Raw genomic sequence first — 123261 nt, 5'->3', positions numbered from 1 at the left:
CATTGGGAAGAGCCCCTGGGATCTCTCCGCCCATTAGCCACGGCCCTTGTCTATCAGGAGGGACCCCGCCTCTCAGCCCCTCTAATTGGGCTGCCTCGTCAATGCCCCCACACTCATTGGTTACATTTGCTGACTGTCATATGCTGACATTGCCTACTTCGCAAGCATCACTGGCTCCTACCCCTTCTTCCTTCCTGCCCGTTGGCTGTAAGATTTGCCCCTTAAATGGGGTACCCACTTGCCCGCCCCTACTTGCTCCGCCTTCTCACAGCGCGGATTGGGTGGCAGGTTGTACCCCCGCACACCATTGGTGACTTTATGTGCCTGTCACAGCACATCGCGTGAGCAGTCCCGCCCACCGAGCTGCGGGGCTTGGCGGCCTTTTCGCCGCCGTCCGCGGACCCTCCTCCGCTGAGGCGGGAGGAGCGGCTACGTCAGTTGTCCTTAAGTCTGTCTATTTCATCTGCCAGCCTCAAGGGCGGGACAGAATGGCGGGCGCACACGCTAACGAATATAGCGCCTGCTATCGCCACCCGGAGACGCGAGGGCCCCCCCCCGCGCCGGGAAACGGTAGCAACGCCACACGCCGCACCGTCCGCAACGACTTCTGTGCCTCCGCCCCTCCCCTCAGGGCAACGCCCTCCCGGAAACGGCCAACTCTATTGGGCAGGGAAGACGTCAGTCGTGGGGCTCGCGAGGCCATTGGCGGCAGGCAGGCACCTTCGCAGCCAACTGGCAACGGCCCGCAGTTGTCACCCGCCGGATGAAACAGCAGCGGCGGGCGGCTGGGGGAGGAGAGCGGCTGCCATCGCCGTCGTCCTTTGATTGGTTGATTCGATTGTCAGTCTCGTCCTTAGGCGCGGGGCGGGGAGGGGAAGGCGGTCGTCGGGGCTGCGCTGCGTGTCCGGCCCCACGTGGCCCGGGCAGGGGCGCACGTGACAGGGCGCCGCGGGGCCCGCGAGGCTTCGCAGCGCCCGTGGCGGGGGGAGGGGAGGGCTGCGCGCGGGGGGTCAGTCACGAGTTGGCATGGCGGCACCTCGGTCTTTCCCCCTTCCCCTCGGTGCCTCCGTCTGGCCACATCTGTACATACACATGCAAGAACACAGCGTAGTGGACACGGTGTGGGTGTTTTTATGGTCCATATCTTGCCTGCTGGTGCTCTTGTTTCCTCTGGGTTTGCCTTAAGCTACTGAGGCCTGTTTTAGGCGGCCTTGGAGCAGTCAATAATCTGGGTTCACCTGATTACCCAGCTGCCACATGTTTTAAATTTACGGATGGAATCTGTACTTTGTAAGGGCTGATAGGAGCTTGGCCATTAACTTCCATAAAGCAGTGTTTTGCCCATCATACTTTGAAAACCGGCTGCGGTTTCCTTTGGAGCAAAGTCTGAGGCTTTTAGGCCATGAGGCACTCCAGACAGCTCGGTCCTGAATATCTACAGTCATTTTGTTGTGCAGGTTGTACGGACTAAAAATGACTTTCCTAATTTTCAGGGAGAAGCTGTGAATAGCAATCTTGAAAACCTGTGAAAAGTGATTTTATAGTGATTTTACAGTGTCATTTGTAAATTTAAGTATTAAAAATAAATGCTGGCTTTTGGTATCCATTGAGTGGGCTGACCCAGAGGGAGGGCTGCAGAGATGGGGCAGTGAGGGACCAAGGCCGGTGCTGGCCCAGGGACACCTCCCCTGGAGGGAGCACAAAGCAGGGGTGTGGTGCAACACGGCTGCAGCGCAGGGCTGGGAATGCATTGAGAGCGGGCATGGAGCAGTGCTGCTTGATCTCGGAAAGGGAAGGAAAAACATGGAGACGTGTAAGCAGGAGCCACAAGAGACAAAGAAGGGCTTAGGACTGGCAGAGCAAAAGAGCACGGGCAAAGGAGCGTGTAAATCTCTGAACAGATACAAAGAGAGTGCTGAGAGAAGTACATGGAATAGTGGAAGTATGTGGAGGGTATGTAAGCTAGAGGAGAGAGAGAGGGCATCCTTGCTTGTGCCAAATTTATGTGCTGAATGGCTCATTCTCATTCTCCTTATTCTAGTTCTCCAGTATTCTTGAAGACTGCTGTTATCTTAATGATAGTTGCATCCTGAAGTCACCCAGGGCTGCATGCCAGTGCAATGTTTTTGTTTGGTCTCGTCTGGAAGATTCTGTTACAACCTGATCAACAGAATTTTGGAGCAGCTGAAAATACCATTTTGGTGCTGAACAGAGAACTACAGAGATGGGATGACCCTGTCATGCTGCTGAGTAGGCCTTTGGGTGTTCAGTGAAAACACAGTCTGCTTTGGAAGAGCCATAGAGCCTTTAATGAGTTAGTCATCACTAGGAGGAATGGTTGTGAGCACAGCAAAACCAACGTATACTGCTGTCATGGAAAAAGCACGTTGGAAATGGGAGATGATGTGACAGTGCAAAGATAGAGTCATTTCAGCTTCCATTTTGTGTTGTTCTCCCCCCCCCCCCCAATAAAGCCAGACCCATATTTTTTGTATGTGTATTTCAGCTATAGAATGACTGAAAGGATCTTGTTAGAGGAACAAGCAGACAAAATCCACGTGAATCTAGACTATATGACTCAGTAAACAGTCTTGAATGTTTTGAAGGCTTCCCCATTCAGTAACGGTGGTTGGATTTTTTCACTGATCAGTGGGGAAAAAAGCCCCCTTAAGATGGAGGAGACTTCATACTGGATACATATATTTGCTATCATAGTGCTTTAAAGCATGCAAAAGACACAATATAAATCAACATGAAATAGTAGTATAAACTGGGGGTGTAGAGGTGTTTCCTCTGTTCCTCAGAGTTTATTCACTGAGCAGGAAGTGACTGTCTTCTGTTCCCATGTGTATTTTTCTTGGTGTAAGCAGAAATCACTAGCATACAGTGAATATAGGTTGCGCACACTGGGAGAGAAGGATTTGCCCAAGATACTGACCTTGTCTTTGCCATAAGTAAAAAAAAAAAAAAAAAAGACTGCTTAAATTCCAGTTTCCCTCATTGGTATACTTTTGCAAATTTTTCCCTCATATGCTTTGCTCAGGATTTTTGCAGCTGTGCTCACGGCAGTACATGGAAAGCAGGGTGAAGCTGTGCAGAGTTATTTTGCATAAGCCTAGGCAGCCAGAAACTTTCATTTAGCAGTGTAGCAAAAGATAGCACGCTCTTTTGTGCCTGTAGTTTCGCTCTACAGAACAAATGTGAACTGTAGCAAGCGAGTAGATTGTAGTGGTTTGTGTGACATAATGGAAGATTCAGACGTTCCCACCCAGGTTCACTAGTGGATTTGGGGGGATCACAACTCTCAGGCTGCTTTCTGGGTCTCAAAAAGTCCAAACACTCAAGAAAAAAATAGTTCTTGCTATTTTTTCACACCTCGCCTATCACCGTTATTGTCCCAAAAATGGGATAAAGTTGGCCAGTGAAACTGTATATTTTTATCCACTGGATGTCAGTGTTACGCTATTGCTGTGGTGCATTTCCAGGTGCTGGGAAAGGTTGGACTTCTTGGGGTGAGAACTTTTGAAAGATCTTTGCTCTGTGGTGGGTAAATGATGTGAAAGACCATTGAAGCCACAGGGGAAAGGGATCACTGCAGTACATAGATGTGCTCCTTTTGGCTTCTGCATAAATAGGCTGGGGCTCTGCCTGCTAATGCCTTAACATACTAAACCCCACATTGACTGCAGCCTGAGGGAGATGGAGAGGGATCCTTTAGTGTGACTTAGTTTAATGACCACTCCTCCTCATGCTGTGAAAATGCTTGGCCTCTCCCTTTTAAAAATCTCTTTAAAAATTAAACATATTTTTAATACCAAAGAGACAAATAATACTGCATGTGACGGAGATGCAGTTGAGGAGCAGTCTGCTCAAAACAAACAGGGAGTGCTGCCAGCTTGGGACAATCCTAAATGCAGAAATGTGAAGAGTTGAAACACTAGGAGCTGCTTTGATATTTGGGAGTTGAAAGTCAGTTTTCTTAGAGCTGACACTTGGTTTAACGTCTATTTCCAGCAGAGCCATAACCTCTTTTATAGACTTACTAGGTTTTTAAAATTATTGTACCTGAATGAACTCTGAATAGTCAGTCACGTAAAAGCTACTTATATTGAAAAAATATTCCGTGTTAACGCTGTCTTTTTTTCTACCTCAGATAGCTGGGCCTGTTTAGCTTGGAGAAGAGAAGAGAAGGCTGAGAGGAGATCTTATCAATGTGTACAAGTATCTGAAGGGAGGGTGTCAAGAGGATGGGACCAGACTCTTTTCAGTGGTGCCGAGCGACAGGACGCGAGGCAACGGGCACAAACTGAAACACAGACACTTCCATCTGAACATGAGGAAAAACTTTTTCACTGTGAGGGTGACAGAGCACTGGAACAGGTTGCCCAGAGAGGTTGTGGAGTCTCCTTCTCTGGAGATATTCAAAACGCGCCTGGACGCAATCCTGTGCAATGTGCTCTAGGTGACCCTGCTTGAGCAGGGGGGTTGGACTAGATGATCTCCTTCCAACCTCAGCGATTCTGTGATTCTGTGATATTTTAAGCAGCAGTTATCCAGAGGGCACAGAAATTATCTATTTAGGTGTCTGCATTACTAATAGAAATGAGTTACCTTTTGGAAAAGCCACAGTAAAGTGTATGCTGATGCTCTTTGTTGTATGTTATGTTTAAGTGGTTTGGTATGAAACATGGTGTTTAACAAATGATACAATGCTGGACTTTATCCACCTCTGAAATGCAGCCAGCACTGAAAAAAGGAAGATGGCAGTTGTTGAAAAGATGATTTGTAAAAAAGTAATAAAAGAATTTATGTTCTCTTGTTATATATAAAGACAACCTGATTAGGTTATTCTCTTGATTACTTCTTTCCCTGAGAAGTTGAATTTTTATTTATCCTTTTCTTAGAAGACTTTAGTGAAGATTCAGCAAGAATATAACATCAAAATACCAAAGAGATAAAATATGAGTATCTGGAAACATTTAGATACTGTTTAAAATAGTGATTGTTCTTATTTACAAGTATTTATCTCAATAATTACTTCCAGAAAAGAGATTTGCTAAGGATTCAGCATTTCCTATACCTTCAATTAAGTGGTGAAAAGATTTCTCAACCGTTCTTCTGCATCCTTCACATGTTTTTTTCAGGGAACAGGCAAGAGAAAAAGAAACTGAGACTTTGTATGCCCAGGAGCTGTAAGAAGAGGGATAGGAAAAAGGGATTTGTATTTAAAATGGAGAAGAGCAGATTTCAACCCAATTATTTTTTTCCTTTCTAGGTCACCTATAACAGCAGAGAATAAACATAAAAGCAATTTAAGGAAAAAAAGAAGTAATGAATACTAGAACTAAATGAAATAGCAGGAGGAAATTAGGGAGATAATGTCAAATGTAATTTTCAAATTTGTGCATTGGCCAGGTGATTAGTGCTAACATTCCTGCTTTACAAAAACTTACAAAAATATCTTTAAAGACTGTTAGTGTTCAGGATCTGAGCTTTAAGTCCCAGTCAGACATGTCTACATCTATAACTATTGCTAATACAATAGGCTTATTTTGACATTACCTATTTTTATATGCCTTAACTGGGAAAGACATACTGTTGCAAAAGTAACAGGAGAAGATCATGCATATCATGGGCAAGTACTTAGCAGAAGTTCAATTAGTTGTGCTGTTGTGCTCACATAATACTGTTGAAAGGAAACAGGGAAAAGAGAAGGTTGTCAGCCCACAGCTAAAGGGAAAAAATTACCAATATGATGGCAGTTGCTCTTACAGAGAGAACAATTTATAATAGTATTTTGCTTTGTTTTTCCTGGAGGCAATATTAAAACAATGCTTCATTAACATTATTTGAAACTATTTTAAATATCTCCATTTCCAGCAAAACAATGTTAACGTGTTTTTTTAATGGAAAAAAGGCAATTAGGAAAATGTTTTGAATAATATTGTATTCTTTTAACCAAGCAGTCTTTTTTTTTTACACTTTTCCCCCCACTATTTTGGCAGGGGAAGTTGCCTGCTTTGTGTTTTCAGTGCTGAAAATAAACCAGTGTGTGTATGAATTATTGGCCAGGACTAGAACATTTATGCTGGGGCTAAGGTCGCGTGACTCTTTGAACAAAATTTTATTTACCGTTTAACCTCCCTATCCCATCAACTTGGTTAAAGCTATGATACTCAACACTAATAGAAGCCTTTGCAAAACTGTTTCATTTCACCTTTAGCTAAACCTAAATGGAAACTAAAGGATAGATATGTGAAAGTATTTATAGTACTTTATTGTCACGTCTCCACCCTTGTCATCAGGACAGCATTAGAATTTTACAGCTAGACATAGGGTAACTGCTAGAGGCACTTTTCCCCTCCATTTTCCAAAGAAAAACTGCAGGTTCAGATGCACACTGGAGTTTCCATTGCTCCCAAGTTATCTAGTTCCATGTGCAGTATTCTTTTATGTACCAATTTATGTCACCCATCCCTCTCACAACAGAAGAATCAGGTTTGGGGAAAAGAGGGCTGGGGCAGATTCCTTCCAGTTCCTTTCCTCTGTTGCAGGAACTATGGATATGTAGTTGCACATGCAAGAGGGAAAATAAGGAACCTTTGCACATCTGGTATTATCACACAACATGTAGGATCAGCCCTGATGCTAGGGAAAGCTTCTACCTGTCTTTCCATCCCAAAATTTTATTAGGGTAGCAGGAGCCTGTGAAAACCTTTTTTTTTTTTTCCCTGCTGGGAGTTGTAGCTGTATAGTAATTTAAGATGGCAGTTTTCCAAGTTTTGCTATGGTTCTAATTAATTGGGTGTGTTGTTTAATTTTTTATTTTAATTCAGGCTTTTCCTCATATTCAAAAGAGCTCCCATTGTCCATTATTATTAATGAGATCAAAGCCAGCAGAATGGTTGCCACTTCTCCTTAGTCTGTGCACATATGAAAGTGAGACTATTCTTAGTAAAAGTTGGCATGACCGTCCATGCTTCCCAGTGGGATTGAAACCAAGACCATAGGCAAAGGGGCTGCCCTTCCTTGCTGGAGTGAGCTGGGCACAGCAGCAAGCATAATGCTTTGCGAGAAGAATATATGGGAAAACAAGAAGCGGGGCCTGGAGAACAGGAGATAGACTGAAAAGTTGCTGGAAGATGGAGCCAGTGAAATGTGCAGAATGCAAGGCAGAAAACTTGTGTGTGGGCAGTGGAAATCAGATAGCAGTTTCCTATCTGAGTGGATAGGAAATTGTGCTTCCTTCAGGCAGCCCAATGGGAAAAACCCACAGAAAATGCCTTCATTTTTGACTATCAATTTACTGTTTAAACTCTTCCACACTTCAGTTGCTAGCTGTGTTACTCCACCTTCACATTCTTTCTTTTCTCCCCAAGTTTCCAAATCTAGTGTTTGATGGGGAAGCATAACATTTACTTAAAAAAAAAAAAAGAAAGAGTGTTTTGGAGGTCTGTCCTATGATTGTTGAATCATGGACTGCTAGCTGACAGATGCAAATGCACCAGAGTCAATTACAGCAGGACCTACGGACAGAAAGTGAGGATAGTTCAGGAAGGGAGCATCATAGATAGAGGAAGATGGAGGAGAAAAACAGCTTGAAAGACATCACGAAACTGGGATCAGTTAAAAATGACACTGTGGTTACTGAAAATGTCAGTGGCAGGAAGAATAAGGATGATGGTGGGAAGAATGTGGGGAAGATGCTATATGGCAAGGAGTGGGGAGCTATATGGGACGCTTCTTGGCTCTAGGGCCAGAGCTGCACACAGAAGGGCGTATTTGGTTGCTCACATACAGGTGCGCATGTGTGCACACATGTACATGCATTCTCACCTCCTGGCTCTCACCAGCAGCAGTCTCCTCCTTCCCCTTGTACCGATCAGCTGCAGAGAGACCTGTGGGGAGAGGCACAACGGAGATCCACAGTGGCAATGGGCTACGAGCATCAGGAAGAAGAGCTGCAGAGGAAGTCACGTCTATTACAAAGCTACCCAGATTGGGTTTCTAGGCACATAGCAAGCAGGTGGATCAGGGCCACCCCACATGAGGGATGCTGGGCCACCCCGAAGAAGGTGACGGCAGCCCTTCCCAGGACTTTGCTTCCAGCTATTCCAGCTGCTGCTGGAATAAAGCAGCAAAGCTGGGTGGGCCGAGTTGTTTCTTCTTTACTACCCAAACCTGACTATTCTTGAACCTGATGACTCACTCCCTGTCCCAGCACTTGTTCTGCAACTGTTGGCAGTGAAGTCAAAACCAGGTTTGTGAGCATAGCTTTCCATGTCACCTTCTCAATGAAAACCTGCCAGCAGCTTCCTTGTGGTTGCCCTGGGATTGGCTGATCGCCTGCTGGGAGCTCAGGGTGGGGCTGTGTGGGCAAAGTCCTTAGACAGATTCCTCTTCATACCCCAGTATATTCTCTTAGGAAGCACTGATAAATCTCATGCAGGCAGCAATGAAGGAAGACTCATCTGCTCAGGGGCTAAAACAGCATTTGGCCTGCTGTGCTTGTTCATGCTGTTTTCTTTTTGCATGGGGAAGAAAGGGGTGACCAGGATTCACGTGGATTTTGTCATGCACAGACAATCCTTCTCAAAACACCAGGTTCTCTCTCCCTCACTTGGAAAAAAAACAAACAAAACTACAAAGGCTTTCCTCCTAACATGCACTGAACTTGCTCCCAGATTGCTAGAGGAAAGTCGACTTTTTTTTTTTTCCCCCCTGAAAGAGAGCAAAATGTTCTTTCTTTTATGATTGCTGTTCTGGATTCCAGGACTTAGCTAAAGAAAGCATGTTCCCTCTCAAGAGCCCTCAGCAGCTCAGTTCTAGTCTGCTTCCACAGCTTGGACCACACTTGATTTCTGCTGCTGGATTGCTTATTGTTGGTTAGGCCCTTACAGAGCCTAAAACAGGCCTGGCAGCTATTCTAACTTACGGTCCTGCTTCCACAGGCTACAGCTAGTACGTAAAAAGCAAGGCAGATATATGTTTCAGCTACTCTTCCAGGACACTCCAGATCGAGGCTGTGCTCAAGAAGACAAGGAGGCTGCATTTATCAAGACAGTGCTGCAGCTCCACAAGTCCTTTGTTTTTGCAACGATATTCAATGCAGAGAGATCCTGCAGGCTTTTGCAAGAGTTTCCTTATGTTAGCAATACTGCCTTGCATGGGTGAATTCCTGATTACTTACACCAAGTGCCACTTACATGGAAGATTTTGAAACAAGATGGAGCCTGCCTGGAACAACACCCTCCGTTTGGCTGCAGGGTACAGCATCTGTAGCTGGCGCCTGTGCTTGTCTGTCTCTCTCTCTTTGTTCTTGCGAGTCTGTCTCCTTGGTTGCAAAAAGGAAGCTGTTGGTCATACTGTGCTGTCAGTAACTCCAGCGAAAATCTGGGATAACCCCACTGGCTGCAGTGAAATTAATTAGGCTTTGCAGAAGTATAACTTCAGCTCTGTAGCTGAATTAACATCTTTAAAAGTGGTTTGGAAAATGGTGAGACACCAATAAAGACTGCTCCAACTTTTCCTTCCAGAAGACTTTTGATTTATTAAAATGCTGTAGTCATAAATACAGAACAAAGGAATTGAATATATTACAGTGTCCTCATCATGAAAGGGCAATGGCAGACGCTTTGATAAACCAGGAGATAGGTCATTTTTTCAGTGCAGTGTCTGTCGGAATTTCTGCTTACTGTACTTCAAACAAGTGGTAGAATAATTTACCAAGTCCTAGGATAGGTACAATGGTGAATTGCCTTGCATTGTGCTGGTGCAGTGGACTAGATGACCTAGTGGCCTTTTCCATCTCTGATATCTATGATTACCACAGTTATACCTCAGGACACTAAACAGAGCCGTTTTCTTCCTTTTAGTGGCAGCAAAATGTCACTAATGGCCATGCTAAATCAGAGCAACCGATCCTTCTGCAGATGTGTTATTCACTTAGCAGGATGGCTATAAATGATCCCACTTTGTTTAGATTTGCTATTTTCCGTTTCTGCAGTGCAAGTGCTCAGCACAAGCGGACTGCCAGCCAAAGGAAAGAATTTCTGGTAGGACATTAAGGATAACTAAGGAAATGGTTGCGTGACCTATAAAGAGAGGATCATAAATATTGCAACAATAAAACCAATAGTTCTTTCAAAGTTTAAATAGCTTTTCTTTTCAAACACTTGAAATAAATGCCCTTTTCCCAAGGTTGTCTAGCATCTCCACTTTGAGATTTCACACTGAGTTTCACCAAATATATTGTAATTTCTCAGGGAGCTGGCTTTTCCTTTTAATTATCTTTCTTTCTGGAAGTGTCCCCTCCAGAGAAGTAAGTTAGATTACAGCTGCCTGAAAGTTCCTTATTGCTTCCTCTTATATTGAAGTTTCAGAAAAGCCAAAGCATAATAATAAAATAGCCCCTGCATTTCTTTAGCAGAACACTCACCAAACATTGCAAGAAGGGCCAAGTATAGTTTTGCCCTTCGTAACCAAGCAGCAGCACTTAAGCTTCTCTTGTGTCCCAGGTGAACTTCAGACACAAATGCTTGTTAAGGGGCATAAACACTCAAGTATAAAATTCATATACTTCACAATCTTAACTGTGCAAAACCCCAGACCTGGACTGCTGCAGCTCTGCAGATACAGACAACGAACATTCCTATCCCACACACCCCGCTGGCATGCAACACACAGCCTTTGCTATTTCTGCTTGGTGTAGGATCTGGCTCTGGAGCAAGCAGCCTGCTCTCTTGTGGGCTCAAGTTTTCCCCCCATACCGCATCTTGCTTTTAGTCTGTAGCCGGTTGAGGGGAAGCATAGACGAGTATTTTCCACCAGCCATATCACAAGGATACAGATCTCACTGAAGGGTTCCTATTCCTTTGTCACCCCACTTTCTAGTGTTCATTTAATTATTTTAAGTCTTAGCCCTTGGCTTGGGAGTACTGTGCTGGTTAGGTCACCTTCTAAGGTCTGCCAAAGCACAGAGGTTAGGGAGCCTTGGTATGTGCTTCATCCTGGCTGTTGGTGTGACTGCAGAAAGCAGTATCCATTTTGTAAGAGCCCCTCCAGTTTGGTAAGTCCATTAGCTGAAGAAACACCAGTGTTCATTCAGTCCACAGTGGGCATGTGCCAAATCTACCGCCAAGCCCATGCAAATTGCTGATCAGTCCACAACTCGGGGGCACAATGTGCTTTTCTTCCTTGCACATTGGGATGAAGTTCACTATTCAGTATAAGCTTTTTTGCTTTAAATAAATAGAAAAAGGCAAAAGACCCCTGAATACAGTCAATACTCACAGAAGGAAAGTATCTTTGACCTGACCTCCCTGATTGTTCGCTATGCTACTGTATGTATACGTATTAAAAAGGAAATCAGCTTTCATTTTTATGTTCTACATTTCCGTCCTCGTTATTCAAATCTGTTTTAGTTTGCTTCTGTGCTTCACCGGCTTTTCTGTACAAATACTGCTGGCTGTGTTTTCCTGGTTATGTGTAATTTCACACATTCACTGTCTATAAAATTATGGTTCTCAGCACTCCCCATCATCTAGAAGTTGCTGCTTTCTACCTGAGACAGACAGAAGGGCTGTTTTAGAAAACCAAAGCAAAATCCCACAAGTCAAATGAAAAGGCAGAAACTGATATTGCAGGCAGACTGGCTGGAAAGGGAGAGGAGCAGGATTAGAAACATCTCCAAAACGTGAGATGTTGGGAAATTATGTTCTGAGTTTAGGATACACTAGTTACTCTGCCCTAAGTTCTTGTGTCAGACACTTCTCACTCTCCCTTACTTCCCTGTCTTGCCAAAAAGCATGGCCTGCATAAGGAGCTAGAATGGAATAGCTCAGGTGCTGTATATTATGCTGTGTTTTTTGTACCCTAGCTTCCACAAGCACACATGCCCAAACTTGCAACAAACATCAGAAATAAGTGTTGTGCAAAGAGTTAGGTAAACATCTGCCAGCCTTGCTGCAGGCATAAAGGTCTTATGGCTTCATCTACATCTGTAGGTCTCTTTTCCAGGTGCTTCTTCCAGTCACTGCTTGCGCTTTTCCTAAGCCATTCTTGTTATTGAAGTTTCTCAAATTTGCATTCCTTCAGCAGCTACAGACATTGGACATAAGGTCTAGGGACACAAAGAGGTCATTCGTTCCTGGACTGTTCCCTTATTTTGCAAGAGTGTATACCAAAGTGTCAAGAAACAAGAGGCAAGTGTAATATTAAAGTAGCAACAAAGAAGGGGGAAAGACAAATTTATCTTATTTTCTTGGAGAATATCCGTAAAACAAGTGCAGAAGAAGAAAAGAGATATGAGGATGGCAGTGCTAATATTCTATAGAAAGTGGCTCAAGATCTATTGGGCCCTGACAAGCCCTGTGAAATGTGCTTGAATTAAACCGACTTCTCTTAAATAGCGTGGATGCAGTTGGTACATGGATTTTAAACAGAGAAAGAAAGGAGAAGATTTTGTTTACCATGAATACTTTTTCATGTACCTTAATGCCCAAAAGTAAAACAGAGGTTGAATTTATTCTGAAACATGGTCAGGAATTAAAAAAAAAGGCCTTTGTATGTACAAACAAAGGGAGCATGAGAAACAAGAGCTGAGGAGTTACTTAAATGTCAAGGATTACATTGTACCAGGTAAAACTGAAATGCAGCAGAGGGATTGAATCTCATAAATGAAATGTCATTACTGATGGGTACAAATTATGTAGGAAAGATGGAAAGGGAAAGGGAGGTGGCACTTAGGTGCATTTATAGCTGTAGCAAGATCTAGTTCAGCCACAGAGAGAGCAGTTGTGAAAAATGAAAAAACAAAGAGAAACTGAAGTGGACATCTGCTACAGCCTACTCCAGAAATGAGAAAGCAGGAATGAATTAGAGTCTCTCTCGAGGTACTCAAAGCCACAGGACACTGTACTTGTGGAGAATTTAGCTGCCCACACATCTGGTAACAAGCAGAGCCAAACATCGGTTGAAGATGTTCGTGCGTTACATTGAAACCTGCTTTAATCCAGGCAGTACAGGTTCTTGACAGAAAATCACAACAATCCAGGAACTGCAGCTGACAAATTAGAAGTGACACTAATGAACAAACTATCTGAATTTAACATAGTAAAGAGTTTATTTATTTGACTTAGAAAAGGCCTCTGGCGTGATTCACTGGACACATACACGTTAAATATACAAATTCATACCAAAAGAAACCCAGAAGGCATGCATTCAGCCAAAAAGCTCATTCAGAACCTCTCCCTGTTTCACACCAGAAAGAAAGAGCCTCAAGCCCCAGCTTTGTTACCCTCTGTCCAAAACCAGGACTGCAAACATAGGCCCCATGGTATGCCACAAAGAGCAGCAAACTTAGGCTGAGGAGCCAAAGGGTAGATAAGATCCAGAGAAGAGGGATCCAGGGTCAGAAAACTCCAAAGAGAGCTAATCTTCTTCTTTAAAATAGTAACAGAACAAGAAATATATTTCCCATCCTTCCTGCTTCTGGAGCAAGGACCAAATGACAGCTTATTTGAAGACTGCTGTAGGTACTGCTGTGCCTTTGGCCTCCGTTAGCAGACTTTCAACAGAATCCATAACCATTGCTCCTTGCCCCTCTGCCCCCCAGCACCGTCAACCACGTTTTATCTGGCAGAGCAATAGAGACTCATTTTACAGGTCACAGCTTCAGGTTTCCAGCGCTCCTCAAGAACCACAGCGAGCAAAACTAGTCAAAATAAACCCAGTCACCTCACTCAGCCCAGAGCTGTTGCCATAAGAGCAGCCAACTGGTCCAAGTTCAGCTGATCTTATCGGCGGTGAAGAACAGGTTTCACCAGAGTCTGAAACATCCATTCTGGATCAGCGAAGCTGTGTGTGTCCCCAAAGAGTCCCGCTGAGTTTAAGGAATAGATACATATCATGCAAAAAAGCAGGTTTGTTTTTTAAAAATTAAGTAATTTAACAACATGTAACAAGCCTAAGGAATTCCACTAGACCCTGGAGTCATGGCATGAGACTCAACTCCCGTGACTTCCAAAAAAAAGGAGGAGGGATTTAAAAATAACAAATGAACACTACCCTTTAGGAACTGGCGTAGCAACAAAATAGAAGACAAACAGGTATGAGACTTGCACTGAAAAGGAGAACCTGTTATCTGGCAAGGGTAAAGAAAAGTGCTTTCACATCTGTCATAACACAGAGAAAGTAAAATGCATTAATAAGCAAGCACAGAATGAAATGAAGAGCAAGTGAAATCAGCCTCTCAGGCTTTCTGTTAAGTCATTCCATCCAAGATGAAGCAACAAAGACATAAATACACAGAGATAAAGGACTTCCTGGAAAACTTGACCATATACATCAACAGGGTACTAATTAGTTAATTAACCTATTGCACAATTAAAAAATAAATATTTAAAAAGTCTGGGAGAACAGGGAAGCATCAGATGACAATATTCTTATTAGAACAAAAAGTGGAAAAACATTGGCCTGATAAATTTATCTCTGATCTTTGCTAACAGAGTGAAATAAGTACAAGGAGAAAAAAAAATCTCCCAAACATCTGGAGAATAATAGAAGTACAGCAAAAATAAGCTATTTCAGACAATTTTGCAAACATTCGGCAAGTAGTTTTAGGCACATGAGCAGTCCTCCAGGAGCCAACAGGATAACTCATGTATTAAGTTACTTCTATGTCCAGATGTGTGTCCAGTGTGCTTTCCAAAACCTCTTCTCTCCCATTACCAGGAGCAATTTTATGAAACACTGCTTGTAGTAAGAGCTGACAGACCTAGCTGTAAAACTACAGCCTGTTCCCAGAAGGCTATACAGAATACCTATATAGAGTAGCAAGCATTTAGTTGACTCTGAATACCTATCAAATGAGGATGAGCATGTTTAACAAAGGGCACATTACCTTTGGCTTTTTAGGGTCTCAGGAAGTTCTACTGGGTGATCTCAGAGTGAAGCAAACATGCTTGCCATTCGAGTAAAATACACTCCCAGGAAAGGCAGTTACTTAATCAATAAATCACATTTTATCATCAACTACAGGCAGCTGCTTCAGTGTAGCAACAACTGCTGTAACCTAGCACCTGGAAGAGTCTTTGGAACAGCTTATTCTGTGTTGGCGGTGGAGCAGTCATCTTTGCTGTGGATTCCATGTACAAGGAAATGATGGCTCTTAAAACAAAAGAAAACTAAACCTGTGTTTTTCTGATCTCCATACAATTTTCTGACAAGTAGGTATGTTAGTTTTCAAGTGACTACTTACCATTAGGATTTATTTTTCATATATATCACACGAGGGATTGTTTATGACAGCAGAGTATGTAATTTAGATGGCAAGAAAGCAGAGTGGAATATCAATCCACATACTGAAGAAACAAAAACAACCTGTTTCCCCACTCTATTAGTGGGTAGAACTGGAAAAGGGCCAATGAACAAGAGGATAAACAGAGGTGACAAACAGGTCCCATATAACGAAAGACTAAATATACCATGAACCTGTAACTTGGAAAAAGTGAGGACTGAGGACATATGTGATATAGGTCTATAAAATCACAAGTGACAAGGAGACAAGGAATTGGGGTGGTCATTTGGTACATCTGACAGTGGAAGAATTAGGGTCACTCAATGAAACCATCAAGCAGGCAATTAAAACAGCTGAAAGACAGTTCTTTTTCATACCACACAATGAACTCAGGGTTCATTGCTACAGAACATTGTGGAGGCCAAAAGTACAGAAGGATTTTTAAAAAGGGACTAAGCGTATTCATTAAGGCTAGGTCCAGAAGGAACTGCCAGTTCAGAGAGTCCAAAGACTGCTGGAACAGTGTCAGGGAAAGACCTCTGTATACAAGCTTTATTTTTATGCTTCTGTGCTCACCTGTTACTGGCTGTCCTCAGAGAGAGGATACCAGATTAGATGGCCTTTGGTCTGATTGCATGTGGCTATTCTTATGGATCAAAGCCCTTGATTTTGGCATGTTTTAGAATTTGGAAAGGTTAACTTCAAAAACAAAAGAAAAAAAAAAGGAATACTTGAAAAGCTTGTCTGTTTCCTCTGCTGCTTCTTTTCAGCCTTGAAGATGTGCCCCTTTAATCATTCAGTTTCCATGAATGGCAAAGTGTCACTGAATTAGCAACAAAGAGTGTTTTATAACAGCCATCGAAGGCCGCATTACTGCTCCCAGATCTGCCTCGGCCCGCTTACAAAGCATTTTTCCTACACGTGAGGCCCAGTCTCAACAGCAGGTTAAACAACCCCCTCCATTCCAGTTCTTCTCTTTAATAGATTATTGCAAAATCACTTTGTTCAACTGCTATTTTTATGACATGAAACAAACAGTTAGGATACTAATCTCTTGGCCTCTTCGAGCCAAGCCCTTCTCCCCTAACCACTCATTTCTGCGTGGATAAATGACAACAGGAATCTACAGGAAAACTCCTTGAGGGCACAGAATTGCTATGCTGTCTGTGAACATTACCATTTCACCCAGAATTTGCCACTTCAAATGGACTTAGCCTTCCAGCCAGTCAGACCAGGACATTTCTGCAATGCAGTAGAGTAAACAATGCAACACAGTGATTCTGAGTCTGTGGCTAGACAGACTGAAGTAGCAGCACAAGTAAGTCAGAAAATCTGCACTTATCTGGACACAGAGCAAGCTCTGAGACCCAGTCATCACAGTTGTATTTATATATAAAATATGTATGCGCACACACATATGGATTAATACATTCATCGCTAGCCCTCACTTAAGGGACCGACCATCCAAAATCTATGCTTCACCCAGTAAATGTGCTTTAACTGGGGGTGCCAGGTGCATCCAGGACCATGCAGTGGCTTGACAGACCACTGTGTGAGGACATTGCTGTAAGTTCAAAATCAGTCAACAGTTGAATGTTCCAGCTTGTTCAGTCTTCAGTTCTCCAAACAATCCTTCTCAGTCAAGATAATACACAGGTAGGTTGTTTGTTTTTATCGCTCATAGTGGAGTTTGGACCCGGGTTACCTGGAATAAAAAGAGGTTAAAATAAGGTTAATGTTAAATAAATTAGATATGGATAAAGTTTTGACTCACACTCAGTCCTCTCTCATCAGTTATTATACACCTTGTGTTAGACCTACATTACTCTGCATTCTTTGGGGGTTTTATTTCCTACTTTTGTGGAAAGAAGAGACACTAAAATAAGAGCAAAGTCATAGTATGCAGTGGAGAAAACCATTGGAGAAGTGTTTTCCAGGCTCTGGCCTATACCCAGCCCAGCTTGAACAGTGGTATTCTCAGGTCCCAGTTGGCACTGAAAACTAGTCTGGCCAAGACTTGGGTGGGAGGTCTGCCAAAGAGTAAGGGCTGAAAAGAAAGACTATTGGGTCATCTCATCCATCTGATCCCCACACACATTCTCCACAGAGCTTTTTATCAAGTCCAGTTTTAAACATCTGAAGTGGCAGTATTTCTACCATTTTTGTTGCAGAAAAGTCCTGAGGCCTCAGGGTCTCTCAGTTAAGTAACATAGTACACTGCCACAATTTTTTATCTTCATAGTTTTTTTCATTGTTCCCTCCATAGATTGCTTCTGCTTCCCAATATTTGTACTTTTCAATGCCTGTGCTGCTGTCTGATCTCCCTCATTACAATCAGACATTGCTCTAGAGGCCCCAGCATATTTTTTTTTAAGCACTGTACTAAAGCGTGTTTGCGTAAACTTTTGCAAGTAAGTGAGTTCTGCTGTGCTCTGAGCTCAACAAGGCTTATACAGCATATAGCCCACAGTAGTATGTACTAAGAGGGGTTGCTGCATGGCTTGCAGTCACTCCAAAGAAGGACAGACCCCACTCATGTATGGAAGGTATGTATACATCCCCCAAGCAGTTAGAGCCAGTGGTCAGTAGAGAGTGAGAATTTGGAGGGAGAGATGCCAGAGGTCATGGTGACATGCTAATGAAAAGCCTTGACCTTGCAGAGAAGTTGAGATGAGTTCAGCCCAGGCACCACCTCTGAACCATGACTGAAGCATTTTTCTTGTTACTCTTGTTTATAGGCATTTGGTCAAAGTTTTCCTCATGTGTAGATGATGGGGAAGATAAGACCTCTCTCCTCTTCCCCTGCTCCTCTGCACTTTCTTCAACACTGCAACTTCTTGACATCCATGTGGGAGGCTGCATTGCAACCTACCCTCACTTTTGTGGCTGTTCTGTATGATAGTGCCGCCTCCCCACACCTCTCTGTGGCATTTTATTCTGCTGCCTGTTCCCCCCTTGATCCATTCTGCATATTACTACCAAGCTTGTCATTACTCCTATCTTCTCACTGCCCCCATTGCCCTCCCTGTCTGTATCACATTCAAGACCCTCGCGTTTACTTTTCAGAAGCTTCCATACTCCTCCTCTGCTTAATCTCAGTTCCCAACTCCTTTATTCTGCCCACTTCTCCTACTCTTATCTTCTGGCCTTTTTTTACAGACCCTGCTACAGTTAGAGCAGACACTCTCCTTGTATGTACTGAAAGACATTTCTCTCTTTATAACAAGGGCTGAAAATTCCATTTGCTACTTGCCCGCGATCCCACTTCGGCTCAAAAGCACTAATGATACCCAAGCAGGTTTTTTGGTGGTATTGCAGTGCCCAGTGTAAATCCCCTTTCTTGTTGCAAGAAGCACCTAGAAGAGAAACTGAAAACCCCACTAGAAAGTATGTGTTCTGCAGCTAACACTCACAAGGAGTGAAGGCCTGATCTACAGAGAAACTCAGCATAGCAGACTCTCCTGAACCAGCCCACTTTGACTGCAGCTTGCAAGGGAGAAACCAAAACAAAAAGCCAGTGCCTTCCAAAGGCATACAGCTTTCAGACCCTTGCAGTATTTCCCAGAAACTGCACGCAGATGTCAGTATCTTTGCTGATCAGAGTCTGCCCAGCAGCAGCATAAAATTAACACGATTCTTGTCAGGTGCAGAGCTGCTGCTGTTGCACCCCTCACAGACAACAGTGAAATTCAAGAATTGTGTCAATTTGATGATGTGGCTTAAGAACACCTTGTCAGACAAAACACAGTCTCCATGCACTGTGCTAGGACAACACCCCAGAACGTTAATTTAGGCACTTAGTTCAGGACATTATTTTGTTTGGAGGTGTCTGCAGCCCTCATGTTTTCCATGCTTCCATTTCTGACTTGTAGGTATCATCCTGTACCATGTAAATACCCAGGTTTTCAGACTCTGCCACTGAATGCACTTCTATTGCTTCCCTTCCCAGTGCTGATTCTCTTCATCACCATTTGCTCTTACAAGATTGAACCCGACCTTTAGCCTGCTTGAATAATGTCTTTCAATTACTCTGCCAGCTACGTGGGGTGTGGATCTGGTCTTTCTATGCATTTGCAAGGTGGGATGTGTCTCTGTGGTACTACAGAATTAATAGTGACTTTGGAGGATGTGTGCACAGACAGGCCCACAGGGCTTAAGTGTGCTGTTTAATCTTTATAAAAGGTAAGGGCAGCTATTTCAAACTGTGAAGCTCTGAATAATTGCATCCTAGCCTGACTGCATACCAAGTACCATCTCCCCCTTCCTCCTAGCCTTCATTTCCACTTCTGTTCTGTTCCACTTCTCAAGCCCAGAGTAGCACAGCATCAGTTTTCATTAGGCCTGCTTAAAGCCAGCTTGTGCCTCCTGTTTTTATCTTGCAGCTGGAACTCTACTCCATACCCATGCTGAAGAATTTTTTATTAAGTCCTAAAGAAGCATGTGCTACTGACCAAGCAGCCACAGGATGCTACATGGTAAATAATTTTTTCCTCTTGCCCATAAATTTCTGTCTCAATAATGTTTCGTCTGCCATCTCTGTTCAAATGTCACTTTCGGACTACTAGACTAGAGAAGCTTGGAAAGAATAGTGGTTCAAATTCAAAAGCAACACACAAGTGGTCATATTTCTCCAGTGTTTTACACCAGATGACCTACTTGCCCCACTCTACAAAAGCTGTAGGGTCTCCCATTGTCACTGCAAACAAGCATTTTCACATTTGCGTAAAACCAAAAAATATTTGCACTGACTCCTTGGAAAGACTTTCCAGGTTAGGAAGAGCATAGTAGGAAGGCTGGTGTGCTGGACCTCAGCTGCTTCCCTGCACTTCCAGTTTTGAGGCTGTCTTGCTTGGAACCACACTGGGTGTCCCAAGTTCTCAATTCTACATTCCCCTTTATTAAAAGAGGTGCCAGCCCCCAGGAACTAGCAATGAAATAAATGAAACCTGAACAAAATACAGTGATGGTTTCTTGGTGGAAATGGCCCAGACCAAGCACCAGGCTGTCTGGCATAGCTCCATCATGTTAAAAGGAATAGGATATCCCTGCTGTCCTAGCCTGTGCAGTGCCCCAAATGGGCTCAGTGCCCCATTGTACAACTGGATAAATCAATCTGCTTCATGCCTTAATCTGGGTATAACTTCACCATGACATGTGGGAATGGCATGCTGTCTGCTTTAAAAGAGCTGAGAGTGAGAAACATAGGGAGTCTCTGATATTATAAAGTGCTTCTTTAGAGAAACAAATCACAAATCAGAGATTACACAATTCTCTAGTTCTGTCACTAGAGGGTAGTGCAAGCCCTCCAGTCCATTCCTCCAAGAAGAGATGCCCATACATCTCCCCATAGGTCTTTATGGACTTCATTTTTCCTGGCTCTCAGAAATGGGGTCCAGCAGTACATAATGTCTGTGCTGAGGATATAAAGAGATTTGGAGAGAGGACAAAGAGCAGGGTTTGCTCCCGCCTCCCCAAATGCCAGTCACACATCCTAAAATGGGTCTGCTGTGGTCTTAAATTAATCATCCATGCCTTGTTACAGTGCCTTTCATGCTGATTTGGCAGTTTTAAGTCTGCCTTTCATTCAGGCAGAAATATTTCTAAGAATCAAATCAATCACTATTTTTGACTTTCCCAATACTTTGCCTTTTTTTGGTCTCTGGAGAGTGTCTTTCCATCTCACAACATGGCAGTCTCAAGGGAATTCAGTTGTTCTACTCCTGCATTTCACATTCATCAGAGCACAGAACGGTCCCTGGCTAGACATACTGAGAAGAAATGTTCTCCCCTGAACTAGTTTATTTTCCTGTTGGAGCAGGATGCTTTGGCAGCAAGCACAGCTAACTGAGAGAGGGAGACAACCAAGCTGAATAGTCCATAGATTTACTTCGGTCTGACAAAACATCTAAAACCTTGGCAAGTTAGTTATTAAACCATAAACTGGGGGAAATCTTTATCACTTGTGTCTTGAACCAGATGAAACCTTGGAAGAACATAGTGAAAATATCAATCATGCATTAGAAAAGAATGGAAGGCTGAGATCTAGTAGCTCTCCATAGCTTTTCTTTTCATGACCCTGTCCCCCATTTTAGGAGATAAAGAAGCAAACTAAAAAGGCATCCACCCTCTCCTCCACTCCTTCGCCCCTCACCTCAATATGAAAACATGCTTTCTTTTCTTCTACACTAGTAACCTTGTCACAGTAAATCCAGCCAACTAAACCCAAATGAGGAAAGGAGGGGTTACACTGGAAATCCATCTGCACCCTGTCAGCCACTAAGACACTGAATATACTTCTGCCATTTATTAGGGCAGTGCACTTTAACATCATTTCAAGAACTGTGCACACAACCTGTTTTTCAGAAGGAGACATTCACCTTTCCCTCTGTTTGCCCAATACCTGCTTGCTGCCAAGTATCAGAAAACATTTACATGAGAAATACCAATCTTACAATGAGACTGCCATTAAGTTGCCTCAGAATTATGCTTCATTTGATACAGCTTTTACTCTTCTTTGATCCTGGTCATTTTAATACAGAGATGATGATAGGATCTACTCACAGGTGCCTATGTTGAACATTTTTGCACCAATCAACCAGGCTCAGAACAAGGGACAGCGTAAGACCACAGAAGCAGAGAAGCACAGAAGTGCTGATGGGAGAGGTTTTACCTGAGATGCCTTCAGTACTCCGAACACTAGCATGACCTATGCTGAGGTGTTCATATTCCAGTTTCGTGTTCCCAAGGTCTTCTCCTGAATGTCCTTCACTGGCAAAAGAATTGGCCTCAATGCTTGAGCCTGGAGACCGTTTGGCCTTGCGACTGAAAAGCCCACTGGCAAAACGTTTTCCTTGCTTTGAGCTGGGCTGTGCATCTTCTTTCTTCATGTCACGAATAGATTCTCTAGATTTGGATTTATTTTTCAAGTCCACATGGAGCCGGCAGAACAGTTTCTGAGGACTCCGATTCAACTTGTTCAGGTTCTCCAGAGGTGGCTCAATCTCTGGGAGCTCTTGCTCCAATGTGATTAAGTCATTCAGGAACTGATTCAACCGTTTCTTTGACTCACTTGTTTCCTCCTTTTCCAAATTCCCCTGGTTCTCCTGCCTGTGGCGTGAAGCCCAGAGCATCATATCACCACGGGTTGCCCCTGCCACTAAACCATACTTGGGGTTGATGATCTTCCGAGCCACAGTGGAGGAATGAAGGCCTGGTGTACCAGCTCCAGAAAGGAACGGATTAGCAATACCTAGTTCTTTGTAGAAATTAACTTCCTCTGAAATGGCATAGAGCTCACGAAACTCAATGTCAAACATCTCCACATGCTGTCCTGTCAATACTAGCAGGATGTTTCTGTCAACATGGGATGAACTCCACGTGAAGCTAAGAGGAGGAAACAGAACTGACATTAGATTTTTGGGTGCCTACTTGACCCAGTCCACCTAACAATATCTAAAACACTTACTATGGGGCAATGCATAGCATTGTACCTTTTGTCCATATGTCCTTGCCAGCCTGGGTCAGGATAGATACCTGAAATTCTTTATTACTGTTCTTTATTAGGCATGCAGACCAGATGTGGAACAAAGGCCCTGCAACTCTGAAGAACACTTTATCCTTTTAAAAAAGCAATACTGCATCAATGGGAGGAGTCTCCAGACTCAAAATCTCACTGCAGAGAACTGACCACTGTGGCTGGTGGGGAGTCCTTGCTGGCCACCACCTGGTGCAGAGTGGAAGGATTTCTAGCACACTGAAACGGACCATTAGCATGGGCAAGTTCTCTTCTCCTGGGAGCAGCCTGTGCTCTGTGCCACCTTCTCTGTTGTCCCACTCTGATTGCTACAGGTGCCAAAAGATTATAAAGGCTGGGATAAGAAAGGGAATGACATGGGAGGAAGACTCTCTAGCAAAGCCACAAGTTATTCTGTATATGAAGAATGTAGCTCTGCCTTAAGCAAGAGCAACCCACCTGTAGGATCCTGTGGCCACTTTTTCACCATCCACCATGAGGAATCGAGATGCCAGTGTACCTCTGATCTTCCCTGCTGGCATGTAGAACCCAACTCCTGTCACAGAACGTATACGGATGTTCTAGCAGGGAGGTAAAAGACAAAATGTCACAATAAATAGGGCAGAGAATTAGATAATTGCCAGCTCCAAGTCTTAATATGTCACTCACATTATCTCACTACATCTGGGACTACAGCTCATTTTATATCAGCCACCAGAAATCAGAAGGGTTGCAGGAAGGAAAGCACAGCACCCAAGGCCCTGTTGTCAGCCCCTGTCTGTACAAGTCACTTCCCTCCATCAATTTATAGCCCTGTCTAACAGGTCAGTTTCTTTGTAACTCTGCCTGCTCTCTTAGCTATTCATCTTAGCCCTCTGGCAAGACAATGCTTTCAAAATCGAATAATCCTCCATGTCCAGTCTTGTGTTGCAGCTCAGAAGGCCCAGCCCTGTTCAGAGGAATGAATCAGAGGTAGCTCTGAATCATGTATGCACTTTCTGAAGCCTGATCCCCGTTCCACAGTACTCGTGAACTGTTCTCCAGACTAGGCTATCATCTGGACCACAACACCAAGGAACTTCCCAACACCTGTGCAGTCCAAAAGACACAGTTAGGTGCATATATTACCTTCCAAGGTGTGGAATGAAATATGAGGCAGGCCCAAATTAGGCTCTTTTCGTGTTTGTGTTTTGACACCAAAAACATACAGCTTGAAAAAAACCGGGCAAATTAGAAGACTAGACAATTTAATTATTGCAGAAGAGAGGAGAAAACAGTTCTATTATTCAGAACATGGATGTTTCCTGTCTGTGTAACAAAAGAACCCTGACCTTTATCATTTTGTTAAGAACCCCAAACACTTACAGTGTCCACCTAGGTTCTTCAGTGTTCAGAGGAGAGTGAAAGAACAGAGAACTTTTTTTGAACAGGAGTAGGATAAGTGTCTCTATTGATGTCCCAAATAGATTAGCAAGGAGAAGAGGAAGGCAAAATCTTTTATGAGATGAACTGAAGTAGTTAGAAGAAGATATTACCTCTCCCCAAACCTCCTGTCCCGCTTTTCCCCATTTGACCATCAAACCTACAAGTAATAAAAGAAAAGACTACCAGGGACAGAGAAAACACTGATTTAAGGTTACATGATCTGCTTCAACAGATGTGTGTCTGCATTTACTGTAAGAACACATTTACATACTGGACTGAGAGTTACTCTGCTTAGACTAATGCTGAAAGCACTCCATGGGTCCTGGCTGTCTGAGACTGAATTGCCAAACAGGTAAATGCACTGCCTCACAGGACAAAAAGCCAACAAAACCCCCCACATTTATTGTCAGCATAAGTTTAGAGCAAATTATCTTGTTGCTCTGACACACAAATTTAGACTGTTTTCTTTTTTCTACCATCTATTTCTGTAAGGATCCTTTAAAAATGAAAGGTAAAAATTATTGTGGTCTGAAGGAATAAATCCAGGGTTAGGAGTCAGATAGTCCCGAGTATAATCACAGTTGTGTCACTATTCCCTGTGATGCTTTGGGAAAGTCAGTTTACTTTTGCCTCATTCTTCCCCCATCTGCAGAACAAGAGAATCGTGAGGATTTGGCTAGTGCTAGTACAGCCTTAGATCCCACGAAGTGCTAAGTACTGTTATTATGAACTTCACTGACAGCTTAAATATTGATAGGCTATAGAAATCGGCATGCAGGAACAAGTGATTGTAAGAATGCAGAATTCTTTCAAAAAACAGTTTTCTGAATATAACACTTACATTTTGAATCTGTTCCTATTTTCCTCAGTAAAAATACAGCAGTGGCAGTACAAATTCTGACTAACAGTAACTAATGATACTACCATTCTGCATTCATCTATTGCTTGATCCGTCTGGAGTTCTGTGTGGGCATTAGCTGATTAATCCTCCCAACACTGCTGAAAGTATTATTACCTTGTTTTAGAGATGAGGAATCTGAGAGAAAAAGATGAAGTGACTTGCCCAAGGCCTAGCAGTGAGTCATATGTGTGGGATGTTGAATGCAGGCTGGGCAGAGCACAGGAGCAAGGGTGCCCTTTGCAGCATTTGGAATAAGATTTGTAGTTGGGTGGCTGCTCACCTAAAATCATTTTTTCCTTGGTGAATAAAATTGGATTTGGGATCAATCATGGAATAGTGTCTGCAAGGTCAAGAAGGACCTCTGTTCTTCACATCAGTCAACAGCTCTGATATGCAATATGCATTTCTGAATCAAGAATTATCAGCCTGTGTGGAAACAGAAAGTTTCTTAGCATTTAACAAGTGTTGATTTTACTAGGTGTGCATGCTGCATCACCTTATTTTGGTGGAAAGAAGCACATCTGAATTTCTGCAGTAACTGAGCTACACTTAATACTTACAAATGCACAGATTGGATAGAATCCAGCAGCTGAACACATAAACCTCCTTGAACAAAGTAGGCACAGGAGGCATAAATACATCTTGAAGTGCAGAAAACAAGCATAAAGTCATATAAACATCAAGTCACTTAACAGGTTATTTGTATAATGTTTTCTGCCTTGAAGGATCTTGGAGCATTTGAAGACTGATGTATCAAGCTTGTGCAGAGGAGGAACAAGCTTGGGTTCATGTACGGAAGACTATACAACAGCAAAAGAGGAAAGGCAAATATATATGAGGTGTGATTTCAGCCATTTTCTTTGGGCACTAACGTTACAGTAGTAACAGATATTTTGGGTAATGGACCGGTTAGTTCCCAGACAGAAGAGAGAGACTTCTCCAGATTTGTATTCTTCTTGAAGCTTCTGTTGTAAACACCTGTGTAAGGTTTGTCATATCCTGGCTTCTGGAAGCTGCAGGCCGTGTTATATTTCCACATTTTCTTTACGCAGGTTTGCACCACTCCTCATCACAAGCAATGATTAATTGCTTGTGCCTGTCAGCAACTTATGCAGACTGGTAACACTCAAGCCTGACAAAGGATCCTAATACACACAGTGAAGGGATCAGTCTTTCTTGTTTTATTGTGACCCACTTTTAAACCTCACCCATAATCCACAGAAAGTTAAGTTAGACCCAGTTTAAAAAGTCAGAGAGAGACTGTGTTGTGACTGACACTTAGTTGTCCCTAAAGAGACCTGGGCAGCAGTGGCCAAGAGCTGATGTTGGGTAGGGTGAGATACACAAGATGGACCCTGAAGGCAAGTGCTGCAACTACTTCCATTAGGGAATCCTGTGTGTCCCTTCCCTCCTATATGTTGCAAAGCAAGCAGAGATCTTTATTTCAAGTTGGGATGGTTAGCACAAATAGATTTAAAACAGATAATAGACAGGCAACAGAACACAACAATAGCTGATGTATGACAATGACTCAACAGTCCCATACATTGGTTATGTTTATTCAAAGAGTAGTGATCCCCTTTCTGGTGCCCTTTAGAAAAATTAGATCCCTTCAGTCAGCAGCATCTGTTGGGATAATTCCTGTGCTCTGTTTCCTTGCACAACTGCTTCACCTGAGGGCAGGGCTGAGGGGGAGGCCCCAGAAGCCTCTTCTTTTCCGCTATAAAATCCTAGAGATGGAGATTCCAGAGAAAGATGAAAGAGGGGGAGATTCATGTGGACACACAAGATTCATGTGGGCAGACCCATAGTGACGACAAGGAATCTTTCTATTTCGTGGTGTGCAAAATTCTCATTTGTGGTGAGCAGGCCTCTAGGCTGGAGAGATGGGTGTTAGGTGCTCATTTTACACAGGGACACAAAAGCAACCACAATCTGGAAGCCTCCACCAGATAATACTGGGAAAGATTGTGGACTTACCCTATGTGTCTGCCCTAAACAGTTTTGGAAAAATTATTCCTGTGGAGGTAATAGTAGAACTTGCAGGCAGTCAGGTAGAATAGGATGGAATGCACCTAGCTGTACCTGGCCTGGCAATGTTATTACTGGGTATTATTTAGTTGGGTCTTTGGGAAAAGAGAGCCCTGGAACCCCCCATTTTCTAAAGGCCACAAGCAGCCTAGAAGAATTCTCTAACAGATCATTAAAAAAAACAAAGAATCCTGCATCACATCATGGTCATCGTCCCCCCTCACGTGAATTAGGATTGGATGAGGAAAGCTGTGAGGAAAGCTGTGAGGTAAATATGTGAACCGAAATAAAACTCCAAAAAGCCTTAGAAAGAAACTTGGGGTGACATTTAAGAATTCTTGGAGTAAGGAAAGAAACTCCTTGCATGCTGGGAAAATGAACCTAAAAATTAACATGAAGATGAACTTCCTGCAGATACCACATTCCCTGGGTTTGCTTGGAGCTCTAGGTAAACTCCATGTCTTTGAACAGAAGTATCTGTTTCTGCAGTCTTAGCAGAAGCATGGAGGAGAGAACTCATCTAAAACCCGGTGAGGAGGCTCACCCTCTAGTTAACAAGAGGAGGACTTTTTGTGGACCTATGAATTTTATATACATGAGAACTTTGATCCATTCTGATCTCAGAACACCCTTGTGTGAAACATAACAGAAGTCTGGCAAACCATGTCCTGTAGGCTCAAGAAGCCATATGACTCATACATACAAGACATGATCTTACTAATATCCCAGGATGAATGTGCAGATAGTTGAATTTAAATGCACTTCAAGTGAACTCTGGCCTTGAAATGAGACAAAAAGTGATTTTTCCTCATTTTATGTTGAGAGTCAGTAACGAACTTTTTGTCTTATGCAGAGCAAGTTACTGCCCTCCTGTAACAGTTTCCTTCCTGTGAGACTCTGGGCAGATCATAATACCTTGTCATCTCAAACAGATAAAGTAGCAAGGATCCTTGTGAAAACCCCCAGCACTGTGCATAGACAAAGTGCAAAATCCAGTGTTAACAATAAATCTCCCTGTATTAGAACCTCGAGGTATTCACTCTGCTTTGGATGAACAGAGAGATGAAAACAAAAGGGCAGGAAGCACAGAGCAATCTCAGCATCTAATGAGGGGATGACAGAAGCCAGAATAAGCATCCTGACCCTGCAACAATGAAGGTCCATGGTAATGTGTCATCTCTTTCTCTGGGATCAGAACTTGCCTGTAAACCCAAAAGTTACTTCCCACATTGCTGCAGCTTCCCAAGCAAAAGCCATCCTGTAAATCTTGCAGAAGCATTCCAAAGGGGAGATGGGAAGAAGGCAGGGAGGAAAAGCATGAAATTCCCTTTGCTGACAAACTGTGGTCTGCTGGTCAAAGTCTTCTAGAAGAAAGCAAAATGGTTACACAAAAAGAAGGTGGAAAGGGAGAATGTTTTCCCTGTGGCTGAAAATCTGTAGAAGAAATTAATGCATCAAAGCAGATGTCAAGAGGAAGACACTGCATAAATGAGAAATGGGGAAATGATAGAGTTAACTGCACTAGAGACTCTGTTTTTTCCTCGGCAATTCCAATAACCTCTGTGATCCAGCAGCGGGGAATGAAATGATTCTGCCTGAAGAAGACTGGAGGTCCAGCTTGCTTTCTGGGTCTTCAGCACCAAAAGTGCAAAACAACCCTAGACACATTAGATCAGTGGGCTGAGGTGGGGGCCCCAATCTTCAAAGGGGAGAGTGTACCTGGCTGGAGATGCCTTGGGTAGCCAAAGCCTGTACTGACACAAACAGCAGCCCAGGTACATCCAAGGCAGCCTTGGAGAAAAGCATTACCAACCAGCTGTTTCTTAGCTGACAGACATGTAGGCCCAGGTGGAAAACAATAGGAATTAGGGCAGGATACTAAGAGCCTGTCTTCCTTGAAAGACACGTGACCTCTTTCTCCTTAGGGGAAGAGTCTTCCCAGTCCTTTCATAACACCCAGTGTGGCACCATAGAAAGGAATAAACTGCATTAACCTTGACAAGGCTAACTAAAGCCATCTCAGCCATACTGGGAAAGGAATATAACAACCCTAAGTGGGGAATTCAAGATACAGTATGAGACAGCTGAGAAAGGATAGGGAAGGTTTGAAAGCTGGAACGCTGCAGAAGAGTGAAGAACTAAATTAAAGAGGGATGTTAAAAAGTTCTTCTTCAGTTCAGTTTGTGTTTTGGACTCTTTTTGGCTGAAAGAGTCTAAAGAAAAACAGCAAGTACTGCTCTGAGAGTTGGGAAGCACAGAAGGGACAGAAGAGTTTTCTACCACTTTTGATAAACATCATTTTGAACTCTACCTCTTTGGAAAGCGTGATCTTGTCATGCAACTGGGCTGCTGCTGTTGCATGTCACTGAGATGTTCTGTGATGACATGCTTTGGCCTGGAAAGTCTGTGTAAATACTGATGTAGAAAGAGGTAAGAGGAGGAGCAGGAGGGGACCACCTGCTGTGTAAATATGGAGAAGGCAGACAAAAAGGAACTCACCTCTCCAACAACATTGCAACTTTTACTAAAATGCCAGGGTATCTCTTCTTGCACTCTATCCAGTAATGAAAATATTCAGTACTGAAGTTATCATTCCTGCACATAATGACACGGTAAGAAAAGTACTGGAAAACAGGTATCAGGGCAAATAAAGAGTTACTGCTGCTGTTTCAGTTTTGTACCAAAGAAACTCAAGCCTAGGCCACTGAATACTCCTGAAGCTTGAAACAGGTCTTGTATAATGATGCCTGTATCTCGCTTTCAAAGACACCAGACGAAGGAAACTTCCATCTCTCTTTTGAAGAAAGATGAGACAACTGCTCAGCTGGATGACTTTTTTGATGGAGAAGTCCAGAAACTCAGAACAGAATGGTAGTTCACAGGAGCGGTGTTCAGATCTATGCAAGTCATTTTCATCCAGATTTAGGCTGGCTCTCCTTGAATAGTTATATAAGCTTCTCTAACCTTCAGAACCTCTTGAGACTTTTTTTTTTGAAACTATTAATTGAGTGTATATAGAAGATCTGCCCTTCCCCCAGGCAAAAAGGTACCTTTTACCTTCACTACTAAGGAAAACAGTTGGATCACAAGAGGGACAAGTTTTGCACCCCATAGATTGTTTCCAACATAGCAACTTCTCCAGTATCTGAAACAAGTCTCTAGTAGTGACAGTGTTTTAAGCTAATAAGCATTAAAACAATAAGAAGTATAATACTAAGTATAAACACACAACGTATTTCAGTCTGTGTATAATGGAAGGTGATCCTACTGAGGCTGCTTGTGCAGCCAAGCTAGGCTGACTACTATGCTGTGCTGCATCCACTATATGAAGACATACTCTGTCATGGAACTTTATTTTCCTTTATTTTCTCAGGCAAAGGAGAACTACAAGCTCATACAGTCTACAGATGAGGTCAAAATGTCACTGCTGGTGAGGAAAGTTTTGATTTCACAGAACATATGTGTACTAAAGCTGGGATCCATGCAAACAGTAACTCAAAGATTTATTCAGGACTCTAGATGAGTTTGAATCCTTGAACAGGAAACCCACAGGAATTTCCTCAGACAAGTTTCTTCCCAAACAGAAATTTTTACTTCACAAGGCAAATAATCCAAGTCTTTCCTTTTTCTCTCTTTCCTTCTGTATCAGCAAGACACTCTCTTATTTGTCTATGTTCCATCAACCCCTGTCTCAGGTTCTGTGATGTGACTGATAGATAGGAAGAGATATGTCCATCTGTCCAAGTAAGTTCCAAAGTACCTTACAACTTAAAAAGGTCATTGACCTGTGGGAGATAATGGCCCATTATTGAATATCTTACCCGGATCTGCAGGTCCTTGAGGTCAAGGCATCTGCACATTTCCAAGAAAAGCTTCACACCCTCCTCATCTAGGATTATATAGACAGGGATCCAACGCTTATATGCTGCATCAACAATATCTTGGAAGATGTCCCGATCTGTAAATATATCCATGACCACTGCAATAATCTGGAAAGAAGAAGATAGTAGATAGGCAACTAAATAAAACATTAGGAACTGAAAGGGAGGCCCATCACACCGATGCAAAATAAAGGAGAGCACTGATACCAGAATATGGAGGAGGAGGATATAGGGGAGACAAAAATACAGGAAAGTACATGCCCAAGCACTTCCAACAATCTCATAATTTTCTGGCATGGCTCCTGCTGCACTTTGGAAGGAACTTAGTAAATCTCTTTCAGGGTTCTCCTTCTTCTAGGGGAAGATGGCTTACTTCAGAGGCTTGAAGAACACCAAAGCCAAATACCCAGTTTTCCTCTGTACTGTGAAACCCTCTTTGCCTCCATAAGGATCCTCTTAAACAAAGAACACTGAAAAAAGATTGAAAAAGAAGAGTGAAAAACACAACTCTAGCAATTATCACAAGGTGAGTAATAGAAGAATGAATGTAGAGAGGAGTCGGGACATGGCTCCTCAGCCATAATGCATTGTGCAAACAATGAGAATTTTATTTTTCTGTTTTACCAATTCCCTGTGAGAACTCTGCTGTCAAGGCTGGCTTCACAAGAAATGTTCTTTGAAGCTCAAACATAAAAACCTCATGCTTGTCAAGAAGGGACTTGTGTGCATGTTCTAGATTTGGAGGCAAAATGATCATTCCGTCTCTTCACATGTACATTTTTCTGATACAAAACTAATCCCTCTTTCCAGGCACAGAAAAGCAAAAGGCTGCACTGATATGACAAACAGATAAGCCTGAATATTCATATTCATAGGACGAGTAACAACAAAAACAAGGTTATGGAAAACTTGTATGATGTTCTTATATGTTCTTTCTGTCTCTCTGTCTCTCCACACTTTCTATAGCTTTCACACCGTTAGAGATATCAATTCACTCTTTTTTCCTGAAAGACTTATTCTCCTCAACCTTTGGAAGGCTGTGAATGAAGGAAGCTATGTTTTCCTAGTCCCACTGGGAAACGCCAACATGGTGGGTCAGAGCACTCACGCTGACAGTGTCCTCGGAAGCAATGTGGCTAAATTCTAAATTCCCTGTGCCCTGAGGTCACAGGATCAAGCCAGACTGTGTTGGGGCAATGCAAAAAGGTGTGAGAGGAGTTTAAGAATGGATCAAACAACAGAATTTTCTTAAGCAGCTTGAGTTGTAGGACCCCTTGTGAAAGGGGGAATAATTCCCACCAGAGATCACTTTCCTTTGAAAGTATCCTTGAGCAAATGGGGTTTTGGGAAAGGGATGCCATGCTAAATGGCATCCCCTAGACTGTTCTTGTTGCGTCTCTGCTTGTACAGCCAACAACAACCAGCACCTCTGCTCTGCCAGGCTCCTTCTGTCAGCAGTGCTTACACAAGCTTTTCTTTGATAGAAAAAAAAAAGAAGCTGCCATTGTGTTTATGCCCATCATTAACATGTACGTTCTTGATACAGGTGACCTATGATGGAACTCCATTATAAAATAATAGTAAGACTCTTGATAAATTCTGCTAAGTAGAAGAACTGAATTCAGGTCCCACCTTAGTTCTTATTTTCCACACAAAGCAGCAAGACGCATGGAATGTTATCAGAACTTCTGAAAAATTAAAATATAGGGAACTTATGCCACTTTATTTCTAAACAACTTATTGTACAGACAGATTATGATTAAAGGCATGAGGTTTTCATGCATTAATTAAAGCATGTTATTTTCTCCCCCATACACACACTCTGATGTGGATGCTGTTTTTCAGGAACATGGACACCAGAGAGGATTCATTTGAAGTAAGAACATTCACACAGGGACTTGATCAAGAATAGCTAGCAAAAGTGTGAATTTTGTTTTCTTTCCATCCCCTCTGCAAGGAGTCCAACATCTGCAGAGATTTCAGCATACCTATTTAACTACTAATACTCGCCTTGCAATCTGAAGGGACAGTCCCCTCAATGCTTTGGGTCTCTAAGTCGAATTGGGCTTCTTTGCAAAGCCATGGACTAAACCCATGAAAAATGTACCCCTCCATGGACAACTGATCAACTGCCTTGCAACTGGCACTTCCAAGCTGGCAAACTGAGGTAGGGAGCACCCCCATTGCTAATATGTCACAGTCTTCCCAACCCCCCATCATAGTTAGTGATCTGTCAAGATTATCTAGGAGTGTTCCCAAATCCAGCAAGTCAGAGCATGAGTGTCTACCCCTGCAAGAATTTTTTCCCATTCCTCTATCATCTACCCTATGGATAATAACACTACTTATCTATAGGGGACATAGGTGTGCCTGGCTCTTCTTAGATATGTACAGATTGGCAAGCATTAACTTGCCAATCTTATTGCGGCAAGGTAGCTTAATTAACGCAGGCTCGTTAAACACTGACGATAAGCCACCCGCAGACATTTGCCAAATATTGCCACTACCTGTTTAGACCTCCCCCAGCCACAACACTCAGCTGAATGAAAAGCTGCTGCCTGGAGATTTTATTTTCCAGGGCCAGCTCAACTGAACACAATAGGCATAGTTATCTAAGAAAAAGGCCATTAAACACTTAAATGGCTGTTAAACGTGAAACCACCTTTGAGCTGGGAGGGGCACAGTTCATCTGGTCAGCAAAAAATTGCCAAAGAAATTAATGACTTTCAGGTGCCAGGAACAGCTATCAAAAAGAGCCAAGTTTCCCTATCATCACACCATTTGTAGAAGCATTTATGCCAGTGCAAAGAGGATGTGAAGTTACACCAAATCAGAATGAAAATATTTTACAGCTTCTGGTTTCACAACGGTCATTATGGAGTGTGAATGTATCTCTGCGAGCAGGTAGCTGAAGAGAGCACAGATTAATGTCTTTCTGGAAAATTTTCTGTGTGTCCCAGCAGGTTTGGTCTTAACAAGTCTCTGCAAGGGGTGCACATATAGTTTGTGCCTGGAGGCGGGGGAGGAGGAAATAACCACTGAATTAGCCTCTCACAGAAAGCAACAAAACTAAGAGCAGGAATGAAGGGCCTTACACTATTACCCCTTTCCACGGGGTGGATGTCAGCTCTGAAGGGAATCATTTCCTGTGTAATATTTCCCGGAAACTTCACCTGGACCCAGCAAAATCTCATCATTGTCCCCTACCTATCCTTGTGCAAGCTCTTGTACCTTCCCGGTTGGTTTGTTTTCTTGCCAGAGGTGCACTGTCACCCCCAAGAGCCTTTTCCAGCCAAAAATAAATAGGAGGAGCTGCCACATATGTCTGGACTCCGGCTGCCTGGCAATCAAGGCCAGATGGTATTGAGACCACAAAAAAGCCCCATGAACACACTCACAGCACTGCGTTTAAATAGGGCTACCTGCAAGTACAGGAGAGGTGGCAGGAACAGCATCACGATGTGTGCTCCTCTGAACCAATGAATCAGATGGGGACAGCACAAAATGAACCTCTGATACCAAACCCCAGGAAGAGGCGGCGGGCGTTAACCCCATCCCGGATGTCAACTCTTATTTAATTTCGGCAAACCATAATGTTATGATGACTGGCAACGAACTGCACGAAAAACTGTACCGGATTGACTGCAACAAGCTGGGGGCCCACCATGCTCTCCAGCTTTGGCATGGAAAAAGGCAGCAAAGAAAATCTGGGTGTTGGAGGGCTCCCGACACCCTTCCACCCCACGTCCCGGCCAGGCCCTCGCCGCTGGCCCCCCACACCGCTCCCACACCTGCAGCTGCCCCTGCCCTCGGCCCGGCGCCCCCCGGCCACGCTGCAGACCTGCGAGGGAAGGCGAGGCGGCCGACGTGGGTGGCTCCCGCCTCGCCAGGGATGGCGGGTCATGTGGCGCCAAGCCCAACCCCGCTGCCATGGGGCCGGCCATGGCCACTGGCCCCGGCGGGTCCCCAGTTTGGGGGGGGCCAGCCCTACCTTCTGGGCCTGCTGGATCATGTCCCGCACCACCTCCTTGAGGTGGGGCGCACTCTCCTCCTTGCGCGGGTGCGTGAAGAGGCCCACGCGGCTGATGCCCCGGTAGAAGGTCTTGTCGGTCCAGCCCAAGTCCAGCGGGGGCACCTCCGTGTCGGAGCACTCGGGCCAGTAGGCCAGCGAGAGGGTCTTGCCGCCGGGCCCGCGCAGCACTTTGCTGCCCTCCTGGGGGTCATTGTAGCCCCGCCAGCTGGCCCGCAGGGCCTGCAGCTCCTGGCTGGAGAGGAAGTCGCGGAGCTGCTCCTTCTTCAGCTTCTCCCTGTAGGCCGCCTCGCCCCGGGTGACCAGCGCTTCCAGGGCTCGGCGCTGCTCCTCGCTGTAGTAGAAGCGGGCCTGGGCCTCCGTCACCTTCTCGTTGACGTGCGAGTCATCCAGGAGGATCACCTGCGACTCCGCCATGCTGCCGGCACCCGCAGCGGCGGCCGGGGAGGCTGCGGAAGGAGGGAAAGGCAGGGCAGGGACCGCCTCACCTGGCGCGGCCCGCGCCCGCCCTGCCGGGTGGAGCGGCCCCGCGCCGCCCCGCGCCGGCCCCTCGCGTGCCCCCCGGCTCAGCGCAGCCGGGGTGCCTCACCCCCGTGCTGGAGACACGCTGTTCCCCCTCCTCGCCCCGGGCCCGCGCGTGGTCCTGGCCCCCGGGGGCTGGCCTGCCACCCGGCACGGCTGGACTCGTGGGGACAGGGATGCCTGAGCAGAGCCCCTGGAGGAGAGCCAGGCCTGGGCAGTGTGTTTGGGGGAAAAGCCCTACTGTTGTAGGGGGGGAAATGCAAAAAATTATTTAGGAGGGATTCCCCCCCCCCCTTTTTTTTTACCATGGTGGCTGCCTGTTCATTGGGAAAGAGGGGATGTGTACCTGCCGGGGGGTGAGGGCAGAGCATGGGTGAAGTGCTGAGGTGGCCACAAGCCCCAGCTGGCTGCTGGCCGGCCTTTTCCAAGCCCGGTAAAGAAACAACAAGAGCATTTTGGTGACTTGCCGTACAGCAGGACGCTGTTTGCAGATAGGAAGATGACAGAGTGATTTGCCCGAGGCCACCCAGCAGGCTTGTGTCAGAGCTGGGAACAAAACCGTGCTGCACCAAGTCTCTAGCTGGGAGTGTGAATACATACCCCTGGCTTTACACACATCTCAGTGGAGAGACTAGGGGCTGTAATGATAAATTATGATTTTGCGTGGTATGTGAGAGTTGCTAGGGGCCCTAATCAGGATTCAGGCCCCACTGGGGTTTGCAGTGAATGCACAGAGTAAAAGGCAGTTCTCCTCCCCTTGCAGCCCAAGGACAGAGCTGGTAGGGATGAGCAAAGAAATGGGGATGAAGGCAAGGCAGTGATGAAATACAAACATTCAGAAACATTTGCAGTGCTTTACATCTGTGATTAGCCTTAAATGCTCACAGGGATAAAACACACAAACTGTAGGATCAGAGCTACTGGAGTTCTTCTTTGTCTCCTCTATAGATATCATCACCTGTGGTCAGTGTAAGTTAGTCTAAAAATCCAAGGATGAGGTGCAGCAGCTTAGCTCTTTCTGTGCTGTTCCTCTCCTTTAGATGAAAGGGAGGATGTTAGTATTGCAGACTGTCAATCAATAGCTTTTTCTAGCACGAAATTCACTTAAAATTTGAAATTGCACTTTGCAGGGATCTACTCTTCTGCCTATCAAATCCCCTTTAAAAATTAATTTTAATATAGGTTCTTTTAGCCTAGTTTCCTGTGGAAACGACTTACATTATCGCAGTGTCCACATCTGTCTGCTTCTCTGTCCATCTCTCTAATATCTTTTGAACCCACTGGCTAATTTTGAACAAGTCTGGCAGAAAGATAGATTCCTCAAAGGCAATTACACCCCTACAAGTTTTGTGAAAATAAACGGCCTGATGGAGAAAAGAAGCAGTCCCCTAATAGGGAAAGTCGCAACATGAGTTCGTGCCTTACTAGACTCCAGATATTCCATACAAGTGGAAACACTAGTAAGTGTCTGAACTGTATGAAAACCTTCAGCTGCAGTTTATGTCATCTTAGACACCCCAGTCAGTCAACCACAGTATACAAATACATACAAGATGCAGCTTTGTTAGTGCCAGCGCTCATTGAACTACTTTTATTTTTTCTGTACCAGAGGCTGCCATCAGCTTTGCTATTATTTCATGGTGGCTAAATAAAATCTCTTTAATCCTTGTTGCTCTATTCATTCATAGCTGCACAATGTAATCCTTTGTGTTCAGGTAAGGCTCCCACATGAGTAGGTTCACAAATGTATAGTCTTATATTTAAAAGCAAGCAAATGTTTCCCACATCGAAGTAAAAGCAGCAGAGATTTTTCAGTTTGCTGTGATGAAGGGTTTAGTCCCCATTTTTCACCCTAAAATATAAAGTGTTGTATGTGGGTTGATACGATAAATTGGGGTATAGAGTTGTGCAAAAGCTGAGAGAGCCCCTTTCCTGATGCATGCATGCATCATACCCCCCTCCCCCTTCACACTGTGCCTCCCCCCCAATTCTCCCAGCTATTCATTTCAACCAAGCACATTTTGTATACTTCTTGGTTTGATGATTCAGTCCCTTCTGCTATACCCTGACCCTCCAGCTGACAGCCTCACCTAAAAGACTGACAAAAAGAACCATGAAAACAAACTGCCTTCTTCTGGCACAGAGGTAACCCAGCCCTTCAGGACTGGAGAAGAAGAAACATGGCAGAGAGGGTGGGGGGAAATACCTGTGACTGGCTCTGCCCCTCTGGGATTGACGAGCGAATCCCAGTTTCCACTCTACCTGAAGCTCTTCATTCTTGTTTTGGCTCAGGTTTTCCTCCCCGACCCTACCCCTAGCTCAAGAGAAAGAAGAAAGAGGAACCTTGTTTTTAAATCAGGCTGAGGCAGTTGCTAATCCACACAGACCTGCAACATCAGTCCTTTCATTTATTTCTTTTCCTGCAGATTACTTGCTGAAGGGGTTGTGTATGCATAGGCAGGGCTGGGTCTCTTTGCTTTTGACCTTTGTTTGGGTGTCCTCCCAGCCAAGCCCCGGTTAAGGTCTAGCTTACTTTTCTGGTCTGGTTCCAACACATTTTCCAAAGGATGCAAACTAACCTATCAGGAAATATTACCTCTTAGCAGGTATTACTGTATTACTGTAACCCTCCCCCAACCCCATTACAGTATTTAAAATCTTCTGCCTTCAAACACCTCCCACGTATATTCTGGTTACTTGGGTCTCATTGCTTCACTTTCCTTTGCAAGGCAGTGCAGGTTGTGCATTAGATAAAGATATGACACCTTATATTTAGCATTAATTGTAACTGTGCTTGTCCTAAGCATAAATATCTCTTGCCAGTCCTTCCTGTGTAATTTCAGTCTCTAAATAGCCCATCTCATGATATATTCTTAGATAAATTTCCCAGTGGTGTTTTTCTTGTGACATAAACTGCTACAAGCTCTTGTTATAAAACTTTGGGTGCTTGGCTCTTTAGGAATAAAATTCTGATGCCTACCCCATCATCTTTCCTTCACATCTAGTTTTTCCCTAGAGAAAAGAGATATTAAAAATAAAGGATTATTTTGTCACAAAATAGCCGCATACTGGAACCCTTGTGTGTTGGGGGGGTTATCCTCCAAAACAAACCAACATGATCAACCAAAATGACTCTGGTCATCTATAATACATTTTGACTTTTCCATGCAAAGAGGGAACTAGTTAAAAAAGACTTTTGCAAAGAAAACAGAATGGCTCAAAGGATGGAGAATACAATAGAGATATTTCCATTTCTCAATTTGTCAGCTGCAGTTTAGCTGAGGCGATGGGGCTGTCCAGAAATGGAAAAGTAAACACATATGTGTGCCTGTGCCATGGCTGCTATTAAACACTAGTCCTTCCCTGTGCTGGTTGGCACCAAAGCAAGAATCACAAAGGCTTGGTGGCGACTGTGTCTTTTCACCTCTGCTCTCTGCAGTCTGGATCCAGGAGTTTGTGGGAAAAGTTATTATGCATGCAGTTGGCCACACTGTGCTTATCCTGAGTCTGAAATTTCTGTTTGCAAGGGCTGCCAGTCCAGTACAGGAATGGGTGCATTAGCCACATCCAAGTGTTGGCAAAGCTAAAAGGTCTCAAGCAAGGTGATTTCAGGGTGGAGAGGAAGAAGCGTTTGCCTTCACTGTTCTCCCCTCCAGCAACCCAAAGAGCTCCAGGCAGTGAAAGGTAGGTGTGTTACTTCTGCAGCAGTGACAGACTGCAATCTGGAAGATGAAGAAATGCTTTCAGATGCTTCCTTTCTGTCATATTACACTGCCTCAGGGAGAAAACCTAGCTGCTAAATTGGAGAATTGCCGCAACTGAGTCAAATGCTTCTGGCCTCCCACTCAGTTCTTCAGCTGTTGTTTCCGTGCGAGGGTAAATAGGTAAGAGAGTCTTATGAAGAGAGCAGAAAGGAATAACTACATTCACAGGATCGTTTCTTGCAGTGAGGTATTTGCTGACTGAGCACACACAGAAAGGCCTTTTGCTGCTTTCCACTGTCTGCTCCCATTTACAGGGCAACAGATTGAGGCAGCTTCCTGTAAGAAATAATGCTGACTCAGGTCTCTTGTTTAATCCTTCAACTCCTGTAAAGGCAAGGACTCAAAACTGGTTTTGATTAAGAACTCAGCTGAGATACACTGTGGACCTTGGTCAATTCATTTTTTGTGCCTCGGTTCCCCATCTGTAAAATGAGGAAAATATTGCCTACTTCACAGGACTAATGCAAGGAATAGCTTTAAAAAACCCAAACCAATGTCACCTACATTTAATTTTGTTTCTCCTGAAAAAAAGTGGAAAAAAAAAGACAGCTGTAGAGTCCCTTTGCAAATGAGCCAAGCCCTAAATGGAAGAGCTTGCTGAAGAAAATAGTGGGGAATAAGCAATGCAGTCTCTGAATAGGATGCTTAATTGCAGCTATAATTATGTAGCTCTCAAATCACAGTGTGCTTTACAGACAAAGGAACACCAGCAATGTGGGCGTGGATAAGTTAAGGCAGCAACAAATATACAGCATCTTTTACTTACCTGTGTCCTTGCCACCTGTCAGGGCACATTGCTACTGATTCTTTGGAGAAGAAAATGTTCAGATAAGAGTTGATGGAAGCAAGAAGTGGAGCACAGAAGGAAAGCTGGGGGTATCCAAGGCAGAGGCAGTGGCAAGTGGGAAGGAGAACAGACTGGAAGGAAGCAATGGTTGAAGCAGTCTTGATATGGTGGTGCAGAAAAATGAGCTGGAAGATCCATCAGCTAGTGCAAGCAAGATGAGATGCAAGATGTAGGCTAGGCAGAGTTATATGGGTACGATAAGTACGAGATGTCCAAATGCTATGTGGTGGATAAGAGGGAGTCACTGGAGGGAACACAAGGGAGACATGATGGGTCCAAGAGTGAACAAGTTCATTTAAGGAGCTGCATAATCAGTGGAGGAAATGAGAGCAGTGGGAGGTGGAGATGAGGCTGTGGAGTCTACAAAGTTTTAGCCATCCAGAGAGCTTAAAGTACAAAAAAGGGAGTTCCAGTTTTACTAAGAAGGAGGAAAGAATAAAAATGTGAGGCTTGGAAGGGGGGAGAACAAATTAGAAGTGGACCCTGAACTACAAAATGAACAGGTAGGAGGGCAATTCAGTCCCCACAAGAAAAACAAAGCCCTGTTAGGGGAGCAGTTTAGGCAAGGAAAAGGGAATTCTCTGAAGGGAGATGCAGAAGGCTGAAATGTAGGCTTAGACCTGGAGATGGAACTAGTAGATCCCCAATTTATGAACATAAAGAGAAATCCACCGAGGTTTTAAGAAGTGGGAGAACTGTGTTTATTGGGTTTGGAAGATGCCCTTTATTGGTCAGTATACTTTGGCCTCTGATGTGTAGTTAGCTTAAAAACATCCAGAGGGGGAATGTAAAAGATGAGGAGTCAGCTGCTCATGGCGTTATCAGAAGCACCGTTCTGCAGGATCCCTCTCACTTGCCAGCATTTTCTTCCAGTAATGCCATGGCGAAGCCAGAGGGAGCAGATACAAGCAAGTCCTCTGAGTCAGAGAAAACAAATGAAAGGAGCCGACCAGTAATTTCTCCTGAAAGGCTGTTTCAGAGAGACATGCTATAGCTGTGCATGCAAAACCCAACAGTAAGCTACATTTGAAATCTGCTGTTTAATTTTTGCCTTATAAATCCAGAACTAAAGCCAAGGGAAAAAAACAAGAACAACAAAAAAAGGTTGAATTCTCCTGCCTCCGTTCTGGCTGCCATTACTATGGACAAAGCACCCTTCAGCTGGAGCTAAACATTTCACAGCAGCATGTATCCCAGTCTAAAATGTTACCTCAAGTAGTACTGCAGTCTGGCCACCCCAAAGCCACTCCAAGAGTAACTAGCAGAGTGTCTGCCTAAGTTTCAACACATGACACACTCCTACTTTGGATCCTAATTCAGTAGGGAAGAGCTTCTAAGCAAGCCAGCCTTTGAGGCAGGAAACATCTAGGTCCTACAGCAATGTCATATGGACAGAGACCCAGGCCATCCCTCCCCAGGACTACAAACACCTGAATCCTGGCTTAGAATATCATATTTTCAGATCAACATTGGCAGAAAGATCTGGTTTTGAATTCTTCCAAAGGTGAATCCCAAATGCATAATGCACTTATGTTCCCTCAGCAACTGTTTTTAGATCCATTTCTTCTGCAACTCAGTTAATCAAGATTTCTTGCTCATTTTAAAATAAGTGGCGTTTCTCTTAGGAGGGTTTATCGGTTTTAGTCTTAGAGGTTTAAAAATAATCACATGGGTTCTGAGCTAATCCAGATTCCTAAGCCATTCTCATCTGTTAATATCCGAACACTTTGGGCATCATATTTAAGAGATTCCTTTCTCCAAAGGTATACTTTTCAAATAGATTGTCTCTTACCTTTCTTTGTTTTGAGGCTGCAGTAGGTTACCCTGCTGGCCTCCTCATGAAAAACACAGAAGGAGCCTGAGCGTGCGTGCGTGCGTGCATGTGTGTGTAGCTGTAGCAGAAATAAGCCATGGCTCTGAGCTTTTCCATCCTCCTTTTTCTTCTTAGGATGGAGAATGTGTAGATCTCTTTTTATGACTTAGCCTATCCTCCTTGCCTGTTGTTTTCTATTCACCCTACCATCTTTTAGTGGGATCTTTTTAAAATCTTTCCTCCAGAGTGACCAAGGACGTTTTTCCTTTTACTCTTACAGCAAGGCTGGTTCAGTAACATGTTTCTGCTCGTCAGACTCCCTCACCCTCTCGTATTTATTTCCTTTTGTTGGAGAGGCAGCTGCATCCCCTGAGGAAGAGCCCAGCCTGTGGCCAATCCCCGTCCCACCTGGAGCATCTCTGCCCTGACAAGCAGGATGAGAGTTTCCAGCCATCATGGTTCTACATCCACTCTGTTGAGGCTGCCAATTAGTGGAGGAAGTGATGATTGGATTTTTTTTTCCCCATACCGACAATTGACCTAAGCCACAGTAAGACAGGAAATGCAATTAGACAGCGGATGATCTTGGGAAGGACTGGAATTAATGGCTTAGCATTTTGCATTTCTCACAAAAATTTAATTTATCCTTCCACTCTTCCTGCAAGTTGCATATGCAATGCAGTGGGGTCATTTCATCCTCTCATGTAAGGTAATTGCCCTCTGATCCTCTTTCAACACAGCAAAGCAATGTGAATAGCAAATTACAGCTCTTTCAAGTATCGCTCTCGCCAGTGCTTGAGGTAACAGTGCAACAGGCAACATAGAGATGTACTGGTGGCCTTGGTCACCATGTAACACAGTTTTCCTGCTAGGCTTTGCCTGGAGGGCATTAGACCCAGCAAGGCTCTTCTGAGCTTGAGGACAAATCCCCCCACTGCAGAGCAGCATCAAAGCCTCTGCCCATCACCTCCAGAAAGCTGTGGCTGGCCCTCAATGTCACAAAATGAAACAGAGGCAGCTGTGAAACCCTGTGGGAGAACAAGAAGTGCCGTACGTGAGTCCCAATATGCGAGACTGGGCAGCCCTGACATTTAGCATGGGAAATGGATAGGCTACTGCTCTGGGCGATCAGCACATAAATGCCTTTTGGGCTGATGTGACCACATACCATCATGAAACTACACAGCAATGCAGGGGAATTAATTCAGTCAGCTAGAATGGAGCAAGTGTGGATTGGGTTGTTTATTTGCAGCGCTAGATAACATACTTTTGTGAACACTGCCCTAGCGAATTAGTTAGATCAGGATGATTCCCTGCCTTCATCTACTCAGTGGCCTGCCAGTCCCTTTTGTTTTAAGCTTATCTGCGTTTGGAAGGTAAATACAAGATACACCCATGGTGACCTTTAGAACTAGAAGCCTTTATGGTTTGCATAACACTGCAGATATATATGCCATGATAATAAATAAGTGAGGGTAATTACAGAATAAAACCTTGCCCCAAAGAGATACCCAGATGTGAATGGTGGAGCACACTGCCAAACACACAGTATGGAGCAACCAGAGAAGAGCGTGCTGGAAACAGCCCAGGCTTTTCCCAAGAGAAGGGCAGAAAGCTTAGACAAAGTGAACAGGCCCCAAGGGCAAGCTGAAAGAAGCCAGGAAGCCAGAGGGGATGAAGAAGAAAGTGAAGGAGATGGTTAAAACATGCATGAGGGTGAGGGGTCAAGAAAAGGGGTTGTAAGAGATGATGAGAAATGATAAGTTGGCAGAAAATTTTTCGATAGTCATGGAAAAGGAAGAGGAGCTTAAAGTTTGACAGCTGCAACTCTACCACTGCCCTGCTGTATGACCTTTGGCAGGTCACTTCACCTTCCCCTGCTTTCTCTCCTCCACTTAGTGCGTCTCAGCTCTTCAACTTGCAAATTCTTTGGAGTAAGACTATCATTGCTGTAGGCATGTTGAGTGCCCACTGCAATCAAACTCTGAATGCAGCTGGTGCCTTGCTAACACAAGTGACAGCAAATGATATCTTCCAATGGAAGATGAAAAGCTGTTGAACAGACTTGGACACTGGCAAGGCACGGCTGTGAACAGAGGCCGACAGCCTCTGCTGTGGGGACAAAATAGAGGAGGAGGTGGCAATACTGGCCTCCAAAGAGTGCAGCCTCTTCTTGGCAATGGAGTAAGAGGAAGAGCGGTGAAGAGAAAGGAAGAAATGTTAAAACCATGATATGTGGGTGGAGGTGGGGCAGAGACAAATGATGTTTCAGTAGAAGAGGCAGATGCTATTTTAGTCAAACTGGGCTAATTTCAGCTCTGATGTAATTCCATTTACGTCAATTTTAGTCAGTTGAGTTACACAAAGGATTAATTTAGGTCAGTGAGGTGAGGTGAGGGTGAGTCAGCCAAAAATAAATTTTGGGGTGTGAGAAAAAGATGTGAAACTAGCACCAGGTGAAGAACTGGAGTCATCCTGGATTTGGTTGGATGTTTGAGAAGGGAGCATGGGGATGGGAGAGGGAGAAAAGAGGAAGCAAAGAGAAACAGGCCACCGGAGCAGATGGGGCTGAGGCTTGCAGATGTATACGGAGACTGCTGAGCCAAGGAAAAAAGGGTGCCTGGTCTGAAGAGAAGAAAGAAAGGCAGCAGTGGAGGAGAAGAGGGCCCTGAAAGGTTGTCAGCCAATGTTTTTCACTCCAGTCCAGGACAATTCTCAAAGAAAGGCAGTTTCGTCCCCAAACTCTGCAATGAAATGGTTATTTACCATTATTTTACTCCTTCTTATGGTCCCCCTCCCCTTGCCACTCCTCAGGGCTGCTCACACACCCACATACCATCCTCACTGACAGATCATAACAATTAAGCTTTGGTTTTATTTTTTGTGCTTAATCACAAAATGTTCCAGGTTTAACCTGAAATAGACTTTGGATCAGGGTTTCACAGTGTAACAGAGTCAGCTACATTTAGCAGGGAGAATTGGTCTGATTCACTCCTGGTGCAGCTTCACTGGAGTCAATGGAAATGAATTTGTTCCATTAATTCTCCAGAGACTGCATGAAAGCCAAATGAAACTAGACAGGGCCATTCTCAGGTTGGCAAAAGCATCTGTACCTTAACTCTCAACAGCCTGTCCATGGAACACATGGAAAAAATGTCTAAAATACCTGCAACTATCTTTTTTTAAGGTTTGCGAAGTGATGCCTCTCTCAGCAAAGCATAGGAAATAGAAGAATGATGTCACTACACTTAATTAAATGAAAACAAAAAAATAATTAAACACATCTCTTCGTTCCTTTTCATCCCACTCTCTTTTTCTTTCCCTGCATATGCTTTCCATCGTTTCTGATGCCTCTTTTAAATTGGTGTTTACTTTCTCATAATCCCATGTACGGAGATAATTTAACACCATGAAGACCTGAGGTTTCTTTTCTTTCTCCTGTCCTCATTTCCCCTAGCTTTTCTTTTCCAATTCAGTTTTTGCATTTTTGTTATTTGAAATCATGATCTTTAATTGCATTTTATTTTCATTCCTTTCCTTTCCTCTACAGCTTGGACCTATTTTCATTCCTATATTCTCTTCTTCCTTGTTCTGCATCAGTTTTAGTTAAGATAATAAAATCATCAGGATGTAAGGTTAAAGATCATCTTTAACCATTTCTCTGACACCTACCCCAAACTCAGCTTCCCACCTTCCACAAATACTTGGTACTGCACAAGAAATGAACACTCACAAAGCACTCTCCTCTCATGTTCAATCACCATAATAAATACAAACTCTCTTCTATAACATTCAATCATTATATTTAGTCTTAATATCATGCTTTTCATCTGCAAACACCCACACAAGCATTGGTTAATTTGTCCTTACAACAGCCCTGCAAGGTACGTAATTACATGTTATTATCTCCATTTTACACATAAGGAAACTCCAGGAGAAATTGTGGAACTCCTAACTAGCATGCATGCCCACACATTTAAACAGGCACTAGCTATATCTTCTACAAATGCACAAACACACACAGTACTCTACACACACTGAAAATAAGTCTACACTGAAAATAAGGGACCAGCAAGTTCACTGTAGGATGGGAGAGGCGCTCGACACATTAATGCACCAAAAGAGAAACTTCTCAGAACATGAGCTCAGCCTGGACAGCAGAAAAGAGGAGTAGGAAGGAAACACAGAGCTGTCTGCATCCCACTCAGTAGTTCCTGGGTGGCATTTGATAACTTCTCTTTCCTGTCGATGAGCAAATATGCAAGACGAACTCCTCCTTGCCCCATGTACTTTTCCTCAGCACCACTGAGGCTTGGTTTTATATTTGCATTCTCACTACTGCTGACCGCCCTCATGCTATCAACACTTGTTTCAGACAAAAAGTTGGGAAAACCCAGTCATGCACAACCCCCAAGTGAGCTCTTGACCTATTTGAATGCTTATTACCTCATAGTGCTCTATTCCACTCTTTCTGCTGCTATCAAGATGTCATGATGGGAAGATAATAGACCTTCCGACCACAGGCAGCCCCTCTACAAAACCAAAGAAATGTGGAAGAAACATTACTGGGAAAGCCAAGAGAAATAAAATGAAGACATGGGCAATTTGCTTCATCCACAATGTCAGCAGTCTGTGCCAGAGTATCCTGTACGCAGCAACTCCCCTTCGCCACAGAGACAGGATGCTCCCTTTGTTGATCCCACACCATACTCCACTGCAGAAGCCCTTATACAAAAGAGGCTCCAAGGACTCTGCAATTTTGGGGGAGTCCATTTTGGAGGTTCAGATGCTTAAGTATATTTAGACATTCAATTGCCACTTAGGCAAGGAAGCTTCACTGCAATTAATGGGCACAGGATGCCATTAATATAATGAAATTCTGCTTGTAAATAAAGACCTCTTTAAGGATTTGGAGCTTTGTGACTCCCCGTTTTGTCCTCCATTCAGTGTGACGCTGAGGATCTCACAGACCTGGCAGTCACTTTCTGATGAAAACCATCCTCTCCTTTTTTCCAGTCCTGCTGTCCATCTTATTGCCTGAACCTCTCACAGCCTCTCTCAGGTAGATAGGTCCAGGCAAAAGCTTTCAGTGTCGTCTTCCTTTGACCCCTTGCATTTTGGAGGGACTGGGGACAAGGTTATAGGATGCAGGTCTGCAAGTTCAATATACATTGCTTGTTCCATAAAAGCTTATGCAAAGCTTTGTGTCTTCTCTGTATCAAAAAAAATGTTAAGTGTGTATCATTGCTAGAATTTGTCCTATTTCAGATTTACTTAAAATCCTTTACTGTTTTTAGCTTTTCCAGCCAGGCTTGTGTCCCTGATGTATTCTGTTTTCCCTATCAGTTTTCTACACTTCATATTTTCTGCTTGAGAACAATTGCGGTCTCTTTTTTCTTTCCTCCCCTAGTTGGCATATGTTACTTTTTTATTTCTAATTGCTTCTGATCTCTGCCACTGAGCCAGCACAGGCTGCTTCCTAAAATATAGACTTGGATGCCAAGGCTGAAGCTTGAGAGAGTCCTGCCAAACGCGCTGACTCTGGATCCCCACAGTACAGGGGTCTACCCAGCTTCATCCCTTATTAATTGCAATCAATCATTCATATCACGGGGGCGACCCAAATTTTCAGATTAGTTCATGGCCTGAGCATCTGTGCACTGTATAGACGGGGCAGAAGGACAGCCCTATCTTATAGCGTACAGGCTGACAAAGTGAGGCAAAAGGTTTGTTCCAGGGAAAAATTGTGGTCCTACATGGACCAGCGAGCTTTGCTTTAAGGACCTCCTTTCTTTGGTGCTCTTCATTTCGCAAGGCTGTGCCAGACTCGCCATGTGTCGGCTGGTTGGCCATGTCTGTGCAGGTCTGGAGGGGCCTGGGGCCCACCGCGTTCTCTGGGTATGGGGAGCTGGAAACTGCACTGCACACGCGGAGCAGTGCTGGCTGCATGGCAGGCGAGGGGCCCCACTGATTCCGTAGGTAGCAGGGAATTGCTGATAGAAAGTAAAATAACTAACTTACCTCTGTGGTTCATTGGGAGCAAAGCTGCGAGAGGGGAGGGCAGAAGTGTCTGGGAGCACTGAGAGGATGGAGGAGTTACTACCTGCATAGTGGTGGTGGTGGTGTTGTAGGTCCTGTAACATGAACAAGTCTTAAAAGAGATTTCAAGTCAAGGAAGGGAAATACTTTACTCATGTAGCGTGCATTCAGATTTTCGGGTGAGACAAAAGTGCCTGCTACTCTGGCCTGTCGCAGTGACCAATCCTGCCTCATTGCTTCCTTGCGTTCCTCCTGTCTACCTGCTGGTACCCATCTCGTGTCACTTGTAGGAGGTTGCAAGAGCTCTGGGGCATGGCCATAGTGCCAGCACTATGGACTCTTGGTGCCAATCTAGCATTCCTAACACAAATAATATTAATAGTGATAATAGGTATAGTAAATGAAATGGAAAACAAACGCACATACTGTTGAGGGGGAAGGTGATGGGGGTGGCAAAGTTTAGGAATACTGCAAAATTAATTTCAGGATCATAATGAAGCATTTGACCTGGGGATGCAGAACGAAGGTATTAGAAGCTGTGATGATGAAGGTGAGAGCTTCCAGCTAATGTAGGAGTGCAAAGGGAGACAGTGGCGGGATGCAAATAGGAGGCTGATGTGATTGCAGTGCTGAGCCAGCCAAGCCTTGCCTATACTAGCATTGTGCATCCTATTAGAAAGAGTTTTGCACCCACGCTCTAAGTAACAGGATGCTCAACATAAATTTGAATTTTGCATGAACAGCTGCATTAAAAATGGGTTAGTCAGTCTCAGTTAATGCTTTTGAACACAACACGTGTGTTGTGTATGCTAGTCTCCAGCATTCTTGGGCACTGTGCTTCTCAAAATGTTAGCTCTTCTCTACGTGGGGTAGTCATTGATTTGTATTTACAACACAATCATCCTTCACTGACTCCCCTGTGCGGTCTCTTATTCTACACCAGACAGGCCTCTACCAAACCTAGTGACCTCCACTTCCGCTGCATGGACTGCATGCATCCGTGCAGGATGCTTGACTTGAGCACTTACTGTGAAATAGTCATGCTACAGTCACCAGCTTGGGTTATTTACCAAAATGAACTAGCCCTAAGTTAACAGGATGTTTTTCCAAAATGACGCATTTTCCCTGTGCAGAGGTGGTGGGAAAGAACCTTTGCAGCAGCTTTTTCAATAAGCTGGAGGCTGCAAAAGTAAGGAGGGTAGAAACAATAAAGCATAATATGAAAAGTATGTTGAGAAGAGCTTTGGAGCTGTGGTCAGCTTTGTCTGAGTCATGAGAAAAGAAAACCATGAGGCTTTGACCATATTAGACAGTCTTACGCAGGTAAGTATAAAGATTCTTTAAATAGATGAAAGATGAAAATCACAATTTCAAAGAGTAAATCACTACCCACACCCTTTGCCTCACTACATGAAGATCTTATCAAATTAAATTATGATCTCTTTCTGGAATAATGAGGCAGAATCTCAGCTGGTGAAAATCAGAATAGCTCCATGGATTTAAAATGCGCAACAGTGATTTACCCAGCCAAAGCATAGTCCCACTGCCTGCTCAGATATCTTAGGTGCTCCTCTCCTCCCAGAGTCATGTTCACATCTGCATGTGCTACAGCCAAACACCGAGGATAAACCAGACTGCTGTTCAGAGACAACTTCCTCTAGGTTTGGGGAAGCCAGCACTTCAGAAAAATAGGCCTCATATTTAAATGTTTATTGTAAGGACAATATCACATCATAGTGGTTGGCCTTCAATTCCCTGATGGAGCCAAAGGCTTCAGAAGACAGAAGGGATGGTCATGACTGCATTCTCCAACTTCACATAACCCAGGCCAGAGTATTTCACCCAATAATTCCTGTATCCAGCCTCCTTGCTTCTGGCTGAACTGAAACACCTCATTTAGAAGGCCAGCTGGTCTTGAGTTGAAGACTGCGTGATGGAGAACCATAGCAAGCTTGCTATGCTGTTCCAGTTGTGTACCTTCACTTTTAAATACGTGTGCTTTAACCTGAATTTGTCCAGAGTCAGTGCAAACCACCCATGTGTGTGTCTTGAAGCCTTATCTCATATTTTTGGAGTTCTAAATTCAAGATGTTTATGATTGGTGTTCCAGCATGCAGTCTACTGTGTAAGTGCTTATGAAATGTCTGTGCCCTTAAAGTTATGCACATTTTAAATGAGAATATGCAGCTATCATTTTGGTCAGCTGATGCTGAAGATTTTAACTTGTAAGTACTGTTGTGCTCTCCAACCTGATAAACATGACTGATAGCTGCACTCCACCCAGAAAGGGAATCATCAGCAACAAGTGGCACTAATTTAGCTATTTCACAGGGCAGCAAAGTGTCTCTTGTTTTTTGTTTTTTTTTTCTGAAAACTTTTGTGCACATTCTATTCCCCCTGGAGGTAACTTTGATAATAGCTTGAATGATTGAGTGTTTTGCTAGTGCAAACATGTTAGGAATTATTTTTTCTGCTCTAATTTACAGTCCAAGGAACAACAAGCTCTCATAGCTTTGCCCTTTGAATGAAAAGCTTTTACAAGAGCTTCCACAGATGAGATGAAGGACACGCTATTTGCAGCAGATCTAAGATCATTCCTCCTTCCCCGTCTCCTCAAATCTCTCCAAACACACTTTAAGGAAAGGATTCCCTATTCATATACAGGCATTTTGGCAACCTCAAAGCCAAGTAGGTTTTCATTTTGCTGAGTCTGCAGCACAGGATGAGGTGATCTAATAGCTCCCACTGCCAAAAGTGGGAGGTTGTCTTCCCTTTCCCCTCCGGGCTGTGCATTCCCACTGCTTACCCTGTGCTGGCTCTGATGCTCGTTGTGCTGCCCTTGGTGAGCTGACTCAACCGATTAACCCAGTAAAAAAAAGGGGGGGGGGTAGTTTTCTGCTGGCTGGCAGCAAGCTCTTAGATTGACTCACCTGCTCTTATGAAATCACAGCCATTATTATTGGCAGTCCATCTTCATCCGAATAGCTGCCAGCACAATGGCAAGCTCTGATATACAGATAGGCAGCTACAGAGGGCTGATTCCCTGCTGCCACACATCCCTTGTGCTTGCACCACTGCCAAGTGAGTGTAAAAAGCTGCTCATGCAGGATGAGCTGTGGGTGATGCACATGCATATGGTGCTGATGGAAAAGGGTCTAAACGGGGCAGAGCAAAGGGCAGCTCCCCAGCCCCTTGGTGCCGATAGCAAACTGATGTTTGATAATTCCACCCTCCCCACCCTCCCAATTTTGATGGGGAAAAAAAATCACAAAAGGCTAATGCAGTCTTGTTGTAATGCATCATTTTGCAGCCCAACTTTTGGTATGCTGCACCTGCCAGTAAATATTTGGTCATGAGCAGGTCACCATGGACTGGTTCCCTGTGTTTGTTATTACCTGCTGGTGCTGCAGTAGTGACAAGGGAGACCGGCCAGTACCACAGGAAAGTTATGGTCGGTGTCAGACACACTCAGTAGAGCATAGGCATAAAAGATATGCTTTGAGAGTGACCTCTAGATCAGCAAAGATACCTCTTTATTTTTTCTTTTCTTTATATGTGGCTGAATATCACTGAAAGGTTTCCCAGAAGAGCCTCTTAAACAAGGAATTGAACTTCAGCCATGACTTCAGGACACTGTCATCATTTTATGGCTTTAAGTGCACAGTAATAGACTCACATCCTAAAGTGCATTTTTTCACAGATTTGCTCTTATTTTCACTTGTGACAAAAAAAAAAAAAAAAAAAAAGCCACAGCCACATCTTTCATAAATCTAGGTGGAAATAAGCCTGCTTGGGCTAGCAGGGAGAGGTGCAAGATCTCTGGAGATCTTTAATTTGTTTGTTTCTTCTTCTTCCCTTTCTTGCCTGAGCTAATTTTATTTTTGCATGTCTACAAGGACCCCTGTACGCCTGCCATTTGTGAGATTTTGCATTTTCACATTAGCAGACTGGACATCTACCAAGCGGCTCACACTTGCACAATGACAGCAGACAATGTGCTTTGAATTTTCCTTCTGCACAAAGGTCAGTGAACTCTTCTCACCACTTGCCTGTTTCCCTGCTGTCCTGTAGCTTGCAGATAAGTCCACAGCTGCTTTCCACTGTCAATTCTGCTTATGTAAGAAACTTCTTTTGCGTTTCATGCAAATTAAGGCTCCTGAAGTCTGTCACATGAAAGCTGCCTCTAAAAATTGGAGAAATTGGCAATGCTCTGCCGTCTTCCTCAGTGCTATTAAAACCTTTATCACACACTCAGTTCATGCTTCCCTGCTGAAATGCAAACCTTTCAGCAGCTAGGAGTGGCTGGGTGTCAGAAGCTCTTTAGTCAATGCATATGTTTTAACCAGTAAATGTTAGTGCCTGGATCATCTGGGAATGCTAATGGTTTCAACTGATCTCTATAGGGTTTCATTAAAAAGCAGCTGAGCCAATTACTTTGAAACCAGGTGTTTGCAGAGGACTTCCTTGTATCAAAGCAGTGGCAGAGCTGGCTGAAGGGCATCCAGGGACAGCGGTGGAGTTGAGCTGCAGCTGCAGAGAGGTGCTGGGAGGCTTCTTGGCCATGCCGGGCAGGGAGGGGCAGCAGCCCTGGCCATACTAGGCAGGGACAGGCAGCAGCCCTGGGCAGCCTTGGAAGGAGCAGTGTTGCCAAACACTTCTCACACCTAGTCTGGTGCAACACAGGCTCTTTGGCAGTAAGTAGCAGAAGCGGAGCAAGACTCTGAGCACAGCCCTAACCCAGATGGCCACATCTCTGTCTCGCTAGACATCCTTGCTGTCCTTATGGCGTGACATTGACATAATTAAAGACCTGCCACTTCCCGCTCAGTGTAGAGCTCACCCCTCAACTCATCTCTGGGTTGGGGCTGCCAGGGCTTTGCTCCTGCAGTGCAAACTGCCCCAGGCTGATACTGTGTTGCTGTTCAAGGCTCATTTCTCCTGGCCACATGGTCCTGACTGCTGGACCTGCTGCTTCTGCCATCCTTGACTGCACTCCACAAGGACCAGAGGCAAAATGAGTTTCCAAGATCCTGCATCATCAGGATCCCTTTGGGGAGGAAGGCTGAGAGGTGCCACTGAACAGAAAAAATGACAAACAGGTATCAGTTGTGGAAGGCTGCACACTTCCTGCACAGCCCACTGCAATAGAGAACTACTTTAAAAAAAAAAAAAAAAAAAAAAAAAGCCCAGGAACTTGTTGTATTAATGCCTTTGTATCCCTCTTACAGATAGACTGACCTAGCAGCCTGAATCCACTGGCTTCATGGCAGCACAGAGGAGTGTCTCCCTGGCGCTTTTCCCCTGTCAGCAGCAAGATGGGAACCGACCATGTTCCCGTGGCTTCTGCAGTGCACTCCAGTGAGCACAGCCATTACAGTAAGTGTGTACCAAGACAGCAACAGCTCTATTCTGTGACACAGAAAACTGTGTGGACAGCTTTTGCACGAAAGGAGATTTCCATTTACCATTTTTTGCTCAACCTTATTAATCACGGAGACACTTATAAACAAAATATAGTTCTGCAGCAGAATGTAGGTGAAAAGTTCATTTGGACTGGAGAAAGCACAGCTCAGCTGTGCTCATCAAACTTTTATTCTTCCATGAGCAGGCCAGCTTCTTCTGTTTCATTTACTACAGCAACGTTTGTCTTCCCATGTACTTTTCCTACTTTTATCTCTGTTTACAATCTCTTTTCTCATGAACTCTTTCTTGCCTAAGACAAATACTAAGCAAAACATTTCCCTGGGTTCTTCTTTATTCCTTCCCTTTTTGGTTTCACAGCAGGCTGTCTGAGGCTGTGGTCTGGAGGGTTAATTCTTTACCAAAGTTGACAAATGCAGGATACATGTGTGGACAGGAGTGGTGTGTGTGTGTGTGTGTGTGTGTCTCAAATCTTTTCCCCTATTAACTGACCTGATCTCTGGGAGTTCTTATTTCATGGGAAGGCTGCAGTAGAAGATGCTGTGGGGCATGGAGAACTTTTCCTCCATCCTGTGGGATATAGCACCTTCTAGCCCAAGCAAAACTTTCCCCTTCTCCCACACCTCTCCTTGGATCCATAGACTCCATCAACTCAGGAAGGGCCACACTTCTTCTCTGTGCTGTTTTGCTGGGAGAAGAACTGCTTCTCCTAGGGGAGGGTTCAGAAATGCAGCCTGGCTCCTGTGCCTTCCTGCTGCTGGTGTGCACAGTGCATGCAGGTAGCACTGCTTCTGCCCTGGGGAGCAGGCAAGAACAGAAGCAGAGACAGGTGAGGCTGGGTCTTGCAGACCAAAGCTAGGCCAGCTCCACAAAGCAATGCAGAATGTGGCACTGGTCTGTTTATCACAGATGCCACGATACCTTTGGAGCCTCATAATTTTGGTGTCATTAGGTGCTGCCTGTAATGGGAAATCATGATTTTACTGTGGTCCTGCTGTGTTGTCCATAATTAGCATGCAGTCATATAGCACTAACTGACTTAAGTATTAATTCCTCAAATGTCTATTGAAAAAAATCACGTGGAAATTTACCTCTTTCTCAAAAGAGCCATCGCTTAACATGGGGGTAATTACAATGTACTACTTAGACTTGCTTAATTAGTTAATCTCTGTAAAGGGGTTTCAAATGTGTGAAGAGCTATCAAAGTGCTAAGTGCATTATCCTCAATTAATTTTGTGCAACTACATCTTCACTACCAAGAGGGTCTTTAGAGCACTGAGGAAAGGAAAATGAGGCATTGGTTCCAATTTTAAAGGTAACTCTCATCAAAAAAGGAATTAATTGAAAGACAATTTGACACAGCAGGAATAAGAATGAACATACCATTTCTTCTGTTTCAGCCAGACCTGAACATGAAAAGTCACCATTCATGTTAGTCCTCTGCTTTCAGTGGTCTGTATTTTTTCTTTGCTTCCATCTTCCCCCAGTCTTGGTCCTCTCTCCCCCTGAATATTAAACTGCTCTCTTCCAAATTTGGCATTAGCTTGAATACTCCCCCCCCCCCCCCCAAAGTAGAGGGGAACAAAACAAAACACTCTCCACAGAATCACAGAATGGTTGAGGTTGCAAGGGACCTTTGGAGATCATCTAGTCCAACCCCCCTGCTCAAGCAGAGTCACCTAGAGCACGTTGCCCAGGATTGTGTCCAGACAGCTTTTGAATATCTCCAAGGATGGAGACTCCACAACCTCTCTGGGCAACCTGTTCCAGTGCTCGGTCACCCTCACAGGAAAGAAGTTTTTCCTCATGTTCAGACGGAACTGTCTGTGTTTCAGTTTGCGCCCGTTGCCTCGCGTCCTGTTGCTGGGCACCACTGAAAAGAGTCTGGCTCCAGCCTCTTGACACCCTCCCTTCAGATACTTGTACACATTGATAAGATCTCCTCTCAGCCTTCTCTTCTCTAGGCTAAACAGGCCCAGCTCTCTCAGTCTTTCCTCATAAGAGAGATGCTCCAGTCCCCTAATCATCTTTGTAGCCCTTCGCTGGACTTGCTCCAGTAGTGCCACATCCCTCTTGTACTGGGGAGCCCAGAACTGGACACAGTACTCCAGATGTGGCCTCAGCAGGGCTAAGTAGAGGGGGAGGATTACTTCCCTTGACCTGCTGGCAGTGCTCTTCCTAATGCAGCCCAGGATACCGCTGGCCTTGCTGGCCACAAGGGCACATTACTGGCTCATGGTCAGCCTGCAGTCCACCAGGACTCCCAGGTCCTTCTCTGCAGAGCTGCTTTCCAGCAGGTCAGCCCCCAGCTTGTATTGGTGCATGGGGTTATTCCTTCCTATGTGAAGGACCCTGCACTTCCCTTTGTTGAACTTCATGAGGTTCCTCTCTGCCCAACTCTCCAGCCTGTCACGGTCCCTCTGAATGGCAGCACAGCCCTCTGGTGTATCAGCCACTCCTCCCAGTTTAGTATCATGAGCAAACTTGCCGAGGGTGCACTCTGTCCCTTCATCCAGGTCATTGATGAAGAAGTTGAACAAGACTGGACCCACTACTGGCCCCTGGGGGACACCGCTAGCTACAGGCCTCCAACTAGACTTTGCACCACTGATCACAACCCTCTGAACTCTGCCATTCAGCCGGTTCTCAATCCACCTCACTGTCTGCTCATCTATCTCACACTTCCTGAGCTTGCCTATGGGGATGTTATGGGACACAGTGTCAAAAGCCTTGCTGAAGTCAAGGTAGACAACATCCACTGCTCTCCCCTCATCTGCCCAGCCAGTCATCCCATTGTAGTAGGCTATCAGGTTTGTTAAGCATGATTTCCCCTTCGTGAATCCATGCTGACTACTGCTGATCACTTTCTTATCCTTCACATTCTTAGAGATGGCATCCATGATGAGCTGTTCCATCACTTTTCCAGGAATTGAGGGGAGGCTGACCAGCTTGTAATTCCCTGGGTCCTCCTTCTTGCCTTTTTTGAAGACTGGAGTGACATTAGCCTTCTTCCAGTCCTCAGGCACCTCTCCTGTTCTCCATGCCCTTTCAAAGATGGTGGAGGGTGGCCTAGCAATGATGTCTGCCAGTTCCCTCAGCACTCGTGGATGCATCCCATCAGGGCCCATGGACTTGTGGATGTCCAGTTTGCCTAAATGATTTCTAACCCGATCCTCCTCAACCAAGGGAAAATCTTCCTGTCTCCAGACTTTTTGTGGTCTCTAGGGTCTGGGGTTCCTGAAGGCCAGTCTTAGCAGTAAAGACTGAAGCAAAGAAGGCATTCAGTACCTCTGCCTCCTCTGTATCATTGGTCGCCAGGGCCCCTGCCCCATTCAGTAGCAGGCCGACATTCTCCCTACTCTTCCTTGTGTTACCGATGTATTTAAAGCAGCCGTCTTGCTGTCCTTGACATCCCTTGCCAGATTCAATTCCAAATGGGCCTTGGCCTTCCCAGTCACATCCCTGCATACTCGGATGACGTGCCTATAATGATCTCAAGTGGCCTGTCCCTGCTTCCATCTTATGTGCAACTCCTTCTTCTGTTTGAGTTTTGCCAGGAGCTTCTTGTTCATCCATGCAGGTCTCCTGCCTACTTTGCTCAACTTCTTGCTCCTTGGGATGCACTGCTCTTGAGCTTGGAGGAAGCGATCCTTGAATATTAACCAGCTCTTTTGGACCCCTCTTCCTTCTAGGGCCTTATCCCATGGCATTCTTCCAAGAAGGTCCCTGAAGAGCCCAAAGTTTGCTCTCCTGAAGTCCAGTAAATCTCTTGCTCATCTTGTTGGATATTACGCAGCCTGCTTACCTCCTCTCATAACTCCTTTACCTCGTGACACAATTTGTCAACAACAGCACATCTGCAGAAAAGATGACTGTCAGCCCCAGCCTCACGAGAGAGAGACCCCCAGCACTGTCTGCAGCCTGAGACCTGCAGAGCTGCATCTGCTGTTAGAAGGTCAGTCTGGGTGGAAGCCTCCAACATGGCAGATGCAGCAACTCCAACGGCTGCTGGAGAATGCACACTGTGGCGTTGCATAACCATATTCAGGAAGAACTGGAGAGGAGAGCCTGTTCTTTGTGGCCGCCTTTGCTGCCTCTGTGAGCTGCACTCTAGGCCTGTCCCTAGCACTGACTAACAGGGTGCTTGACCCACCCTAATCAAGGGTCTGCTGGAACAAAGGTCACAACTCCCTCTGATCAGGGGCAACCAATAGAGCTTGTTAGCAGCAGCTACACCCAGCTACACCAAGTTAGAGCTTCCCAGGAGAAGTTAAGGCCTACTATAGCTGTCCTTGCCTAGCTCCCCTTACCTGTCTGCAGCAAGCACCCTCTCATTTCTCAGAGGGTCCCTAGAAAGTCTCCACAACTTCCAACAAGGTTCTCAGAGGGTCTAAGTAAAGCCCAGACACTGCTGCGCAAACTGATGTGTCTGTTCGCTGACTCTGTTAGCTGCGCTCTTCAAGCTGTGGAGTCACCGAGGGTTACACTCTCACACCAACCCACTAAATAAGGCAGCTTGATCCAAAAGAATGCCATGGACTTCACTCCACTTCAAAGGGAAGATGTTAAGGCTCCACAATGGAGCACCTACAAGAGAACAGAGCCAAGTCCAGCCCAGCAAGTCATATGGTGTCTATTCATGACCTGAACCTCCCTGGCAGCCAACTGAGACAAGCTTTTAACATGTCTTTCAAAGTTTTCTATTCTATTTAGCGCTTATATGCCTTGTTAATTATTCTCATTTTACTTCAGCCATTAATAATCTACTTTTGGTGGAGTTCTCTCAAATATTTGACAATGAGTCTTTTCTGCTAATATTGCATGTAGCTGGCAGCTTTAATTGGGCCAGCTACATTGAATTGGACTGCACCAAGAGCCTATTTCCTGTTTTTCTTTCCATACTGGGACTAACAAAAGATAAGAACATTTTTCTTGCTGAGTCTGATTTGTTTTTAGAGTTTTTTCACTTGCCTTTTCTTTCTTTCCCAAGAATGATAAATCATCACTTCCTTACTGACTCCCGAGGTCCCACATGTTGTGAAAAATTCAGGCAGCTTGTTTAATATCAGTTTGCATGAGCACTGGTTATGCAGCAGCATTTCTCTTTCTCAGGGTTTGGATCATTTTTAATGTGCATTTGCAATATATTTGTATCACATCTTGGTATTCACTCAATAATTATTTGAAAACCTACCATTTGCCTTATTTCACCCCCCAAAAAAGGGAACAGAGAAGAGACTATTCAATGGCCACAAACTTTACGCTCTGCATACTGTAAAGTAATAGATCTACCTGCTGGATGAGGCACTCCACCAGCAAGTCAGAGTTGTGTACACAGCAGTCCCCAGCACCCCAGATTCTCAGGGGAAGAAATTCTGGGACCGAACCAGGAAAAAAAAACAAAAACAAAAAACCCACCCTTTTCTTCCCCACCCTTCCCCAACTGAATTTTACAAAAGGAGGGATATCCATTGTTATCCCATCAAGTGGATATTCATTTAGCTGAAGAGCCTGACCTGCTGTAAATAGGATGTCTAACAGGAAATGAAGGTACCTTGGAAAGCAGCTTGAAAATAGGAGAAGTTGTTACGGAGTGCAGGAGCACAGGAGAGCAAGACTATTAGAAGAAGCAAAGAAATTAGTTTCTCCCCCTTCCATACCTTCACCACTGTGTTGTTTGTACAAAAGCTCACAGGATCCTAGCCTTTCATCAGGTATACCCACACCATCAATACCAGCAGAAAATATTTAGAAAAATCAAGGTCGCCTTGAACCTCACCCTGAGGCCCCCTCCTTTTCCCTCCCTACTTGAAGGATTATTAACCATCACTTTATTGACCTGGATGTTCTTCCTGCCTCTGCGCATTGAGGGAAAAGGGGAAAGAAACATGAAATCGAGTCCAAAGGGACTGTGTGCTACCAGATCCAAAAGGTAGGGGTGGGGCTGCCTAAATATCGAAGCCTGACCTGCATTTCTACAGGACAAACCGAATTGCAGTAACTTATCAATATTTAGCCAAAGGAATGACAGGGCAGGGAGGATCCAGCAGAGTCCCAATGAATAATCCAGGATTCTTGCTCCTTCCCCTATCATGGATGTAAAACACAGGGAGAAAATCCCTACCCTCTTCCACAGGTTCCCTTTCATACCAATGCTTTAAAAGATCAATTGCCAATAAATTAAGACAATAACAAAAACACCATATGTCCCGGGGGCAAGGGAAGATGCGCTCCATCTCTGTCCCTGTCACATCAGAGCAGCTCCAATATGGCCCTTTAGGGCATTCTGTGCCCTCAGAGGTGCATTGGTGTGACATAGTTGGCAGGGAAGAGACCCAGTTCCCCACGCAGACGCCCCTTCCACCATGATGGGTTGGAGCTGTCCAGGACCTCTAAGATGTCTCCACTGCGGAAGCCCAGCTCATCATTCTCCACTGCATCAAAGTCGTACAAGGCACGGACCCATAGCGTTCGCTGGGGAGGAGACATAGACAGGCAGGGAACAGTGAGCCACAGTTCTTAAAGTTCACCCTCCTGTGACCCCTCTTACACCCTAGTACATATGTTGACTAGGAGAAGACAAGCAACACTGAAACTGAGACCAGCTTGCAATTAAACAAGGAAGTGGCCAGGACTACAGGAAAGAGGGACTGATCTACTAGAAAACCCAAAGGGATGGTGCTCGGGTTCTCAGCAGCCCTTTGAACCTTTCTTGTTAGATAAGGTCAAAAGGATTTAGGAACTGTTTGGCTGTATCAGTTTATTTTGGGTTATCAGTTTATTTTGGGTTTACACTTTATCAAGCATTATAGTCAGAATGTTTTCTTATGAAAACTTCATTCTAAGAGACTTTGCACTCAGTTTCCCATTTTGACTGGAAATCAGATTTTAAAGGATATAGTGTGGGCTTTACTGGGAAATTGCTGGCACCCACATCATGGGGCATGGATAATTTGGGAGGTATGTTTTTCAGGCCTTGTTGGAAGGATTTTGTTTGATCCCTGGCTAACTTTTGCCAAATCTTGCATTCAGGGCCTGCTGAGACATGGTTCCCGGTTATCTGGTTGGTTTCAAATTATTTTAAAGGCACATAGACCTTTCTATAATGTGACTTGGTGGCTTCTTGATCATTGATGGGATGTGGCAGGTAAGGGCGTGTTGTTATTTGTTGCCACAGCCTCTGAGGGATAAAAGGCATGGTATTTTGAGCCGGATTATAATAAAGACTTTGGATTCCTGCCTCCACAGAGCTCATGCTAAGGCCCCTCTTGCATGCAATATGTTTGCATGTTAACTGAGACTGGTTTGGAGAGCAGTCTTAGACCTACATTCCTATAACAATGTAGCCCTGCCCTCAGAGTTCCCTAGAACCAAATTCAAGTGGCTGGGATGGAGTCTTGAGATACAGCAACATCTTCTGAGGTAGAAGAGTACTGCATTACAACAGGTGTAATATACTGTCCCTCCTGCAAACTCTATGCAGGTGACATTGCCCAGACTGCTTAGCCACTGCTAGGGATCCAGTGAGGTCTGCAGATGGGGCCGTCCAGGTACATCACCTACCGGTGTTGGCTGGTGCAGTGGGTCTGTGTGTCTCCGTTGCACAGCTGCTGCCCTTCCTTGGCTGTGATCTGTCAGTCCATGCAGCCCATCTTTCCTGTCCAGGCTCCCACTATATCTATCCTAGAAAGACAACAGCAGGAGAAAAGTCATGAATACACTCAGCTGCATAAATGAGGGGCTTTAAGAGTCATTGATGCCCAGGGAATCAGGGTTCAACCCTTAGATAAATTGTCTTGGATATCTGCTTCCAATATATTTCCTTCACTGCAGTCCTGCAAGCAACGGCCCTTCTGGAAAATAACATCTTAAGACTGTTCTGTTGTGGATTTTTTGTCTTAGAAGTTGAAGGCTGACTGTTTCAAGCAATGTCTTCAGCTGTATTCCACATCTGCTGGGAAAAGGGGTAAGATAGTGGCTGATTTGGCCTCTGGGATGTTTGGAGAAAACCCAAGCCTATTTAACACACAGGTGACAAGCCATGCTTGCTAAGGGGACTTTTGCCAATCTGGAGTTGTTATATCCCAGTCCTGCCCACTCCTTGCCCTTCCTCCGTCCCATATGCTGGTTCTGCAGTGGGAATGGCAGAGTTGCTGGCTCTGCTGAGTGTATTACCTGAAGACTCACTCACTATTTTTACTTTGGGCTGCCCCACACTGTAAAAGGCAGGGAGCAGGCCTGAGAGTCCAGTAGCCCTGTTAACTGAAGGAGAAAGAGAGAAAACCAGATTCAAAGAAAAGAAGCCATATGAATGCACATCTAAGTTATATCAACACAAATCAGCCCAGACAGATGGAGAGAGGAACTAGGCCCATACATTTAGAGAACAAGTTCTCTTTTGCCTGCTCAACCAACAGATGCTGGGTGTCTCCCTCCCTCCAGGCCTGTACATGCATTGAGCTTTTCCTTATGGTAATGGTGCAACAGAATCTGTTACTGTGTTAGCTCAGGTTACAGAAGTCTTTCAGTGACACAGGGTCTGATCAGATGTGTCAGTGGAGAGGAGGAAGAGCAACAGCTTGTGCTTGCTGTAAACAGCTATTGTCCCCTCCTTCTCCTTGCTTCCTTTCACGCACCTACTCTTCCAAACGCTCCTTGGTCTCACTTGCATCTTTGTCAGCCTAAGGGATCCCTGAGACTGGATCACAATTTGCACATCACCTGTCCCTGCGTAAAAGTCAGTGATTGAACTCAATCTGGCTTTGCAGCTGCAAGACTTACTGCACAGATACTTCACTCCTATGAGTGTTTCTGCTCTGTATCAAATGTGACTCCTGCATAGGCTGCAGTACGAAATGCGCAGGCCCTTAGCCTTGTCAGAAGTTGTTATTCCATCAGCAGTCCCCAACAGGCAACACTGTTCCTTGTCTGATGAGAAGCAGAACAGCCATTTTGTGATTGTCCCTGGCCTTGTTATATGGAAGCTCTCATAGCTTATGGGACATAGTTTCGGATCTCTTCCTTCAGTGGAACAAGTCCTCTCCTTGGATGATGCTTACACTGTCTCTAGCTAGAGACATTAGCCAATCCCAGGAAAACTATCTTCCACCCAAATCAGGAAGCACTTTGAAGACAGCACCAGCCTACTGCAAGGAGAAGGAAGAGGAATGTTCTGAAGGAAGCCAAACCCTCCCAGGGTTAACACAATCATTTCTCTTCCCTTATGCATTTTGTGATGCTGAATGTCAGTATCATAACACAGGAAAAAAAGGGGCAGCAAGATTTCACTTGTACCGCAAACTTGAGAGGAGTTCCTAAAACTGTATATATGTGTGCAAGATCTGGAGTTGTTTTTATGCACTCTCACTGGATGTTACTTTTCATCCTTTCCCAAGCAATACAAGAACATGACACCTCCCCTTGTTTTCCAGTTTTTGGGGGGGAGCTCAGTCCTCCCAAGCTCCCAGTGAAAGGGTCACTGTATGATGATTTCTGATTTTTGCTGGTCTGTCTACCAGTCCTAAACAGAACTAAATAAAAGGTCACATATTTATTTCACAACAAAAGAGCTCCCCAGGCTGACACCATCATTGCTGCTACATCTCATGTGGAAACCTGACTGACTCTGCCTCCTGAAGCAGGTTCAGGATGATGGACTTTGACAGGGCGACTATCCACTATCATGCAATCAAGGCCAATGTTTTGTATGCCTGGGTTTGATCTCCCAGCCCCTCTTTCCTGGTAGTACCTGTTGCTGGTGCAATACGGGGACAGGATGCTCTGCATATCTCTTGGATATAGAAAGATGAACTTCTCCAGCTGCTCCACCCAGGTGGAGTCCTTCCCGGCCCATCCGTTCCAGGCTCCCACCATGCCTTTCCTGATGAAAGAAGATCAAAAAAGTGAGGTCAGATATTGCTTCCCACTACCTCCTTGACTGAAGTTTAGCAATCATTGCTGACAGACCACTACCGCTGCTCTTTACCTTGGAAGCTCTTCCAAAGGAAGGCTCCTACCCCTCTGAAACAGAAGGATGAATCAGGAGTCCCATATTTTAGATCTCTGTCATAACCATTCCCCATTTGAAGACTGGGTAGTGATGGGGTATAGTGGGCTGAAAACGTCACCATTGATTTGAGGACTAGCATAGCAACCAAGCTCTTTTTGGAAATGCTGCCCTCAGACTTCATTTGTCTCTGCACTGAGATCTGTATATTCCTATCATTTTATCATATGACTGTAGCATCCAGAAATTCTCATTGTGAACTGAAACCCCACTGTGATGAGTGCTAAACATACCCTGCTGAGCCCTTCACCATAACAAATGTACAGAGCGTTTGCCAAAGCAAACTTGACTCCTGTTCTTTCATTTGCCTGTCTACATCTTGGAGCAAATGCTGTTCCGTTTCCCTTTCCTGCTCACGGTCAGCCCAAACAGGTTGTTTTACTAGGATACACATATAAACATATATATCCTTCCTTTCTCCTATTTGCTGTGGTCTTTCTCTCATAGGTCCCATAGTCTCTATTTTATATCTTAGTAATGCATTTTAAAGCACTGGATAAGTGCTCTAGAAGGAGAAAACAACATGTGCCCCACTTTCAGACTGAAAAATAAATCCTCTCTGTTTTGGAGCCAGCAAGAATGACCCACATGTAGCCTATAAAACTTTACCGCTGCAGTGAGCAAGTCACATACTTTCAGCCTTACCTCTGCTTGCACATCCTGGTAATTTAATCCCAGAATCCGTTTCCCAGTAAAGCAGGACTTCAGTTGCTGGAGTGACCAGGCAAGTTCACTCCCAGCACTGTGTCTCTACTACGTCATTTGCTTGTTCTCCTTACACCAAATCAGGCATTTATTGGACTGGGATTTCCCTGCCTTCTCAAACATTTGCTGCACCTTCCCTGAACACACAGCTTGTTCCCATATCTGCTATGTTCTCCTTGGCAGTACTTTTCTGCCCCTACCAGCCATTGTTCCAGATCTTGCCTTCAGTTCCTCCATACCCCTTGCTGTGTCGGATAAGTAACAGAAGATGGGCAGTTTTTCCAAGCAGACATACTTTCAACTGTAATAACAGCTGCACTCAGAGCACATTCAGGGACACTAGGAAACCAGACTCAAATTCTTCTCAGACACAGCCTGCCAATAAGCTCTATACCTCCCCCCTCCTCACTGCATCACCAGGCCCTATTCTTTTCCTGAGCTAAGAGCTTCTCAAAGCTTCTTTACACCAGGCATCTCATAAGGTAAGTCCTGCTTCCCTTGGCTGTGCAAAGCATCATAGAATTTTGTCTCTGGGGCCTCAACACAGCTCTAGCAAAGGCCCTCTATTGAGATCTGCAGCACTTCCTATTGATATCCAAAACTGACTCTCAAAATTCTGCTCAATTATATAACTATACAGATAAATCAACAAAAAATCTAGGCTGCAAGGCCTACCAGCATAATAATGTGATTTGGATTCCAGGTGCAGACCCCCAGAAACAACCTTGTAGGGCCAAACTCCTTCTGCGGAAGGTTTTCTCACTGAGGAACTCCTAAGGATAGTTTGTGTGTACCTTCTCTCCTCGGCTGTCATCCCTCAGGAAGATCTGCTTCTGCCTGGAGATAGAGGCTGTCTTGTAGTAGTCCACCAGCTTGTTTAGTGATTGGAATTTTTCTGTCCACAAGTAATAGTTACCCTTTGAATCCCTCATCACTTTGAAGTGCTGCACGTCATCTTCATGCCTGGATCCAATTGGAAAAGTAATAGATCACCACCTGGATTGCAACTTTATCTTCTTTGGAAAGTCTTTTCCAAAAGGGTACCAAAGCTCATTGCTGATGCTTAGCCAAATCTAGACTTCTAGAAAGTAAAGCAAAGATAGCCCTTGTACGTACTAGAGCTGGATGTGGCTCTGTATTTCAAAGGGCTCATCAGTTTACAAACATGCAATGCTGCAAGACTGCCCAGTGACAAAGCACAGTCAGTACAAAAGCACAGGGTTTTAGAGCTTCCCCTTTTAAATAAAGGTCAGAGAAGCTTTCAGGGCCACAAAAGATAATAGCTTCATTCTGTACTTTATAAGAAAGACAGCAATGTAGGTGTAGTCTCCCCACTAGCTTCTGCAGGTGCCTGTTAACACCCAGTTTGCATTGACTGTAAGAGATATGTTATACCTTTTCACACCACATGCATCACAGCCACACACACATTCGCATGAAGCCATACACTATATTTTATAATTGTATAATACCCAGCATAATATATGACTACAAACTCATCTCCTTACCCAAAAGGAATAAAAGAAGGAATTATGAGGTGCAATTACAAGTCAAAATTAACAGTCCCACCTCCTGCCCTTGATTTCCCCCCTGTAGTTCACCCCCACCCTTACCTCTCATCCAATTTGAACAATTCCACTTTGTACCAGATGTGATCTGGTTTTGGTGTTAGCACAGTTTTGATCTAAACCAGCTAGCCCTTTCTTAGATAATGCTGGGCCATGGTTAGGGGGACCACATGGACCAGGAACCATTCCCAGTGAACTGCTTGAATACAGCTGTTCTGTTCTGTGGGGTGAAGAGAGTTTAGCCATATGGATCTGACCTCTACCATGTTGCTTGTCTTCAGGTCAGAGAATAGTGCCTGACTGTGCTTAGTATATTGGTGTAGATGTAGCCAAAGTCTCCTAGAATGGGAAGAGGTGGCTTGAGCAAACATCTAGGTTTGGAAAAAGGGGGCCACAGCAGAGTTACTATTCTTGGCAGAATGTTTTCCTGCATTTCCTCCCGATACTTTTTAAGCTCCCTGAATCAGAAAGTGCACAATGCCTGGAAAGCAAATTGCTAATCAGTACTTTAATTTAAAACTGATCATCAATTGTTTGACTGAAAATCGGGAAACCAGTCGTCAGTTAACAGCTCTGCTTTGAAGCAAGGGCTCTGAGAAAGGATGGATTACAATAAATGGCTGAAATGCAGTTGGGCTGCTAGTGACAGAAAGCCATTCAATGGCTCTTTAGTGACCTGTGGGAAATAGATTAATAATGTAACAGTCGTCTCTTTATGGGTAGTAGTGGAATTGTTGGATCCCGTAACTGGAGCTGTCAGGCAAATAAAACAAATAGAAGGCACATGTTTTGCACTGTGGGAGATGTCCCATGTACCACTCTCTGCTTTGCTGCAGCTCTTTCAGAAAGCAGGCCACCAGGAGATGCAGCTTTGGAACGGGGCATTCACTGTGTCACTTGAAAAAAAAAACAACAAAAGCATTTGGGAATCAGATGCCGAATTTGTTTTCATCTGCAACACAGCAGCTCTACCAGTGACTGGCAGCATGCAAACTTCTTGAGAGGCAATTAGGATTCCTGTTAAGAAGAGGCTAGGGAGACCATTAACCAGGAAAAGGAGTAAGAAGATGCTGTAAGAAGTAGATACCTGACAGAGATGGAGAAGTCACCATGAGAGTTCTGACTGGCTCGGACGATGAAGGAACCAATTCCTTTGCTCATAAGGTTGTTCTCTGCTTCATGGCGGGATATCCTCTCATCAAACCAGCTGTCAAGTGGGAAGAAAAATCAAGGAGACTTGAATAAGGAGTTGAACTAAGGAAAGGAATAGAAAAGTTGAGGGTAGGGAGAATATGAATAAGCAGGGTGGAGGAAAGAAAAAAGAAACAGATCAGAGGATCCTACATGACTATTCCCGCTGGCCACATACATACTAAAGTACCAGGTTATGATGGGTGCAGACCATCTTCTCTGAGCAGTAAAAGCACACAGGTGCAAAGAGAACAATGTAAGCTTTGGCCTGTTAAGAAGCAACACTCAGCTAAAAGTCAAATTACAGGCACAGTACAGTGAAGTGTTAAAGTGATTTTAAATTACAAATGTGCATGTACATACACATATTATTCTCAGACATATACATCAAATAGCTTTTGGTAAACTGATTGAAAATTACTGGACTGTGATGGATATATTGCACGGAACAAACAAATTTTTAACAGAAGCAAGGCATGAAAGTTTCAGTACTATAAATTGACTCTTGCAAGAGTTATAATACCACAAAAATCGCAGAAACACAGAATATATAAGCACACTTATGTAAATTTAGCCAGATATAACAAACTGCTAATATAAGTCACTGGGCATATAATGAGGAAAGTCACCATAAATGGTAAAATAATACAGTGGCAATTGCAATTTGTAAGTAGAGAAAAAAAATCATATTCACTTATATATGTTCACAGCTAATAAGTTCTACAATGCTTAATTGCCTGTATTCCATTAAAATTATGGACTTAGTTTCACAAGCTCTGTCATTTCCACTTTTGAGTTTCCTTATTCTTCTCCTTACCATCATCACAGTTTACCTATGTATCATTAGCAATCAACGGGAAATCAGACCTTAATCAGCACTGATAACTGGTATCAATGATTACTTCGCAAAATAGAAATGGGAAAAAATTGCCTATCAAAAACAGGGGACAACTTTCTTCCCTACATCTGGTTCTAGCATCTGGCCTGAACTGCTTCAAATTGTGGACCTGCTACACTTAGAAAAGCATCAAAGTAGAAATGCTTCTTTCCATCTCTTGCATAGGGAAAACATGAGAAAAATGCATGTGAAAAAAGAAGCTGCTAGTGTCCCTGTGTGATGCCACAGCCCTGTGAAAGAGTGAACAGCCACAGCTGACTGAGAGATCTCATCACCTTGAGGCCCAAAAGTATAAGCCTATCTATGAGAGAAAACCAATAATGTCCTTCAGCTCAGCCAGGCAGGCTGGCTCATGTCCAAACAGGTCTGTAAGTGCCACCTCTAAAGGGGACAGTGGCACTTACTTGTGAACCACAAGAATCCCTGCATGCTTCCAGTTTGCCTGCTCAGGACACCAGTGGGCACAGCTTAGCAACGAACCAGGCTTGGTGCATGCTCTCCCTGCTCTCTTCTGAAATGCTGCAGCACGTTTTCAAAAGAGGAGGATTAAAGGGGCTGTGGCTTCAAGGAGGATTTCTGCCAATGGAAAGAAAAAGGTTGTAAAAATCCCATGCTTGGGTATATTTATTGCACAGGGCTGGACAGCACATTTAACATGCATTTAAACCCTTATCAGTCCTTACTGAAAGCATGGTGCTATCTACCCAGCAGGAGAAATGGGGGGGGGGGGGCATGCCTGCCCTCTGACAGGTCTATGTTTGGGTGTGCAGTCACGAAGCTGGGAGAGGTGTGTGTGTGTGTGTGTGTGTGTGTGTGTGTGTGTGTGTGTGTGTGCATGTGTGTGGGAGCAGAGTGACATGTCTGGTCTACCATCTCTGTCAATCCATGAGTAACACCAGATGTCACAATCTCACATAGCATTGCACTGACCTCTAGCGTATAGAGAGAAACTCACATACACTTTGTGGGGGAGAGGGAATGTGGATGGCAGGGTGGGGGACAGAGAGTTAATGTAGTTAAGAGTTGGGGGGAGGGAATTAAATTTTTTTAATTCATTTTCAGAGAGATCTCTTGCTCTTCCTTTTTTGCTCAGCCTCTGTCTCCGCTGCCAAGGCTCCATATTATGACAATTCTCCTTCTGTCCAAGGAGAGCTAAATGCAGTTTCTGCCATATCCCAGTGACATCCTTCTGAGCAACAGTAACAAAGGAGTCGCTTGAGAGTGATACAGAGCATTGAGTACCATCCTGCTCTGAAAGAACAGAAGATGTTTCACGGCAGGAATGAGATGCGCTGGCAGAACTGCATATAGTGTTATGGCAGTCTTTGCCAGCCCTTAATTATATTATAACCAGTGCCTCCTCTGTCTTATTCTCCTAGGAGCATGCACACACACATATGTGCTCTTGACAGTACTCCGTGAAAACATGCAATGGTGATGTGTGCAGTTTTTGTGACACTTACGGGGGAACATGAAAATCAATGAAGTTCTTAGGAACGTAGCCCTCTTGACTTCTCAGCTCAGCTTTGTACCACTCTTCCTGGGAGCTTAAAACCTGCAATGGAGAGATGGAAAGAATAAGTGTTTGCCCTGAGAAAGGCAAAAGTAACCAAGATACTGAGAGAAAACTAGAATTTCTTGTAAGAATAGAAGACAACTCCACACATGCTCACCCACCCACCTTGCAGCAGGTTTAGTGGCTGATGACCACTTCAGAGCAAACAAAGCTATGAGAAAGGCTGGGTGGAATTAAAGGGACTGCTTGTTAGCTTTATCCTTTCTTCTGAATGCCTGTCCAGGTGGCTGGGAATGCAGTCTACCTGTCTCTGATGTCTGTGAGATGGAGGAATTCAGCTCTGAAGGACTTAACAGGGGTTTAAGGAGCTCTCTGGGCTGTTTTTAATGGTTAGTATTGGAGCATATCAATTTCAAAGGGGAGGAAAAAAAATTTGTGAAAACTCCTCCAGCATTTATGTGTATGAAGGGAATACATAGCTATACCAATATGTGTGTGTGTGTGTTATGACTCCACACATGTTATCCTGTGCTCTCATGTGTCACTTCACAAGAGTGTATTTAGTGGGTTAAATCTGCAGCTGTCCTGAGTTTTATCAGGGTAGGTAAAAGGAGGAAGCAAAAAGTGCTTGAAAGCCACTGTTACACTTCCAAGATTGTAGGACAGCAGAGGCCAGCCCACAGTGCACACTGGAGCAGCTTCAAGGAGTGTTCCTATTAATGTTGACTGGAAAGGTCCTTAGGGACTGTAGCACAGGCAATAGACTGCCCAGATTCACTGCTCTCTGGCTGATGGCTCCTGATATGGCCCTAAGCTAGATGGAGAGGACAGGAATACAGTCACATTATGATTTTACTGCATATGTTGCGGTCCTTGGTGTTTTGTTTGACATTTTGGGTCCTGGGACAGAATTCCTTTTTATAAAATAGAACATGTTTCTGCTCATTCTGGTTTTGGAAAGGATCTTGAAAGCAATAACCCTGACAGTTTTAAGAGGAGAAAGCAAGTGGAAAAGACTTAATTTAAAAACCATTGTTAACAATAATAACACTTGTGTTGTAAGCCAATCTCATAATTTTGGGAGCTTAACACATGAATTCTAACCACTTGGTGTTGGCAATAGGATGTCCCTGTCTCTGGGGCTGATTCTCCATTGCCTTGCCTGCCACGTAGGCCCTTTTTATGCATGTGGCTAGAGAAGGGTTGGGCAGTGGAAAGCTGTGGAGTTCCCTGCTTGTACAGCTGCTCCTTCCCCCATCCCTGGGTGCTGGATTAAGGCTTCCTTTTGCTGCTCTGGCTAACCAAAGGGGACAATAACCACTCTGCTAGCGCTCAAGCCCTGCTGTTTCCAGAACAAACCACTTGCTGGTTCGTGTACAGAGCTGGCAGGTTTGTGTGTGTGTCATTCTCTCAGAGAAGGATGTGTGGGGGGGTGGATTTCCTCCTGTCACTACTGGTTGAGGGCCTCATGTTTCCTGTTTTTTAATCTCTACATCAATACTGTTCATCTTATCTCTTTCATAAATCAGAAAGACAACCAGCAGGTTGCGCAGGCAGCAGAAGGGGGCTCATGACAGGGTATGCATGTACGTGTGTATATGCCAGAAGCAGAGATGTTACTCAGGCTAATTTACTGTTACTATGGCTTGGGCTGCTAAGGTATTATTTTGTTCACCTCAGGGATGTTAAAGCAAGAGACAGTCTGGCTTTTCTGGTAGTGAAGTCTCAGTGACAACTACTAATAATAACATATAGCTGTTATTTCACACTTTTCATCAATAGCTTCCAATGTGCTTCGAAAGAAAACTCTAGCTTATAATGATTTTACAGGAAGAGAAGGAGAGGAACAGAAGGAAAACTGATCTGGCCAACACCATCACCCCTGCAAAGGGATTGAATGAAACCACAGTCTCCTAAGCGGATATCAGGTAAAGATCGGGGAACAGCAGGGACATGGGGACTACTCTTGACTTAAAAAAGAATTGTAAAGGAGGTATAGAGTGAAGTGTTCATCTGTCCTAAAGAGAAGAAGTGATTTCTCCAGAGCACTTCTCATAGCTCTCTGGAGAAAACTTCTTTTTGATCTTAACAAATTCTCGATGACACCAGCTTTGTCTAAGCTTCAAGAATTAAAAGGACAACAAAATAAAACATGGAAGGGGCAAGGCTGAGAGCCAATATTAACTGGAAAAACTGGGACTGGACAGGGAAAGACAAAAGGCTCCCTGGCAGAACATGGGTTTAGATCTTACTGTTGTACAACATCCCTTTGGCCAGTGATGGAGTTACAGGCCTTAGAAAGGAGTTACACTCAGTCCTTTTCAACTGAAACAGAACAGCTATGCTGTGGGCTGAGAAGTGGCTAATTTAGGGTGGAGCAGCATGTAACTTCATCTGTGAGACTTCAGTAGGGTTAACAAGAACTGTTCTATAATAACACATGCAAATCAGCTTTAAGGAGACTTTCACATGCTCTGTATTGCTTATGATCAACTGCACTTCTTCTGCCAGTCTCTGCCATTCCTCCACTGCTAAATTATTGCTGGGTTGGTATAGAGAATTATTTGCCCAGAGCCTCTTAATCTCTTCCATCATCATGTGTGTAACAGAGATTTTCTTGTGGACATTTCCTCTTCCATTTGAAATTGCCTAAAACCCCTGTGGCAACTACAGTAATTACTTACACTGGAAAGTTAGATACAAGTTCTATAATGCATGATAACCATCTTTCTAACAATTTAAGAGTTGGAAGTAAGGAAGATAGGATGACTGTAGACTGGAGTGATTGCTATCTATCTTTAGATGTAGTCACCCTAGACTATCTATATAGTCAATGAAAAGAGACAGACACCTCAAAATCTGTCTGCCTGAGAACTGGATCTCTCCCCCAGCAAAGATACTTATCCTTCCCTGCTGATTCCTGGAGGATTGTAGGGCAACTACATCCACAGGTTAGGGATCTAAAATTGAGTAGACCTAGACTCAAGTGACCTGGGAGTTGTTACTTGACCAGTAGCAGACTTTATGGGAGACTTGTGTCTCATGTTTGCATCCCAGTTTATAGATGTCATGGTCAATTTCATTTATCAATGCAAATGGGAGCACAGCAAGATCTGTCTGAACTCTTAAAGCTAATAACTGTCCTTTAGTCAAACCTGGGGCTGCACTTACCTTCAACACATCCCCAGCCTGGAAGCTCAGCTCATCTTCTCCTGAAGCACTGAAATCAAACTTGGCAATGGCTTCCATACTATGTCTTGGTTGCAGAGCAAAGCTGGAAGAAGTGTAGGTTTGTCATCATCTGTGAGCTGCTTGGACTACTGAGTCTAGCTTATAGCAACCTTATAGGCAATGCTGTGATTTGTACAAGGGTGAGGGTGCACCAACCATTACTAGGCATTAGACACTGAAAGACATTAGCAGCTAGAAGATATAGCATGGCCAAGAAGCTATAACTCACTCAAGTCAGTAATTCAAACAAACCAATGCATATGCTCATTCCAAAACATCTCCTTCTCCCCAGCAGTCTCACTGAAGGGTTGCACACTTCACCCAAATAAACTGGTAGTGGGGAAAACCTTCTAAGCAAACCAAACACTACTCTGTCACAGTTCCCAAAGAAGCAAGCGACTCTGCATGCATTTTCCCTCTTCAATGACTTACTCTTTGTCCCAGGAGAAAGGCAAGCTGTGGACAAAAGGAACAGCCTGCAATATATATCATTTTTTCTTGGACAGAAGCCACAATACTGAAGGTTGAAAGAGTCTTTTCTGTGTGTTGGCTTAGCATGGGTAACCACAACTTTCAGCTACAGAAAACTGTTCTGCAGAAAGGCTGTATTCCTTGTTTCAGAGCAGGCAGAGTGTGAAACTGTAGCACTGACAAATTTAAGGCATGCACATACTGTACCTCAATGTTCATAACTCAGGAGCTTGAAATGTACCAGACAGCCCTGCAAACCAAAGCCTGCTTTTCATCAACAGAGCAGATGTGGCAGGGGAAGTAGCAACATGAGCTTTGCTTCTTCACCACTTCCTGCTCACATAACTCGGATGTACCCCAGCAGGACCACTTCTATGATCAAGAGAGTTATTCATTTCCCATGGCTGGTTCACGGTCCCTGCAGCCCAACGGCTGAGGCTGCCAGTGGCAAGACAAGAAATGGCTGGGTACTGCCACTTTAACCAAGTGCACTGCTAGTAGATCTTCTTGCAGTCCAGTTTGTGAAGATCACCAGACAGCTCCAACATAGTAATGTTCATAGTTACTATGCTAGGTTCACCTGGAAGCAATGATCTTGAAGCCAAAGGCTCTATTACCTAACTTCAACTCTCACAAAAGCACCAAGGCTTTATGTCTGGGGAAGAACTGCCAACTTGCCTGATCCAAATGTTCTTAACCAGAAAGCCCTAGAAAGAAACCGTACTGACAACAACCCTAGCTCGGATGCTATTTTCCTGAGTCTTCTGTTAGAACTGAGACAGGACCCCATCTGACACAGAGCAAGCTCCAGAATTAGGCCACCTAATTAGCCACAGGCTACTGTAACCCTCCTTCTCTGTAACCTCTGCTGTAAGCTTCCCTCTGAAGGCAATCTAGGCCTTTAGCTGCCTATATATCAAGGATCCAGGGCCCTGCTTTGATATGGCACAGCTGTGTAACCTTGACTCAGACTGTGGAGAAAGAGTTAGGAGAAAATCTGTAGAGAGATAAGAAGGGCAAAAATTACATACAGTGGTAGGATTGTTGAGATGGGATCATCAGTAGCTCAAGGATTCAAGAGAGAAAACACCAAAATGGAAAGATACAAAATCTCAGAGGAAAAAGCCAAGAAGATTATTCAAGATAGTCAGTCTAGCTGCGGACTAATCAAGGATCATTGGGGTCAATGAGCTGAATTCTCAGTGCCATCAGTGCTGACAGAGCTGGTGGCAGATGGCAACTCAGCACCACTGAGGATTTGTCCCAGGGAGCTGTGGAGGCTGGCTCTTCCCCTCCTGACTGACGCTTGCCTGGCAAGCAAAGATTCTTTGGGTGCCTTTACAGGGGTAGTGAGCATGCTAATGCATGCCTATGCATAGCCTAATATTTCATTAAATCCTAGCTAGCCAATAAATAATTGTTTTATACTGTTAAGCTGGGTATCTCCTGCTTGCAGACTCCCTTGCACCTAGCTAAAGATGCCCAGACAAAGCAATCCATAAGAGGGACCATAACGCCACTGGAGATTAGTTCTGAGACTTGTTACATCTCAGTTCTAACTATAAAAGGGTCTTCACATGCTTCCTCTTGGATTCTGTTAGCACCCTTTTTTTGGTGCTTATTATAGGTGAATTTGTATTCCTGTGACTGATGTGATTGATTCCTGTGACTATGCAGTGCCACGGCAAATTGGTTAGTAGTCCACAGGCAGCTCTGTCCATTCAGCATGAACCTGTCCCACAGCGACTGTGGTTGTTTCAGTGACGGGGCCTCCCCTGTAGCTTGGGGTACATAGATCAGCCGTGATCTGCTATAAGCCTGCTATTCCAGCCCACTGCCTTACAGTTTTGTCAATATGCATTCATATTGAACTGTACCGCCCTATGTTTTAACAATGATGTGCTTTATTCTCATTCTTCAGCTTCACAGCTACTCCAGTAATTCTTACTCTGGATACTCTTTGCTATCTCATGCATACCTGCAAATGTAACTTAAGTTTGCTCTGTGATTGTCGCATTCCTATTCCAGGCCATTTGTGTAACTCTGTAGATGCAACTCAGACTTGATCTGACTGCCTATTCTAGCAGTGACATTCTTGGAGCTTCAGTCTGTAACCTCCCACAGCCAATGCGAGCCACTTGCACACTAATGGAGCATGAGGGTATTAAATAGAAGCAGAATTAACCATTGAGGGAACTAGATAAGCAGTGATGCTGTTTTCATGGAAGAGAACTGAAGAAAAAGACAAAAGGAGAATTACTTTAATAAATGAGGTTTTTTTAGTGTTTTATCTTGCAGTGCTGGGCTGCTGCAGAGGGATCAGAGCCAAGAGCGTAAGTGAATCCTGGAACTCCTAAGTGCAGAGCATTAATCTCAGAAAAAAAATAAAGTTGTTAAAAACAAAAAACTCTGTTTAAATATAGATCCTTTCTTTGATTTCTCCCCTTAGTAACAGGAGAGACAAGGGGGCTTCTCTCTGCAGGGGGCAGGTGGAGAGAGAGCCTTGCATTTTTCAATATCCCAGGCTTTAGAGATGATACTGGAGAGCTGACCCCCTCAAAAGGAGAACAGTTTGCCCCCACCTCTTTTCAAATTCAGCAATCCCAACCTCAGGGAGAGGCCAAGAGACAGATACATCTTCAAACAATCTAACACATGGATTAAATGTGCTTTTCATTGCCAGAGGCTGGATTTAGAAGTGACTCAAATACCATACACAGTGTTGGCTGTGTTGATAAAGCAGCAATGCAGTAATGCTGTGGCCTTAAGCTCTTCCCCCCACCAACTACTAAAGCAACACTAGCCAATAATCCTGTCTTTGTACTCCAGCCTACCACTTTTCATCACCTGAACTTCAAACCATTTCTGTTTTTCTGATTCTGTTCCTCCTTCCATCTGTAACTCGAGAATCCTTACTCTGCATGGGTCAATGCTGGGCTATCATGAAAACTCTCCTGCCAGGGGCCCATTCTTTCCCTGTCTGCATGTGTGTCTCCGAGCACCACCTCTGTGACATAGTGGGATGAAAATCTTTTTGCTGTTGTCATAACTTACATTTGTTAAGCACCTTTTATCCCAAAGGACAGCACTGCAGTTTGCAGACAGAGAGCCAGACTCTGCTTTTAACTGCATGGGGCAACTCCTTTAAGCTTTCAAATAACCAAGGACAATTTTAGACTGTGCATAATGCTGATGTGAAAATTGTCTCTGTACAGAGTATAGCATGTTTATGTTGATGTTATGCTATGCAATGTTTAAGGAGGCTTCTTCAGGTCTGAGTGTGAGTTGACCAGTACCAATATTTTGTGCTGGCTCTCTGCATGGAGGTAAATTTTCTCTACGGTTCCCCGTTGTAATGAGGTGCATGCAAGAGGTAGACGACTATTGTCATTCTGTGGGATGAATGCAGCACAAGATTTGCAAAAGGAGAAGTGAAACACAACTTGGCTTTGAGGCTACTAAGGAGGTAGTTTAGTTTGGCAGAATGCCATTCTCTGAGCAGGAACATCAGCATCTCTCTGTTGATGAAAAGAGCCAAGGCCTAAATTATGTCAGCAAGCAACGTAGTCTGACAGCACCATCCAACGTAGTCTGACAGCAGCATCCCAAAGAGTTTAACATTATTCCTGACATCAAATTGGGTCAAAATTCTGTTATAACAATGGCAGAGGAGGTCACCACCTACTAAGAGTTTATCACGCAGGGACTGCCCTGGCTCAGCCCTGCTCAGTCTCACATATTAAGATCACAGAAGGAGGGCATGGTTGCAACAACGTGACTGCTTAACGGAACCACGCAAACTAAAGTCTGATTTTCATGCCTGCAGCACGCACATCTCCAGCCTGCAGCTTCATCCAGTGAGGTTTCGCACAGCATGAGCTATCATGTCTTTGTTAGGCTCTGCAAGAACAACCTATAGGACTGGTGGGCAGCCAGGGACAGAATTCAGCCCTGAACATCTGTATAGAAACTCCAGACAGTATTTCAGCAAAAACAATGGAGAAGAGACCTGGTTATCTAGAAGAGCTGTGATAGATAAAAGCACTGTTTTCACCAGTTAAGCTGCATACAAGCGGCATGGGAATATTTTGTTCCAAAAATACAAGCCTCTTCCTACTAGGTTAACAGTGCAGCTCCACTGACTGTCAGTGATAAGAGGGTAAAATTTATAAGGGAGAACAAGTCACTGAAACACTGCAGCACTGCTGCATTTAAGTCTTGGCTATCCTGTCATTCAGAGGAACACATAAACCTGAGCTGGGCCCCTGTACATTGCCCAGACACAAAAAGCCTTCTAGAAACAAGATTTGCAGAACACGCAAATTTTCAGGACTCCATGACCAACACTAGTTGGTAAGAAATGTGCCAGACTAGGATGGGGATTAGTCTCCCTGGGGACCTTAGGCATTCTGTGATGCTTCCAGTCATTACAGAGTAGAGCTGGGCAGCACCCTGGAAGCTTATGCAAGAGCAGCACCAAATAGAGTATCACAATACCGCGCAATATTGTGAGACTATAAAACCATGAATCTTTGCTGCACTGGGAAAGTGGTGTGGAGGATTAGTGTGGGGAGAAGCATCTATGTTTGCCGGCTTCCTCCCTGCTTCTAGCTAGTCAGATTTGGCTGAGGCACAGGAATTTGTCCTGTGAAAGTTTTGTCCTGCTGTGGAAGCAGCAGAAGAAGATGGCATTGGGATCCCATGCTCTTCTCTACCCTGCAGTACTTCTTTGCCTCCCCCTCCAAATCTCCACCTTCCTCCCTAGTACCTTTTCCACACAGTTTCCCCCATTCACGACTTAGACCCACATTCACCCCATACCTTGTAGCAGCTCTTCTCCGCTCCGGCGCTTTGCTAGAAAACAGGAGGTGCGTTACCAGCTAAGGGAAGGGAGTGAAGGAGAGCTCAGCCCATTTCAGGCTCCTCCCTGCTGTGACAGGATGTCACACTAGTAATGGGTCCAAATCTGCAGAGGAGTACGGTCAGAAGTGGGCATGGAGGACAGAGGTGGAAGCACAGAATACTATTTGTTGCAGGACAGAGTGAGGCATGGACCATTATTGGTCTCTAATGTTGGAAATATTTGGTACAACATGTATTTACAATCATGGTGCTGTCCTTTGCTGCTGCCCATACCCAACCTGGTTTAACAGCCAAATAAAGGAGGCTAGTGTGCCTCAAAAAGTGGAAGTTCTACCCAAATAAGGAGAACAGAAAAGAGCACAGGTCTGATAAGTTAAATGAGAAACCATAATAAGTCCATTGAAAAGTATATCTTGAGGAACAAGTAGCTGAAGACATAAAAACAAGCAATAAAATCATTTTCAAAGCCATCAGAAGCAGGAAGCCTGCCAGAGTGTCTGTAGGGCTGACAGATGATTGAGATGTAAAAAGAGTGCTCAAAGAAGATAAGGATAAGGCAGAAAAGCTAAATGAATTCTCTGCATCTATGTTCTCTCCAAAGGGATGTAAGGACTTGCCACACTGGGGCTTTTCTTTGCAGAGACAGGTCTGGGAAACTCTCTCAAGCTGAAGAACTGGTAGAGAGGTTTTAGGACAAATCAAAAAATGAACAAGAATAAATCCAAGGTTTAGATATTTTAGAAATCTTGATTGAAAACTAACTTGAATATGAAATAGTAAAGGTTGAGCAATTAAACTGTGGCATACAACCTGGGACCTAACATGACCTCAGTAGTAGAAGGAAGGGCTTTGAGGGAGACTCCAAGGACCAAGAAGTCTAACTTCTGTATGCCTGAAATTAATAGAAACTATAATGAAGAAAGGAATTACTGGGCATAAGAGAGAGATGACATAGCAAGTGCCTCTCCCATAGCTTTTGTAGAAGCAAGTCATACTGTACAAATCTGACAAAGTTCTTTGAAGGAGCTGATGAGCATGTGGATGTGGATGATTGTTTGAAATACTCACATTTCTAAATTGCTTTTGATGAGCTCACTCACCAAAGACTCTTAAGAAACCTCCTAAGCGCTCACAGAATAAGAGGAAAGGTCCTATAGAGGGTTAACATCTGAATAAAAGTTAAGAAACAACTTGAATGAACAGTTCAACATATTCATAAATGATCTGGAAAAAAATGAAGTGACACAGCTTACTGATGAGAAAAGAAATAATTAGGTTCATACAAATTAAATCTGATCATGACTACTTGCAGATGGTTTTCAGAATGCTGTTAAAACGGAAGATGAACCTCAGTGCTGATGACCGCAAAGTAATGGACATGGGAATAAACAACTGTAACTACATAAACACAGTGATGGACTCAAAAGTAACAATGATCACTCAGGTAAGATACCTTTGGGTTGCTGTGGATAGCTCTATCAAAGTGCTAGCTCAGTGGAAGTCAAAAAGGCAAACAGGTTAGAGAATGTCAGGAAAGCAATAGAGAAACAAACAGGAAGCAACATCATGTCACCTTACAAATCCACAGGGCACCTGTTTGAATATTTGTAACTTGAATACGGCAGCTAGTCCTCATCTCTCCATCTAAAAATTGGAAATGGCAGTATTAGAAATAGTACCGAGAAGGTAATTAAGGATGATCAAGGGAATGGAAAGATTCTGAACAAGGAAGGGTCAAACTAAACAGAGTAGGATCCTGGAAAAAAAAAAAAAAGATGACATAGGGGTAAGTGCAATAGCAGTGTGGAAAAAAATGAGAATCATGGAGAAGGCAAACAGGAAATTGTTATCCATTGTTTCTCATAACACATGCACTAGGAACTCATCCTCAGGCGTGCTGGGATCTGGGAGGCCCCAAAGAAAGAAGCTTCGCTGCGTACGTGCCCTGTTCTCACCCTCCTTTGCTGAACCACTGTTGCTGGGCACAGCGTAGCAGGCTATGTGGAACTTAAACCTGAAATGTTTCATCCTTTCTTATGAGCCACGGTACTTCACAAAACAAACCCCCACATCGTGCTAGCCTAAGATAATCAGTCCAGAAGCAGGCAGTGGCCGTCCTCACATGCACCAGCCAGTCCCTCCCTTTGAGGGGGAAATAATCTCCCTAGATTAGCTGTTAGTGAAAACAGAGATAGGCTGTCCATTAGGAAGCACTCCAACCAGTAAGGGGCAGAAGCAATGAGATTTCCCTCTGCAGAGGAAAACCCCTAACATGTTTTGCTTAAAAAATATTCAGGTGCAGAAAGCAAGGGGCCATAAAAAGAGTATAGCCAGCTCTTCTCATGTTGTGAAGAGTCTCACATGTTGCTATGTTTGTGCGCAACAGGAATATAAACTTCTGTTCAGGCAGGTGGGACACAAACCCTTACTGTCTTCTTGGTTTTAAGCTACGTTCATTTTCATGCTCTGTGCATGGCCTGACAGATTACATTACATTACACAACATAACGACCCATTTTCTCTGTTTTTACCACGATGTGATCTAATGGGCTCCCCAGCAACAGACCTGCTGTGATCTGTCACTCGTGCTTGCTGCCTGGCAATGTCATAAAATGCTGGCTTGCTTTCTGTTAGGTAGCCAGAACTATATATTAATATTTCTAATGTCAAGCCATAAAAGAAGTGGCTTTCTATATCATAAATAAAAGAATTGATAGTGGCAAGCCCCCAACAATGAGAGAGAGAGGAAACTACTCTCTTCTCTTTCTTCTCCATTACTATAAGCTCCTCCACTCTCACAGTTATGTTAGCATGTTAACCTGTTCACCAAACAGAATATAAATATCACAGCTATGTCAAAAAATATGAAAAAAATATCCCAATACTTAAGCCTAATTAATGGCAATAGACTTTATGCAAAGGATATTAGACTCCATGCTTCCATGTTTCAGGATAAAACCCAACTCAGCCAGACAGATTATTCCACAACTACCTGCTGCAGACTTACATCTTCTCCAGGAGTACATGCTACTGGCACAATCAGATATGGGATAGCTGAACTATGGGTATGATAAAGACTGGGAAATCCTAGGTTTAGAAAACTTGATTCAGATAAACTTGCACCTGGTCTGACACTTAGCTGAATGATCCAACATAAATGTGCTTGCAAACTTGTCAGAAAACTGCCTAAGAACAAACTATCTCACAAAATTTTAGCCATTTCTTGCTGGGCTGGAGATGTGAAGAGAAGAAACTTTTCCAAGGCATTTTATTTGCTTTACTTTTTATCTGGGAAGCACAGGAGTAACCAGATAGAAAAGAAAAGGGAAAAGAAAAAAAGAAAGAAAAAAATCTGTTTTCAATAAAACATATAAATCAAACATTCTGCCTACTCCAAATGGTCTGGGTTGATAATACATGAAAGATTAAGTGACTAGGTTTTGTTTGTTCTCAGTGTAAACTACCTCCCCATGTTCTTAATTAGTTTGCCCCCAGAAAGTAACATTGCCAACAAGACAGAAAGAAGTGGAAGTGCGGAAACAAGGGAGATTTCAATTGCTATGTTGTGTTCTAAGTAATAACTCAGCAGTTGTGGATTCGGGAGTATCACGGCAGTAAATCCACATAAAGCTGAATGTTATGAATGGAAGCTGTCTAGTCTTTCCTGATCTCCCATCTATTCCTGTCCCACACTCAGATGTGCTCCGCACACAGCAATTCATCGTCTCTCACCACTTTGCCTTCTGTGAACAGCTGCTCAGGCTGTCCGCAGTGACAGGTCATTAGTGGGCAGTTATTTTTTTCAGGACTGAGTGCACAGCAGTGGCAGTGCTATAAAAGCTTCTCTGCAGAGCTCCAGGAACGGATCTGGGCAGAGCTCTGTCCCAATTTGCTATGCTTCCTGCTAGCAAAGATAGTCTTGAAAGCTCTGCACCTTGTTGCTCACCTGCAGCAGTTGTGTTTGTTCATGTCCTAAGATTTTCAAACAGCTCAGTCAACTCTGCACTACATATACACATAATCACCTATTGCTATTCTAGTCCTGGACTTGTCACCATTACCTTCATAAACCACATTCACTTTAGTTGAAATGACTAAAGCCTACTGTGCTTGCACATTTGGTACATCTATTTCAATTAAAGGTGTGAAGCCATTTCTCTTACAGGAATAAGCTTTAACTGGAGAAGTACTATTGTAATGCTACAGTTGTGCTTGCAGTAGGTGAGTGTACAGCTTTAGCTATGTGGTACCATTAAAGCAGCACCACTTATTGCAAGGAGATGTGGCTTTAATCCTGAACAGCTATTTGCTATTCGATTCATGCAACCCTTTCCCATCATTCTGCTAATTTATCTCCAGAGATACCCCCTACCATTCTGGCTGATGAGCGCCTCTGTACTTCTGAGAGATTTTTGTTTGAGAATGTATTGCTATGATCCTCTAGTTTCATCTTCTAAAGAAGTACTGGAAAACTTGATGAGATTAAATATTTTCTTCAAACCCCTCCAAACCTGCTAACTTTCTCTTCTACATTTCCCACCCTATGACTCCTGATTACTGAATTATTAGTGTCTCACTAGCAGATTTATGTATCTAATCAGTTAGGTTCTCCAGCTCCTGCATTTGTGGTGTGATTACATTTAGCCATTCTCATGACATCACAGATTATCATCTTGACAGCAATTATGAGATCGCAAGAACTCAGAACTGACTGGATTAGCAGAGCAGGAAGCAGCAGATTACAATGCAGAAAGGAAAGTTTTGACCTCTTTTCCTTTACTACCAAACAGTTCTCCTGTATTTCCATAGATTCTTTTAACTATTTCACTGATGCCCAGGAGTCCAGACACAAGCCACCTGCCTTACAATTTCTGTGCTTTCACCTGCTTTGAAGACACGTAGCCAGAGCATGCCTGCTGTGCTTTGTAGCATTCTAGGTTTTCAGCTTGGAGGCCATGGACTATTTTTTAAGGATCTGCAAATGAGAACTGAAAAGATCCATCTTGCTGTCAGGGAGGCCTCTGTTCATCACAGAGCAGTCTGTGCCTCTACTAGGAAATCTGGGTGGATCTGCAGGCCCAAAGAAGCTTGGGGACCACAGGAAAAGGTGAACTGAATACGCTCCTCATAATAGCACTTTCTCCAAGCCTGTCCTAACATTTATCTCAACTTAGAGATAAAGAGGGCCAGTTATTCAGGACAAGAAAGCATGGATCCTGGAGCCTGACCTCTGCTGAGGAATCCTTCCCTGGCAGGACCGTTCTCTACATTACCCTCAGCACTGAGGCTGATCTAACAAAACCTCTTTCTTTCCTTACTGCTGCCTCAGGAGCCAATACCATCTCTCTCAGCCCTGTCTTAAGAGTCAATTAGTTGGTGTACTGCACCAAGTTACACTGGGAACAAATTTGGCTCCTGTGACTTTATAATGCATTTGGCTAATTCTGCTTTACAGTGTTCACATCCAAAAAACAGCCAAGTGAAAACACAGAGAGAAGCAATGCTGCTGATAGAAAAAGCAGTCTCTTCCCAGCCTTTACAGTTCCCTTATTATCATCCTTTCCAAACACTAACAACTAGCAAAGTCGCATGGCTATCAAGCCAAAATCAACATGTCTGGCATGGGCTGCTGATTTTCTTCTTCACTATGTGCAAGTGGTAAAGGGGGAAAGCAGCAAGAGAAAGAAAGCAAGAGAGATACTTTTCTTCAGTGATTTGAATCCAGTGCTGGAGCATTCAACAAAACATTCCTTTCCAGCATTTAAATTCTCTGTTTGATGAGCACCTAGTGACTAAGTGGGCTTTGTTAAGCTTCCATTTGAAGCTAGAGGAAAGTAATCTCACTCTTTATTTCTTCCTTCTCCCTGTGTTACACCCCTTTAATCATGCTAGATATATCTAAACATGCTTGATTAAGCCAGCCAGACAATGCACCCCTAATCTGAACTGATCAGGGCTCTGGAGCTGCCGAAGTGAACCTGCTGTCCCTCTATCAGACAGAGCGATAAGGGGTCGGTAATGCAGCTCCATTAACTGCTTCCCACAGAATGAATTTTCCTTGACTGCTCCTAAAGAGCAGGCACTTGAGGAATGCCGCCTGATGGGAAGTTGCATCGAATGGTCTCTTTCTGCACAATTGTCGAGCAGCTCCTTCTCAAGCCCTCCAGATAAATACCTAAAGTATGAAAAATGTAGCCACTTCCGTCTATGCTAAGGTTTGGTTTTCTTTTTAAATCTCCTCATACCTTATCTAGCTAACTGCCTCTCGATTTTTCTCATCTTTTTTTGGTAAGCTTCAATACTGGCTGGTATATGTTTTATTGCAAGTGTGTGGTTATCAGAATAACAATCATGTTCCTGCTGTGTGTGTACATATGTATGCAAAGGATTTGCTTTTGTGTACAGGTGGAGCTTGCACTTTGTGGATTCACAGAATTTAAGGCCACAAAAGGCCACTACATCAATAGTCATAACGTGTGAATTTAGCATGTTTGCTCTAATCTTGGAGGTGTTTCAGAGAATAAATGGATATGGATCAGAAAAAGTGCATGAATACAACCCCCTGAATTTGCCCTTGTACATATATATGTGCACGCACATCTATTTTCATGCAGGTGTAGGGCTCTATGATCTTTATCCTCTGATGTGATTTACTCTTAGTACAAGACTGTAATCATGAAAGATAAAGGGGCCATCAGACTGTATTTGGGGGCTGTGAAATCCTGAGACTGCTTGTCTTAAAGCTCATCTTTGGTGTAATTACAAGTACCTTCAAAGCTGCTCTGAACCACATCAGCTTGAATAACTCCAGGGAACCATTCTGCAACAAGCAGCAACAAGTTGGATGGAGCAGTATCCTTTTCAAGTTGTTAGTACAAGATGCTGGGATGAGGAGTGATGCTATATTTCAGCTGTATTTCCTATCAGAAAGGATTTCTGAAAGCCAATTCTGAGGCAAAGAAGTCAGAAAAGAGTCTAGAACCCAGCATTATGAGATTCGATTAAAAACAACCAATGACAACAAATCCCATCTACAGTTAGATGCAGATATTCAGACGTGATTTCCTTGTGTTTGGGTGCCTAAATATGGGCCAGATTCTAAAGAATACTCAAGATTCATCAGCTCCAGCTTTGAAAGTTATAAGAGATTTACAAAAAACATACAGTATCCAACACTGTTCTGCAAACAGGAGCTCCTGTACTGTAAGAGCTAAGCTCTTCTGGTGTTTGTGCAGGTCTGCATATGAATACACTAGATGTGCATGTGAATGGTAAATTCCCTTTGTCTACACATGATCATACATTTCACAATGTGAAATGGAAACATGGCCAAAATTCTGTAATTATTTATGCTAAAGTAGGTAGGAATAAGTTCACCCTATGTCTGGTTCATTTCCATAACAGTCAAGAAGAACCTCCTCTCTTCATGTATGAATGATGACAGATGCAATAAAAAGCTATCATTTGCTATCATTTCTTTAATTTTGAACAGAGTTAGAGAATTTGTTACATTATGGCATTAATCCAAACTGATAAAAATAGTTTATACTCCTATGTTGGATTCTACGATATAGCAATATAGTTGAGTGGCATATGTGAACAAAATGGCATGAAAAATCTGCTTGCATATACTGCTGGGTACATAATACTGTGTTTCAAATCAGCTACTGCATGTTTCTCTGATCATGCCAGCTGATAGAATTTTGAGTAAAATGCAAAAAAGAATGAGATCAGTGAGGAAACTGCTATTTTCTTTGCTTTTGCATAAAATTCATCCTGGCAGCACAGGCAATTGTGCAAAATCTGCAACTATACTACTAAAATTATGTGTGCCAACAAAAAATATTTTGCACAAAAGTAGAAGCAATGTTAACTCAGTGAGAAAATGTAATCCTTCTTTGTCCTTTTAACTGTAGATCTATTTTTGTACAAAATTGCAGCTGCCTGCACGAGTTGTGTTTTTTTTACTGAAAAGTTTTTGTCTCACCTCTTTTTCCTTATATATTTTTCCTTTCCTCTTGTGCTTTTACAACAGGATTAAACATAAAAGTCTAGTTCAACATATATTTTGCTATCATAATGTAAACACAAACATAGGAAAGCTGATAATCTTCCAAGAGCCATCTTACCTTGGCCATGTTATGTATATTTTGCCAATTTCAGCTTGCAGCCACATTTGTTCTGAGAATATGTACAAATTATATACAAATTATATACAAAGTTTCACATTTAAGTAACTACAGAGAACCTGAAATGCTACTAGAGGTAGGTACCATGTGGCATAATTAGCATTGCTGTGGTACCTCCATTGCGTAATGTCACCAATTGCATATTTACATTCTGAGCCTCTGTGTTGTATTAACTATGTTTTTCTTCTTAATGTATCTTGTGGGCTCAACTTCTATTTAAATACAGCACCCCTTTTACAAGGCCCAAGTGCTAGAAAAGAGTCTTTCTATAAATTAAAGTCAGCCCATGTGTATCTCACTTGGGAAGGCTTCCGAAAGGATTTTAAAAGCAATCAATTACAATAATTCATACATTTAAGGATGTAACTCCAACAGTCAATCCAATTTTTCTTCTGATTATAAAGTAAATGCGAATGCCAGCTTGTTACTATTCCTGGGGAATGTCTCTGCACAGAATTTTTACCATTTTAAGTAGAAGTGAGGAACATATTTCATGTTTGTCTATGCATTTTTAGCTCTCTTGGATTATGATACGTTTGAAATTAAAGTGTAGCAGCAGTTCCTGAATGATTTAATGCATAAACATTTTTTACTCTGAAGCGGGAGTGACTTGTTCTTGTTTTTCTTAATCCAAAATTGAGTTATATCAAATTGGAATAGGATCTCATCATCTGGAATAAAAATACCCAGGCAATACCACGATGTAGGAATATTGGTTACTGAATTAATGTGCAGGCTAAGACTTAATTAAACACATAAAGTTCCTTTAGGTAGATCAGGCCTTACATCCTACATTTCACATTCCTACTGTGGAGGCACCTTCAGAGCAGTCAGGCTAACTGGAACCTCACTGCGTAACCCCTGCACACCCTGCAAAAATAATTATGGTTCCACTCCTTCTATGAGCAAGTGATCGATTGCTCCTCTGCAGCAGGGAGCTGCGTAGCCTCCGACTAGTCAATAGAATGCATGTGGCAAAAAGGGAACGCTGCGCAAAGGGTGTGAATGAGTCATTCGACATTTCAGGTTGACTGAAGTCATTCTGCTACATTTATTTCTAATCTTGATGTGCCATCCACATTCGCATATTAAGCAGTGTGGGAAGAGAGAGATTTAAATTATTTGCTATGATACACACACGGAAGACAGCAGACTGCATGTGTGTGAGAACGTGGGCTTACATGCATGTCTGCATGAACTAGGCTGCATGTGAACTGACTTTTCTACACTTGTATGTGAGTAGGCATTCTGTATGCAAGCCTGAACACGTCCGAGCAAAAGTATGTTTGAACATGTGTATCTCTAGGGATGTGATTATAAATGAAAGATGTTCATTTGTGCTATGCCTGAATGGCGGAACAGAGGTCCTGTGAGTGTGCTTCAGGTGATGTGTGTTGTGTTTTCCTTCGCAAATACAAATCTGAGCAACTGAACGACTTGGTCTGTGTACTCTTGGAGAGTAGGCAAGTGTGCTGTGTGCATGTGGCTGACAAGGAGCACCCATGAGCATGAGTGCAAATGTCAGCTGAAGCTGGAATTTAGGCATTAGTCAAACATCGGCAGTAATGAATCACCTATTTAAAGACTTCCATGGAAAGAATACATGCCAACCTCTTCAAGTAGGATCTGGCCTAACATTATGCTCCTCCACTCCTGGTTATACTCCCAATTTAAAGTGGAAGTTAAAGCAGAGAGTCTGACTGCTTGTAGCTCACATTGAAGTCTTGTGTGATCCGTGCACATTTAGCAGCTCCGAGCAGTAAGCCATTTTAAAATACGTGCTCTTAAATGAGGCTTAGGAGCCTCAAGTTGCACTTAGGTTTGAAATTCTAGACAAAGACACTCACTTAGCCCTCATTTAAGAAAAAGAAATATCCATCAGTATGGAGATGAAGATTCTGTTGAAATACCACACAGGAAATATTTTCAGAGGTTTAAGGAGGTGAACATAAAAGATATCTAATGAGAATACTCAAAGTTATGTCACAAGGAGTCAATGTTTTAAACTGAAGATAGAAAATCTTGTTGTGAATATGGAATCAGTGGGCCACATATGAACTAATTATCAGAGAGATGAAATATCAGTTGGGTGGGGCCAGCAGAGCACTGGTATCTTGCCTCAAGCCAAAAACAGTCATGTTTAGTTTTGCATGGAGCCAACAATATATCCACACCCAGAGCAAGAGACTTGCAGCATGCTGCGTAGGTAGAGGGCACTGTCAAAATCTATGTTATTATTTTTATTTTCTGGTAATATCCAGGTTATTGCATCCTTTAAATTATTAAGACTTATTGCTTAAAGCACTGCAGATCCATCCCCTCCCCCACCCCAATTCTGCAACTTATTGATATCGCACTCAATTAACCTTGGTGAATGAATATAGGCTGGACACTGTCTCTTTCAGATTCAGTCATTTTTGCTCAGTGCCGCAGTTTGCATACAAAACAACAAAGGGCACTACTTAAATCTCCAAGTAGAATTGCTTTAATGGAAACGAAAGTGTACATTCATGACGTTTGTATTTATATATTAAGTTTCATACCCTTCATTCTCAGAAAACCTAAACACTGGACCTAGTCCACACAGATTCTGTCTTATTAAATAAAGCTTATAAGAAGTGAGTACAATTCTGCTTCAAAAACTTTGGAAAAAATGAGTTATTCTGTTTCTTTAGGTTGCAAATGTAGGCATATTATGGTAATTCAAACTTACTGACTATGCTTGTATTGGCATTGTACAGAAGATAAAATGGAATGAGATGGAAATACAGTTTCTAGTCCATTCCAAGGCACACTTATCGAGGTAAATAAAGATCTAATAGCCACTGGAACTGGTGATGAAATGAGGGAAGACTTCACATAAAAGAACTCCTTATAGCCCTCGTGGGTCTTGTGTAGAAATGAGGGGTAGCACACAGGAGGCAGCTCTGGATGTGCTGAGGATACCATAGCACAGGGAATGAGGGCAGAGAGGCACAACATGATCTACAACAGACAGCTGCAGTCCAGTTCACAGATCTCCTGAGAATTGACTTCGGTCCCACAAGTTCGCTTAATTATGAGAGAACAGTCATTTTATCTAGACTTGGCTTTCGAGCTCAGAAACAGGTATGTACACATTTAAAGAAACCAGCTTTTGTGTTCAACAGTATCCTACAGTTTTTGAGGAGAGGAAAACAAGCTATTTCTTCTATAATGCAACAAAATACCAGGCACACTTCTTCCTACAGTTATGCTCCTGAATACACAGTGCTGACGGCAGTTCTGTCATCTAAGAATCACCTCATGAAAAAGAGTTGACAACAAAAAAATTAGTGGAAATGATATAATATTGACAGTCTACTGCATTCGTTTTTGCGTTTATATGTTCCATTTCTTTTCCTTACCCTTTGCCTGCCTTTCCTATTTAGAATGCAAGCTCCTTGGAGTGACGGGCAGTCGCTAATGGTATTCTTCCATATGGTGCAACTTAACAAAGCCCAATGGGTTAGGACCATTTGTAGAATCATAGAATAATTAAGATTGAAAGGAATCTGTGGAGATCATCAAGTTCAAGCCCCTGCTCATGGCAGGGCTAACTTTGAAATTATACTAGATAAGATGTAACCCCATTTTTCTACAGTGACTGTTCTAATGGAACGCCAGTCTTATTCAGGCAATAATATAAATTATATGCCTCTGTAGATCAAAGGCATACTGAAAATCATTTAGGTACAAGACCTGCATTAAATGATTTGAGATTTCCTTTCACTATGCACCTTACAAGATTGTAAAAAACATTCATAATGTGCTATTGACTTCAGTGCTAGACTCCAATTATACAGTTGCATATTATCAAAATACATACTAAAATGAGGCTAGCATTACAGTCATTATTTTCTGACTTTTTTTGTGCTTAATACTCCATTAAAAATCATTATTTGCAGATAGAATTCAGACTGAAAAAAGGAAAAAGAGCAAAGAGGAAGAAAATTCCAGATGGAAAAAAAAGTAGTCTAGAGACTGGAAAAAAATTACTTGGCTATACACTGCAGGATGATCTCTCCTGTACCTTGTATGCTCTGCAAGAAGGTGCTCCTCTTCTAGATACATTAGAAAGTCTGCATAAGAAAGTTTTGAGAGCTGCGTACTGTAGGAACCATTCAACTCTTACCCTTCAAGGTGCATCGTGAGTGTGGTAAGGCTCTGCAGTGGGAAACCAGCCAATGGCAAGAGTTACTTGTCACAAGACTTCAACAAGGTTCGTGCACTGCTACGGGGTTTAACCCCTTAAAATACAGATTAGTGGTACTTCTGAGATGAACCAGGCGAATTTTATCCGGAATGAATACATTTAAAAACATTTTCAATACCACACTGCTGCTTTCCTATGAAAAAAAAAATTCTCACTGCACTTCCATTTTCTATTACTGTTTATATTACTGTTGCTTCTTCTCATATCTACTTTGTCTGCTGTAAGATTAAAAAACTGTAATCTTCAGTTTCCTTACTATTGCATATCTTGCTATATTTAATTATAGTAGGCTGCTTCTTTTTGTCTGGAAGATGAACCCCGTTTTCTAGTTTGCAGCTTTTCAAAAATTAAGTTTATTAAATAAAGAGATCATCTTTGTAAAAGAAACTAAACCACAAACATTCCCAAAGCATTCACTGAATTTGGGAATATGTTTCTTGGTTGCTAAGTCTGTAACAAGCTGGACTTTGCTCATCTTTGCAGCTGGTCAAGAGAAAGTTAGATGCTCAGTCCTTCCAAAGCTCAAGCCAATTAAGTGTCTGAGATTGCCTAGCAGAAGTTGATGCATTCAAAGCCACCCCCTTATAAAATGTCATGCCAGGATTGTTTAGACTGAGCAGGAGAACAACATTACAAAAGAACATTCTGCTCAAAAGCTAAAAAGCATTTCAAACTAAAAAGTAAAATTAAACGTACTGAACAGAAATTGTTCAGAACAGCAGTAATTCATTAAGAAAATAACCACTGTTCACCCCAAGAGATTCCCAATGCATTTTACAAACCGTGAATTAAATTCAGACTCGCTTTGTATTTCTGTTATCCTGATTGGCTTCATCAGAGGGGGATGCAGTAGTGCTGGGCAGGGTGGAGGGGCCACACACTGCTGTAGTTTTTTCCTGGTGTGTTTTAAAGGATTACAGCTGTTCCTTTTGCTTCTCTTGCTAAAACTACCCATCAGTTTAATTAAGAAGCCCTATTATGAGCTTTTTTCTTGCCACAGTCTCCTTGAGAACAGCACTTCTCCGGACAATTCTGGTGTGGGATAGTTGAGCTAGTAAGCATGAATACTAAAACATAATGACTGCGTCCTTTGACTCCAGCTTTATCCTGGAGGGTACCTCCAGTTTGGCCGCCACTTTCCCTGACTCTGTACCTATTCCTTCACCTAACATTGAAATCCATCCTCCAGTGCTTTTCAGCAGTGCACAGCAGGCTAGGAGCAGAAGCAACAACTGCCCAATTAAAATCAAAATGTCAGATGTGCAGAAGGCAAACTGAAATTTGCCTGGGCTATCAAGGCAAACACCTTTAGTCTTATGCAATTAGCTGAAGGATAATTGATGACCACAGGCAGTCAAAGCTACAGTTTTGAGTCTCTTGTGCAAAAAATATGCTAGGGCATATCATTCAATACTGACTTAGAGCAAAGGGCTCAATTCTCTCTGAGTCACTAAATCCATCTCTTGAAGTGCTGAGGTCTTCCTTAGAAATCTCCCCTAAATTACCAGATAAAATCACAAGGTGTTTAAAAGACTCAAAGTGGTGTTTATAAGCGTGCTACCATTCCCAGTGTCTCTGCAAGTTATGGTATACACAAAATGGTATAAGCCATTCAGCTGGCTGTGGTGAGGAAAGGTCAGCCCAGGGTAGTTTATGATGATTTATTACAGTGATACAGTAATAATGCAGGTAAAGCTGAGAGCAGGTGTGGGGAGCTTTGAGGTGCTACCACAAAGACACAGAAAGCAAATCAGGAAAGGAGCTCTTATTCTAGAGTACCAACGGCCACTCAAAGAACTGTCCCAAAACAACTACCCCAGTACAACAACACTGAGAGAACTCCTTGTTCAGACAGGTCCTTCATCTTTCTCCCCCTCTGTTTCCATCTCTTCGTTCATCTTTCTCTTTAGACTGAGAGCTTGTTGAGGCTAGGGTTTTCTTCTGCTATGACTATGCCTTCACTGCAAAAACCGATACGTTTTTATATCACGGTAGCTATAGCATGGTAAATTCCCAATGGAAATGTTAACTTGATGTAGCGATCTGAGATACCTTCTAGGTGGGGTATATTGTATTCACCTTAGCTAGTGCCAGTGACACAAAGTCACTGGTGCTTTCTCTTCACTGAACTTCCACATTAAGGTAAGTACCTGGAGGAAACCACTTTAATATTAAAGCATGCCTATTTTTCACAATGAAGACATAACCTATGTCAGTACAGAGCATCCAGTGTCAACAATGTCCAAAAGTCAGCTGAAGCCTTGCTGTAAAAGAACTAATTAATAATAGAGCTTCGGCTGCTTAAGGCAAGGACCCTCAGGGGCTATGGATATTTTTGCACAGAAAATTTGGACAAAAGTACTTCTGAACCCACTCTGCAGTTGCTGTTATTATAATGAATGATTAACCTCTTCAGACAACATCTTGTATTTGCTTCAGTCCTATTTCCCACAGTGGCCTTGATAGCCAAGAGGTGCAAATCAGAACAATGTTGAAAAACAGTTTTTAAAAAAAATCAGAATAAATTTTATTAGCATATATTATAGAGGTACTTGTCATACCTGTGTAGTTACAGCTGAGTGGAGTTCTCCATTTAAAGTAAGGATTCAGTGTCTTTGTTAGGTATGAGAAGCACAGCACCCATGAAGAATTACAGCACTAACTATAAGAGCACATAACAAATTTTCTAAGAATTTACAAGTAAATCTATTAACTAATTTACGAGGTAAAATTACTTTTAAATATGGGTACTTTAAGATACTTATTGCTCTGTGTTTCATCTTCTGTTTGTTTCTATGATCTCAAAAATGGAATAATCCAAATCTTCAGACTACTTAAAGATCAGTAAAAACTTGCATAGGCAACATTTGAAGATTTTTCCGAGATTAATAGCTTTTTTTCCCTCTACCATACTTCTTATTGAAAATTTCCCCTTGAAAAAAACCCTGGTGTTCAATTTTTTCCTTCAGAAAATGCTACAAAGTGACCTTTCAAGATACCTGATCTGCCCACAGTTAGAATGGCCCTTTCAAAATATTCATCATTTCACACCAGGATTTTCTACTGACAGCAGAAACTCCACAGTCTTTCAACAGGGACACTTGGCTTCACTTCTGTTGGGAACAGAGAGAAGTAGCTGCTGCTCTGAATGATGAAATTTTAACTATATGTGGCGGTATCAGTCCCACTGAGAATTACCTTGTCATGATGTCATGGGAAATAAAAAATATTTTCTTAAACATCATTCAAAACTAATCTGAGATCATAAACATTCAGAGGCTTTGATTATTGCATGGGCTCTTCACATGAAAAAGAGAAGACAACATTAAATCATTTAGGCATGTAGTACAGAAAAAAATACTCAGATACGAGAGATAGCAATATATGCTCTATCAAATCAGTAGGCAAAAGAAGCAACTGCTGTACATGGCCACTGCGGAAGGTAATGACATGATTATGAAAATACCTATATAATCTTCAGCAATGTAATCCTGCATGTCTATTCATCCTCTTCTACTAAGAAGGAGTACTAATGACTTTAATGAATTAAGATTCAACTTCTGTTCAAGACAGGAAAGTAGTTTGAGACTACATTTATTTCTCCTTTACAATAAAGTAAATCAAGAGAATTTCTTTTGGGTTTCATGGATTTAATCTCAGAGATCTGTTACACTATTAGGATTAACCAGAAAGAAAAATCCAAACACATAATGGTTAAATGATGGCATTATTTCTATGCATATTAACATAAGTATAAAACAGTCTGACACTTTCAAACTGTAAACTTCTCACCCTGTTAGAGTTAGGATGGATTTTTTCCACCCCTATATAGAGCTCTGCACACTTGGCTGATGGAGGGTTGGGTCACCTTTCCCAGAATCATTATGTTTTGACCACTATTTGGGTAGCATACTGGATGTAACAGATGGATAGCCTCATCTGCTGCAGCAAATCCTATGTACAAACAGTCAGACAGAATGCCTCCAGTACGTTATCTTTAGATGCTATACTCTTCTACATGAAAAAAAAAAAATTACCAGAGCACATTCATGCACAGAGACAAGTTTAAAAGTTTGTCCACATCCTGAGATAATCCCTGTTTAGATTGCAGGGGTTATGGCAAATTTCTCCTGTGCCAGAGCTCAGCTGTAGTTGGGAAGTGCTATGACCTGGAAACATATTTAATTTGATGTTGTTCTTTATGTAGCCAGTTTTTTTAAAATAAAGGAATTCTAAAGCTGTAGGGGTTAAAGTTTGTACTCTAAGCATTACTGGTGAATTTGTCATGATGAGGTAACAAAAAATTGGGGAACTGGAAAGGAAAATCTAGAAAACACAAGGCATATAGTGCCTCAGGAAAAATAATGGCATGTAATTAGTACTCTACACTGCTATGAAAAGATAAAGCAGTATGCAAAAAAGGGTACAGAGTAGGGGAGAGGGAGAAAGGATGGATTTTGGAACTCCAAGAGAGAAAAGAAAGGATTTCGTCATGTGTTGGTGCATGCTGTTCATTTAGGCATTCTAGTAGTTTTCTTTCATCTCATAATATTTTGCAGTGCTGACCTGTGATCTCAGTGCCATGATAATGTGGCCATTCTTAGCAAGCTTATTTCTCAAAGGTTAGTCTCCCATGCTTAGATGTTATTTAGATGGTGCTTTAGCGTGGTTCTTTAATCAGCAGAATGATTAAGAAAATTTAAGGCTACAGGAAAAACTCAGACTCTTCCAAGATCACTTTCCTTCATGCTCATCTTCTTGAAATTCTCATCTTCACCTTCTGGAAACAGTATTTACAGTGACTACACTTCAGAGACAAGGTTCTGGGCTATAGCCAAAAGAAAAAAAGATGCCGTTCTTCTCATGCAGATTACCCAGCTGGGTATGCCCAATACCCCTGGGACACTAGTGGCCAAACATCAGAAGCATTTAAGCAAGGCATCAATCCACTACAGTGCTAGTATGGTTATATCATGATAATAGTCTGTACCTTAAAGCATGAAGGCTATAGTACCTACACTTGTTAGCCTAGCTCATACCGCTACAAATTCTATTCGTGTTTGTGCAAGTCCCTCTTTTTCCCCCCTCCTTTTTAAAAAGTGCTTGTTTTAAATCCTGTTTAAAATGAAAGCACCACTATAATATGCAGAAGCAAGGCAGCTTTGTCTAGTGATTAAGGACCAAGATCAAGAATCCAGGGAGCAGTTTCCAGCCCCAGACCAGCTAATGATTTCTTGTGTATCCCTGGGCAAACCACTTCACATATCTGCACTGTAGGGCCCATCCACAAAGTACAGCGTTGCTGTCCATGGAGTTATTTAAATGGCTGGGATACCAAAAGCCATAAAGCTCAGTTCTCAGAAGGCTAATTCATTTTTGCAGATTGTCCAGCTAGTCAAGTTAGGATGACTATAGTGCTTCTGTCATCCTAGGTAACTCAGTGATACCACATCCAGGCACATAGGCCTGACCTTAGTTACAAGGTGGGAGAATTCATACTGACCCATCTTAAGGACAAATGGGCAAAATGGCCATCAATAGACAAAAATGTGTGTAGATAAGAAGATGAAAGGCCTACCCAGGAAACGCAAATTTACCACCATATAACCCCTAAGGCAACTGTGTAATTCCTTTGCTGCTGCCCAAATTTACTAAGAATGGTGGAAAATTAAGCTGAACAAACCGAGAAGTTTCCTCCAAGGGAGCTGCAAAGTAAAGATTTTTGAAAGATATGGGATTTATGGATGCCATTTGCGCTGACTGGACTATGGCTTGCAGCCAGCCCTAAGCTTTAAATCAAGTGTATGACAATCATTATATTCTGTAGAGCATTTTGAGGAACTAAAAGCAGACAGAATGGCTAAGCTCCTCTTAAACCAAAGCCAGACTCTGGAGACAAGTGAGAAAGGTAGAGGAAGATAGGGCCTTATTATATTGTAGAAACTAAAGAAACAAAAATCACCCCCAGACACATAGGCATATCAAGTGTTGCTAGAAATATTTAATTACTGGTGAAACAATTGGCATTTTCTCAGCCTCTGTGGTTAGACCCTTTTGACTACCTATATCAGAGACTGAATGAAGATCATTTTCATTATGTGACGCAGTAAAAGCAAGCCAAAAGAGACTGCCTACAGCAGTAGTTCCAGACCTGTGGCTTAATAGCAACCTCTTGCCTGCCAAACTTTCAGATATTGCTTGTGGCCACAGAGAGCTATCAAGCTGCAAATTGATGGGGAGGGCAAAGGATAACATTGCATGCATGGCATTACTTCCTCACTGCTGTTGCCCTTGAATCAGCAAAAATGGAGGGCACTGGCGTATGGCTGCAAGAGTGAAAGGTAAGAAGTGTAGAAAAAAAAAGAAATGCTGTGCAACTAGGTAGGGGAAGAGAAAGTTTGAAGGGCGAAGTGATGTCTTTTATTAGAGTACATTAGAGGCTATAACTAAATAAAACAGACAAGCTTCCAGACACACTATACCTTCTGCAAACTAACATAAAAAGGTATAAGAAATCAGGTCAGACAGCTGACTTGAGCACCAGAGGCCTGGTACTCTGGGAGTTGTACAAAATTTTGTCTTGTGAAAGGCCAATTTTCATTTTGCCCAGGAAGCTCTCTCAGTTTGAACAATTTTAAGTGATGTGTATGGAGGGGAGTGGTAGAGAGGAAAACACAAAAAAAACCCAAACAAAATACAGACAACACAACTAAGCTGATTTCAGATGGGTACATTTCACCTAGCCTATCCCTCCAACTCCAGGTTATTCTGCTTCCTAGATAAAAATGGGAATGATGCACAGGGCTATTTTGTATCTAAATCACTTATCTATGGTACTATCAAGTTTGGATGCAAGAAAGTTAGAAACAGAAGTAAATGCCAATATATATGAAAGTAGCAGGAATTACTTCAGTAATTATTTCAGGACACCAACAGCTTTTTTCTCTGAACCGCTACTAAAGAAACATGTTTTCTCTATAATTTCTCCCCCACTCATTTCACCATCACATCATAGCAAGGGTTTATGTCATATTCAGAGCCCCGGAAGCAGAGGCTAAAGTGTTGGCCTCTTCCTCCTTCAACCTGCAAGTGGATGACTTGTGCTGCTAGTTAAATTGATAAGGGTCTTCCATTCCAAAACCTAACTAGCGGGCAACTAGTCAGGGTTTCTCACCCCAGAATCCAGCTCTTCCTTCCATGCCCATTTACTAGAAATCCAGCCATTACAAAACCTTTCTTCTCCAGACAAATATAAATATGACAGTTTCTCCTGCTGTTGCTGAAGAGAGTTTGGACTACTATTTTTTCTAAGAAAATGTTTACTAATAAAAGCTACTAAATCATGTCTTGGAAACTGATGTCCTTTTGCTCCCAAGTTAACTGCAAGATGGGTTAAGCAGTGTGAGCTTTCTCTATACACACAAACACACATGAAACAAACACAGACCTTGTCATAAGGTTGTGCATCACTCTGTCCTAAGGAGATGTTTCACAACAATAGTGCATATTACTCTTACAATGCATCACTCTACAACTACATTACAAAGCAACTGAGGAGATGTTACATTCAGGCCTTGCCCCTCAAGACCCCAAAACATTTCACAGGAGACACTAAAAGAGGGTCAATGATGGGCCAGACCTACAGGTGCCAGAAGCATTTTCCTTTCTAGGCATCTTGCCCCAGTCAGTATGATCACACAGGGTGTCTTAGAGACACAATAGCCTGATCTCTGTCAGGGTAACCTTAAAAAAAGTTTCTGAGGAATCTGGATATCTCTTTGCTTTGTGCTTCTGACTAACAAAAATCCCCAGCTATTATTTTCTTTGCTCTATTTCAACAAATACCCTCCTTCTGAGCACATTCCTGATCCCCCATTGACAAGGAGAAAAGCCTGATGCAGCAGCAGCGGAAATGAAAACACACTAAATCTTGAGCCTTGCAGCTAAGACCTTACTTGTTTAACTCTGCAGAAAATGTCATGCTAATTTAAACCAACACTTCTACCCTTAAAACTTCATAGTGAAAGAAGCACGCAGCTGAGCAGTTCTATACCTTTGACGGCAGGTGGTTGCAGTCTGCTGTTTCAGGATCCGTGTTGAGACAAAGTGGTGGTGAATGGCATCAGTTTCATAACAAGATAATCAACTTGTCTCCCGTCTTCAGCGCAAGTGCTTAGCAAGGGTAGAAGTTTGTGGAGCCATTTGGAACACATAAACCTGCACCGCCGCATCCTCGCCTCTCCCTCATGAAGTGCAGCCAATCATGCAGTGGGGTGCAAACCACAAACCACGCAGGAACTCACAGACACGGCAGCTTACAGAGCTGGGTGTGGGACTCAGCTTAGTGTGGTTTTACTTTTTCACTGCCAAGGTTACTCCTGCACCAGAGCTGTTTCTGTGAATCTACAGCAAATCTCTATTCTAGTTGCATTTCATGCTCTGGTGCTCTTCAAATCTTGCTCAATGCTTGGAGATTTAATGCATCTCTCTGGGCAGCACTGGCCCCTGTCAGCAACAGGTAGTGATCCCTAGGAGCAAGTAGTCCAGGGTGTCCTAAAACATGCCCTCCTCTCCAATACGGGGTGGCTATATGGCACCATGGTGATCATAAACTATCTGCATTTAAATGTAGAGAGCACCTCTCTTGCCATAGGTATCTTTTGACGTGACAGAATCCACGGCTGTATACAGAAAACGTGTCTACACATGTGAAGATGTGCTTGCACCTCTGCAAGAAAACACGAGCAAATACAACAGCCATTTAGAGCAATGCGACCACAGGCCAAGAGAAAGATGATATAAGAGTCCAGGATTTTAGCGGACTCTGTGATTAGCATGAATTGGGAGAGTGTCTTTAAGCTGTGAAAAAGGGGGTATGAAAATTGGATTCTCGTAAACCACAGTGTACACAGAAAAGTCACATTTGCTTACTTACTGGTTCATCAGTTCAGTCACAAGAAGGGATGCATCACAGAAGGCTGGCAGCCTGGATGAAGGGACTGCGGTCTAGAAGCAGCAGTGATGGTTTATCTGGCCAAGATTTGTGCTCTTTAGGATGGCAAAATATTTATGGATCACATACATGCTACAAAAATAGAAATAACATGGTAATCAAGGCTTTCTCCTAAGGTGAGTAAAGACTGAAAGGGCACTGTTCAGTTAATACATTGGCCTCTCCCTCTCCTGCTTGGTGGCCAGTGGCCTCCTCCTGCCATTGCTGAGGAAAACGGCAGCAGTCCCTCGTCCCCTACAGCAAGGGTCCTTGGGCTGGCGCAAAACCTGATTGGGTGATAAGAGAAAGAGGTGGGCTTAGGAAGGTGATTGACAGCAGCTCCTCAGGGCTGAGGAAAGCTTGCAAGCCAGGGAAGGGTGGGGCTTGGGCAGTGATTGACAGGCCTCTGAATGCCAGGGGCTACATGGGGGGAGGGATGGCTGGTAGCAAGCATTCTGATTGGATTTGGAGAGAAAGGGGGTGGGTGCTTGCAGGTGATTGACAGTTGTTTGAATCTGGTTGGGAAAAGGTTGCCCAACAGTCATGACTTCCTGAGGCAACAGGGGAGGAAAGACGGGAGGGGGATAAGGAGAGGGCTGGTCCTGGCGGTGCGAGCCCACTCATCCTCCCCTCACCTACAGTGCACATGCACATCAACCCCATTGCGAATTAACCCCATGCATCAGTTACACTGGGGCAAGAGTATCCCCTGCCCCACACTTGTCCTGTCCCTCCCACGGCACGGCCTCCCAAAAGGCGATTTCCGTCTGACTTTTTCTTCCCCACCCTCAGAGCTCCAGTTGCTCATCCTGCTGCCGCACAGCTATGGCTCTCTGCCGGCCCCTCCGGAGAGTCAGGCTGGAGGCTGCCGGGAGATGGCAGGGCCCCTGTAGCACAAGGGGCTTCGATGTTTGGAAAAGTGGTTGCTACCTGTGGCAGGGGAGCCTCCCTAGGAAAGGTGGCCCTTACCCTGAGCCATGAGCTCTCTGGTGCTGTGTATGCAGTGGTTAGCGCCAGGCATTTCAGAGAAAAAATAAAAAGGACTTGACGCAAGGTGAAGTTTCTCCCTGCAGCCATTAATCAGAGGCCACTTGAAATCGTAGCCTGAGAACAGCGTCTAAAATTTGCCTGCTTTGGTTGACTGTAAGCCAGGAAAGAACCATTTGCTGAAGCTGAAATGGATTCATAAATAATTAAGTTATTGAGTCAGTGAGATCCAAACTCCCTGATTTCTTGCAGCCACTTTTCTTGACTTTGTACTGGTTTGAGGATCCAGAAGGGATTCCATATTCTAGGATATGGTTCAGAGCTTGGCCAAATGGGCCATCGTTTTTCCAGCCTGCTGCTCAAAAGATGAAAAAAAACTTCTTTGAACTCCTAATTATTGTTGACTTTGATGAACAAGCAGACAGATTGATCAGTTTGAATCTGTAGCTCTCAAACGAGCACAGATGTTACAACAAATGGGCAAAATTTTATTGATAATATTGAAATACCAATATTATTGAAAACAATGTCTTATTAATAATGTGTTTTGTACAAAACAGTACAGAGAAGGATTAAGCTGTTTTGTGGATGTCTATTAATCTTTTGGCATTTTTAAATGATTTAAGCACTTCCAATATGAAATGTTCTGATTTTTCAGTGTAAATTTCAAAATTTACTTTGATTTAAACACAAAACTAGAAACACCTCAACCCTTTAAACAAAAATGTTTATTTTGAAGTGAAACAGAACTTTTCATTTGGCCTAAGGTAATAAAATCTCAACTCTTCAGACACAAAATCAAAATATTTTTTGTTTTGCATTAGAAATGTCGATCTTGCTTGCAAATTGAAAATCAATGCTATATGCAGCATTATAGCACTAATCACAGAGAGCTGGCTCAAGGATTGAGACAGAGAATACAATAATTAAATGTTGTTTTCTTGTCTACTGACACTAAGAGCTAAATAGTGTTCAACTTCATTTATATGATGTGATTATGTGACATTAACTGACAAACAAAAACAAAAGACAGGAAATTAATTCATGGCTATATCCAGGCTTCGAGTCCTTAATAGTCATTTCCCATGGATTATACTCAATTTAAATATTATCTAAATGTAAGAATCTACCACATTTTATATTTCAATATTTTTTGTCAAAGGAGAATCTCTTAGGCTAATGACTGATTTGAGTTATGATTCAACTATAGTGACATGTTTTTTTCCCTAGTACATCCTACTCTTTTAGTGCCTTAGAGTACTGGATAAATAAATAGGTCTAAGTATGAAGAGTATGTGATTTCTCATGTAGCAGTCTTATGCGGTATTGCCCCTAAAATACCTGTATAGTAATGTCATGTCACACCAGTACATTGGTTTTGTACCTCTGAAATATTTCTGAGCTCCTGAAGTGAGGGGAAGTTTATGCTGACATTGTTCATGCTGTTCTTGTGCTGTGCATATAGAATTTTGAGCTGTCACTCTTGCACTTTTCACCATCTATTAAAAACAAAGAAACAGAAGAAAGCATGGCATGCCCTGCTTATTGAGAACACCCCTCATCAAAATCCTAGACCTACAAAAATCAAAGCGATTGGGGAGCCAGTTAAAGAAAACACAGGTGCTAAGGTTTCCGTTCAAGCAAGTTATGATTGCAGGAAGATTATCTAACCGACCAAATCAATGTATGCTGCCATATAACCAATGTCACAGTGCAACTCCACCAGAGAGAGAGAGAGAGAGAAACATACAAAGGCAAAACAGAACTCTCATGATTGAAGTTTTTAATAGCTTCATTGAAACACATGATAAAATCAGTTTCTCTCAGCAGGAGAGAGAGAGAGATAAAAACGGACTCCATTTGAAGTGCAAACAACAAAGAGGCTCAGGGCGCTGTAAAACATACAGCACCCTCCTCATAAAGATCCCATTTTTTCTCAGTTCCAAGTGTTTGTAACTGTCTCTCCCTGTGAAATCTTAATTAAACCAATATATTTTCCATCTAAGACATTTGAAGATGTGTGTAGTTTGATAAAAAGGTTAATTAACTCCATTCTTTAAAAAATTAAAAAGGTACCATTTTGGTGTTTTGCTTGAAATTCATGCCTATCCTTGCATTAAAAATATCCCTCAGTCTGGACTGTCATAGTTATCAGACAGGAGAAGCGGGGGTGAGCTGGTGAGCAGGGGGAAGGGGCTGAGATGGAAAAGAAACATTGATTATGAATTTTAATATTTTTACCTTTTGTGCATATAAAGTACATTACAGATTGTCTCCCTGTTGAGCCTGGGTGTTTGTCAGGATTTGAAATCAATTTGATATATGATCAAGGCGGACCCTTCTCTGGGGACTCAGTTGGGAATTGCACAGAAATCTACCCAGCCTGATGCTAACTAACAAAAGGAAGGGAGGGGAACAGGAATATCTCATAAAGCTGTGAAATGACAGTTCACAAGCATCATTTAAATCATTTGGAAGCTGCATTCCCTTTTTATGCTATTACTGCATTGGCTAAAATGTACCTCCTATTGAGTATACCAGCTGTGAAAGCTGACAGATCCAAGCTGATCAGTCTAGAAACGCTGTTGCTACAGTTTAGCAGAGCAATTCACAAACAAATGGAACCCCTTGTTTTAATTCCTTTATCTCTCTGCTCCTATTTAGAGCCCATCAGAAATTCCTGAGGCAGAAGGGTTGCTACAGATTGACATGAGACATTTCCTTCCCTTCTCCCTAGTTGCATATATTGTCCTTTTGGTGTAATGTAACTTTCACTGGATCTGACATTTGCATTTGGATCTTGCTATAGGTGTGTTCAAAATGCTAACTACAATAGCATCATAAAAGTCAACTGAAGCCATGGTTTAATAGTAGACTGTGTTGCACTAGGTTTAAGTAAACTTAATGGAAAATAAAAGTCTCCATTTCTTCTTTCACCTCCTTGAGCTTTCTGTGTTCTTGGTAGACATTTAATACTAAAAAACCTGAATATGGTGCTTTCAATCTATAAATGTCAAAGTACTTCATTATGATGGTATGCATTATTGAGGAAAAGCAAGCCACTTCCCTTTCAGTTTGGTGTCAAGCTGTAGTCTCTCCAAAAGGAGATGCTAGGTATACCCTGTGTATTTTCTCCTTAGGTCTGTCATTGTTGCTATATTTTTGGTTAGGGACAGTTGAATGGGACCAAAATGTTACTGCAGAAAGCGTTCTTTTCCATCTTCCTGTTCTTTAATTTTGCCACCATAGAATCCTGATTTTGCTTGTCCTATGTAGATGAGAAAAGGAGAATAAAATTATATCAGTCTATGCTTCTTCCTCCAAAATTTTAAGTGAATGATATCATCTTTGGGCAGTTATTTTTGCAGAACTGTGGTGGTTTCCTGAGTTGGAGATTAGAATAAGCACCACAAGAAATGACTAGCACCACTTACTGACTTTGGAAACAAGAGAACAACTTGTTACCCACGGCACTCAGGAGGCACATGAAGAACTTTGTGAAAAATTATCCTGAGACTGAAGTAAAAGTCTAATGATCTTTGGGGCCTCTCAAGTTTACTAATGTAGGATATCAGTGAACTTACATACAATGCACTTGCTCTTTCTGAGATCATGGACATGATACAGCACAGGATGAATGACCATGGAAAGAACTGGAGGCATGTGTGCAAGTCCCTCACACTGTTGGATTATCTTATCGATAATGGATCAGAGAAAGTCAGACATCATTGTCAAGATGGCTTCTTCAACATTCAGACATAGAAAAATTTTCATTATATAGATAACACTGGAAGAGATCAAGGTAAAGATGTGTAATTAACATGGCTGCTCCCTGCCATGATACCCTAAGTTCCTAAGCAGCATCCTGGGTGTACATCAGTTAGGAAGCAAATGCTGAAGTGGTTTCAGCCAGCAGGTTTGCTAATTTTGCCGTTCTGACAGATCTCACTGTTAGAAACGAATTGGTTTTGAAGCAAATGTGATTGAACCACTAAATAATACTAAAGAAACCATAACACGTATAAGAACACTAGAAGGGTGTGCAGGTTCAGACAAAAGGCCCATCTGGCCCAATGTCCTCTCTCTGATAGTGCCAATAAGAGCCATTTACAGAAAGTGTACAGGAAGAGAAGAAATATAAAGTGAACCTTTTCTTGGCATTCCTTCCCAACTTTTGGCCATGGAACAATCTAGGGATTTGTTGAGCCAGATATTGTATTTGAACAATTTTATTTAAGAGCCGCTTATCCTCTGTAAATTTGTCTATGTATGTTTTTGCCCTTCATTATACTCTGGGACAATAAATTCCACAGTTCTTTTCATTTAAAACCTACTGCCTGATAATGTCAATTAATTGTGTTACTCTTGGAAAGGATAGGTCATGATAATTTAGCAGACTTCAGGACAGTAGTTCAACAAAGTTTATATTTAAAAACTCAACGTTTACCACTGGAACACCTTTTCCATTGAAATTTAAGTAGCTTTATTTCAGAATTAATGGAGTCACTTAGGAGACTTTGTAGTTTAGGAAACCTCTAATGGCATGTAAGAACTGTTATCTTTATTATCAATATAATCTCTAGACATTGATTTTAGCCTTGAACCTGCTAGAAATTCTTGAAAACTACTAACATCTCTTTAGTGAAAAGAAATGGAAATGCCAATCAATTCGGAGTAGAAATGTATCCATACTGCAAAGGCAATTATCTGGTTCATATCAATTGTTCCACCTGCTGGCAATCCCTACAGAGAAACGGAATGGAAGAGAGACCATGGAGAGTGAATTTCCTGTTACTCAGCCCTATAGCGTTTCTTCCTGCACATTACTTTCTGCACATTACTGACACACTGATCTATCCTTGCCCATATGGTAACTGGTATCTACTAGATAGAGAACTTTGGTATGTTAGGTCTTGTTCATCTGACATATAAGATCCCAAATTAAAAAAAAATACATTTTCTAAGCAAAGGAAAGAATGAAGCACAAGTAGAGGACCAGAGTTTTTTCATTCAAAAGGAAAGGAAGGTAGTTGTTACCTTCATTTTATATATGATACTTTTTTTTTTAAATGAAATACCCTGGAAAATTTAACAGAAAACCAAAGACAGAGAAACAATCTTCTTTTCCCTCTCCCTTCTTCACTGCAAGTACAGCACTCTCAATGAGAATGAGGGTTATTTATACAGGACATAGAATTGCTCATCAAGTCAATTTGCATTCTGGGGAACAAATAGATGGATTATAGTATTATGTATAAAACTTATTCCTGCTGTAGTGATCCATGAAATTGCAGTTAATTTTGCTGAAATGGACCATTATATTTTTAAGTAGAAGTGAAAGAAAATGAGAAGGAGGAGGTAAACTGCTAGGAACTGAACTTCAAATATGAGATTAAATTATTAGTAAGAGCGCAGCACTGCTGGGAACAGCATGAGCTGCTAGATGAAGCCACTGACCTGTTGGCTTTCAGACACGACCATGTATCCACCTTGCTGTAGTAAATTAGATGAATAATTGGTGGTGATGGGCCTGTCACATTGCTCAGTTCATGTCCCCAAGTGATGTATGTGAAATTGCATTCCAGCTGATACAAGCTCCATGCAGCTTCTCCTGGCTCTGGGACGCCAACAGCATGAATCTGTCCTGTGCGACAAAATAATTGCATTGTGACACTGCTGTAGCTCAGCTTTCATGTGCAGATATCATAGCCATGCATAATGTTTTTGCATCATCTTGCACTGATATGAGATGAGGTAAATTCAAGACTATTAAGTGAGCCTACAAAAATCTACGGGTTATGAGACCAGACTAAGAAAAGTTAGACAGTTCTAGCCTTTCTTAGTCTGGTCTCATAACCCCTAGATTTTTTCATGACAATCTGCATTTCAGTACCCTTTTTTGCTGTCTCAGCAAAAGGTGACATATGCTTCCACCTCATCACTGCTTAACTTAAAAGTAGTATTTTAAAAACTCAAAGTCAGGAAGACCAACTAAGGTTTGGTTACCCAGTTTTGAGAGGTGAGTCACTATGTCTTAACTACTAGTCACTGCCTTTTTGTTGCCTGAGTTTTGATCACTGACAATACACGCAGTCTTAGTTCATCCCATTTGTGAAGTAAAATGTCTTAAAAAGCCCTCTGAAAAACAGTTTGAAAGCCATGTACTCACTAATGACCAAAAGTAACCACCTGACCTACCAGCTGCAAATCCAATTAATCTGTCCTTCTGGTTAGTCTAGTTAGGACACACCAGGCCAAAATTAGCTTGGAAAGTGACACTACAGGGAGACTGAAGGCATTACCAGGTTCAGTGCTTGAAAAAATTATCAAGAGTAGAAAAAAGGAATGAAAGAGAAAAAGTAATACACAGAGTAGGAGATCTTAGTACTGAATTTTCAGGTTTATAATTCTGAAAGAGGAGGAAGCTAGAGGTCTTTCAGGGTCTGTAACCTGTCTCTTGGGGGATTCAGTAGCATATGTTAATGTTTCTGCTCAGCATGCCAAAACCAGGAAAAATCTGCCTTGTCTTCCCTTAGCTGTGGTTTCTGACAGTGTCAGAGTGATATGACAAACAGGCTTCAAGATAGCTAAAACAGAAAGTTGTCACTAAGTTTATTTGTCTGATAATTTATTATACAGAATGTGAAAGCATTTCAGTTTGTCCTCTCAGCCACCAAATAAAATCAAGCCTGTGTTTCTCCTAAGATGAGCAACTTTATTAAATTTGCTCAATTTCAGCTAGCAGTTTGGGGGTTACCTTTTTTCCCCCCTTTTGTTGCACTCAGATCAGGTGCGCTTTTCAGAAGAAAAATATTGGAAAGCGTGACTTTTTCTCTTTTCATCATGAATTAATGTCAACAGAATAATTTTACACTTTTTTGAGATAAAGCTTTAATTCTGGCCAGGTTCTTTGGACCTTAGTAATTTTGGGGCAGACAATCTTTCCAGAAAGAGAAGAGGAAAAGCAGTTTAGCATCTTTTCTTTTCATTATCATTCTCATTGGCACCAACCTCCTCCTGCCACTAATTTTACTGGACACAACGTATGTCCTTGTTTCGGTAGAATCTTCTTGAATGCCATTCTGACAAAAACAAACAACGGTCTGCTACAAAACTGAACCTTTGAAGGAAGGGAGGGGAAAAAAAGAGATGGTCTTAAGGCCATTCTGTAAAAACATATTTGAATGTATCCACTATGAATGTGGTATCTTAGCTTTCTGACTTTATTTAAAGCACAACTGCTTATTGAGATTTTGGCTTCCTGGTTCACTCTATTGTATTAAAAGTAACTCAGCATTATTAGCTACTTAAACATATTATAATTAGTGGAAGCCCTGGCATATCCAGCTGGGCTTCAATATAGAATGAGATAATAGTTTTCTTATTGAACAGGTTTTGGGGTTTTTTTTGTTTGTTTCTAAAATAGACCTAATTTTTTTTACAGTTTATTAAGTGAGAGAAAAATCTAAGCAATCCTTGCCTTGTTAACAGATGATCAACCTCTCCAAAATGAACAAGAGGTGGCTCAGAGAACTAGACATTGTACCTCCTATGCTGTGCCCGAAGCTACTGTCAAAGGCTGTTCGCCAACATCATATTCCTCTCAGCTCCTACCAGAGTTTTCCGATTCAGACAAAGTCCAATGTAAGCACCTCAAGCTTAAATTGTAAGAGTATATGTACCAAAACTCTAGCTGAGTCTAAAAAAAAGCTTTCCACGCTAAAATGGGCTTTCCATTAAGAATAAATTTTAAAAAGCCATACAATGCAAAAAGCAAAACCTCTAGGTTAATGTTTTCAGAAAAAGACAGAGGAAAGTGGAAGCATTTAGGAATAAAGTAGTGGGTCTATCATAGTGCCCTCTTATGTCAGTCACAAATAGAATTGAATTAGGGTGTTTAAAATCTAGCAAACATTTCTCTGTCTCAGTTAGTGAGTTCACCATTTGGTACAACTTGGTTTGACCAAAAGATTTGATTAAAGACTGGAAGAGCAGGTTCTATTGAGGGTTGGTTTTAAAATAATTTGACAAAAAGTGCATCGGGATCACATAACCAGAAAAAATAAGTGCTTTGGGTCAAAACAGAGGTGCCTGTGCAGAATTATGAAGAGAGAGCATTAGTAGGGAAATAACAAGTAATCAGTTTTATGGACTTGTGTTAGAACTGTGCAATAGCATTGAGACTGAAAAGTGCAGATACCAATACTAGACTAACAGGGACACTGTAGAAACTAGAATGAAATGCTCTGATGAGTAGTGAGTAACAGAGTGATGCAACAGCTCTGTAACTTTATGCTTCCTCCCAGCTACTGATGTCACTTGCATAATTTAGAGACCACTGATATTCACCCAAACTGTATAAGATACACAGGAAAAAGGGGAAATTAAGTCTGTAGTTTTTAAGCAGAATTCAGAAGAATTCTCTAATTTCCAGGCAGATCACTGCTTTCAGACTAAACTGTCAGATGATATTCACTGTGAAATAACATGGAAATAAAGTGATGGTGCCCTAGTGTTAACTAAGCCAATGTGGGTCTATGCCACAAAACAAAGGGAATGGCCCACAGGTAGAGTTATTTCCAGTTATTTTAGTACAGTCTTTACATATATCAGATAATACAGAGATCTAAAAAACACCAAGGCTATTTATTCACAAGTAAATAATTCTACATAACATTTAAATTACAAAATGAAAGAAGGGGGGGACTATAATTAATAATTAATATTGCCAGGAGTTAATTTTGTTCAGCTAATCTAAAATGCTATAAATTTCATTTGAACTGAAGTTACACTAGGAAACCTAACTGAAGAAGCTAATGTTTAATATCAGAAAAAATCTACTCAGGATTTTTGACTTGTTTTTCTAAAACTTAAATGCCAAATATTGAACACAAAGTTACAGGACATGACTATTTGTGTTGACATATAGTCCAAACCAACAGAAATCATTATGTACAGCATGTAGTCTGTTGCTGCACCTTTCACCCAGACCCATCATTCCTAAATATTTTTGCAGTTTATATGCAGTCAGTATAACATAAAAGATATCATATTGTCTAGTTTCAGCAAGAGAAAAACAGAAATGCTGTAATTTTTGGAGAGGGTGACAACAAGTATGGTGTGACATTGTGTGATGTGACAAACTGACTTAAACCAGACAGACGATAACATCTGTTTTCATTGGTGGGGATATATAGTCCACCTGTTGCAGTACTGTGGAGAGAAACTATATGAAGTCCCTTGCTAGACCTTCCTCTGCAATAACATCTAAGAGTTATACCCACAGCAAATCCAGGTGCAGGAAGGCAGGAGGAAACTCCATTTTTATATCTGCTGTAGTGTATTGTCACCAGTTGGCAGGCATCCTGTGTTTAGGCATTGTGAGGTCTTCAAACACAGCTTAATATTTGCATACCATATGTACTGTAATATCTAATCACCATGGGAGCAGAATTTGGAGTTGCAGCTTGATTTATTTGTTGGCTGATAACAAATCAACTAACCCTCAAAACACTACACATTCTTAGTCATAATTTTTTAAACCAAGAGAGAGAAAACAACTATAATCTGAAGCGTTTTTACTTTCTATGTCCCAAGCTTTCTTTCCTCCTTCTCAACAGACAAGAGTCATAGCCCACTCCATCTTCCAGAAAACTTAAAACTCTTCAGACGAATAAGTTTCAGCTGATCTGTTTCTCAAATCTTTGGAACATCGTGTAGCTCCTAACAGAAGAAACTTGGACTGAATTAGGAACTAGGACTGAATTTTCTAAGGGCAACTAAATCATCCTTGATATAAAAGACATTCTTAAAAGCCTAGGTACATTGTCTTTATGTTTCATCAGTTCCATATTGCAATGTTACCTTCAAACAAGGGTGCATGGGTATTGCCAGAATCTTTAATATGATTAAATTTTTACAGTTAGCTGGGGAAAAACAATAATCATACCAAAATTAAGAAACTGAAGAATCAAGCTGCCTCGCAAGAATATGCATCATTTATAGTCACATAAATTTTTCTTTTCAAAGCAAAATGGTGCTGAAAGATACACCTGTGTAAACCCTTCACAGTACAGCAAAGGGAGGTGATTTTTTTCATTACGATCCGTACAACTGTGTACAATAATCCAAACATTCAAATTTCCAAAGGGAATCATCCCATTCCTTCCTCTCATCTCCAGCTATGCCGTTGTGCAGGAAGTTGCACTCTTCTAATCCCAGTGCAGAAACTAATGACCTTTTGAAAGGTTAATTTTTTTCCCAGTGTAACTCCCTTAATCTCAGGGTTAAAACTCTGGGGAAGAGGTGGGCAGGACATGGTGCTGGGGAAGGAGGAAGAGGAGGGAAGGAGTGAGATTGCCCATTTCAATAACTGCCAACCATTAAATGTATTTAGCTGCAACACAAAATCACATCCTTTTACACAACTCCAGCAATGATGAGACACTTTAAAGTGGATGTAAATTTTACAGTATTTACATCCACTCTAAGAACATTTTACATTGCCAGAACAGTGTGAAAAACTGTAGTGCAAATAAAAAGTAGACCAAATACATGCACTATTGAATTCAGTTGCCTGTAGCTTCCTTTTTATCAGCTGTTTCTATGGAAAATGTGCTGGGTAAGGGCAATTTTATTCTGTTTACTGAGAAGCCCTAGAAGGCAATGAACTTTGACCTTTTTGACTGGTGGAGCCAATTGTACAATTGTACAATTTTTTTATTGTACAAAGATTGTACAATAAAATTGCAGATTCCTGTCCAGAAAATGTAAACATAATGGCAGTAGTCTTATTTTTCCAAGCTCTCAGATCCTTTAGAAGCAGATCATGGAATTGGTGGATATACCGTCAAAATTAGCATAAAATCCTGACAATCCTTTATTGTGATAATAACTTATTTGTAATAAAAGTTGCATCAGTTTTTTTAAATGTTCTACAGCAGTTACAATATGGATGTGCGAAGCCTAACATTAAATAGCTCACTTAAAGCAGACTGAATGTGGTTTCAGAGACATCTGCACTGGCACTAAAATAAATAGTGAAATATTTTCAGATAACACTGCATGACAACTGTCCCCCTAGGCGCTATGCAAAAAATGTGGCCAGTTCACCCAGCAATCCCAGAGAGTAAAAGTTTTAATAAAGATAATGCTTTTAGATGTACAATCTTAACAATGTATTGTTAAAAGCTGATGGAAAACACAAATAAGGCATGAAAACTTTATTTAAAGAGCATATGATTTCTGTTACTCTTGGTTTTCAGGCATTCAAAATACCAGTTTAATCTACCCATGAAGCAATATAGAGAAGAGAGTTACACTTTTTTGTTTTGCATGTCAGCTATATCTCTATTTTATCAATCTAAAATGCTGTAACTTCCTGTAACATAGGTGCTATTATCTTCACTGGCATATAAATCTTCTGACTTCTCATATAAAGACCATGTGCAGACTAAGTTCAAAACACAACCTCAGCATTTATTACAGACAAATAAAGGATCCTGGCTCTTTCAGAATGACCCACCCAACAAAGATGCCCATCAAGAGTCGGCTGAAAATACCTTTATATCATTCTATATTCTTGGGTAGATTTTCTTCACAATAACCAGTACAATATAGTACTCCCCAACTGTTGCAGTGATCTCTCACTGACTTCTCTCCTTTGGCCATGGATTATACCAACATCCCTCCATTACTGCATTCTTACCCTGACAGAAAATTGGATGGTGTTATCATTGAGTCACTGTACTGGATACAGACCTACATTATTATTTCTGTCACAGATTTCCTGTGTAGCCTTGGATAAATAATCTCTTTATGCCTCCAATGGTAAAATGAGGCTAACACTTCTCAAACTCATAAGGATATTCTAAAGATCAGTTGATTAGTCTTTGTGAGATACTCTGATATTAAAGAACAGATGCTTCAAAAAAGCTAGTAAATATACAGCGATCTTTGATTTCTGGTTTTCCAGCTTTTTTAAAAAAAAGCTTTCCACTTAATAAGTCCCAGCTGGATGACTGTATTTTTTTTTTTTTACTCAGCAGCTCTTGCATTAGTTTTTTAAGGTGGAGCCAATTTTCTTCCCTTCTTTTTGGAGCTCTTTATCCTTTGCTGATTTAGTAGTACATATGCTTTCCAAACATGCTTTCCAAACGTATTTATTTGCTGCTTTTTATCCTCATGTTCCCAAGTGCCTTTTAAATGTCTATATACAAGAACCTACAAAGAAAGAAATAGGATTGCTGCAGGGATACCACATAGCAAACAGATAAACAACCTGTTAAATAGTTAGCTATATGGTCCCTTCATGGTCATATCAAAATACCCACAATGGGAGATATAGGAGAAATACAATATATTCTATAGAAACAGCAGAGAGGAACATTTGATTGTATATAATGTAATACGATTAGGACACTAAAATTAACCTCCTGTTCTTTTAAGTATATTTTGGGATAATTAACCACTCCAAGTAATAAGGACTTTGGTTTTTATGTCTCATCCATAGATGACTGCAAAGTCAGCATCTTCTATGCATGTTGGTGTAATACAAACTCAGAGAAGCGTTCTGCATACTAAACTGCCACAACCCCCTTTTCAGCAAAGTTTTGCTCAGAGATTCCTATCCAAGAACTAACAAGGCATAAAGTGTGGGTTAAATAGGGAGATAAGATCCCAACTGGGCGCACATATAACCTACATCAATTCTGGAAGTGCTTTACATCGCTATGCACCCTTTCTGCTGAACTGGGTTCTGCACTGACAAATTCTACAAGGGTGTGCTGCTTTCTGTAGGAGGAACATCATGATTCAGGACAGTTGAAAGCAGGAGATTGTCCATATGGAAAGAACTAGTAAAAGCTTTCATAAAGAATAATTTAAGGTAGCCAATAGAAGAACACATATACACTGAATAACAGCAACTTCTTTTCACTTTTCTGTATTTTTCACATTTGTCTTAGAATATATCTTTCTTTCAGGAAACTGCAATCTTTAAAAACTGTTATTAGTTATTCAGCTGCTCCCTACCCTCCTGTTTTGCTCTCTGTGTTATGGAGCACACATCTGACATACTGCAGTAAAAATATTCTTTTTTAAGTAAGAAGTAGAAGGGGGGAGGGTGTTGATCCAGGTTTGCTGGTGTTCACTCATCTGTATAATTTTCACATAAATGAGCATAACAACCCAGCTTCTTACATTCATTTCTCCCCTGTTAAAAAAGGAAGCATGTTTCAGACATTGGGGATATAAACACAGGAGGTAGCAGGTAAGAACAGGAGGGCTATGATGAACCGTGAATCTGTCTGGCTTTGTCAATTATCATAAAGAGTTATAAAATCAGTTAGTATTCAATCCCAGTCCCTGGCAGTTGGCATTGCAGTTAATGGACTGAATGATGCCTCAGAGGCATTTTTCTGCCCGATTAACTCCAGGAAATTTAACACCTGTGTAAAAAGTATTCTTCCTCCTCCCCAACTAATTAAAAAAAATTCTCGACAGAACATTTTTCCAAGGCAGCATCCATGCCACAGCAAAACCAGCTTTCCCCAGCACTTAGGTGAGCTGTAATGGCCCAAGAAAGAAAAATTCTGGACAGCACTACTAAGAAATCACCGGAGGTAAATTTTTTAGGTAACAAACAGTGCTGCATTTAGAGGAAAAGAGTTAATGGATATCTAGCATTTATTTTTATCATCGTTCTATCCCCCCACCTTCACAGTAACTAGCAATTAGCAAGCAGCTGGTTTTAAGTCAGATATTCCAAATGAAGATGTGATCTCAGAGCCAGATTTGTGGGACCCACACAACTGAAATGAAGGTAGTGATATTGCCTGTCATATTTTCCCTCTAGCTTAAATACTGTAAGAACTTGGTCTTAACTGCTCCTTGAGTCTCTACCACATTCCCAAATGCGAGGGGCCCTGGTAGTCCCTTGCCTGGCTTCCACTGACAGGAATCAAAATTCTATTGAATCGAATGTACAGACTGCCATTTAAAAATTACATTAGAGATAAAACTCCACCGTTTCAACATTAAAGCATTCTCTGGGTCCTCTCTGTGATCTGCAAAGAGCGACATGCAGCTGAGACCACTTCAGGATAGTTTTTATTAGGACATTGTGGCATCTTGAGGTGGAGTTCATTTTATTTCAGATCTTAAAACTGCACTCCGAGGTCCCAGTGAGACATCCATTTTGTATTATGCCATGTACTCACTCACATCTAATACTGGTGTATGTCATGAGTAATCCTATTTAAATCAATGAGGTGCTACCTAATGTGTATAAAAATATCACAGTTTTACTCAGCCACATAGATCGGGGATTAGGCTAGTTGGCTAAATTAGCTCTGGCTTATAGAAGGTATATTCATAATGACAGCGTGCTGAAAGGTTTCAGAGCATTGAAGAACCATTATTTTTTAAGATTAGGTGAACATAACTACATTCTTCCCTTACTGGCGGGACATAGGGCAGGACACTGCTAAGACCTGCAATGAAACTGGCAAACTAACTGGCAAAAAAATCTATGAAAGTATCAAGCAACAAGTCACTCAGAGTTTACAGCCTAGAATACAGACCCTGACTGGATCTGAATTCAGCCGTTGGGTAAATGGAGATCTACAGCAATTCCTGAGTTGCAGAGCAGCAGGAGAAGAGAGATATAAAAAAGGAAGAAAAATCAAACCAAGAAGATTACATTCGTCCTCAAAAAAGCACTTTTTAAACAGATTGTAACCAGTCATAACACTTTCCACATTGTGTGATTCAGAGAGTATATTCCCTGGCCAAGGTAACTAATGCTTTTTGCACGCAGGAGGGGAGGAATATGCCCCCAAATGTTTTATGACATTCTATGATGAAATGGAGGGCAGCCTCATTTCTCTCTATTCGTACCTTCCTATGATTATTTTTTCAGTGGGTTCTATGGAGACCTGCTGTAACCAATTTGCCTCCTTCCTGATTCCAAGTAATTTCCTACAAATTGTGCCCCCTGCTTTTCAAAGAGGTTTGAAAATGAATAGTTTATTGTTTTAAAAACAGTATTATAATATGGCAATATTCCACCATATCCTTGCCAATTTTTTTCTCTTATTAATATCAGCAGCATCTACCACAATCCAACTCTTCCCTCTGCTCAGCAAGCTGCTTTCTCAGTGGATGATGAAACTTGGCATGGATAAACAGTAAATCTTATTAGTGATGCCCACACGTGCTGTGCAAGGGTTTGTATGTGATCTATAGCACTAAAGGAAGACACAATCTGATTACAAACAGAGGTTTTAGAAAGGGTTCATCTCTCTCGTTGCTAAGTCAGCACAGGCAAAGCTTGCACATCTCATTTTTAAGTGGTTTGAGATAAAATCTGCTTCAGTCCCTTCTGATTTCCATGCATAGGCCACAGGAATTTAGGAAAGTGGGGCTTTCAAACTCATGGCATTGCTTTCCTTTAGCTACTTTTTCATGTTTTGTAATAGTAATATTTAGCACTTATGAAGCACTTTACTGTTTCAAGTCACTGTCTAAGTATCACTGTAAGGTACTAACTCTCCTAAAAAGTCAACAGTTATTCAGACACACACCTGTATATCTGATATTTCGGACTTTCTGTTCTAAAAATAGGGAATTGCTGTAATTTCTTACAATATGATAGGAGTAGGGGAATGCTACCTTTTCATGGTAATAGCAATAGTTGGTACTATCCCTGACATTAGGTTGTGAGCCTGATTCTTAGTGCTGCTAGCACTACTTTATGGCAATGTAAAGAGGCTTTAATGTGCGTGAACACTACCAAGCTGTTTCATTCCCAGTTTTGCTTCCTGATCCTTGTTCTCCTGTTGCCTAACCTGCCTATATGTTAGAGTGCTCCTGGGCCCCAAATGGGAACAAACCAAGAAGTTCCTCTTGTGAGGAAGCCTGGGCGCACTTGAGAGTCTGTACTCCACAGATGTGGCTGCAGACCATGTCTAATGCACCCCATTCTAGTGTGTCCTGACAGTCCTTCATGACATGCCCTAGAGCATGCATGAGATACTTCCAGCAACAAACTATAAAAAGACAATTCTGGCAAACTGAATATCAGGCTTAATATTATTTGGCCATCTACCATTGTTAAAAATTTTAAGAGTAGCACAGAGCCAAAGAGGAAGATTGAAGAAGATGTAGGCCCTCATCTCTATTTGCAATGATCTAGAAAGTATCTCACTAGGGGTCTTGAGAGATGGAACAGCAGCCCAGCAGTACTACTTTTAGCCACTGCACTTAGCACTGCCATATAACATTTTAAAAATTCAGTTGTGAGGCCAGTCCCAAACCACATGCATGATCTCCTGGGTCTGGTGCTGTCTATGATCCCAGACAACGGGCTGGAGTAAAGAGGGTCTAAGAGGCTGCTCTCTGCCCTACCGTTATTCAGCTTGGATAGCTCCAGATGGAGGACAGCATCTGTTGGAGTTCTCTCCTCCAGGATCATGGCATCATGCCTCTACTTTCTCGCCATCATTTCTGGAGCTGTTGGCAGAATTCTGCAGCATAGGCAAAAGGCAGATACTGGTAAATGTCTGACTTTGCTTACACTGAGGCTGTGAAGCGTGTGAAACAGATTGTGCCTAGGGAACACACACTGTGTACCAGAGGGCAGCCTTTGCTAGAAAGGTGATGGACACCACCACGAAGGCATATGATCAGAGGTGGGGAGAGGATTCCAGAGCTACTCCCTTCCATGCTTATGCAGGGCAACTGTAGGCCTTTATCTGGAGCTCTGAAGTCGTATGCACTGACAAGTCAACACCCAATTAGAGAGCATTTTGCATAATAGCCAAGTACATCACAGCTTGGTTCACTGGCAAATGCCGGTATGTGAGTACCCTTCTCACAAGACTGACTCTTACAGGCACTTGGGTGCTGCCATGAAGCATGGACATCCCCTTCCCCATCAAGAGATGACATGGCATTACTTAGAAATGGTGTCACACATATCAGAATACAAGCTTCCTCCCACTTGCATTCTTAATGAAAACAACTACAGCTGACAGGATGTCATATGTTTGGGGTTACATGACATCACTCTACAGAAACAGTGTTCTTGATATCCCTCCAACACTCTGTTGTCATGCACCCTTCTTTTACACCTTGTCACATTCAAGCCACGTTTTTGCTAATGTCCATCTCCCCTGCTGTCTACTTCCAGAAATAGCCCCCTATGGATGCTCGGACCTTGCCAGGCTCATTGCATAGTTGCACTGCAACAGGCGAAGATGTTCACACATCCTTCAGGTCACTGAGGTGAGAAGTGTGCTGCTTACTTTCACACACTGGCAAACTTGTCAGGTATTGAGACAAAAGCTGGACAATGCAACATGGACAGGGAGGTGTGGCCCTATTCTAGGAGACATCTTCAGGCTCACTTGCAATACCTTCTTCTGCAGTTTCTGTAACAGACTGGTGCAGAGAGGCACAGATCACAAGAGACAGCCCCAGGGCTCTATCATCTTCCACATGTTTTGGGTTACCAAATAGATTGTGGGCTGTCCCTGTCCTCTACAACTCTTCTCCAGTCCTTCAGTTACAACCTATTAAGGTGTGAGGTCTAACCTGTGCATTCTCATACTAAGTTGTAAAGTTTGGGTTTGGGATGCAAGTTTCTAGGGAAACTGGGTATAACACAGCATATTTTGCATCTCTAGATTCCTCAAAGCACTGAGATAAGTTGCTTTCTTTGTCTTTGTCTCCATAGAAATGTGCAACTTTTGCAATTGGCCAGATTGATTTTTCGTAAGTCACCCTTCTAGATACTCTCAATTGCTACAGAGTAACATGGAGCTTTGCTGTATTGTGATAAATTGGTAAAGGGATAGGAAAGCACTAGATCTGAATCCAGTGGATAAGTCAAACATGGAGCAGATTAAATGACTTTGAATATGCCTCTGAGACTAAAGGCCCTAGAGGTAGAGATGGAAAACACATCCCTGTCTGTTTTGAAGGAACAGGTCTAGAAATGTGGGGGCAAAAGGCCCTTTCCACTAGTAAGTATACAGCCTTGTATTGTAACAAGGGCCACTGGAGACTGCTGTTCCAGACTCTTTATGATTCGACTAAAATTGATGAACAAAGAAAGAGGTGGATGATTAGAGGAGAAACACAGAAATCTCAGTGGAAGAGGTTTCAAGAGGAGAAATTATTACAGCAGGAAATAATGTAGAGGACATTTTGGACAAATTGTTTACATGACATTGTACCTTTAAATGTATGCACTAGGTAGGGTGCCTAATTAGCTGTTCTTATTTCTGTAACAAGATTTAAATATTTCTTTAAGCTTAATCCATGAAAAGAAGTCCAAAGTATATGCTACTGAAAAAGTGATAAACAAACAACACAGACCATGAGCAAAATCATAATGCTGCCTACCTACCACCTCCAAGACAAGAAATATATATTTTGAGATCTAGTGGAGAAACTCACTGATTTTGCTCATAATCCTCCACTTCACACAATGCAATCCATGTCTCAGAATACATGCTGGGGAAAAAGCATATGAAGAACAAATCTTTCAGCCTAAACATTGAGTTCTGAAGCAATACATTTCATCTCCAAAGCTACTCAGACAACATATCTGTTCACAGAACTGGACCTCCAACATAACCCATGCAAATGCTATATTTTGAAACAGATTAGCCTTTTTCCTTACTCTTTTGAAAATGCCTTTGCTTTTTTTCTGGAACCTTCAAAAGGAAATGGCCTGGGACTCTCTCTTGTTGAAGAGGGCCAGCCCTCAGCTTTTTCCTCATGTAAACCTAGCATCCTTACCAGCTCTTGTGTTTTGTGCAAATTCCAATATGTCTCCCTAATATCGCTGCCTGAAGATGTCTTCCAGGCTGAACTAGAATACTAGATTGGAAGAGAAGGTTATTTTGTCACATATCCTGAAATAGTGAAGGATAGATAAGACATCACTATAATTAACAACTTTGTTCAATATTTTACTGGTTTGTAGTTATTTTAGTGGCCATTGCGGACATCTCAGAACAGACATTTGTGCCACCTAAATTTAAAATGATGGAGTGACAAATCAGTAGTCCAAGAAAAGGAAGAGGTGGAAGGAACACAGACATGTGCAGAAACTTAAGCTTAGACTTAGTTTGTCTCCTCAAGCCTGAGGAGCATGAAATGAGCTATGTCTGAGAAATACAAAGGCTTCAGGCAGGAGATCAGATATAATGCGAGGAAAGTTTTGGAACAAGAGAGAAATGCAAACACTTACCAGGCAGTTCCAAAAAGGGAGTTTCAAAAGACATATAAAAGTTCAAGCAAAAAGAACTGCAATATTGAACGCTTAACAGTTCATTTGCTGTTCGCAAACACTGCCAAATGCATCAGTCTAAATGAAGGCAATACTACTTAATGGACTGCAGTGTACTCCTTAGCTCTTGACAACCATTTCAGTCCTTGACGAGATCCTGGAAAGGAGAACTGAAATTGCAGCAAGCTGTCCTTCTGAAGACTGGAAATAGCATTACTATTGATCTTTGTTGTTTACTTTTGTAGCTGGCTTGCGGCTCTATTTGTGCATACTTAAAAAGCTCTGAGAATTCTTGTGCCAGCCGGTAAGAATTCACCAGTTCAGAGAGAAGAGATAGGAATTAAGGATTTAAAATCTAGAGCACTGAGTAACTGCAAACATGCAGTAGAGGAAAAGTGTAAACATTGGGCAAAATTTCAATTAAAAACATTTACTGTTCACCACTGTTTGTTACTGCATCAGTTCTTTTGATTGGTTTAACTATAACTGTTTCACACTAATGTACTAAAATAGACAGACCTTAAATACAATGCTTGCTAGATCCCCAAATTTGTTAATTTACATCCCAAAAATTGTTAATTTACCTTCTTTAGCTTTTCATAAAAGCTGCAGTCTCTTTCAGCTTTTCCCATTCCAGCTGATCCTGCTGTGATCACCAGGCATGGCTATTGGAATAATATGTATATCAAGTGCAGCTTGCTTCTTATTTAGCAAGAAAACAAAAAAGCAAGCCATTGTCTCAGTTTGGAATTGAACCTAAACAACTAGTTTTAGATAGTCAACAATGGTCTGTCAGTTTTTCCAGTCATTTTTCATTTCAAAATTCTCTATTTTTTCTTCCATATGAAACAAAATGCAGAAATGCTGGAAGGATTTTATTTTAGTAATCCTGATCCGATTTTGCAAACCTAAGGGTGGTAGGGGGAACACCAAACATCGACCAAACTTTTGGATGCTTACATGAATTAAACTACTAAGACTTTAAAGCTGTGCCAGCTTTGAGCAGCCTAAAAGGATTTGAACTTCTGTGATATGTTCTTTCTTTGTTGTGAGAAAAAGGAGCGAACATGGATGAGGGCTATTCCTTTTTTGTCTGCTTTCCTTGTTGTTGCTATAATTGTCTTGAAGAAAGAAACAAAGGCAACAGAAATACCAATTTCAGGGTTCTTCCTGAAGAGTTGTGTGTTCAAACTTTCATCCTGTGCATTATCAGACACTGCTTCCAACTTCTACGTGTCTGTTTCTGTTCACCCACTCACACTACAATCCTATAAGATCATACACGTTTCTGTCACTCACAGTCACTGCTACCAATCATATGTCAATCACAATTACTCTGGGTATACCTAGGGTAACTGTCAATCTGTTATCAGGGCAGAATCACTTTAACCTTTTCTATGAATTTATGCCTTTTGTCATGACTGTAGCACAGAAATATCCTTTGTGAATAACAGGTGTTGACAGTAGATGCAATTAAACTTGTCCTGACATACTCAGATGTTACTCAGCATTGTTTCAACTATATTTCTTCCCATCACCCTCCTTTAAGCATGTTACTTTTATTCTAGTATAGACAAAGCCTGAGTTCCCTGTGCAACTGCTTTCAGCAGGGTGCTGATAAATCTAACCTATTTAAACAACTGGCATCCTGCAGTAGTTTTCAGCCTTTTCTGAAAAGGGAGAGAAGCATCTGAAATATTACATGTTTGGATACTATTTTTGTGTTATATGTATCAGTCAGTATGCAGACAGAAAAGCCATTTGTCAATTGCTGGTTTCCCCTTAAAAATCAAACAAAGTTCAGTGGAAGTAGACTGGAATTTCACCTTATGAAAATCAACACACATTCATTGACTTTACTGGAGCAATACTAACTCATTCCATGTGAAGACCTGGCCTACCATCTGCACAGAGTCAAGAGATCTAAATCTTCTTTCCACATGTCCTCAAGATATATTTCACTGACTTGTGCCAAAGTTCCCATACACAGAAAGACATATCAGGTGTGAATTTCCTAATAAGGGGCAAGTCCAAATAGGCTGTAGTTCCCTCCTTAGTAATTTAGGATGTTCTGGTTGTGGTTGCACAGCACCTTCTCGCACAGCACCTTCTCTCCATTCCAGAGGTGTCTAGCCCTTTTATATCCTATTACAGGATAGTGTTATGCAGCTTTAATGCAGCAACATTATAAATTCTGGCCAGGAAGCCTGAACTCAAAATTCTCAGGTTTATTGAGGAAAAAGTTGTACTTAATATTTTTCAGATCCATCTTGTATAGGGCTAACGTAATGGAAACAGTCCTTGAAACTGAGTTTTCTGTATATTGATTTCAAACAGCTGACATGAGCTTAAAATATCTTTTTATGTAGGAGCAGTTCAGCTTCCCCCCAGTATGTTCTGTGCTTTCATTCCTTCTATTTCATTGGGACTAAAATCAGCTTCTTTGAGAATAGTCCACCTCTTCCTCTTGCTGCCTTATCTCCTGCACCTTCAATGAGAGTTCTCTATAATGTCACAATCGATGTCACAAGTAGAGGGCTAAGACTGCAAATATAAGGCATAGGGTGAAAGAAGAATTAGTAGTGGGAACAGGTGAACTCTCAGGAAACCAAGAGATTGTTTTCATGGCAATGCTTGTCTCCTTAGAGATGAAAAAAGAAGAGGAGTCAGATGAAGAAAATCTCAGTGATTAGAAAGTGAATGGGTTTAAATTTTTTTCTTTCTTTTCTTTTCTTTTCTTTTCTTTTTTCTTTTTAGGTATTCAGTGAGATTTCAACAGCTCTTTACATCCTCAGTGAAGATATGAAATTGAAGACTTAGTCTAGTTGTAAAATTATATTTAGGTATACACATAAGAAACCTATTCAGAAGAAAAATCCTGTTAAATTTTATTCCTTGCCTTTCTTTGACTATAAAAACGCAGGAGAGTGTGGTTACTATTAGTTGTACATGTGAAACAGGCCATAAATATGGCTTTCTATAAAGCATGTGGAAAAAATGGAGGGTGGGGAAGGTGATGACAAGAAAGTTCATTTTTACTCCTGTGCATGCAATAGGTCACCACAAAAGCAGCCTGCAGTAAAGTCAATTAGAAAACCAAAAGAATGGAAAGGGTTAACTACACAAAGGACTACAGTCTCCTTATATTTATCCTGAAGATAAAAAAAAAATCATTATATCATATTAGAAGGCCTTGGATAAATGAGAGACTTGTACTCCTGTGAATATAGGGTCTGTCCCATGGACTTTGGGATAATGACACAACCTTTTAATGTGACCTTATCAAGCACCTATCTTAAAATGCAGGGAACTTAATGCAGTAAATTTCCATTCCATTTTCCAGATTGCTGCTATCTCAGTTAATGTCAATTTGGCTGCATCACATGCACATCATCACTCTCACCGTGCATATGGAAAGTACAGAATAGAACCTAAGCAGAGGAAGGAATTCAACACAAAAACCAATCTAATAAAACAATTAAAAACAAATTAAAGAAAGCAGTAACTGAAAGCATCTGCATTAATTATACTTCTCCTCATACCTCTCTCATATATTTCAAATTCT

General features: G+C 42.4%; 2 protein-coding genes across 3 annotated transcripts; both read right to left on the bottom strand.

Moving 5' to 3' along the window:
- Positions 1-13130: 13130 nt before the first annotated feature.
- FAM83F (family with sequence similarity 83 member F) lies at positions 13131-35523 on the bottom strand. The gene is made up of 5 exons (XM_013947934.2): positions 35041-35523; positions 30990-31157; positions 23271-23392; positions 21969-22681; positions 13131-17003 (listed from the first exon to the last, which is right to left on the bottom strand). Exons 1-5 carry the CDS (start codon positions 35494-35496, stop codon positions 16939-16941), a joined length of 1524 nt encoding a protein of 507 aa, XP_013803388.1. The 5' UTR covers positions 35497-35523; the 3' UTR covers positions 13131-16938.
- A 23395-nt stretch (positions 35524-58918) lies between these two features.
- Positions 58919-98537, bottom strand: GRAP2 (GRB2 related adaptor protein 2). Of its 2 annotated transcripts, none has more exons than XM_067289886.1 (8): positions 98471-98537; positions 72601-72703; positions 69377-69468; positions 66912-67031; positions 65051-65219; positions 63234-63365; positions 61049-61168; positions 58919-59959 (listed from the first exon to the last, which is right to left on the bottom strand). In XM_067289886.1, the coding sequence occupies exons 2-8, from the start codon at positions 72676-72678 to the stop codon at positions 59780-59782; spliced, it is 891 nt and encodes a 296-aa protein (XP_067145987.1). In that variant the 5' UTR covers positions 72679-72703; positions 98471-98537; the 3' UTR covers positions 58919-59779. The 2 variants fall into 2 exon arrangements, with proteins under 2 accessions (XP_067145987.1, XP_067145988.1); XM_067289887.1 differs by lacking the exon at positions 98471-98537 and adding an exon at positions 77953-77967.
- Positions 98538-123261: the final 24724 nt, after the last annotated feature.

This window comes from Apteryx mantelli, chromosome 1, assembly GCF_036417845.1.
Source record: "Apteryx mantelli isolate bAptMan1 chromosome 1, bAptMan1.hap1, whole genome shotgun sequence".
NCBI classification, from domain to species: domain Eukaryota; kingdom Metazoa; phylum Chordata; class Aves; order Apterygiformes; family Apterygidae; genus Apteryx; species Apteryx mantelli.
Note: the sequence above shows the minus strand (reverse complement) of the source record. Positions and strands in the feature narration are given on the sequence as shown.

What these genes read in the sequence shown, in the direction of transcription:
- FAM83F (XM_013947934.2), bottom strand. Translation starts at nt 35,496, where the DNA reads ATGGCGGAGTCGCAGGTGATCCTCCTGGATGACTCGCACGTCAACGAG. An exon ending in GTGGCCACAGGATCCTACAG is followed by an intron (nt 22,682 to 23,270) that starts GTGGGTTGCTCT and finishes TCCTCCTCTTAG; the next exon opens with CTTCACGTGGAGTTCATCCC. An exon ending in GAGTACTGAAGGCATCTCAG is followed by an intron (nt 17,004 to 21,968) that starts GTAAAACCTCTC and finishes TTTTTATTCCAG; the next exon opens with GTAACCCGGGTCCAAACTCC.
- GRAP2 (XM_067289886.1), bottom strand. Translation starts at nt 72,678, where the DNA reads ATGGAAGCCATTGCCAAGTTTGATTTCAGTGCTTCAGGAGAAGATGAG. An exon ending in ATTGATTTTCATGTTCCCCC is followed by an intron (nt 67,032 to 69,376) that starts GTAAGTGTCACA and finishes CCCACTTGACAG; the next exon opens with CTGGTTTGATGAGAGGATAT. An exon ending in CCGTATTGCACCAGCAACAG is followed by an intron (nt 61,169 to 63,233) that starts GTACTACCAGGA and finishes TTGTCTTTCTAG; the next exon opens with GATAGATATAGTGGGAGCCT.